At 47.0% G+C, this 144,179-nt stretch overlaps 2 long non-coding RNA genes across 6 annotated transcripts; one reads left to right on the top strand and one right to left on the bottom strand.

Annotated features, from left to right (window-relative positions):
- Positions 1-32,497: 32,497 nt before the first annotated feature.
- On the bottom strand, positions 32,498-124,392 carry LOC127491089 (uncharacterized). The gene is made up of 6 exons (XR_007919609.2): positions 124,253-124,392; positions 79,623-79,715; positions 76,240-76,350; positions 63,211-63,350; positions 62,819-62,937; positions 32,498-32,631 (listed from the first exon to the last, which is right to left on the bottom strand). It is a non-coding gene; the product is annotated as an uncharacterized lncRNA (long non-coding RNA).
- LOC103348410 (uncharacterized) lies at positions 75,218-93,445 on the top strand. Of its 5 annotated transcripts, XR_011380249.1 has the most exons (5): positions 75,309-75,454; positions 75,835-75,993; positions 78,508-78,776; positions 91,165-91,338; positions 92,399-93,445. It is a non-coding gene; the product is annotated as an uncharacterized lncRNA (long non-coding RNA). The 5 variants fall into 5 exon arrangements; XR_011380250.1 differs by lacking the exons at positions 91,165-91,338; positions 92,399-93,445 and adding an exon at positions 81,693-82,326; XR_011380248.1 differs by lacking the exons at positions 78,508-78,776; positions 91,165-91,338; positions 92,399-93,445 and adding exons at positions 76,105-76,174; positions 76,283-77,968 and having other exon boundaries at positions 75,835-75,997.
- Positions 124,393-144,179: the final 19,787 nt, after the last annotated feature.

Raw genomic sequence — 144,179 nt, 5'->3', positions numbered from 1 at the left:
GAAGAACAAAAGCCATATAATTATCTCAATAGATGCAAAGAAGGCATTTGATAAAACAGCATCCTTTCATGATGAAAAACTGTAAGCAAATTGGGTTTAGAAGGAACATTCCTCAACATTATCAAGGCAATTATGACAAACCCATGGCCAGCATCCTATTGAATGGGGAAAAGTTGGACGTATTCCCACTGAGATCTGGAACCAGAGAAGGATGCCACTCTCATCATTGCTATTCAATATAGTCCTGGATGTTCTAGTCAGTCATTAGGCAAGAAAATAAATCCAATGGATACAAATTGGGAAGGAGGAAGTAAAATTATCCATATTTGCAGAAGACATGATTCTATACATAGAGGATCCAAAAGACTCTACTAAGAGGCTATTAGAACTCATAGATGAGTTTGGTAAAGTTGTAGGATATAAATCCTACAAAAATCAATAGCCTTTTTATACACAAACAATGCCACAGCTGAGAAAAAAACTTCTAAGATCAATCCTATTCACAATAGCTACAAAAAATCAAATGCATTGGAATAAATTAAATCAAGGATGTCAAGGATCTCTATGATGAGAATTACAAAACATAAAAGAAAAAGTAGAATAAAATACAAAAAATTGAAAAATCTTTCATGTTCATGGATTGGAAGAATCAATATAATCTAAATGTCCATACTTCTGAAAGCAATTTACAGGTTCAATGTGATATCATTCAAAATACCAAGGACATTCTTCTCAGATGTAGAGAAAAATGATGCTGAAATTCATATGGAAACACAGGAGACCCCAAAAAGCTAAGCAATCTTATAACAACAAAACAAAGCTGAAGGCATCACAATACCAGATTTGAAGACATACTACAGGGCAGTCATAATCAAAACAGCATGGTCCTGGTACAAAAACAGATGAATAGATCAATGGAACAGAATAGAAATGCCAGAAATCAATCCAAGCATCTCCAACCCTCTTTGACAAAAAAGGAAAAATAAATCCATGATGGTCTTTTCCACAATGGTGCTGGGAAAACTGGATTGCCACATGCAGAAGTATGAAGCAAGACCCTACTTTACACCTTACACAAAAATCCTCTCCAAATGGATTAAAGACCTAAATTTATGGCCAGATAACACTGAGGGAACCCTGTAAGACATTGGCACAGGCAGTCAAAGCTAAAATTGACAAATGGGATTACATCAAGCCGAGAAACTTCTGCACTGCAAAAGGAACACTCAACAAAGTGAAGAGGCAGCTGATAGACTGGGAGAAAATATCTGCAAACTATGCAACTGATAAAGAGTTAATATCCAGAACATATAAAGAACTCAAGAAATTCAACAACAACAAAGTAAACAATCCAGTTAAGAAATGGGCAAAGGACTTGAACAGGTATTTTTCAAGAGAGGAAATTCAAATGATCAACAGACACTTGAGAAAATGTTCAGGATCATTAGTCATCAGAGAAATGCAAATCAACACCACAATGAAGTTTCACCTTACCCACGTTAGAATGGCTCTCATACAGAAATCAACAAACAACTATTGCTGGCAAGGAAGTAGGGAAAAAGTCACCCTAATCCATTGTTGGAGGGAATGTAAACTGGTCTAGCCACCGTGGAAGACAGTGTGGAGACACCTCAGAAATCTTAATATTGACCTCCCATATGACCCAGCCATCCCATTCCTGGGAATTTACCCAAATCAAAAGAAATCAGAATCTGAAAGAGTTATAAGCACCTCCCTGTTCACTGCAACTCAATTCACAAAAGATAAGATATGCAATCAACCCAGATGTCCATCAACTGAAGACTGGATAAATAAATTTATGGCATATATACACTACAGAATATTACTCAGCTATAAAGAAAAGAAATCTTGTCATTTGCAACAAAATGGAGCAACTGGCTAATTATACTGGCTTAGAAAGAAGCTAGTCCCCAAAAGGCAAATAATGTATGTTTTCCCTGATCAGGGGTAGCTATAGAGTACCTAAAATGTAACGTATTGGAAGCAAATGTGTTGGAAGGAATTTTGAGATTCGATAATCTGTTTACAGCCCTTGTCTCTTCTGCTGAGGACCATGGTTTTTTTGTGTTTTTTTTTTTTTTCATACTATTTGTTGAACTCTTTTACTTGGTGTAGTGTTAACCTTACTATCATTAAGTAAACTGAAAGTAGATCTCTGTAAAGATTAAGAGTGGGAATGGGAAAGGAAGGAGGAAGAAGGGTTGAAAAAATGGGTGGGACAGAGGGTAGGGTAAGAACTATCACTATGTTCCTAAATCTGTATATATGAAACACATGAAACTTGTAAAACTTAAATAAAATTTAGAAAAATAAAAAAGCAAAACAAAAAAGTGGTGTAAAACATAATCTATCTCCCAGGATCTCTTTAAGGATTAAAGGAAGTCATAATATAAAGTGTTTTAGCAAGGAGTCTGGCACACAGTAAGTGCTCAACCACTGTTAGCTCTTATTGTCTTTGGGTGAAAGAATTAGAAAACTCAGGGTTGGCACTATAGTGTAACAGGTTAAGCCACCGCCTGCAATGCCGGAATCCTGTACGGGTGCTGATTTGGGTCCTGGCTACTCCACTCCTGATACAGCCCCCTGCTGATGCACATGGGAAATCAGCAGAAGACAGCCAAAGTTCTCGGGCACCTGCTCCCATGTATAACACCTAGAGGAAGCTCCTGGCTCCTGGCTTTGGCCTGGCCTGGCCCTGGCCATTGTGGCCATTTGTGGAGTGAACCATAAATGGATGATCTATTTCTTTATTTCTCCCTCTCTCTCTGTAACTCTGCCTTGCAAATAAATAAAGTAAATCTTAGAAAAGAATTATAAAACTCCACCCAGAAAGATGTGAGTAGGCTCCACTGTCTTGGCAGCATTTATTTCTCTATCTTTCTGTTCCTGATAGAGAGCAGGTTCCTTGAAGGCAGGGTCCATCCTGTGTTCATCTTTAAGTCTCAGCCTCTAACACAGACATTGGTAGTTAGCAAATATGCATCAGGCCCCTAAATAAACACAAAATCGAAAGGGAATCGCTTCCTTCTTGCTTAATGGAAAAATGTATTCCCATAGCAGTGGGAATGGGATCCCTGCTCGAGGCTGGAAGTCAATTCGTCTCTCTCAATTCCAAGCCCAAGGCCCAGGATTTCCACCCAACAGATGCTTTTTGCATTGTGAGGCAGCCAGGCATGTGGGCTGCTTCAGTCCACGTGTCTGCTCCATCCTTCATCGTTCCATTTCCTGGGAAGAAGAGCCTGTGGGGCTCTCCGCTAGCCGCACATGTTTTCCGTTTCATGTTTCAGCCAGTAAATGAGAGGGCTCCCTCACAGGCCACTTAACATGTATCACAGACGCTTCTTTGGACAAGTGGACTCTTCTGCTTCCTCTGGGACCCCAAGGCCTGAATGATGTGCAGACCTGATAGGGCTGGAGAGCTTAGAACAGCCCTGGGCTAAAGACAGGCTGTCTTCTACTTAACCTCGAGGCTTGAAGGTAAGTGGCCTGACCTCACGTGCATCAGAGCGCAGGTGGATCTGCCTCAGGGCAGTGAACACCGCACAGCTGGAGGAACTAACATCTGGGTGGCCACACCCCTGGAACGATGCTGCCGTCAGCTGGGAGGGGAGCATGGGGTCATTTATTTCCTCCCTAGTCCTTTCATTTGACTTTTGCAATTTTAGCTCTTTCTGAAAGGGAACAAGAGGCAATTTTAGCAGAGATGGAAAAGAGAACTGTGTCTGGGTCCTGTTCCTCTTCCAGGCTCATCATCCCCAGTCAACGCAAGATGAAATGAAAACTGAGGCTTGGCTGCCCGCAGCAGCAAGCAGAAATCTAAGACTATAATCCATAAAACACAACCTCTTACGGAAATAAAAACCTCTGCAAAGTCACAGAGCTCAGACAGAGCACTTGGTTCTTCTGCAAAGCACCCGCCTTTCCCCACCTCCTAGCCCCTCCCCCGGCCAGATCAAGCCCCCGAGAGAACCAACTGCGTTCTTGTTGCTGTCCCTCTAGATGGAAAAGGAAGGGGGCAGTAAAACACGGGCCGCGAAGCTGATGGTCTAGGAAGGGAAAACACAGCGAAGGGCCATTCGAAGGGAAAACGCTGTATGCAGAATAATGCAGGAGGGAAAACACTACGCAAACGCCAGGGCACCACGCTCTCCTAGCAAAGTGTCTGATCCCAGAGATGCTTGTCTCCAGATCTCACACCGGGCCACGTCTGCGCACAAACATTCTTTACTTTGTTAGGACACAGAGTCTGCAAAGAGAAGTTGGGTGTAAGGCTGATGTGCTTGTTTTCTAAAAATCTTTTTTTCTCCGACAGATGAACCTCAAACACTTTGCTCGACACAGCAAAAGGTTAACATGTTATTGGATTGTTTGTAGCATCCAATAACCTTTCAACCCCCTGATGTTTCTACAAACGAATTGGGACTATCCCAGAGGAGTGTGTCTGTGTAGCAGAATTTCGAATTTTCCATCTTTCCATAGTTTTGGAACCAACTGGCAGAGATGTTACAGCAACAGGAAGGCAAGGTCACATGGGCGTTCCCATCTCCTTGGATAATGTGTGCTTGGTTTTGGGTGCTTTACAGAACTTGGGGTGGGTTTGGGCTCAGAAATGGTGTTGAAAAATGACTGGATGGTTATTGAACATACCGATTGAGCAGAGGACGTGTTAGGTTTGCTGATACAGCAAAAGTAAATCAGGTCAGTACCTGAAAACTAATAGGGACGGAATTACTATTAACTACTACCTTTTTGGTACACTTACAGAGTGAACACCCCTCATCTGAGAATCCTAAATCAGAAATGCCCCCAAATCCAGGCCTTTATGAGCAGGGACCATGACACCACCGTGGAAAGTTCCACACCTGACCTCACGTGACAGACTGCAGTCAGAATCCCGGCACCGTAAAAACACTGTAGAACATACCCCCCCAGACTGTGTATAAGGTACAGGTGAAACATAAATGAATATCATGTTTAGATGTGGGTCTCCTCCCCAAGACACTTCCTTATGTACACGCCAACATTCTAAATCCCAAACCCAAATCTGAAACACTGCTGGTCCTGACTGCTTCTGACAAGGGTTTACTCAACCCATATTACTCGACTGACTGCAAATATTCTGGGCCCTTGGCATTCTCATTTGATAGCTGGTGTTTAGTCTCTTGGTTGTCTAATAGGTCAGCCACCCGCCTGGTTTTCCAGATTGGCAATAACAATACTAGCTGCCGTATCTGTGATGATTATGATGAGCAGGCAGAGATCATGAAGAATACAGGATGAATTAGGCATGATCATTTATAAAAGAAAATATGAAAAGAAATTCATCCTCACTAGCGTCAAAGAAGTACAAAAGAAAACACAAAATGCCTTTCATTTACCAGCATTTCAACATTTCAAAATGTGATTTTTGAATATTCTCAGCCCGTAGTTGTAGCAGCATAATCTGGCACAGTTGATTTTTGGAAAATAAAATGGCAATTTTATTAATTATTTATTTATTATGTATTAATTAAGAACCTCGAACATGTTTTTATCTCTTGACCCACGTTTGAGGATTTATCTGGAACCTCTAGAGACAAACTGAGTGTGGTCAAAGATTTAGGTAGGAAGTGGTGTCTGCAGGGTCCTGAGTAATTTGAGGACAGTTTTACCAAAGCAAAACAGAACAAAGAACATGGAGAAAATGTAGGGTGCGGGGGCCAGCAAAGGGAGGGCCCAACCCCAACTCAAGGCCTGGGAGGGCAGGGAGGGAGTGTTTCCCAGAACTTGGGGAGTGAAGTTCCTTGGAGGGGGTCTCCTGGCTCCCTGGGAAGACATGCCCCATCCTCACCTCCCCCCTGCTTGTGGTCCCCTCCCCACACCTCCCTTTCACTGAGTCCAGCCAAAGCCAGAGGCAGGGAGCCCTCAAAGTCCACGTGGGCCTGCGGCGGACAGTGGCTCTGAAGAGACAAACGAACAGCATCCAGTATGCTTTGTTAGTTTTAAGAGCAAAAATAAAAATGGAGGATAATACAGATGTCCACTGGTTGGGAATGCAGCCAGTACACTTTGGTACAAATCATGTATTTGAAGAAACGATAACACAGGGCCATGTTTTCAGCATATTGTCAACCAAAGACAAGTAGTAGAGAAAATTATAGATGGCTCCAATTGTGAAAGCAATAGACACATATGACCACCAGAAAAAAGGCTGGAGGAAACACACCCAAACTTCAGCCATGGCGCTTTCCGAGGGTGGGCAGGGGTTATGGCCTTCTTTCTTCTTTTTTAAAATTACCTGTATTTTCTAAATTTTCCATGAGTAATGCAGTTTTTGCAGTAGGAAACCACTTGTTTTAAACTGGCCTTTTGCCTTAGTCTATAGCCTAGCAGGTGAAAAAGATTGGTTTCTAACTGATCATGGAAATGTGCAATGGAAAAACAAAAGAACAATTTGGTGATTTCAACTGACAGGCATAATCAGGATGACTTTCTGGAGGAGGCGGCATTGTAAACTGGCCCTTGAGAGGTGGAAAAGTCTTTCTGGAGGTTGAGAAATGGCAGAGGGGAAGCCAAGTGAGGGAACAATGAAAATCAAAGACTTAGGAGACACAGGGGCACGAAATGTCCAGAGGATCATTCTGTAGACGACCACTGGCAAATAACAACTTGTACAGCACATGGATTTGCGCCCCTCTCTGAACTGAATTAGCACACCTTCCGGGGACCCCAGGATACTGATTTTGTAAATGCTGCCAGGTGACCCCAGGCATGGCTAGGGGTTTAGAAGTGGCCTGTGAGCAAAGCACATAGGAGAGTTTGGTGGACCACTGTGCAATGGCTACCTCCCAGCAACCACTTTAGAACACATGACCCTACCCCATGACCACAGAGGACTGGGCCAGGAATGGCCATGACTCTGGTGCTCAATGAAGGATTGAGGTCGGCTACACAGGGGGCACAGAGAAGACCTACGTGGTGTCTGCGCTGGATTAGCAAAAGGAGGTAAAGCTCAGGAGACAGAAGAACACAGATGTCAGAGGAAAAGGGATGGACACAGAGGAGCCGGGCAGCTTCCAGTCCCTGAGCAGCACTTTCTGATGTCTCTGCATCCCTGCCCTTGCGTGTACCGAGACCTCCCGTCTCGGTAATCGAGACCGGGTTTGTTTTGATTTTTACTTTATTATTACTGTTGTTATTATTACTTGAGAGGCACAGATTCAGAGAGAGAGAATTCCACCTACTGTTTCACTTCCCACGTGCCTACAACAGTCAGGGCTAGGCCGGGTGGAGGTTGGGGTCCAGGAACTTCATCCAGGTCTCCTATGTGGGTGCCAGGAACTCAATTACGTGACCTACCACCGCTCTCTCCCAGGGTCTGCATTAGCGGGAAGCTGGAGCCAGCAGCGGAGGTAGGACAGGAACCCAGGCACTCTGGGATGAGCTGCAGATGTCCTAACTGTTTTCACTCACCAGGCCCAGTTTCTAGTGCTGGCCTGGCTGGGACGGGCCTCACATACCCATCAGAGACAGGCAGGGCAAGCTTGAACTTCAGGATCGCAGCAACGATCCACGCTGGAGCCTGAAACAAACAGCACTGCTACTCACACACTCACTCGCTAGTGCAGGCTTTCCACACCCGAGCATCTCGGAACAGTAGTCGGGCGGAATTACTGGATGTTGCAGGAACAGCCAAACACGCACATGAAAGAGCTATTCGCGGTCGAGTTCAGACGTCCTTGGGTTAACGAAGGTAAGCTGGTTTCTTCACTCCGATCCTTCTCAGAACCTTTGTTTGCTCTTGTGTATCATGATTCCCCTCCAGGGATTAGAGAAGGCGGTGCACACAAGTTTATTTGACTGAGGTACCTTTTTGTTTTGCTTTGTTTTAAAAGGTGTGTTTCAGAGCTGGTGGTCCAGGGAGAGCCAACTCATTCATTCGTCATTAACGTAAGGGAGGGCTTCAGAAGCTTTGTGGAAACAATGGAATTAAAAGGCAAAGCTTATTGTAGTGAAAAATGTTTTGCAATCCATGCATGGCTTTTTTCTCCACAGTACACATTCTCCACGAACATTTTTTGAAGACTCTTCTATTTCTTCATCTGATAAACCATGTATCTGAGGGACAAACATAAGGACTACGTCTCAAAATGGCATGTTATCTGGATGAAGAGGGCGTGCTAGCCTGCTGGGAGTTGTGTGTTCATGCATGAGTGTGCATGTGCATGTGCAGCCACACACACGTGTGTGTGTGTGTGTGTGTGTGTGTTTACTTGTGCCTGAGTGTGTGTGGAGAGAATGAAGGGAATGAGAGCCAGCCTGACAGAGGGGCAGGTCCTGGGCTTGGAGGCTCCACACACGGCTCCCCGGTGTCCATGAACACAGAAGGCATTTCCAGGCCTAATCCAGGATTGCATTATGTCGGACAGGCTGGGCTAATTGCTCTGATTAGCTTTGACTTCAATTAAAAGAAACTTCCAGAGTATGTATGCTCCTGTCCATCAGGCAAAATGTCCTGCCACAACCGAATGTGCTTATGGCCAAACCGATTTCTAATTTGTGAAAGTAACTGGCTCTGCTCTGCCGTCATTTGCATTTTCTTCCTTAAAAGTCCTAGATGGAAAGCAGTTTCTTCTGTGAATGATAATCAGGGTTTTTTGTTGTGGTGAGAAAGAAAATGGATTCAACATTTACCGAGCCTTACAGACGCTTAATCTTCCTTATTCCTTCCAGCACCCTGGAAGGTAGGTCACCCCGTGTTTTCCTTTTTGCAGATGGCAAGCAGTACCATAGAAAGAGTCTTCAAAAATTCATGTGAAATATGTGCTATGAAAAACTATGCATGGGTTTCAAACTTTTTGCACCAAAATCAAGTTTTCTAATTGCATCTTCCATGAACTTTTTGAAATACGCTTGTGTTTGTTGAATGAATGAATGAGGAAACTGAGACTGAGCAATTCGGCTCAGGATTACTGCACTTGACAGTGTCTAAAACTGCATTTGAACCCACGTCTGCCTGCCTCCAGGCCGTGATTTCCGCTTCATTATTCTAGAAACCAGCACAATGCTCTTCTGTGCATCCTTTGCTCCAACTCCATAAAATCCGAATACCATCCTCACTTCCTACGTGGAGACACGGAGGCAGGGAAAAGAATGCTGCTCAAATCGCTGAGATGGGAGAGGGAAGATTCCAGACCGCCTTCAGCCCTGTGACTCCTGTTCCTGGAACCCTCCAGCTGCATCGGAGACATTCTGACAAGCATTCATAGAGGCCCCTGGAGGTGGGCGCCAAGCTAACACACACAGTGGACTCCTCAGCGCCCTCTCCCTACATCCTTTTCTCTGTCTTCGCTGTCTTAGGCAATGCCCCTGCTGCTATGGTTGCTTGTACCCTCTGCCGGAAGTCGCCAGCACTGGACAGGTGCAGGGAGAGGTCTGTCTGAGAAGGGCACATCGCACAGCCGTGTCCCTACCCCTGCATTTCAGCCCTATTTCCTCCTGGCCCCCAGGTGAGTGTCACTGGCCACATACAACCTGCCATCCTCTGTGGCAGGCAACTTAAGTCCCTTCCAAAGGGTTGGCAGCGTGGTTGAGACCCTGCCCCCACGAGATGCGCCTTGGGGAGAGGACTGCTCCATCGCCCCTCACCATGACCACACACAGACGCACATTTCTCCGGAACCTTCTCTGCTCTTGTTTGCTGCCCTGCTTGAAGGGCTTGGGATCTGCCTTCCCTGGAACAGAGAGCCAGGCCCAGGCTGGACGTTCTTGGCTCCGCTGACTACTCTCTGGGATGAAAATGTAGTAGTTTTTCCTTTTGTCTTTTTCCCTTTTCATACCACGTATCGTTTAAAGGAAGAAATTCTTTTTGACAGAGAATGAGAGAAGGACAGACAGAAAGCAGCAGAGAGAGAGAGACCAGTCACCCGTTGGTTCACTTTCCAAATGCCACCATAGCCAGGGCTGAGCCGGAGCTGAGCCAGAGCCAAGGCCTGGAGCTGGCAACTCAATCCAGGTCACCTCTGCGGGTGACAGGAATTCACCTACCTGAGCTATCGGTGCTGCCTCCCACCCCTGCACTAGCCAAAGCTGGAGCCAGGAGCTACAGACAGGAATTGAACCCAGGCACTCTGAATGGTGGGCATCTTAACTACTAGACCAAACCCTCACAGCTTTTTCTAAATTTTTGCAATAGCTCTTTGAGGTAGGCAAAACTAAAGACAAATGATAAAGTAATATAATAATTGACAGCACAAGCCATTGAGCCAGACACCAGTGTTCAAATCCAAGTCTTGCCACTCGGTTGCTGTGTGGCCTTGGGTAAGTCCCTTAACCTCTCTGGACACCAGCTTTCCCTTCTCTAAGATGAGGATAATTGTGACAACAGTAATAGTTCCTGCTTTATTGGGAAAGCAGTCACTTGTCTAGTACTAGACAAGGGTGTGTGAACTCGTATCCCTATTTTAAGAATGAGGGAGTTGCGACTCAGATTAATTTATTCTGTCCAAATTTGTTCTGTGAGAGCTCCTTTTTAAAGAAAAATTCTATTTCGCACGCTGCTCCTGATAGAAAATCTTTGCTAATTCAGCATTTTCTGTAAAGTCAGATCCACATTCCTCCACATGATTCCCCGTTCCGGCTTCCAGTCCTGCTGTTCCCTGTGTGTCCTTCCTGTTACAACACCCTGACAGCTTGTCACCCTCGTAACACGTCCTGCGTGTTCACAACTGTGGCTTTTTACAGACTGTGTCTTCTGCATGAAGTGCCTGCCCCTCTGCCCCCTGGCCCGTGCCGTGTCCTTCCTCCAGGCTGACTCTAGGCTCACTCATTCAGATTCGTGGGGTTATGTGGTGTCTGCTTAGGGTAAGGTGTTTTTTAAGTCTTCAGGGGGTGCAACAGTGAATAAGAAAGATTCAGCTTCTTCACCAGCAGACAAACCCCGTTGGGACAAGGTAGCAGACCCCACAGTGCAGTGCAAGATGGACAGTGACAGGTGAGCAGCAGAGATACCTCACAGGCCAGTCTGTGACTGACCTCCCTCCTCCTCCTCCTTCCTCTATGCCTGTGGGACACATGGCCGTAGCACCAGAGAAGATGAACTCGAGACAGCCACGGACTACTCATTTTCCTTCCAATGATTGGTGCCCCCCATCCACAAAAGACAAGTATTTTACTTTTGCAATTTGAGAGGCATTTTGTGCGTTGTTGCATTCTAGCAGTCATGAACTGTCTCCAGATTCCAGATCCAGGGACCTAGCCTCACACAGCACGACTGCACAGAGGAGCTGGGAGAGGCATAATAAGACCGGATCAGCCTTGGCCGTGACCTAAGGCAGAGGCTCACTCTAACGAGGAAGCTGTGAAATGCAGCAAGTAGAATGGTAGGAGACTGGGTGCAAGAACGGCTCCATCCGGCTCCTGTAGCCACGCTCTTGCAGTGTGGCTTGGAAATTTCTCCCATCATGAGACGGAGCCTGGACGCTCAGCTGACTAAGGCAGAGACATGCTCCAGTGCCAAGCCTAGGTTTCGGGGGCCTCTGAACGCCTGTGCCTGTTCTCGTGAAATCACACAAGCGCCAGTTCGGGAAGAAATCAAAAAGTACCTGGAAGAGACCCTATGCATCTTAGTCAAGTGTGGGGAGCAATCCGGACTAGACTAAGTTACTCGAATTAGGACTTATTCTATGCATCTGCTCTCCCACAATATGGCGCTGGGAGAGAAGTAAACAGCTTCCGCACAGCTGCCTCCAGTTCAACTAATAAACTGTAGGACTTGCTATTGATTGGAGGAGAGCAGCGTACTCGGCGTGTGGGCAGCCGAGTTAGGATTGGCGGAGGAGGACTATAAAGGAGGAGAGAGACGGCATGCACCAGGAACATCTATGGGGAACATCTAAGGGAACCCGTGCAGCCCCCGAGAAAGCCGGCCGGCGGTGTGCCGCTCCCCTGCGGAAGTGGGGAATGTGGCCAGGGGGAACTGCCCTTCCACGGAGGTGGAAGGGATAGTAGCCAACCCGGGAAGAACCAGCAGCAAACCCGGGGAGGGCCGAGCAGACGAAAGAACAGCGCAGGGTCCTGTGTCGTTCCTCCGCGAAGAGGGGGAGCGACAGTCAAGGTCATCCTAGACCTGCCTATGGCCAATGAATATCTAAATGTGAGACACCTCTATCAAGTTCAGTGGGCTGCAAGCACGTGAGACCTAAGCTGAGACCAGAACTGTCCGGCCGATGCACACACAAAGATTCGGGAGTAATAAAACGACTGCACGTGAGAGGATTGTTCACAATATTACTGCAGTGGCAGAGGACTGGCACGCAGGGAAAAGGAGATCAAATATGCAATGGAAACAGTCTACAGACTATTAAAGCGTGCCAGAAAACGTGTATCTCGTTCTTTCATTTAAAGGCAGAGTTTTACTCCTTTCTAATGAAAAGGAAGTCCTCTTGGGTTGAAGTTTGAAGTTGGATTTCTCTAGAGATATCCAAACAGAAAAATTTGAGATCCACAGTGCACTGGGATGTGACTCCTGCTTAACCTGAAGCCACCATTTGGTAAAATTAATACGTTACTCACACTGTGCACCCTCGGTCCCTTCCCCCCGGTTCTTACAAGTCCAGCCGTCCCCAGGTCCTCCCAAGTGTGGCAGCCCCAGGCTCTCGCACATCCTGTGAAGGGCTGAGTGGGGAGCATTTCCCGTGAGCTTCTTGCTGGAAGTGGAAACTCTACACCTTTGGGTGGGTGGACTCTACTTGGAGACAGGGGGAGGGAGCCAGCCACAGCCTGAAGAGGCCAGGGCCAGAATGAGACAGATGGCCAAGGGTATCTCTGAGCTGCCCACCCCCACGTGGGGCACAGCAGCTTTTCGAGATCTCTGCCTCTGTAAAATCCAGGCTTCTGGTTTCCCTGAGTTGGAAGTGGGAAAGGAAGCAGTAGAAGCAGCATGATCAACTATTCAACATGGTCTTCGGCTTAGCCTGAAGCCCCCTCCCTCCCTCCCAACATCCATAGTACCTGCTCACTCCACGCCTGGGCTCTCTCATGTGTTTCAGCTGGGAGACGGTGCACACCATCGTGGTCGCTTGCTGGCGTATTCTGGGCAGAGACTACTGCTTTCTTGACTTCATCCACAAACATACCTCCGTCTTCATATCATTAGAAACTCATATGCACAGACATTCCTTCTCTTTACTATAGATGAATTCAGTGAGATCCCGGAGGCCAAGGAAATGCGTTCCTTCTGCCATCCAGATCAAGGCACCGTACCTTTGGAACCCAGAAATGTTGGCCAGGGCTCACTGTCCACACCCTGTCTCTTCCCATTGTTCTAACAAGGCAAACAGCTGCTTTGCCAGGGAGCTGTTGCCAACCATAACGCCAAATGCTTATTTGTAAGCTCTTTCCCTCGTTCATAGGTAGTGGAGTGAACATGTTTTTAGAAGAATGTAAATGAGTAAAGATGTAATAAACACCATCATCTCAGGTTCTTTGGTGCCCCCAATATCCCAGGTTCCGCCATGCACCCTTTCCTAGATACAATCTCTGCCAATTTTCACCATTTCTAGGGAGGCTATCCCTATCACCCCCAGTTCCTTGGTGAGGAAAGGGAGGCTTTGAGAAGTGAAGAATGTACCAGAGTGACATCCAGTTGGTGACAAGATGGGGACTAAAAAATAGGTTTTCTTCCTGCAAATCCAATGCTCTAGCTACCTATTATTTTGTTACTTTTTATTTTCTCAAAGGGTGGTTGTTTAACAGTCTACAGCCTTCCTTATCTGCAACATATAGTCAGTTACAAATTTTATTTATTAAAATTGTATTGCAGGGGTCAGTGCTGTGGCGCAGTGGGCTAAGCTTCTGCCTGAGGCACCAGCATCCCATATGGCTGCCGGTTCAAGTCCTGGCTGCTCCTCTTCTGATCCAGCTCCCCACTATGGTCTGAGAATGGCCCAAGTGCTTGGGCCCCTGCACCTGCGTGGGAGGTGCAGAAGAAGCTCCTGGCTCCTGGCTTGGATTGGTTGAGCTCCAGCTGTTCTGGCCATTTGGGGAGTGACCCGGCATGTAGAACACCTTTCTGTCTTTCCCTCTCTCTAGCTCTGTAACTCTGCCTCTTAAATAAATTAAAAAAAAAACTTTTAAAATTGTATTGCAACCATATATGAACATTATTGTTAGGGCTTCAAACAGTATATAGTAGTAATAGCTAACATACATCAAGCATAGACTCTATACCAGTCAGTGTTTTTGATTTTTATGTGTATAAACTACACACAGTTTACTGTCCTACTATTTACTCATTCTCCAATGGTCTTCATGCAACAGATGCAAAAAATGAAGGCACAGAAAAGGCTAAATAATTTTCCTAGGTCACCTCGCCTGTGTGGAAGCTGGACTCTGCCTCAAGAGGCTGCTCACGTTCTCAACCACTTTTGCATCGTAGTTTATTATATGCAGAAATAAAAACAAGCAAATCACTCGCATGTGATCTACTCAGAAAGACCTGGTGAAGACTGGACCTGTAATAAGTCAGTCACTAACAATACTACTCCATGGTTCCAAAAGCTCAGCCGAATCTTAGCACTTGTTAGGCATCTGATGAATGTTAGTTTCTCATTTCCCCCTCTTCTGGGGGCCGGGGAGGCCAGCCAGCGTCTTTCATCTGTTTACCCGAAGAACAGTGAGGACTGTGTGAGTTAAACCCTGTGCTAATCAGGTGCCAGGCATGTGAGCTGACCCACGTCGGGGCGTTACCCTGAAGAAAGGAAATCGGCACAGCACAGTAGTCAATGGATACTGCGCGGGGGGCGGGAGGAGGCGACAGAGAACAGGGCAGTGACACTGACTGGGAGTTAGGGGCCACTCTTAGAACCCGAGTTACACAGTACAAAGAAATCCTTGCACATCTTCAGGAAGTTGGGGTATAATAGGACATACTGTGTGCCGAACACTGGTGTAGGAGGTCTGTGTCTATATCTGCCTACCCGTGAGTCCATCTGGCAACGAAAATCTCATGTAACTTATGCAAAGTCACTTATCCCAGTGACGGCCGGGAGTTGAACCCGGGGCCGTCTAGCACTAGACGCTATGATCTAGCATAACCACTGAAGAGGTGGCAAAGCTTCAGAACACAGATCGTTTGGAACCCAGCAGGTCTAGGCACTTCCGGTCAATATTTGTTTATCATCCAGAGGGAGCTAATGATCTAGAACTGGAGTCCGCACCTGTGTGTGAAAGAGCTGGGAAAGAGTAGAAGGCCAAAGGCCCCCGCTCCCATTTCTGCTGTAAACAGCAAGAGCTCTACTTTTGCACCAAGCTTAGGCCTTTTCTAGGAAAATCACTAGAAAAAGAAAACATGGCTCAAACCATTACTGGGCTAATGGGCCTTCTGCAATCCGGATTCCTTGGAAAACTTTTCACATGACGTTAGGCCTCGGCAATCCCAGCAGCGCCTGCACTTGACATTCTTAAAGTGATCTCAATAAATCACCCGTAATTCATGCAGGGCTGTGCTGAATGGTTCACATTAAGCCGGATGTCTAAAGCTGTGAGTCTAAAGAGATTTGAGTAAATTGGAGATATATCAAAAATGCAGAAAGGACAAGCATAAATGGGTTTGGCTCTGCTTTTCCCCCATCACCATGGGTCCAGTGATGCCTGGTTTTCATTTTACTCATAGAGTGTGTTCAGGGGGGCAGCTAAGTAGGGAGTCATCAAAGCCAGCACCGCTGTTGACAAAAGAAATTCTCCCTAATGACGCAGAGGGTCACACAGGGGCAGAGGGAGTCACTGACACGTCTCCTTGCTCCATCTGCCCCCCTCCCCACACTGCCAAGAAAGCCCCTCTGATTTTTTTGTCTTTTTTCCTAGGCCATCACACAGTGCCCAGCTAGTATTTGGTATTCATGTGCAGAAATGGGCACAGCTCTTCTTTTCTTGAATGAAACTGAGTTGGTCTAGGCAGCAGTTGACTTGGCTTGCGTATTGTTCTCACTCTACTTATTTTCTAGGCACCACAGGCTTCTGTTCCCCCTGGGGTTTCCTGACACCCAGGAGGGATGCAGGAATTTCCTCCCCATTTCTGCTCCCTGTCAGCCTCCCACAGGCCCTGTGCACCCTAGCCCAGAGGAGTCCTGCGTTAGTCAGCTGGGCCTGCTACAACAAAATACTGTCTGTAGCCCCCATGCTGCGTGTGCTCCATCACAGTTCCAGGCATTGGAAAGTCCAAGTTCAAGGTGCCAGCAGGGTTGACGTCTGGTGAGGGCTCTGTTCTTGGGGTGCAGCTGGTCACTTTCTCATTGTGTTCTCACATGGGCTTTCCACAATCAGAGCGAATAGAGAGAAGTAGAGATTGGAGGTGGAGGGGAGAGGAGGGAGGGTAGAGGCAGAGGCAGAGGTAGAGAGAGATACAGATGACACAGAGAGAGAGCTATAGAAAGAGGTCAGAGAGAAACCAAGCTCAGAGCACTCCGATGGTTCTTCTTGTAAGACCACCAATCCTGTGAAATCAGAGTCCTTCCCTTGTGACCCCATCGAATTGTAATTAGTTTGCTAGAGGCCCTAACTCCAAATACAGACATACCAGGGATTAGGGCTCTAACATACAGGTTTGGGGAGGATGCAAACCTTCAGAGTCAGGCTCCCTCTTCTCCCTTTCCTCCCTCTCCTCCCTCCTCTCCCTCTCTCCCTCCCTCCCTCCCTCTCCCTCTCTCCCTCTCTCTCTTTCTCTCATCCTTGTCTCTCCAATGTTGTTTATTCCTGGAGGAGGCAGGATGCATTTTGTTGCCATGATGTAGCCTTGCTCTTTCTCAGGTCCTGGGTGCCTGGGCCTTGGCAGAGAGGCCCTTTCATCATTCCTGGCCCTTCTTCCCATGGCACTCAAACTTGGCCTTGAGTCTGTGGTTGGTCCTGGTCCAGTGAGTTTCAGCTCCCTCTACACTGGGTTGGAAAACTCATGTCTACCTGGAATCTCAGGATGTGATCTTATTGGGATATGGGGGGCTTTGCAGATGTTACTAGTTGAAATGAGGCTGTAGATTAGGCTGGGCCCTAAATTCAGTAACTGATGTCTTTGCAAGAGAGCAGAGAGGACAATACGGTCACAGAGATGCACCCTGGGAAGAAGCCCAGGTGATGGCAGGGACAGAGAAAGGAGTGACGTAGCCGCAAGCCACGGCGCGCTGGGGATTGAGAGACACGGAACAGAGTCTCAGCAGGAGCGAACCCTGCTGACACCTCGATTTTAGACTTCCTGGCCACCGGGAGGGTTGAAAGCCACCCAGGGTGTGAGCAAGCCTTCCAACAGCCCTAGGGGTCAGGGGTACCCTCCTCCGATGAGAGCAGACTTCTCAGAGTGCTGGTTCGTGACTCCAGGCCCAAGGTGGCTTCTTGCTCCTCTCCCAGGGGTAGAGGCTTTTGTTTGTACCTGTGAGCCAGAAGCAAGGATTTCACCTGGGTCTTGGAGTAAGCGGGCTTCCTGTACCTCCCCAACAGCAAAGCTTTTGCTCTCTATAGAGAAGGGTCCAGGAAAGCAGTGGTCCTCATGTCCATCCCTTCACGCCCGTCCCTGTCTCCTCTGGGGCTCCCCATTCAAATGCCTGTCTGATCTTTCACGTGAACGTGCAGTGGACAATCTTGGATCAAAGCTTGTGAATGAGTGCCAAGGCCCCTCGGGCCAGAAGCTGCTGGACAGGCCAAACATGTGAAGCCCACACCACCCTTGAAGATTTTGCTAACATCTTAGCTGATTCCCTCCCCCCACCCCGACCCCCACACATACACCTGACCAGCGGGCACCTCTTTCTCCCACGTCTGCTGAAGGTGACACAGCGGTCACCCTGTCTCTCTCAGCAAGGGTTTGTCTGTCTCTGGAATGTGAGACAGGCCACTGGGTGGCCTTTGCAATCTCAGTTCTCTGGTAGCCTCAGGGGAAGCAATGGCTTTGTAAGTAGCCTGGCCTCGTCTCCCTCCTCTCCCTCGTTGGGTGGGATCAAGCTTCTCTCCGTGCTTTCAACATTCTGAGCAGAAGTGGGATTCTTTAGCAAGCACTTCCACTAAACGCACCTAGAGCAGGTGCCCTGTGGCTTCTGGGGCTGGCTCTCCGCTCTCAGGCACACTAGCTCCGGGGCCCTTGCTTCGCCTAGCTGAAACGTGGCCTCCTGATGTCTAAAACACAATGCCGATGGGATTATCCCAGGAGTCCAATTCCATCCCAGCAGCCCAATATTTTAAAAAAGAAGGCGCTACAGCGACCTCACAGGTTGGTATAGTCATGGTTCAAGGTATCTTGGCTCAGCTGGGGAAAAAAAAATGGCGTATTTGTTTTCTGAGCTGGGGAGGTGTAGAGCAGACAGAGGGATTCTTCCTCTGTACTTCTTCAGATGAGTTCTTGCCTCTAACCCATGAGCTCTGAGCATTTTTTGAGCCTAGGCAGAAATTAAGGAGCTTACTTGGAGATTTCTGTTATTTTTAGCATTCAGGGAAAGTTGTGTTGATGTCAGAGAAGGTGAAATCTATCAACCGGTAGTTTCCATCCTTCTGCTGCCCCCGAGACACTCAAGTGCGTGACGTGGCCCTGGCCGCGCTGAGGGCTTGGCATCGGTGCTGGAAACAAGGAGAGAGCGTCTCCTAGCAGGCGCTGCCCTCCCCCTCCTCTGGAGCAAGCATTTGAGAAAGGATTTCTCTCTTGGGGGCAGGCCAGAGCCCGGCTCCTCCCTTCGAGAGGGCGGCCTCTGTGAGCTGGGGCTATTTGCAGAGTTCTGGCCTCCCATAATTCTCTGTGATGCTGCCTTAGCAGGAGTCCTTGTGAGCTTTTGTTCTACAGGGACTGTAGAAGGGAGACTTGGGGTGGGAAGATCACACAAGCTGTGAGACAGGGCTTTTCTTTTTCCCCTCAGTTATGCCACTTAAAAGGTACGGACAGTAGGGAGACCTTCTGTGTGTCCATTTTTCACCTATTCCCTGGGGACCCATTATATGTGCTAGGTGCTTGAGATACTGCAGTGAACAAGGCCCTGCTCCCATAAAGCTTGTAGCCTGGTTAGGAAGTGAGAGAGGTTAGATATACATTTAAATCAAATAATAATTTACATTACATTTGCGATAAATGCTGATAATAGGAAGTAGAGGGTGTTGTGTAAGGATTCATTACTTCTGAGGGCTCAAAACCAAGTCTGGGCAGTTAGAAGATGTGTCCATGTGCAGTTACACTCCAGTATAGACTTGACGTATAAGTCGGCACGGAACAGATGGTTAGAGCAGAAAGCATAGAGAGATAACAGCAGGTGCAAAGGCCTTGAGGCAGGAAGGACTTGATGAAATCAACTTTTAGGGAAAAGCTACAATCCTGTCAAGTGAATGGCTTATGCATTTGAACACTGGTTAATAAATATTATTTATGCAAATGGTAGTACTTCATCAGGCTTAACAATTAAATATTGAACTAAGAAGAAATTAAAAATAAAAATATAAATATAAATAAATAATTATGTCTATTCATGAGAAGAGGTCAGGGAAAGTGGGGGAAGGAAGATAGTCTGCAGCTTTTTCCTTTTATACAAAGGTCATAACGTAGTGCTAAAAGTCTTAGCTCTCACTGGCACCTTTTTTTGTTTTTTACTAAGAGAAGCCAGGAGAAGGCTTCTTCTGTTTTTAAAATTAATTTTTAATTATTTTTCATTTTATTAGAGAGGCAGAGAAACAGATGCAGAAAGATCTCCTATCTGCTGGTTCACTCCCCAAATGCTCACAACATCCAGGGCTGGGCCAGGCTGAAGCCAAACCCTGGATCTCCACCTTGGTCTCGCATGTGGGTGGCAGGGACTCCAGCCTTTGAGCCATCACCTGCTGTCTCCCAGGGTGTGCATTATCCGGAAGCTGGATCAGAAAGGGAGGAGCCAAGATTCAAACCCGGGCGCTCTGATACGGCGTGGGGATGTCCCGGTGACATTGTAACTGCCAAGCTGCTCACCCCGTCTCATGGTGCCCGTGTCCCCCGTGTCCTTTCTCTTGTCTCACTCTCTCTCTCTATTCCTGCTTTCTACTTCTTTGCACTCCCGTTGCCTTGCCTCCTCCCTGTCATCACGCACAGTGGCAGGCTCATGCCTGTGTCCCCCTTGAGCCCTTCTGCCATACTCCTGCCTTCCCTGCAGGGGCAGAGCCCACAGCCCTTCTCCCTTTAGCTGGTCACGCATTTGACAAGTCCTGGTCTCAGGCAGTGAAGTGCTGAGTCTCCTGCCCCTTCCCACCCCCACGCACACCCAAACCAAAGCAAATCATCAGAGTCGTTTTCCACACTAGCAACCCGGTGGTAACGCACAAGGAAGAGAAGTCCTTGGTTCTCATCCACTCATTCCATACAAACGTGTATGTGGGTGGCACTGTGGGTTTTGGAAGTGTCCGATACTGCGCATGTGAAGAGGAAAAAGTTCAAGGGGAATTATGAAAAAAAATTTAAAAATTAAAATAAAATAAATAAAGGAAAATAGCACCATACTAAAACCCTTAAGGGAATACATTATTACATGGATGGCACAAGTCACCAAAAAAAAAAAAAACTTTCAAAGGATAAAAAAGAAAAAGCACTTGGAAATTAAAATGATGACAGTTGAAATGAAAAATATAATCCATACAAGAGTTGGAAATTACACTTGAGGTTATCATCCAGAAAGCAGAAAAAAGTCAGAGAGAGAAAACAGGAGAGAAAACATAAGGAACTAATTCTATCAAGCCTGGAAGTTCAAAGTTCTGGAAGAAGGTCCAGAGAGAAAGAAAATTATGAAGGAGATAATGTAATAAAAGATCTCAATAACCACAAGAGTGTGCATTTCCTTCCGTCAGAGGGGTCTCTCTCTCTCCAGTCTGGCTTGGTGAACCGCATGGCCAGCAGCACGGGGCCGAGGTTCCACGCCTGAGCCTCCGGGGTCTCGGTGCTCGTCCACCTGTGCTCTCGGACAACTGCTAACTTCTGACATTTGGGCACATCCGGCGACTCAAGCTGATCCCCGCCTCTCCGCAGCACCTAGCTAGATCACCAGGCCTGCGCAGCCGCTCCTAGACCACATGGTTATCAGGAACTAACCCCTGAGCTGTGGAGAGACCCTCGGCGAACTGATACAATGAGTCTGTCCATAGAAAAGTTCCACTGAGAGATCATCCCATGAATGATAAAAGCCCCCCACAAAGACCGGCCAGATAAGGAGAAAATCCTAAAGAAAAAGGAGATCACATACGAAGGAACGAACAGACGTGAGAATTTCATCACAGCTATTTTTTGGAAAAATTACAAAATTTAATAAAGTTAACGTTCCACGATTCCATACAAATCAAATTGCAAAAAAAAAAAAAAAAAAAAAAAAATTCTAGGCCTACAAACTATCACCTATGATCATTCGCCATCTTTCTTCCACAAATGTCAAAAGTGTATTTCTTGGAACAATACAAAAATTCTTTAGAAAGCCAAATCCACTGTCCATTGCACTGGGTAAGAAACCTGCTGGAATTCTTGATAGCGGCACTAGATGCCGGAAAGCAATGGTTCTTTAGTCCAAAGGGAAAAATAGTTCTAACCTATACGTTTATCTCCCTACACGATGGGTTTGCTCTCTGCTGCTGCTATAACAAATGACAACAAACGTAGCAACGTGAAACAGCACCAAAGTGTTGTCCCACTTTGTGGTTCCGAGGTGCAGCAGGGTCCCCTGGGGGTGAAGCCGGAGTCTCGGGGGACTGAAGTCACGGTGTTGGCAGGGTCCCATCTCCGGAGGCTCCAGGTTGAGGATGCTCTTCAGAGCTCATCCGGGTTGGTGACAGAATTCAGCTATTTTGCATTTTAGGACAGAGACCCTTGTTTCCTTGCTGAATGCTGGCCACAGGGCTCTTTCTCAGCTTTGAGAGGCTGCCCGCATTCCTAGCCTTGTGGTCTCCTTCCTTCATCTTCAAAGCCATAACGCTGTAGCAAGGCCTGCTCATGCTGCAGATCTCTGAGGTCCCCTCCGCCTCAGCTGTCCTCTGTTCTCAGCCAGGGAAAGATCTCTGTTTTGAAGGTTTTGTTCGTTATGCTGGACCCATCTGGATCTCAGAAATATTTTCCCCATCTCAAGGTCGACGACCTTGGTGACCCTGTGAGTCCTCTTTGGCTGTGTGATGTAACATAGCCACAGGTTCTGCGGCCGGCGCTGCAGCTCAGTAGGCTAATCCTCCGCCTTGCGGTGCCGGCACACCGGGTTCTAGTCCCAGTCGGGGCGCAGGATTCTGTCCCAGTTGCCCCTCTTCCAGGCCAGCTCTCTGCTGTGGCCAGGGAGTGCAGTGGAGGATGGCCCAGGTGCTTGGGCCCTGCACCCCATGGGAGACCAGGAAAAGCACCTGGCTCCTGGCTCCTGCCTTCGGATCAGCGCAGTGCTCAGGCCGCAGCGTGCCAGCCATGGCAGCCATTGGAGGGTGAATCGACAGCAAAGGAAGACCTTTCTCTCTGTCTCTCTCTCTCACTATCCGCTCTGCCTCTCACTATCCACTCTGCCTGTAAAAAAAAAAAAAAAAAAAAAAAGCAACAGGTTCTGAAGACTTATGGGTAACATTCTGGGGGCACTGCTAATCTCTCTAGCATGCAAGTTATGAAATCCATGTAAGGCTGGCGCTGTGGCGTAGCAGGTAAAGCCGCTGCCTGTAGTGTCGGCATCCCATATGGGTGCCGCTTCGAATCCCAGCTGCTCCACTTCTGATCCAGCTCTCTGCTGTGGCCTGGGAAAGCAGTGGAAGATGGCCCAAGTCCTTGGGCTCCTGCACTCACATGGGAGACCCAGAAGAAGCCCCAGGTGCCTGGCTTTGGATCGATGCAGCTCCAGCCTTTATGGCCACTTAGGGAGAGAACCAGCAGATGGAAGATCCCTCTCTCTCTCTCTCTCTGCCTCTGCCTCTCTATAACTCTGCCTTTCAAATAAATAAATTAATTTAAAAAGGAATTAAGTGTAGTACTAGAATTAAGACTTGGCTTCAAAATTGTACCCTTCCGTATTCTGTTTCTCTGAGTGCTACTGAACAGTTCCCCCACAGAAAAAGATGTAAACTCCCCCGTATGCTGTGCTAAGTCTCATAGAAAGAAAGCAGAAGTAGCTGTATTAACTGTAGAGAAGGCACATCTTTCTTTCTTTCTTTCTTTCTTTCTTTCTTTCTTTCTTTCTTTCTTTCTTTCTTTCTTTTTTATTTTTTTGACAGGTAGAGTGGACAGTGAGAGAGAGACAGAGAGAAAGGTCTTCCTTTGCTGTTGATTCACCCTCCAATGGCCGGCGCGGCCGGTGCGCTGCGGCCGGCGCACCGCGCTGATCCGATGGCAGGAGCCAGGAGCCAGGTGCTTTTCCTGGTCTCCCATGGGGTGCAGGGCCCAAGCACTTGGGCCATCCTCCACTGCACTCCCTGGCCACAGCAGAGAGCTGGCCTGGAAGAGGGGCAACCGGGACAGAATCCGGCGCCCCGACTGGGACTAGAACCCGGTGTGCCGGCGTAGCAAGGCGGAGGATTAGCCTAGTGAGCCGTGGTGCCGGCCTAGAAGGCACATCTTTCTATACAAGAGTTCTTCAAACACCTCATGGAAAAACAGAATTAAAAGCTAAATTTATTTTAGTTCAAACCATTTTGAAATACAGGCATCATTTTTTTCATTATATTTGTTTTCCATAAACCTTTTGAAGACCCCTTGTATGCATGGATTGAAAGTTGTTTTTTTGGTTTTTTGTTTGTTTGTTTACAGGTGTGTGCATTTGATGCAGCAGTTATGATGCCACCTGGGATTCCCACATCCCATATCAGAATGTCTGCTTTCAAGTCCTGGGTCTGGCTCCAAGTCCAGCTCCCTGCTAATGCACACCCTTGGAGACAGCAATGATGGTTCAAGTAGTTGGATCCCTGTCACCCATAGAGGGGACCTGGATTACGTTCCAGGCTCCAAGTTTTGGCCTGGCTCTGTCCTGACTGTTGCAAGAATTTGGGGGAGTGAACTAGCAGATGAAAGACCTCACTGTGTCTGTCTGTGTGTGTGTGTGTGTGTGCCTTTCAAATAAAGAAAAAGAAAAAAATTTTAAGTCCATGGAAAATTAAAAAAGATAGATAAAAAAATTTGCACCGAAATAAACTTATAAGTGCAATTTCCACAAATGTTTGAAGTTCCCTAATACGACTACATCTAGTACTGACGGATGTAAAATGCCCTTTTTCCTGGGGGCAATAAAAATGCTTGAGAAGTATGGAATTAGAAGGTTGCCCTTAGCTCTAGTATTACTTAAAATGAATTCACTGTTAACAATTTACCGGGAGGCATTTATTCACTCATTCAATAACCATTCAGGGAGTAGCCACCTCCACAGGTGAGGAGACACAGCGCTCCATCTGTTAGAGACAGAATTAGAAAAACAAACACCATCATTCAAAAGGCTATGAAACAGGGGCCAACTGGAGGTTTGTAAAAGCTCCATGGAAGGACAATAGACTAAGGAGTGAGCCTCAGGGTGTAGGGAAAAATGAAACAATCTAACAGCATTTTAGTTAGACTTTGGAGGAAAAAGAAGCAATTGCACTCACTCCGCACTTCTTCATTGCCAGAGCCTGCAAGAATATTCTAGGGATCGCTTCATTTTATCACCACACGTCCCAGTGACTAGGAGCTGGTTTTACCTCCACTTTACAGCAGAGAACAGTGAAGCTTGAAGAGGGATGGAGCTGCCCAGGGCTGCCAGCTCTGAGGGGGTGGTGGAGCTCTGTGCCACGTGGTGTGCCTTGGGATTGCCTGCCCATGCACGCTTGCCTTCCAGCTATACCCTCGTCTATTGCCTCCAGCTACAGAGTGCCAGATGGGGTTAACACTCCCTCTAAGCGTTGTCCCTCTCATTGGTTCTGCCTCCACTGTCCCTCTTCTTTCTTCAGAGAGTCCTTTATAATCTTCTAAGCACAGTTCACTCTGTTACCTCCTTCCTGTAGCTCTTTTCCACACCCAGCTCTTCCTGTAGATTTCACTGCTCCTTGGCTTGTAGGAAAGCTATTTGCTGTGAAGTCTATCTGCACCTGAGTCCCCCCACTGAAACCACAGCCAGTGATGTTTCTCTGTGTTTCTATCTCCAGCACTGTGCCTGGGACACAGTGGTCACCCAATAAATGAGAAGGGAAGGTGGGAAAGGGGGGGTGCAGGGACCTCAAGACAGAATGAGAGATGTTAACAGAATACGGACCCTGCAGGTGTAAAAGCAGAGATGGACTTCCAGGTTGAGGAGTACAACACAAGTAAAAGTGGAGCATTGAAAGGCTGGAGGGGTCTGGTGCTGACGCGGTATAAGGTGTCCAGGTACAAGCAGAAGGAGACAGGTCTAATTATGCCAGCTTGCAGCTAGTTTATGCTGAGCTGGAATGCTTTGCCAAGAACTTATTCTGCAGGCAATGGTGAAGTGTGGAAGGTTTCAGAATTGAAGACCAAGATTTTAATTGAGTGACACTGTTTTATTCTGCTTTATTCTTTTTTCTCGCCTGTGGAGGATTGGAAGGTAAGAAGAAGAAATGGGAAAAAAAAATATTTATTGAGAACCATTCTAAGAATTTAAATACACAAATTCTCTCATGGATTCTCATGATAACTGCATCAGATTTGTTCATGTTTTATGATGGAGAAGCTGAAATTCAGACAAATTCTCTAAGTAACCCAAGATCGTGACATTGAAAAACAACAGAGATAGGGTTTGAACCCAAGTTTGTCTGTTCCAAAGCTCGTATTTTTGCACCACAGTATCTTTACAAAGTCTTGCTATTCCATTCTCTTTCTCTTGCCTCCTCTTTTTCTCCTCTTAGCCACTGCTCTCTGCCTTGGCTCTCTTGTGTCTCCTGTGCTGAGTGGTAGCTGGTGAGAGGGTGGCCAAGCAGGTACCACTGGAGACAGTTCTACTTCTTTCTCTCCTGAGGCACAGAGCCTGGAGCGGGCCAGCAGCAGGCAGTCCTTAGATGCTGGATTTCTGTAATGTCTACATCTTCCACGAATCCTTCTAGCTCTTTGAAGGCAGCCTTCCTTCTAACTCATGAACAGCACAAGACAATGAGGGTGCCATTTTTAACATGCTTGGGCGCCTGCTGGTTTGAAGCCTTCTTTTGGGTGTACTTTCTCTTATCTTCTTTCTAAAACACTTTCTTCCACATCTATCAGACTGCCCAAGAGCACAGGAGGAGTTACAGACCAAAAATGGAATAGCCAGTCCTCCTCTCGATCATGGTATTAAGATTCTAGCATTCCAATTCAAGCTTCTCCAAAATGTTTCAACAGTGTATGCTTTCTGTGTGTTTGTGATTAAGAAAATGATGTACCTTAAAAGCCATTCCAACCTCCTGTGATGTGGTCATAAAAATTATTTCAACATTAAATACCTTATTCCCATCCTGTCAGCTCTGAGCCCACTGCTAGATGAATCACTGGAGAAATGGAATGCTTAGCAAAATGTTTTTCTTTCTGATTGCCGGGCTGAGGCTCATTCGATTAAAGGATAAAAGTAAATTGATCAAATATGTGGATGCTTGCAGTTTATTTTTATCACTGCCGGGCAACTTTTGAAATGCAGTCTTCTTATGAAATCTTCCTCCCTCTGGTTCCCTGCGAAGGAGGAAGGGCCCATGGGGCAGGCCTAACAGCCCCACCATGGGTGAATGGCCAGTTTCCATTCTGAGCCTTCCTGAAGCTTCTATGATCTAGAGAGCTCGGCATCGGGAGAGCCCCCTTCCAGCGGAAGAGCCCAGCGATTTTATGACAAGCTGATGTCAGAGCTTGCAAGGATTAGTGGGAATACACTCAGCTTTGCATGATCAACCTGCAGAGTGCACGTTCTGTTAACATCTCTCATTCTATCTTGGGGTCCCTGTACCCCCTCTTTCCCACCTCTGTCTCCTTCACCTTCCCATTATCCAGGCTACTGAGAAGAAACTGGGAGAAAGCTAATGAATGTTGAGAGAAAAAAAAAAGGAACCATTGTTTCTCATTCCAGCTATGTCCTTAATCTCAACCCCCGCCTACTTCTAGAAGCTTCTGTAGCTAAGGGAGTGACTAGCTACCTTCCTGCAATGAAATACTAACACTCATTCAACTGTACTGTTTTTCAAATATTACCAGTAACAACAAATATAATAAATAATAAAAGTGGTTAAGTGTCTTCTACGTGCCCCAAGTGCATAGAGGCCTGGAATTCCTTATCTCACTGAAACTTCCTCCCAGCTGTGTGTGTCATTGTAAGTCATGCTAGGGGATAACTCAGGTACAGCAAGCTGAAGCACTCGAAAAAGTCAGACAGCTTAAGTTGAACCACTGCATTTTTCCTTTGCACCCTGAGTATGTAATCACAACGCACAAAATGTAGCATTTTGTTGTTAAAGTTTATAGAGTACTAACTCAGGCATCCTGAGAAGTTCCATGTTTACTCCCTCCTCGGATTCCCACCTTCCAGGATGTTCCTCCCTGGATGGCCCAGCCCTGCTGTGTCTCCTCCCAGTCTCTACTGAACGAGGATCCCATGAAGGGGCTCATTTTTACAAAGAGTAAAGCTCCTTGGAGTAGGTGGTCTCTGTAAAGAGACATTCCCAGTAGGTCAGTGAGACCCTCACCCATGGAAGAAGAGGCCAGAGGGGTGTGCATGTGTGAGAGGGAGCAAGTTTCTCTCATAAAGCAAGTCTGCAGTGCCAACATGCCATATGAGCGCTGGTTCAAGTCTTGGCTGTTCCACTTCCGATCCAGCTCTCCGCTATGGCCTGGGAAAGCAGCAGAAGATGGCCCTAGTCCTTGGGCCCCTGCACCTGCGTGGGAAACCTAGAAGAAGCTCCTGGCTCCTGGATTTGAATCGGCACAGCTCCGGCCATTGCAGCCAATTGGGGAGTGAACCAGTGGATAGAAGACCTCTCTCTCTCTCTCCTTCTCTCTCTGTGTAACTCTGACTTTCAAGTAAATAAATCAATCTTTTAAAAAATTAAATTAACTGTATCTTCTTTAGGCTGCCCCAGATGCCCCTCATTGTACACACACACACACACACACACACACACACACAGATTTGGAATTCATTCTTCCCTCCTTTGTCTATTACTCCCTGGACAAGGGGGTAATAAAATAAGCATAGGTTCTGGGGTCAATCTGCTTGTGTTTGAATCTGGTTCTGTCACTTATTAACTTGGTTAACTTATTAACTTATTAACTTGGTTGTATCTCTCACCTGTAAAATGGGATTGATGACACACCTCAAGTATGTTGGTGGGGGGTGTGCTTGGGATCACTGTGATAAAACCTACAGTGCCTGGCTCATAGCAGGTGATCAACAGGGATTAGATGAAGGCACAGGTGTAGGAGGGACCAAGAATTCAGCCTTGAGGGATGTAGGAAGGGTCTGGCATGGTCAACTTTTAAATCCATGGGACTGGAAATGTCTTCATACCTCCCTTCAACCAGGTATCTGACAGTTTTCTGCTTATTGAGGGAGTTTCTGAAACATTTTCTGACTTGCAGCTGTGAATGGAACCAAACAGTACAAGAGTCTACAGCCAGCCACATACCCTGGAAAGTTAAGGGACCTGGGAGAGCTACTCCGTGTCCTCAAGATACCTCTTACTAAAGTTGACAAACATGGCTGGAGGAAATGCCATGTGGACAAGATATGGGGAAGCATGGGCTTTTTTTTTTTTTTTTTTTTTTTTGGAGGATTTTTCTTTTTGCAAACAGCGTGCAAATAAAAGCAGGAGTCACTGGACACGGTGGAGCCATGGCGAGAAGTGCCAGGTTAATGACTAGGCCAAACCACTGCCAAAAATAGCAACGTGCCTTGTGCAATCAGCCTCTGAAACTGCAGCTGCAAGCACAGGGCTGTCTGCACAGCTGAGGACACGCGGGGATTGGTTCACTTCCCTGAGGCTGGGAGCAGAGGCCTGTGGTCCGCCTCTGACTCAGCATGGAGAGGCAGCCCAGAGTGAATGGAAGCTCAACCAGCACCCCCCACACCCCCAGCAGAAGGATGCGGGGGTCTCAGAGCCAGCACGTATTACTAGACTGGACTGTTTTCAAGTCCTAAAGTGAACCAGCTGAGATTATTTCTAAAACACCATCCCACTCAAGGTTTTGAATTGAAGAATCTGCCTTTTAATGGGATTTGATTACAGACAGAACACAACGTCCTTGGCCTGGCTCCCCTGCTATGGTGCAGCATCCACCCCGGCCTGGGCCACCCACAATCAATATCAGCATGTGACCCCTCTTCGAGATGATCTTGCTACTGTCCTTGTAACTCTTACGGGGCCATGAGAGAAAAAGTGCCAAGAGTGGGAGTGAGAGGGTGAAAAAAATGAGAATGAGCTAGGCTGCAAGTGCAACAGTATGGAAACACACCAGGGGGTGGTTTAATGCATTTTAATACATTCACACATTTCCCCTCTTGTACACAAAGAGCAACACTTGCTAACACACGCCAAAAACTCAACTCATATGAACTGCCATCCTTGACTTCACTTTAACAACAACAACAAAAAATTCTTCCTTTTTTGGGTAGACAAATAGATTGATGGACTCCAAAATGGAAATTAGAATGATAGGAGACAAACTGGATTTATTTACAATAATCCTATTCTGGCGATATAGAATATACCTTCATATATATTATAAAAATCTAGAAGAATTTCTATCAAGGTGTTAACCATGAGTATCTCTAGGTGGTAGAGTCAGAAATGTTTTAAATGAATCTCCTTTTGAAAATTTTTACTAAAATATTTTTTTTTTTTTGACAGGCAGAGTGGACAGTGAGAGAGAGAGACAGAGAGAGAAAGGTCTTCCTTTGCCGTTGGTTCACCCTCCAATGGCCGCCGCTGCAGCCGGCGCACCGCGCTGATCCGATGGCAGGAGCCAGGATCCAGGTGCTTTTCCTGGTCTCCCATGGGGTGCAGGGCCCAAGCACCTGGGCCATCCTCCACTGCACTCCCTGGCCATAGCAGAGAGCTGGCCTGGAAGAGGGGCAACTGGGACAGAATCTGGCGCCCTGACCGGGACTAGAACCCGGTGTGCCGGCGCCGCAAGGTGGAGGATTAGCCTATTGAGCCACGGCGCCGGCCCACTAAAATATTTTTGTAAGTGGGCCTGGCATTGTGACACAGTGGGTTAGGACACTGCCTGCAAATGCTGGCATTCCATACGGGCACTGTTGGAGTCCCAGCTGCTCCATTTCCCATCCAGCTCCCTGTTAATAGGCTTGGGAAGGCATCAGTAGATGGCCCAAGTTCTTAGGCTCCTGTGACCCATTTGGGAGACAGGATGAAGTTCCTGGCTCCTGGCTTCGGCTAAGTCCAGCCTAGCCATTGTGACCGTCTGGGAAGTAAACCAGCAGATGAAAGCTCTCTCATTTCTCTCTCTCTCTCTCTCTCTCTCTCTCTTTCTGCGTGTGTGTCTCCCTCCCTCTGTAACTCTGCCTTTCAAATAAATAAATATTAAAAATATTTTTCTAAGTGAACATGAATTGTTCTTATAACTGAAAATTTTTTTCAATTTTAAAATTTGCAAGTTGGTATATGAAACTAATTGAACTATCTGACTCCTCAAAAAGGCCAGAATGATTGACAGCAAGGTGGAGGTTAAGGCCATGTATTCAATAACCGAGGGATGGAAATGGAAGGCCTTTGAGGAACAATCCCTTTGAACTATGTGGTGCATGCATTCAGTGTTTGCCATGTCATGGGCTCAGTAACCTTCCCTTGTAACATTTTTCTGATATACAAACTCAGTTTGACATAACTTCATACTTACATTGCCTACAAAGGATCCTTCTTTAAAAAAATTAACCACTTAATATTCATTATTTCTACTAAGTGCTCAAAGCCGTAATATCAGCTGTGGGTAATCTGTATGTGTTGGATAAATGAATGAAAATACCAACATGTGGCAGGCATTTGGCTTACCAGTCAAGATGCCCGCATCCTCTGCTGGAATACTTGGGTTCAAGCCCAGGCTCTGCTCCCAATTCCAGCTTCCTACTAATGTACACCCTGGGAGGCTGTGGGTGATGGCTCGGCTTGAGTATCTGGAACAATGCCACCCACACAGGATAGCTGGATTGAGTTCCCAGCCCCTGACTTTGGCCTGGCCCAACCCTAGTTGGTACGGGCATTTGGACAGTGAATTAATAAATGAGTGCTTCGTTGACTATCTGTCCCTCTGCCTCTTAAATGGATAAATTAGTAAAAATTTAAAAGAAGCCAAGACAACAAAAGATATAAGCCCTTCCTTGAAGGAATTCACAAATAGTTAGAGTTATAAACTGTATTTTATGAAGCAACTGCAGGATAAAATTAAGAAGAGACTTACAGTAGGAAAAACGAAGAGTGTGGGTAATATTTACTAAATGCCTCCTGTGTGCACACTGTGCTAAGTGATTCTTATTGTTACCTCAACTTATCCCTCAGCTAACCTGCTGTGTGTTATATTTCCCTGGATGACTGAAGAAGTCAGGGTTCAGAGATGTTAAATTGGTTCCCAAATATGCCATGGCAGCTAGGGGATTGAACCAAGAAAAAGGACTTCGGGCTTTTGGATCCCAAGTCAGTATGGGAACTGACCTACCCCCATATCCTGCTCTATGCATGGTCTCACCTGAGTGAGGCGTTTACAGAGAAGCTGTGTGGTTTCCAGGAAGCCTGGGAAAGACAGACCGCGGGGCAGATGTAGCAGGAGGGATTCCAGTGGTGACGGTGTATCCCAGCCCTGCGAATCTGCCTGTCTTCCTCTGATATGCATCCAACAGCATACGAAGGTAGAGTCCCACACTCTTCAAGGCGTAATGATTGGCCCAGCTCCGGCCATCGCGGCCATCTGGGGAGTGAATCAGTGGATGGAAGACTTTTCTCTCTGTCTCTCCCTCTCTCTGTCTGTGGCTCTACACCTTAAATAAATTAAAAAAATATATTTTTTTTTAAAAAAAGAGGGAATGCCCACAGCCAGGAGACACCCACTGCTGTAAGCTGGCCATGGCTAATGCCTGCTGGGCCCAGAGCTTCTGTGCTATAAGTCCCACCAAGAGCAAATCCTCAGCCGCATGACGCTGCTTCCCTCTCTCCCAATGCCCAATAGCAGTCCCCCAGTAAGTCATTTTCACAAGAATCCCCACCTTACAGAACCCCCATTACCAGAGGCACCAGATGGAGGCCCCAATTCAAAGGCAACAGGGGAAATACATATTTAGGAAAATAATTGCTGGATACCACATGTGACTCATTGCAAGAACTAACCAGAAAGTAGTCTGCTTGCACCTGCCCCTCAGCTTTATGGACCATAGCAACAAGAGCCATACTGCCCAGGCACATGCTCCAAGGGGCAAGGTGAAGTCCATACTCAATGGTTTCATGGTGCAAAGATAACATTCTTTAAGTGAACTTTTTAAAGAAAATTTAGACTGAACAAATGGAAAATTCCACACGTGACCTCATGATGGAGGTCACATTCAAAACACAGGTGCACTGAAAATATTGTGTTCAATTACCTTCAGGGGGCCAGTGATGTGGTGCAGTGAGCAAAGTTGCTGCCTGTGGTGCCAGCCTCCCACATCCAAGCACCAGGTCTTGTCCTGGCTGCTCTGCTTCTGATTCAGTTTCCTGCTGATGTGCCTGGGAAAACAGCAGAGAATGGCCTAAGTGCCTGGTCTCCTGCTGCCCACATGTGTGACCTGGATTCAATTCCTGGCTTCAGTCTGGCCCAGCCCCAGCCATTTCAGCCATTTAGGGAATGAACCATCAGATGGAAGATCTCTCCTCTTTTCTTTCTCCACCCTCCCCCCAACTTTCAAATCAGTAAATCTTTAAAAATTACCTTTAGCCTATGTGTATAAGGTGAATATGAACCATAGATGGATTTTGTGTTTAGACTTGGGTCCCATGGCTGAGCTATCTCATTATGTATATGTAAATATTCCCAAATCCCAAAACAAAAGCAAAACCAGAACACTGCTACAAACCTAGAACAAACCTAGAACACTTCTGGTTCCCAGCATTTCAGAAAAGGGATGCTCTACCTGCATTTGCAAAGAGATGCCAATGTATGCCGGACTTAGCTTATCAATAAATAATCATTCATTATAAATGGTCTGACACAAATCCACAGACGATCCTGCCTACACATGTCATAGAAGAGAACACCCAGTTCCAGACTAGGCGGTTACAGAAAAGCATCTCGTAAACTGGCCTGTGGTTGAGGCATCAGACTGCAAGTAGGCTGGAGGGGATAAGAGCTGGAAAGGCAAGTGGGGGGTGGGGGTTGCAAGATGCCCCACTGGCAGATCAGCAGCCCCGCGGTTCTACACACAAAAGCAAACAGGCCTGGGGCAAGGCTTCCTTTTGTGTCTTCAGACTATGGACAGCAGCCAGGAGTCGTGGGTTCTGATCTCAGCCAGTGAGTTGGAATGGGAGGTGCAACCAGAAAAGCCAACCTTCTGTGAGACTTGTTGACTCTGATATCCGACGCCAGAGATGGCAGGTGTGCAGGACAAACAAGTCCTCGGCCATGCCTCTTAGCCAGGCCCTGTCACCAGGGGCCAAGTCTGGCCAGGCTCAACTGAGACACTGTCCTTGATTCCCTTGGGAACCTGCTGGGCCAGGAGACATTCGCTAGGGGTGGCTGAGATGGCAATGCCCATGTGCCCATACTTTCCCAAGACACATCACAGTTCAGAGAGGCTCTTCATAGATTTCATTCTGTTTGAGTGGCCCAGCACCATCGAAGTCTAAAGCAGTGTTTATTGCCTTCTTAGAACAGGATGGAAGCTCAGAAATTGGACTTAGCCAGTATGGACTAGGTGAAAAGTAGCTTGGGTCAGAATAGTCTAAACCCTATTCCTGAGTCCCTTCTATGGAGAAAAAGCAGTGGTGAATTTGTGCTCCAAGAATTCCAGTCCAGCCAAGGTAACGTCTTCAATGTATCACCTGCCACGAACTCTGGGCTGTGAAATGAGATGAGGCCAGAAGACAGAGCAGCAGCTCCCAAAAGAAGCCTGGGACCCCGACTCTTTACTCTTTCTAAGGGAGCAGTGGGGGTCCACACCCAGGTCAGAGAGTGAGGGGCGCTGACCCACCCACTTCAAGGCCTGGCCATTCTCTTCTCTTCAAAGCAGGCGCGCAGATCTGAGGTCAAAGGTCGAGTCGTATTTCTTACTGGTCCTTTCAGAACGTTAATGGGCTGCTTGTGGCGAGGGCTTTGCTGAATGCCAGGCTGCTGCAGGCCACGGCAGCTTCTAAAGAACAGGGGCTTGTTAAATGGGCACTCTGGAGTTCCCCATTTCAGTGAAAAGGGTGTTTGAAACTCAAGAGGGTCTTTGTCATTTAGGGGAAAGGTTAAGTCAATTATTTTGTCTGGGGATGATAAAAGATGAGACGTCAGCTTAATAACAGGCTCCAGGTCCGAGAGAGGCCATTCTGGGGAAGACGGAACCACCTGCCCGGCCTCTCCAACACAGAAGAAGAATTGGACTTTTGTGGAGATAAGGCAATCCGAGAGAGGCAGATGAAAAGCTGTGTAGGGCATTAGAGCCTTCTCCTGCTGGGCAGATGGTCAGTAGGACTTCCTGAAGGAAGCATTGGGAAGGGAGGTCTCGCTGAGGGTCCCCTAGCGGTGGTGCTTTGGTTTTTTGACTGTGATTCACCGTCTTAACACTAGAGGAGAAAAAAATCAAGGAACGCCAAGGCCTGGATGGAGAGGTCCTGACTGCTCCTTCCCTGCTGAATACATGCAACTTAAATTCTCCGGGCCTCAGTTTCCCCGTCTGTCTAAAGGATCAGTGACACGCAGGCATTTCTCCTATCCTGGGACCATGAAGAGGGACCAAGATGAAGTCGTGAACGCACACTTCAAGCCACATGGCCCTGGAGAAATGAAAGAAATGATTTTTCCTGGAATAAGTGCTGATTACTTTACAAGTCTGGTGTGCATTAGTTTTCTTCCTGCTTTGGATACAGTTGCCGGATTGCTTTGGATCCAGCCTTAGACTAATGTGCCGATTATTTTCTTTCTGGGCTCAGACCTCTCTCTTCCTGCGTGCTCCTCCTTGAACGTGTCCACTTTGCTCCGGCTACTGCCCTCCAGTCATGGAATCCGGCCCACTAGCGATGGAGGGAGGGGCCCTCACAGAGCATCATTGAAACCCTCGCCCCATCCATCCTGGCTTCCTTTCATAGCGAGTTCTCCCACTTCTCCCTGGATGCCGCTAGTATTGAGGGAACTCCCCATGTCATTTTAAAAGGTATTTTTCTTTTGAAAATGTCAGGTATACACACAGAGGCAGGTAACATTGGTGAGTGGCGTGGGCCAGGCCAAGATGAGGGGCTATTGAGGGTGGTACCTAACAACGGAAGAGGTGCTGCCACCCACACTGATGGATTACGGTCCTGCAGGAGTGTGGCCCCAGTGACTTGACTCAGGACTTTGTCCAGGCCTGGGGTAGCCAGAGTGTCCAAAAGAATCACACTCAAAAGGAGGTTATGCTTTGGGCCACTGAAGAACACCAGAAGCAGCAGTTGATTCTGAGAAGAGGGGTCAGGTGTGGCTACCTCGCCCAGTGGCGTGCTTCTTCCTCACCCGCCAGTGCAGCCCCTAAAGGTGCAGCCCCTGTTGCTGTCCCAGGAGATGGCATTCCCAACCTCCTTCAGTTTTACTTTATGCAATGGTTTAAGGTTTTAAAGTCAGCTGTGAGTCAAACATTTCTCAAAGGCTGTACAAATCAGGCAGAATATTCGCAGGGAGATGAACACAGCACATAGATCACCAGTTTGTTATGTCTGCTGCCCTAGAACTGCCAGCCATGGTCTCAGTTCTACTCTTGCCATAGAGAAGAACTCTACGACGGACCTTCAGGGATTTGAAGATTTTTCTGTATCCTGTCTGGGTATTTTCACCTCCAGAGTAAAAATCATTAGCTAATTTTTATTGCATTCTCTCTCAAACTACTAGCTATGTCATCTTCTTCTCAGACCAAGGACCCTTCAAACTAGACCACTGGGAGAAAAGTAGTCTGTGTATGCTCATATTTGCACGACGCCTACATTGATGAATGAGGACTCCTGGTAAGAGCCAGATTCAAATAGTAAGATTCAGTTATTTTGACAGCCTTCAATTACCCATTTTGGGGGCCAGCGCTGTGGTGAAGAAGGTTAAGCCTCCACGTACAGCACTGGCATCCTATACGGGTGCCTGTTCAAGTCCTGGATGCTCCACTTCCTATCAAGCTCCCTGCTAACAGCCTGAAAAAGCAGCAGAAGATGGCCCACGTGCTTGGGCCCCTGTACCCACATGGTAGATCTGGAAGAAGCTGCTGGCTCCTGGCTTCAGACTGGCCCAGCTCTGGCCATTGCAGCCATTTGGGGAGTGAACCAGCCAATGGAAGACCTCTCTTTCTGTCTCTCCCTCTCTCTGTAACTCTGCCTCTCAAATAATAAAATAAATATTTTTAAAAACTATTCATTCTGGATATCTTTCTGAGACGCTCTGAGAATTAGAGCAGAAAGAGAGCGTGGGCATCATTTTTTAGCCCGAAGGTGGCAAATCTGTTTCATAGGGGCATCCGACTCAGATGGACAGCAAGGGAATCCTGAGTGTGATGTGTTGAAGGGGAAACCGAGGAAGCCTGGAGAGACGACCAGGGAAGGGCACGAGAGAAGTGGCAGCACGGACGTCATCTACCTTGATAACAGGGGTTCTGACCAGTTTCAGTGGATTTTTATAAATGAAAGGGTTGGAAACTGGAATGCGATCTGCAGAATCCATGTTGCTTGGCTGGCCCAGAGATCCCCTGAGCCACCCAATCCTACCACAACCTTCCCTACTGTCTGCATCTGCAGGGGTTACAGGAATAAAGAGGCCATTTACCAGCATCTGCTGGTCAACTTAGGACTGACAAAATGCCCTAGCTCTGGCCAATGACACACGAAGGAAAGTTGGCTAGAGTTTTCCACTTGAATTAAAATGATAAACTCTAGCCCTTTGATCCTTCCCCTGCTGGTGGGACAACCTCAAACACAGAACAGCAGTGGCCATTTCGTGACTACGAAGCAACAGCCACAAGATGAATAAAGAATAAAGATGGCAGAGTTAAAGCATAGGATGTGTTGGGGCCTTTCAAGTTGCCATTGATCAGCCATGCCAGACAAGTGCTTCACGGCATTGGAATGGGTGAGGATTTGGGGATAAGATCTCAAAACCACAGGAAACAAAAGCAAAGATTGACCAATGCAATTTCACCAAATTAAAAAACTTCTACATAGCAAAGGCAGCAGTCAACAAACTGAAGAGTTAACCTAAAGACTGATATTTGCTAACAAATTCTGGTGAAGATGGAGAGAAAAGAAAAAAACTTTTACATTGTTGGTGGGAATATAAATTAGTAAAGGCATGGGGAAAACTCTATGGACATTCCTCCAGAAATTAAAAATAGAACTACCATATGATCCGGCAATCCCACTACTGGGTATAGACCCAAGGAAGTGAAATCAGTCTGTTAAAGAGACGTCTGTGTTCCTGTGTTTATTGCAGCACGATACACATAGCAAGGCAATGGAAACATTCTAAGTGTTCATCCAGTAATGAATGGAAAAAGAAAATAAGGTCTTTATACACAGTGGAACACTATTTACCCATAAAAAGGGTAAAATCCCATCATTTGCAGCAAAATGGATGGAACAAGAGGGCATCATATCAAGCAAAATAAGCCAGGCACACAAAGACACTGCAGGATCTCACTCAAATATGGAAACTACAAAGTTGACATCACAGAAGTTCAGAGTAGAATGGTGCTTATGAGAGAGGGTGTGGGGGGAGAGAGAGAGATGGGGAATGGGTGGATTGGGAAAGGTTGATTAGCAGGTACCAAGTTATAGTCAGATAAGAGAAGCTGTAGTGTTCTATTGTGTAGTTGGGTGATCATTGACAAGGATAAGCTAGAAGAAATGATTTTGAATGTTTTCACCATAAAGAACTGATAAATATTTGATGAGATAGGAATGTTTACCCTGATTTGAACATTATGTATACATATATTAAGATCTCACATGGTACTCCATCTATATGTATAAGAGTCATATATTAGTTAAAAAATAAAAATACACCTGTGGGGAGCAACCCGGACTAGACTAAGTTACTGGAATTAAGACTTATTCTATGCATCTGCTCTCCCACAATATGGCACTGGGAGAGGAGAAAACAGCTTCTACACAGCTGCCTCCAGTTCAACCAATAAACTGTAGGACCTACTCCTGATTGGAGGAGAGCAGCGTACTTGGCGTGTGGGTAGCAGAGTTGGGATTGGTGGAAGAGGACTATAAAGGAGGAGAGAGACAACATGCACCAGGAACATCTAAGGGGAACATCTGAAGGAACACCTGTGCAGCCCCCGAGAGAGCCGGCCGGCGGTGTGCCGCTCCCCCGCGGAAGTGGGGAAAGTGGCCAGGGGGAACCGCCCTTCCACGGAGGTGGAAGGGTCAGTAGCCAACCCGGGAAGAACCAGCAGCAAACCCGGGGAGGGCCGAGCAGACAAAAGAACAGCGCAGGGTCCTGTGTCGTTCCTCCACGAAGACAGGGAGTGACAACACCCATGCCAGAAACTATCTATCTTAGATCTTCCATCATATAAGAAAACAGTAACCCTTCCTAAGCTTCTGTATTTATCAGGACAGACTCAATGCCGTAAAATTGTCTCTCCCCCCCAACCTCATTCCGCAGCTGATGCCTCAGGGACTCAGGCTCCTTTGAGCTTGGGATGTTGCCATCTCCTACTTGTGGCCTCTGACATCACTGAAGGGAGGAGAGAGTGGTGCAAGCCCCCATCCCTTTCTTGTCCGGGAGGGGATACCCATTACATTAGCTCATATTCCAACAGCTTGCAAGTACACACAGCACTCCACTGGAGTGCAAGGCAGCTAAGAAACAAAAGTTCCTGTGTAGAAAGCTCTTGACAGCTCTGTACTATAAAGGGTGTGTGTGTGTGTGAAATTATCAGCGGTCAGCTGTTGCCGTTTGCCACCGATTTTCTATTGCTTGTAGCCAAAGGCATTCTGGATGTAACAGCAGAAAACATCACGCATTTTCTGTCTTCAGGCAACACTTAGGGTGTCTGAACTTCATTCAGGGCACCAGACGTGCAATCAAGTGGCTCTCCAGGACTGTCTGGGGAGGAAAGAGGCAGATAGGAATTATTCATCTAAAATTGCAATCGACAGTTTGAGAAGGACATGTGTCTAGTATGAACTCCATAGCAATACAGGTTTCAGTGAGTTCAAAGGAAGGAGAATCTCAGTATGAGTAAGAATCAAGAAAGGCTTCATGGACAGAGCCCACAAAAAAGAGGACGGTGCCTTACAGTTTTCACAAGACTTTAGTTAAAAGCATGTTATTTGCTCCATATGATTATTCATCCACAAATACCAGTATTCATTCCGTAGACATCCACGGCATATGGCAAAGGTGGCAGTAATGCAGTAGTTTTTTTTGTTTGTTTTTTTGACAGGCAGAGTTAGACAGTGAGAGAGTGAGAGAGATAGAGAGAGAGAGATAGAGAGAGAGAGAAAGGTCTTCCTTTTTCCATTGCCCCCCCACCCACCCAAGTGGCCACTATGGCCAGCGTGTTGCAGCCGGCACGCTGCGCCAATCTGAAGCCAGGAGCCAGGTGCTTCTCCTGGCTCCCATGCGGGTGCAGGGCACAAGTACTTGGGCCATCCTCCACTGCACTCCCAGGCCACAGCAGAGAGCTGGCCTGGAAGAGGGGCAACCGGGACAGAGTCTGGCGCCCCGACCGGGACTAGAACCCGGTGTGCCGGCGCCGCGGGTGGAGGATTAGCCTAGTGAGCCACGGCGCCAGACGCAGTAGGAGTTTCACGTGTGAAATAGGTAAGACGGGACCCCTCGCTCTCAAAGCTCTCAAAGTATAAATACAGCGACACCCATGCCAGGACTTTCTCTGTTTGCTAAAACAATGGGAGCACGGAGGAAGGAGTCAGAGAGAAGGGAGACTCCCACAGAAGGGAACTTGGTGATCTGGGCATCGAGGGAAGTTTTCAGGGGTGGGAGGAGGAGAAGGAACTCGGGACAAAGCAGATGGCACTGATGATGGCACAGGTGTGCAGACGCATTAGTAATCCTCCTTGAGTGTGTGGGGGAAGGGCAGGCATGGTAGGAGATGGAATTGGAAAGGCAGACGTGCTGGGCCATACGATTCAAGACTTTGAATGCTGTGTCAAACAGGAATGCTGTCGGCTGCAAGTTTCACAACACGCGATGAAGACCTGCATGAGAAAACTTTGCAAAGGCAACCTCAGAGACGGTGAGGCCGTTCAGTTACGGTCATCAAGACCTTCACATCACTTGGCTTTGTCATACACGATGTGTCAGCAATCTCTCCTAGGGTGACCACTCTTCCCAGTCACTCTCTGATTGAGAACTTTCCCATGATATGGCAATTTCAGCACTAAAAGTGCTAACGTTTCAGGGAAACTGGGATGATTTACCACCTTAATGTCTCCCTTCCTGGTCACAAGATGGCTGCCACAGCCCCAATGATCACACAATAAACAAGCCGTCTTTTCACACATTTCTTTTTTATCAAGAAGAAAAAGTATTTTCTTGAAGCTGTAGTAGACCTTCCCTTTTAGATCACTGACCAGACGTAGGTCATAGGCTCAGTCTCAGTCCAAAGAGACTGCTGGTGTGGAAGAGGAGACAAATGGCTGGTGGCTGGGCTGCTCACAACATGCCACAAATGCCACGATAAGGATTTTGGTCTTCATCCTACAGGTAGTGGGATGTCAGTGAACACTTTCAAGCAGAAAACAATGGACTCCCACTGACATTTTTAACTTGAAAGCAACATTATAACGGGATTGGGTGCAACAGATACACAAGAATGAAAGAAGAGATGCATTAGGAGGTTATGGCAGTAATCCAGAGAGGCGATGATAGTCCTGACACTAAGACTGCGATCACAGGTGTGTAAGAAAAGTGATCGGTTTGGAAGATGCGACGGGACATTTGTATCACAGTATCTGAATGGCACTGGCACAGTGTGCAGACTAATCTGTGAATGTTCTGGTCTGCAAATGAAGTAATAGCAGCACAGACATTATAGGCGGTGATTCCAAGTTGCTTTCAGCTGTCAAACACTACTTGCCTATCAAAGCTTACCTCCCAGGCTGGCTGCTGGGGTGAGCGCTCTCCCATTCTTTGGCTCTTTTACATGTTCAACACCAGTTGGCTTGCCCTGCCAGGGCCCCTGCATCTACCTGGCGCCAGGTGGGTGTCCGACTGGGCACAAAGCCCTCACTCTTTGTAGTCAGACAGCTTTGGACTGGAGCAGAATGTGTTGATTCATGAAATCTGCCTTCAACAGAAATGAGCAATTGTGAAGTCAGCAATATTGAAGACTTGCCTCCCACTAGCAGGAATAGGCCTGGAGTATTGTCTCACACTGGAAAATTCACCTAGTGGGAAGCAGCGTTTGAGGTGACCAGTTCTCCTTAGTGAGCTATAAGGAGGGAAGCAAGTGTTGACTGAGAGGCAGAACTGGGATAGAAACTACATGTGTCTTGTGTCATAGCATCTGACTAATGTCCTTTATAGATCTTCTCAACTATGACAGTTATATATTCATAAATGATCCCAAGGTTTAGTCTATCTACCCCCTGAGGACAGGGCTGATGCCTAGTTTGCTCACTATTCTATTTCTAGAGGCTGGACTATCAGGAGATACATAGTATATGCTCAATACGTATTTGTTGGATTAAATTTTTACTGAATGAATACCCTGTGTCCATTGCTTTGTTTGCATCAGCTATTGGAATTCTTCCAAAATTCCCTTAATATTGGCTTTCTTATCTCTGTTTCTTATATAATGGAACTGGACTCTGAGCTGGAATAGAGTTAGCTGGGGCTGTGCAATGAGTGAGTGGTAGAGCCGAGACTCGAGCTTGAGCCTGCTCTTCGTCTTAAAGTGCTCTTGGGGTCTTCATGGCAGAATTATGTTTCTCAAAACAAAGGATCTCAGTGTCCATTTAGTTCTGCCTCTCACTTTATAGGTGAGGGTGTGTAGGCCCAGAGAGGCCAAGCATCTTGGTGCTTGATCCAGGTAAATCAGTGCCCAAGTTAAATCTGGCCCCGTGGTTTTTGCCAGTCTGACCTTGAAGGTCTTCCGGGATAAGACAGCCACTAATTCAGAAAGGGCCAGGTGCCCTGGGGGTTGGGCCGGATCTCTCGCTACAGCATCGCCGGGTGTCGCTGCACAGCGGAAAGGCATGAAACAGCTCATCCAACACACGCTTCCAAATCTGCACGGTTGTTTTCTGATTCTCAGCTTTAACTGGCACAGCTTGCCTTTTGACGGAAGAGAAGGAAGCCTCGAGCTTTGGGAAAGCCACTGCGACTCTGCTGTTGAAAACTTCCAGGTTTGGATGTAATCTAGACTCTGCTAAAGTACTTAAGCTAATAAAGATCTAACGCTTCCTCCAGACTCCCTGCAAGTGCCTCGCTGGCTCAGCACGTGTGGACCCGCAGGGGAAGGCCGTCTCCGTGGCTTGGACAGCTCCCGCATCCCCACCCCCACCCCCAATTCTGCCTGCGGTACTGCACCAAGCCAGGACCCGCTGTATAGACTCTTGACACTTTTCTTCCAATATGCTGCCCACGTCTCTTCATCAGAACTTTTGGGTTCCGTGTCTCTGCTACTGGGAACGTGTATCACCTGTACCAGGTTAAACTTGCAGTCCAGCTAAATGTGTTGAGAAAACCCCCAGACTTAGTTGGCATCTATTTGCTCGCTCTCTCCTTCTTGGGCCAAGCTCCTTCTGTGTGCCAGACAGCTGTGAGGATCGCTCAGCTCCTGTCCTTGACGCCCTTCTGTTGGGGAAGGAATAGGGTTCATATCACAGCACCCACCATGTTCTTGGGTCATTCCTCACTGCTTGCTGGGTCTGGCCCTCCTCTGGGTCCCGGCCAGGAGAAAGATGACTGCCTCAATCCACACACAACATCCAGGGACTCACAGAGCTCTCTTACAGGGCTCCCTCTTGAGAGCAAAACAGTTTCTTTCCCAGAAGCCTCAACAAGATAGCAAGTCCCATCGTCTTAACTTGAGACTTGTGTCCACCCTGGAGCCTATGCAAGGGGCTGGGAGATGGCAATGGTGACCAATCGACTTCTTTAAAAGTTATTTTTTCTTGCAACCTCAAATGCTAGAACTTCCTGATAAGGCCATTTTTATTTTCAAATGTCTGCTAGGACATTGCTGCTCTATGTAATTAAGGTTTCCTCTCATCTTCATCACCACCATCATCATCATCATCACCTTCTTCATCCTCACATGAGACAGGCAGGATGAATCCATCACACAGGAGAGAGTGAGTGAATCTGTAACAACAGAGTGATAGATTTTCTTGCTGCTTTTAAAGTTCAAAATCTCCCATTTTGAACTTGATCCTGAAAGTCCCGTCAGTAAGCATTTCTAAGCAGAGGGTGAAAGGCTGTCACTCACAAGATCGTGACGCCCCGTGGGACAGATCTCACAGGAAACAGAAGCCGTGAATGTGCCCAGGTGTGACAGCAGATTAAGGGCGTGTGAAGCCGATGGTTTGCAATGGGCCTGTCCTGCAGGACGTGTGGATTGACTCAGCCTTGCGAAGAAGGCCTGAAGGTGCCACGTCTGTGGGCAGCAGTCTCCTTCCAGGCTTGGCAGCTGCCTCTGGTCCACACCCTGGGGACGCCCACGGCGTGATGGAGGGCAGAGTCACAGTCCCCAGCTCTGGGCCAACAGGAAAGGAGACACTTCTCTTTCACACCTCTCAGGGGCAAATCTCAAGGGAGGTCTGACAATCCTTGTCTCAGGAAGCAGCCAGCCTCTCCATCAGGGGCTGGGCCGATCAGATGGCCCTCCCCAGGGTGGGCCAGCCTCATCTGGTGGGGAGCACAAGGCAGAGGAAGGGCGAGTTCACTCTCGCTGCTGGAGCAGGGACGCCCATCTACCTCTGCCCTTGGACGTCAGAACTCGAGGTTCTGCAGCCCGAGGACTCCAGGTCTGACACCGGAGGACCCTGGCTCTCAGGCTGACAGCCTCGAGCTGGGAGTGACATCATCAACTCCCCTGGCTTCCAACTTGCGATGCCAGATCACAGGGCTTCTCAGCCTCCATCTTCAGTAATAAATCCCTGTCTGTACCCATACTACCCCACTGCATCTCCTTTTCTGGGGAACAGTAACACATTGGGAACACTGAATTCACTAAGCAACTATTTTCAACTGTTCTGTTTTCCAGAGATGAATATGAGATCCATGCAACTCCTGGACATGATACTCTAAAATTCTCATCTTTGACTTGGGAGTAGGGCTTGGTCTTGGAGACTGTAGTTTTGGGTGATGTGTCCTCCACTTGCTAACTTGGGGCCTCACTTCACTCAGTTGTGAAATAAAAATAGGACTAGTCACTTTGAGAATTCAATGTAAACAAATATTTAAAACTCCTAGGGCTAGCCATGTTTTTAATTGGCACTAATTTTTTTTTTTTTTTCCAAATGGACACAGCAGCTAGGGCTGGGCCAGGCCAATGCCAGGAGACAGGAACTCCATCCGGGTCTTCCATGTGTGTGGCAGGGGCCCAATCAGCACTTGCATCATCACTTGCTGCTTTCCCAGGCACATTAGAGGGAAACTGGATGGGAAGTGGTACAACCAGGACTGGGATCAGCACTCCGATACGGGACATTGGCATTGCACTGGGTGGATTGTTTGTTAGACCCCCTGCACCACAATGCTGGCCCCTCACCATCTTTATTCATGGAAAAAAAAAAGATCTGCCTTATCAATTCTGGAGTCAGTGGATAAGGAATGTGAACATGTCTGATGCCCCCTCAAGCTTGGTACCCTGAATTGTGCTGCGAAGGGACCAGCCAGAAACTGTGATCAGAGCCCCCAGGTGGGCAGCAGGAAGGTGCAGCACTCCCTGGGCTCGGTCTTCCCCAGGCGCCAGATGCTGTGCTTCCTCCTGCAGGCAACTGGCACTGCCAAGGTTCTCTCTTCAAAGCTCAAGCTCAAGGACCCTTGTCCTGCGGGCATAGTTCACTGTCGCGCAGGCGACGCCACAAATGGCGCCCACATGCCTCTTCTTCCCCGTGAGCGATTCTGGAACCCTAAGGCCAGCTGAGGTTTGTTAACAGCATTGCCTTTCCTCTTCCAAAGGAAAAAAAAAATTAAAGGAACACAGTTTTTAAAAATCCAAGTCAAAGTTTCCCTTCTGTCAAGACTTCCTGTTCATAACTGAATCCATCTTCCTAAAATTAGCAGAACATTCCTCTTGCCACAAAACAACAGCCCCCCCCCCCCTTTTTTTTTAAAGGCTATTTCCTCTTTGGACAGGAGTTTATGTAAGAGAACAGGACTGGCGGCAGGGAACATGAGCCTCCGTCCAACTGCTGCAATAACTTCCCCGTTGGTTCAAGCCCTGCCTGCTTTTGGGATTACACCTCAGTCACTTCAGGCCAGGGCTCTTCGGAGGCAAAATCTCAGACCACATGGAACCAGCTGCTTTAATTGAGTGATTTTCAACCTTGCATGTTCCCTGGAATCTTCTGGAAGGTTTGTTAGGACGCAGATTGTTGGACACTAACCCCAGAGTCTCTGATCAGTCGATCTGGGGTGATGCCCAGGAGTTTCCACTTCCAGTAGGTTCCCCAGAGACGTCCGTGGCCCTGGGAAGTGGCACACTTGGGCACCCGAGCTCTGAGTTAACACTTTTCAGTCCACCATGAAGTTAAGAGAGGCCATTGTGGCTAGAGTCACTGTGGCGACCAATCGTCTCCACACCGTGGACGGCACAGCTGGTCTTGGGTGGCTTGGCTGCACATCAGGGTGTTTTCATGTATTTGACTCTGGTGGGGTCATCTTAGCCCCTGGAGGGGATGCGCAGGCCACTTCTCTGACTGCCCTCCTGGTGCCACTCTTAGAATTACGCTCCACAGGCTGCTCTGGTCTTTTCTTTCCTCCTAAGAGGCTGTGTGAGGATTATGAGGGAAACAACAGTTTTTGACAATAGCCAGTCAGATCTGAGTAGGAAACTGGATCCTTTGTTTCCTAGATGTCTGATCTTGAACAAGGAAAATAACCCTTTGGGGTCTGTTTGCTTGTTGTTAAATAGTAATAATACTCCGCAGTAATAATAGCAACACTCTGCAGTAATGGCTTACAAACTTGGCTAAGGTCTCCCCCCCAAATCTATTTCTCCCCCAAAAGGCACCCTTCTTGGTAGATGACACCTCCACCCAACCTGCTGCCCAGAGACCGCTGGCAGTGAGCTATGCCACCTCCTCTGCCTCACTCCCTGTGGTCAGTTGCTGCGTCCCGTCGCCTCCTTCCCAAATGTGCCTCCATCACCCCATTTCCATTTCCCTTTTTTTCCCAGGCACCCCCAGACCAAGTCACCTACTACTCAGCTAGCTTCTGACACATCTCCCAGTCCTCGTGTCATGGAAGACAAAATACCAAAGTGTAACATGACCTGCGAGGAGCCTCCAAAGTCTTCTGCTCGCCCCATGGCACTAAATGCACATTTTTCACTCATTGCTCCTTTGAATCTCTGAGCTACACCCAGAGCAGCCAGCCTTAGGATCCTCAACCATGCCGAGTGCTTTCCTGCCTCAGGGCCTTCGCTCATGCTGTCTGTTCTGCCTTTTACACATTCTCTGTTTCTTTTCCATGTATACTCTGACTTCAGGGCATTTGCAGCTCTGTTCCTCTGCCTGAACCCTTCCAGCCCCAGATCCCCACTCTCAGCTTCATGCAGGCCTGCTCACATCACCTCGTGTTGAGCTCTTTCTTGCTGGTTCTAGGCAAAATATCACCTCTACCTCCATCAACCTCAGTCCCTTCGTCCTCTTTAATTCTTTGTCTAGCCATTAACCTTAACAGACATATCATTTACATATTTTTAAATACCTTAAAGCAATATCTCCATTTCAGAACAATCTGGGGCTACATTAACTATGCCCTGTGCCCCATGACCTATGACAGGTGACTGCACTCAAAGTAGCCAGGACACAGACTCACTAGAGGTCCAGGACTCACACTGGCCAATCAGACTGACTCTTGGGAATATGAACTAAAAAATACAGAAGAAGTTAGGGTGTCAGGAGAGCTGTATCTGATACAGAAACATTATCCATGGGGTGGACTAGGAAGCATAAGGAGTCATAGCCAAGCTGAATCTAAGAGGCATTTGGTGCTAGGATTAAGGGAGAGGAGAGAAAGAAGATTAAGAGGTGGCTGGTTGGTCATGGGAGAAGCGAGACACACAGATACAAGCAGAGCTGCAGAGCGTAGCTGCGTCACACCTGTGGGTGGCTCCAGGAGGAAGTTCTAGAAACGCCTGCAATGTTCTGTGTATCAGAAAAGACTCATAGCTCCCCAACCACTTTTCACTTGCACCTGTTGGCTGAGGGTCCTGACTGCTCTCCGTGGTACTCTCCTCCCACCGAGGTTCCAGTACTGCATTCCTCTGTCCCCCAGGAATGGGTCTTGGGGGGTTGCTAGAAGCAGAGCCCAAGATGTGGAATCTGGTGAGAGTGATGTATTGAGGGGGTTCTCTGTGGAAAGGCAGAATGAATGAAACAGGATAGGGCAAGGAAAGCAAATTAAGCAAGGAAATGGATTCTGTTGGAGAGAAGCTTCGGTCTGGTCCCTGGGGGCGTTTGTGAGCAACACTTAGAACAGGGAGTTGGTCATTCCGAGGGTGAGGTCACGTCCCACGTCTGGGAGAGGAGCTCAGGGATGTTCTCTGAAGAAGAGGGGAGCTATGAGTCATTAGCAGCGAGTACTGACAGCACCCTGAAGGAGCTGCAGTAGCCTGGCAGCAAACAGGGGACGTAGCCGGGCACCAACCACAGCCACCACAGCGTGAGAGGAGCGCATGGAGAACCGTGCACGGCCAATCAACGTTTCCACACGAGTGAGGTGCACTGCACTTCCTCTAACCTTTCATTCATCCACTCAAGTTGCACGGCCATGCCTATTCTCAAAGACGCGCAATGACCACCCGGTCTCTGGAAGGAGAAGCGCCAGAACACTGATGGGAAAATCAGTACAGCTGTTGTGGGGAACAGTGTAGAGCATTCTCAGAAAGCTACAACTCAGTGTAGGGAGGAGAGATCCCTTCACCCCAGGGGCATCTGCAGCACTAATCACAGTACCCAAGGCATGGAATCCACCTGGGTGTCTATCAATGGACACATAGGTAAAAAAAAAAAAAAAAAAAAAAAAAAAATGTGATACATGATTCAATAGCATATTGTTTGGCCAGAAAACAAGAATGAAACCCTGGTATTTGCAGCAAAAGAGATGGAACATCTAGGCACTGGTCTTAGTGGATATGGCAAACTCACCCGCTAATTCATCTTTTATAGCTTCTGGCCTTTATGCCCCACCCCTGCATGTCCTCTCTCTCCCTCTCCGCGGCTCTCTTTCCTTGTCTCCCATCCATCCCTCCACCTCTTTCTGCACGTTCCTTGCCTCCTTTTATTTTCCTCCTACAAAGAACACTGCTGCCTACTATAAGCAAGAAAAAAAAAAGCAAAGTCCATCCTCTCTGTCCTCCAACCTCCCAGTGTGCAGGGAACACCACCAGCAGACATGTTAAACAGCCTATGTTATTTAATATTTTGTATCTCCATCCTCTGTCTCCTTGCAGAGTGGTTTTTAATCCTGGATAGGTTGAATACACCAGGGGCAGCTAAAAATCACTGTGTATCTGAATAACAATATGTCTGCTGAACGCGTTAGCTTAATCTGCAGTTAGTCAATAAAATGAACCATTGTAAACTTAGTTCATTCATGATCCCTGATGGCTTACCACTGTTCAAACATAATGAGGACATGTAAAAAGAGTACCAGAAGGAAGAAATGAAGAAGAGAGGGAGGGAAGAAGAGAAAGAGGAGAGAAAAGAAGAAAAGAAAAACAAATAGAAAAGAAGGAAGAGAAGTTTGGAGTAAGTACATGAAAGGGAGCTGTCCTCTATATGGCTGTATTTGTAGGATTCCCCAGCTGTAGGCACTATGGCATGATGGTTAAAGGAATGGTTCAAGAGCCTGAGCTGCCTGAGTTCGAATCCCAGCTTGCCATTCCTCACACACAGGTACCCAAAGGTGAGCTGCCCCCATCTGTCAAGTGGGGAAAATAATATCTATGGGTATGGTTATTGTAACTATTTCAAAAACAGTGTGCACACTTGTAGGTGTGGGCCAGGACTGCTGTCATAATCAGGGCTAAGGGAGAGTCCAAGCTTCCGAAAGCAGGCCATCCCTCAGCGACCCATGCAACCTGGGGCTGAACTTGCTGGCCTAGGCGGTTCCCACGTATGCTCTAGCTCTCAGGTTTGAGAAATGAAAGCCTGCAAAGTACGTCCATCTAACCCCCACCATGCTATGGGAAAGAGATGCATCAGACTGGCCGGGCAGGTCCCTGGGCATGGATGCCCGCAGCCTTTGAAGCCCATAGCTGATGGGGGTTGAAAGCCCTGCTGTCCCACTGGGCCACGGTTCAGCAGAAAGTTCACAGAGCTGCACACTTGAGAACTTCCTGACCAGCTGCCCCAGTGTCAAGGGAAGCTCAACCTCTCCTTGTGGCCAGCCCTGACAGGGAACTGTCAGAAATGCTCGCGCTCACAAGACAGCGCAAGGCATCAATGAGCCGATTATGTCCAGACATCTGAAGACAAAGCAAAATGGAACTTCAAAAGCCTTCGGAGGCCCAGGACCCCCTTTCAGAAGTCAGCAAGTTCATTGTTGATAAAATCCCTGCGTTGGGTTCACATTTTGACTTTGAAATGTCAGCTCAGATGTCAAATAAAATCCTTTAATCTACTTAAACCTTTGGTAAAACTGTTTCACCCTCCAGTGCATACTGAAAAAGTCAACTTTTTCACAGAGAGCGTTTCTTCTTGAATACCACTTCTGCATTTACGTTGACGCATTCACACCCCTTTCACAAATACGTGTAGATGTGAATTTATGCACAGATTTTCCTCTTCTAAAATGGAAAGAAGGGATGGAGGACTGAAAGCCTTAATACATCTTTTTTATTATATAGAGGATGGCATGTTTCTTGGGCTTTGAAAAGGAAATTCTTTCTAGCTATTTAGTTTGGCAAATCTAGAATAAAGGTGCACAAAGTCTTCTGGAAATACTTTTTAAGGAAGGAAAAGATTTTATGAAAACCATTCTCAATATAAGAACTTAGAGAAATATAACTCATTCTAAACTATATTCTTTACATCCTGCCTACTTATTCTTTTATTTAAAAAAAAAACGTACATTCTAGGTGCCAGCCTTGTGGCATGACGTGGCAGGGTAAGCCACTGCCTGTGAAGCCAGCATTCCATATGGGTGCTGATTTGAGTCCCAGCTACTCCAGTTTAAACCCAGCTCCCTGCTAATGGACTTGGGAAAGCTGTGGAAGATGGCCCAGGTGTTTGGGCACCTGCCACCCATGTGAGAGGAAGCTTCTGGCTCCTGGCTTCGGATGGCTGCAGCCATTTGGGGAGTTAAAAATGTATATTCCATTTAATTTTTATATGTAGATATCTGGAATTCTGTTTTGGGGATGGGATTAAGAGGTTGTTCTGAAGTCAATTTAAAAAAAAAAAACTTTTATCATACAATAAAACACATAGAAAGAAAATCATATAAAACAAAGCCATAAAACAGTCAAAGTCAAAATCACATAAAACAAACATAATGAATCACAAAGCTAACACCCGTTCAGCTTGAGTCATAGAAATTTACTGGATATTCCAGCGCATGTGTCTCCTCCTGGTCTCCAAAGGCGACTACTATCCTATTATAGTAATCCTTTTCTTATGTTTCTTATAATGTTGTTACTCAAGTTTACAGCCTTAGTGGTGCATTCCTGTTCGCTTTTAAGAATGTGATGCTTTTATTCTCTTTTAATCTATTGGTTTTCTCTCCTTTCCTTACTCTTACGATCTCTCTATTGTCTGTAGAATTTCCTATCTGGATTTGCTGATTGCACACTCGTAGTTCAGCTCAACTTGTTTTTCTGTCCTCTGTAGTATCTACAAATCAGCAGCTGCATCGTAGAGACCAAGAAAACCTGGAGTCATTCTGGGAAGGCCAAATGAAGTGGCATGCTCTCTCATCACTGCCGCGTGATGTCAGCAGCCTTTGAGGCTTAACGTCTCTACATCCCATCGTGCTTTTTAGCTGGAATAATGTATGAAGAGATGCCTCCTTCATCTCCTTTGGGTTACTGAGTTGCACTGTGCGTGTGTTAAAGTTGAGACAAGTGCTTGATTCCTTCCTTTTATTTACCTGTCTTCTAGACAGTGGACTGTCCCCCTTCACCCTCTAACAGTGATCAACTAGATTTTTAAAAATTTTATATCGCTTGTTATGAGTTTAGGAATTCGACATTCGTAATGAGATTAAATATTTCAAATTTCTCATCCTTGTTGAACTCTAGGTGTCCCATTTTTTGGTTAGTGCCAGCTCTTAAGGTTGGTAACAGGAGCCCCTGTGACACGGCCTTAGTGGTGTTGATGGTCTCCTTTCCACTCAGTAGGTAAGATGCTTGGGTTCCTCCCGCATACTCTAGACCTGGAATCAGCCATTTCTCCAAGAAACATGGCTTCACATAGGAGGAAACGATATTTGGAGATACCAATCTTGTCACTACAGACATTTATTGTGACTAGATTGGTCATTATTTCCATTTTTAGTAAATAGAATTAAAAACATGTATTTTGTAATGTGCACATAGTCTCTGCACAATATGATTTTTTCATGGACATTTTGAAGGCACATGATTTGATTTAGAAAATTTTGCACCAAAATACACTTATTTTTTAACGCAATTTTCCATGAACTTTTTGAAGCACCTTCGTGTGTGTGTTTGTGTTTGCAATGATATTTCCGGTCAAATTCAGAGCAGCAGGATTTTTACTCATCCCTTCCATAACATATACACATTTCCTTTTTCTATTCCAAACACCCTGTCTCAGGACATTATAAGAATTTGAATATTCCATTATTCCTCATTTGATTTATCAAAGCACAATAGTCAGAATAGCAATCCTGATTTTGCCACAAAAATTATGATTACTAAAAATAGTTTTTCAAAAAATTGAAACTTCATTTTCACCTAGTATGCAGAAAAGCCATAAAAGAATCTCATTCCTGTCCTAACAACAGCAGCAGCCGCAACAAAACCAATCTACGACATCACGTTTCTGTTAGTCCATCCAAGCCCTGAGGTCTGAACACAACCAGGTAAACTGAAATCCAGTGACTGAAGAACTCCTCTGAGATGGGACACACCGAATATTCTACCTCCGACAGAATGTGAGAAGGAGGGTGGCAGCCATAAGGTGGCGAGGACAAACCAAACGTTCACAACTTCTTAAAGGGCGGTGTGGGTTGGGGGCCTAGTGTAGAATTGTAGGGAGCCCCAGACACAAGGGAGGACCATGGACTCGATAGCTGTTTTCCACAGGCCTCTGTAGAGTGTGCCCGAGGAAGAACGGGGCGGGGCAGAAGCCTGAGAGCACCCTCCTCCTGGCAAAGAGGAGGAGAACTGGTGGCACCTGCAGAAGGTGCAGGACTCCTCGGGGGCCTCTCCACCCAGGGCACTCTGAGTGCCTGATGTTGATCAGTGACCCATGAGGGACAAGGCAAAAACTCTCTCTTGCCGAGATTTTAATGCTAAGTTGAAACAAAAGCCATTTCTTAGTGGAAGACACTGCTTTACTGCAGTATGTCTCATTTTTGTTGAGTCCATGTTATTATTCTCAGGTACACAATATCTTCTTTCAATATGTCACTGAAGAATATTTAAATTTAGCACAGTTTTTTATTTAATAATTACTTGAGAGGCAGAGAGAGAGGAGGAGGAAAAAGAGTGAGCATGCACTAGCTCCCATCTGCTGGTTCACTCCCCAACTGTCCTGGAAGGTTGAGGCAAGGCCAGGCTTAAGCCAGAGGTGGGAACTCAGTTCAGGTTTCCCAAGGGGAAGGCAAGGACTCAACTACTTAAGCCATCACTTGCTGGCTCTCAGGATCTGGATTAACTGGAAGCTAGAATTGGGAGCAGAGCCGGGACTAGAACCCAGGCACTCCAATACGGGACATGTTTGTTCCTTCTGGCGTCTCTACTGATAGACCAGATGTCTTCCCCTTGACTTACAGTTTTTAGAATTTATTCTGTTCCCTTGTTTTATTTCCTTTTATGAACTCCTCCAGTTCATATCCTGGATCTTCTTCACCCATCTCCATTCCTTATCTTATTCTTGTGTATAGTTTTTAGCTCTCTTTTAATTTATTTTAAAATATTTCTCTTTTTAGCTTCTAAGTCTCTTGAAGCATAATCTGTTATGTTTATTTGATGTGTATTCATTATAGTTTAGTCCTTGTTTTTTAAAAAAGATTTTATTTAATTGAAAAGTAGAGTTACAGACAGAGAGAAGGAGAGACTGGGGCTGGGGGGGGGGGGGGTAGAATCTTCCATATGCTGGTTCACTCCCCAAATGGTCATAATGACTGGAGTTAGGCTGGTCTGAAGCCAGGAGCTTCTTCTGGGTCTCCCACATGGGTTCAGGAGCCCAAGGACTCGGATCATCCTCCACTGCTTTAACAGGTACATTAGCAAGGAGCTGAATTGGAAGTGGAGCAGCTGGAACTTGAACCAGCACCCATATGGGATGCCCGTGCTGCAGGCCATGGCTTAAAGCTACTGCACCACAATGTCAACCCCAGTCCACTTTTGTCAACTATTTTGTTGTGTTATTTTGTATTATATCTTGTATTCCTGAGTTTTCCTAATTCTTCTTTGTTCTTGAATTGCTTGTATCATTTTCTTAGTATCTTTCATTCATTTTGAAGTAAAGGTGGCACTTCTGATCTGTTTCCTGGCATGTGTGTTGACCATGGGTTTATATATATCTTGGTCTCTTTTTTTTTCTTAAAACAACTTTTTGTGGAATTGATCTCTATTGTTTTTGGTTGCTTATTTTTGTGTGAAATTGATTTCTGCTAATTTTTTGTTATTTCTTCAAAGAACATTTCTAACTTCACAGAGCTGCTCACTGCTCTGTAGTTTTTATGTGGTATTGTGAAAACAAACAACAACAAAAAAAAACAACGAAAGTTTAGGGGCAGATATTTGGCTTACTGGTCAAGACATCCATGTCAGCACTGGTTTGTGTCCTGGCTGCTCCACTTCTGATCCAGCTCCATGGGAAAATGGCCTTGGAAAAGCAGCAGAGATGGCCCAAATGTGTGGGCTCCTGCCCCCACGTGGAAGACTCAGACAAAGCTCCTGGATCCTGACTTCAGCCTGGCCCAGCCCTGGCCTTTGCAGTCATCTTGGGAGTGAACCAGTGGATAGAAACCTCCCTGTCTGTCTCTGTCTCTTCCTTTCTCTCTCTCACTCTGTAACTCTTTCAAATAAATAAATAAATCCTAATTAAAAAAAAAAAAAAAAAAAAAAAGGAAAGAAAAGTCATCCATGTCCTGGATCGGAATCCCTGGCTTTGACACCTGCCTTCAGTCCCACTTCCAGCTTCACCCTGAATGGCAGCAGGCGATGGTTCAAGGACTTAGGACCCTGCCCCCCAAGTGGAAGGCCAAGATTGAGTTTTCTGGCTCCTGGCTTTGGCCCTGGCCTGGCCAAGGGCCATTGTGAGCAGCTGGGAGCACCTCCCCCCCCCAAATAACTAAATAATTGTAAACAATGGAGCTTTGCTTTGTAAAATTTATTTTTTTCCTCTCTCTACTTTTACATGAAACTTCTCTTTGCTCATCCCCGTTGTCTTTGCTCTGCTATGTTTGATTCAGCCCCAGCAGGTCTTCCTCGGTGTGGGGCTCTCGTCTTACAGGGAGGACTGGCTGTCAGTTCCAACACTTTGCAGGGACTGGATCGTCCCAGGGTCTTCAGTCCCTACTCTTGACCACTGACATGCATCCCCATTCCAATGGGCAAAGTCCATGTCTGTTTCAGTTGCTGGTCTCAGCTGGCCCCTAATGGGCTTCTTGGCAAACACCTGTCGGCTGCCTGGGGCTCTGCTGTTCTAGGTCCTTTAATCATCTCATCTCTTTCCTGCCTCTCCAGCACAGACAATGAGCCAATGCCAGTCTTGTTATTGGCACTTCCTCCCCACCCATTGAGAGGATGTGTTGTTGTCCAATATTTTTTGCAACTATAGCCATGGGTTTAATCTCTGTATCTAGTAGGTTTTTGACCATCTGAGAGACTCTCCAACACTGCTTCCCTTGAAATTCTTCCACGTTTATTCTGAAATAGCTGCTGTATAAGTCCCTGAGAAACTTTGTCTTTATAGAGCACGTTTGGTTGAATTACAACTTCCTTTTTTTCCCAACTAGTCCACCCTTCTAGGGGAATTCATTCATTCCTAACATTCCCTGAGCACCTACCACAGCACTTGACTTATGGGAGATGAAGGAGGAGCAAGACACAGTGAGGCTATGAACTAAGGACAGTGTGAAGGAAGGATCCCAGAAGCCAAGCTTGGCGTGTCATGGCCAGATGCGCCTGGCTTGAGAACTACAGAACTGGCTCTGACATTACTTGGTGGCTCATCGATTTCTTGTAAGTTTCTTGGAACACTGAAAGCCTAGGTGCCTATGACAATGTTGTATTCACCACCACCATCATCTACTCTAATACTGTGCATGGCCAGAGGGTCAGTCCAAGGCAGAAGTGCCTTCCTATTCTTTCACATGATCTACACAATAACCTTGTAAAACGGAGTTGTTGGAGGTGAGGACATTAAAGTTGAACAGGAAGAAAGGGCGTGTCGGGGACCATCCCTCCCAGTAAGCGACGGCCAGGATCTAAACTTTGTGAGCTTGACTGCAAAGTTCTTCATTCTTCCAGAGCCTGCTGCCTTGGTTGGGTTTTTTACTGAGGAGCTTTAGGGAGATTTGCAATGGGCCTAAGCTCAGAAAGGCTTCTCTAAGGTTCATGGTTGCAAACACAAATGGCTGGCTAACCCAACGCCCATGCCCACATCTTTCTTTTGTCTAGTTCTACTACAGAGGCTGAAATAGGTGAAAACTCATTGTCCTAGTTTCCCTTGCAGATACAGATGGCCTCCTGCCACAGGTCTGACATGGGATGGAAGACTGTTCCGGAAATGCTGTGGTTTTTTTTGTTTTTGTTTTTGTTTTTTGTTTGTTTGTTTGTTTTTTGGATAAAAAGGGACGGATGTGGTGCATGGTGAGCTCTGTCTCTTTACTCCCGGCTCTTCCACTAAATGTGGACTTGATGTCTGGAGCTAGGGCAGCCTTCTCCAACAGTTAGGAAAAGACCAAAAGAATTACAGACATGCTAACCTGACCAAGGTTTCTGTTTGAGAAAAGAAGAAAACAACAACCTACTCACTTAATCTACTAAGAATTAAAGGTACCCTTATTAATAACCAGAAGTGTTACTGACTAGTGGTTTCCTGTTTGATAGAAATGAGAATATCACAGATGTTTACAGCTTTCCTTATTCCATGCAGAAGAAAGTGATTTGAAACATTATCTTAATTATAAAAGTGATTCATATCAATTGGGGCTGGAGTTCCACTTTTGATGGACCCACTTTTTCTTTTTAATTGTTTTTCCCACTCCTGCAATGTTGACCTTCCCACTGAGCCTCACTGGGGGCAGGCTGACAGCTACTGTGTGTGAGCAGTCAGCATCCATGCGGTTTCTGTTTACTAAAGCATTAGCAGAAACATACACTGAAATATATACCACCATATAATAGATCCCAGATGTGTCTTCATATTTTTTGAAAAGAAAAAGAAGATATTTGGAAGAAAAGTAACCAAAGAACACTTTCTGTCAATCTGATTGGGCTTGGCGGTAATTCATCAGCGTGAAACAACCCAAACCTGGAGTTAAAATACACTGGGATTAAGATCTGGTTCACTTTGTTTAAATTCAGCAGCTGATCACGGAGGCTTCCCTGCGGCCAGATCACCTGCACTATCTCCTCTCAACAGCTCTGTGCCGTTTTGGTTGTCTTCCCAGTTTTAAGATAATTAAAGGAAGGTTCACAGCCTCCAGAAGCCCCCAGACCACAGAGAATAGAAGCGGAATTCCATCTGGACCCATCTTACTCTAAAGTCGACATGACTGCTGCTTTCAAAGATTCCAAAAGTGGTTATTATGTCTATAAATAGGAGAGCAAAAAGCATTATGTTTAAAAAGTAAAGGCTGTTCTATGTAAGGAAGAAATTTCTATCTGGATGGTTTCAGTAGGTGGGACAATGACATTTGGTGAGTGGACATTCCAGAAGAGAGGTTTTAACTCTATCATCATCCAGAAAAATCTCTATGTCCTGCCAGCTGTGCATTGGGCAACCTGGTAGATGTGTCTCTGGATGAAATAAATAAAACTAAGATTCTTACCTATCCTGAAAAGAACAAACACCACTCTCACTAGGGAAATGGATGACACTCACATAAGTGATCACACACTTATCTCAGTGGTAGTTGCTGGTTGGGGTCATGTTCTGATTGACTGAAGTCTATTTGGATGTCTGTTTCTATATAATTGAGCAGAGAAGCAAGTGTCTAACAAAACTCCCTCACAACAGAGGGTGTGGATTCATGAGACATAAGGACATGACCAGAGTGGCTACCATAAATAGATAACTGCAAGGCCTGATATGGTCTTCCACCCACAGACCGGAAGTAGAAATAGATATCCGTATCCTTTGGACTATTTCCTCTTTGGGGAATTCCTGTAGGACTCTGCATGTGCAGTGTTAGTGTTTCTCTTTGTACAGAGTTCCTTTCTGTGTCCTATGAAAGGATTTCTTGAGGAGTCAGAATAATAAATATTCTAGTATCTCAACATATATTTAAGGCAAGAAAGAATCTGCTGGAGAACTTTGCAGGTGCCAGAGTGTGGATGCGGCTTAAAATGTAATCCAAGTCGATCCCCTCCCCACACTCCACACCTGGGAGCGCTCTAGCCCATGGAGAAGGAACCCAGGCAGCTAGAACACTGCTGATTTTATTCTGTGAAACATTTCAACTATGCCAGAGTTCTCAGGGGGTTCAGAGACTGTATATACAGCAGAAGGAGATGGGAGCTACAAATTGATTTCACCTGGATGGGCCTGGGTCCAAGACATCTGACATTTTCACTAACATGGGGGTAGAGGAGAATGGAGAAAATCCACTCCATAAATCCGGTGTGGAGTGGGGACAGGAAGGGCGATTCAGGCCTTGTAGGTGTCCTGATGGTGATTCCATCCCAATCTGGAGGCCACCACCATGAATGTCGCCCAACAGAAGGGTGAGGAATGGTTGGGGTAAATCCCAGTTCTCTACTCAGAGGTCAGAAAGGTGGGATGCAAGCCTCTCAGCCTAAAATTAGACACTCAGTGGAGGTCAGATCGAAGCAGAATCCAGTGAGCTCTCTCAGAAGAGGAGAGTGAGGCAGCCAAGCAGGACCGGATGGAGGCTGACCCAGGTGTCTGGATGTGAACAGCATGGAAGCCTACAGTTTGAGGTGGGTGTTAAATAGAGGGCAGTCCTATGGCCTGGGCCAACTAGGGGACTGAGAGGGTTAAGGGTTGGTTGCCAGAGCTGTCCCCAAGCAGAAAAGTCTAGGAGAATCAGGGTCTTTGAGGGAGCTGAGCAGTCGTGTTCCTGCCCCAAGTCCTGGGATGGGAACTTGACCCTGTTCCTGGCCCCACAAGATAAAGACGCAGGCTCTTACTAAAGGAATTGGTTTAGCAACTACCTGCTCCCTCCCACCTCCTTGGCAATTCATCCCCATAAGCTGACAGGAGCCCCTGACACCTCCATACATTTTATGGCCTCTGTTCTCATCAACTTCACTCCAGTTACCTTGGGTTCTGCTTCTTTGTTCCCTCACCTGCCTGATCCATCTCCCGGTTGATGCCTCATCTCATCCTGCAAACTCAATGCTCAGTATTTCTCCAGTTTCTGTTTTTCAATACAGTTCATACCTTGCCCGACTGTACTTCTTTCATTTGCTCCGGGCAGGCCTGGTGATCTTATACCTCAGCACAGATCTGCAGAGGCAGTGACCGGGTTAGACGTCCCCAGGCCCCCGTGTAAGACAGGGAATGGGTGGCATGAAGCAGGCATGCAGGCAACATCAATGAATCAGCAGCAGAGAGAGGGTGAAGTAACAAGGAGGGTTCTCCTTGGATCAGAGACTCCATAATGTTGTCCTACAACTCACTGATATTTTACTTTGCAGAAGGTTCCCAGGGCTGGCACCGTGGCTCACTTGGTTAATCCTCCGGCTGCAGCGCCAACATCCCATATGGGCATCAGTTCTAGTCCTGGTTGCTCCTCTTCCAGTCCAGCTCTCTGCTGTGGCCCGGGAGGGCAGTGGAGGATGGCCCAAGTGCGTGAGCCCTGCAAATGCGTGGGAGACCATGAGGAAGCACCTGGCTCCTGGCTTTGGATCAGCACAGCGCCGGCCACAGTAGCCATTTGGGGGAGTGAACCAATGGAAGGAAGACCTTTCTCTCTGTCTCTTTCTCTCACTGTCTATAACTCTACCTGTCAAAAAAAAAAAAAAAGGTTCCCACTGTTAGGGGACAGCGGTAGAACCAAGAAGGGTAGGATGTGTGGTCATGTTGCCGGCAGGACGCTGATGGCACCACCCTACCTCAGAGGGCAGTCTGAGGGGACTTAAAGGAGTTTTCATAAAGATGTGAGCAGGTAGGGGGAACTGTGAAAGGCAGCAAGGTATCCAGAGACCTAGGAACGAGAACTCTGCCACGCTCCCTGGGCAAGCAGAGTAGGAGTCCTTGAATGTGGAAACTGAGAAGGATGGGAGAAAGCAACCTTGAGAAAGATGCAGTCAGCCCAAGAAGACCTGGAGGGGGCGCGCTGGTGGTGGTGGGGGTGCCCCGAGCTCATTCTCCCCTCTCCCGTCTCCTGCAGAACCATAGGAAGCCAAGGGCAAGGAAGCTTGTGGCTGATTGGGTCTGCTGACCGAAGGGGCTGGTGAGGCATGGGCTAGGCAGGGGATGGTGCCATCAGCCAGTCTGTTTCCACGGTGTCCTGAATGAGGACTTCTCAATTGTGTCCATGAAGAGGGAAGCCTGATGTTGGAACTTCCCAATCGTGAAAGACGGGTCCAGGAGACTCATTCCGGCTTTATGAGCTGAGCCTCCACCATCAGCATCAGAAACAACAGAATGTATCCCTCCCTAGTTGCCTGAGGGTGCGTCAGACGCTGGACTCATTTCAAGCATCAACTTCGAACCTTACACCATGCCTGGTGGGTGTCCTTGGAGTTACTGCCCTTCTACAGGGGAAATAGAAGGCTTGACTTCTAAAGGGTCAAGACCCACACACTTGAGAAATGATCAGGATGTCTGAGTGCGGGATGAGTGAGGAAGGTGACGATGCTAGCCACTAGCATGTTCAGCCCCTCCCGGGTTCCAAAGCACTGACTCCGTGACTTTCACAGTGCCCTTGGCACTCTATCCAGTCTGCAGACACTCTGCCAAGTCTTTCTGCTGCACTTCTGGGTCGAACGGACCAACCGGTAGACCCTGGCCACCATCAACCACGGCTTAGCCCTCATTCCTCTTTTTTCTGACCCGCTGCTTCATTACTGGGTTCTACCTCTTTTCTGGGGTGGACCTTTTGCTCACACAGGAACCCTGGGCTTGCACCTCTGCTCTCCATTAGCTGTGACCCACTGGGCAATCATACCCAACACTGTAACCCATGCTCCCTTCTAAACCCGAGCCTGGGGCTGGGGCTGAAGTCCTCATGTGATGGAAAGACAGTCCAGTTAATAGCATTGTCCCTACTGGGAGCAATGGCACTTACTGAACCCAAGGCAAAGTGACATATCAACACTATTTCATATTATCCCATGGAACTCCATGACATAAGCAAGAGTCTTTATTATTCTCATTTGCAAATGGGAACAGAGGCTAAAGTAATGTGCCTAAGGCAATGTGGTATCAAATGGAAGATCAAGAATTTAAGCTCATCTTTGTATCAGAAGCACCACACTGTACCACACCAGCCTCCTAACCTGGAAAACTGGCAGCACCCAGACCTAACGGCTCCCCTTAGTCAGGGTTTTCCAGAGAAACAAGACCAAGATGATACATTGGTAGGGTTAGGGTTAGGGTTAGGGTTAGGGTTAGGGTTAGGGTTAGGGTTAGGGTTAGGGTTAGGGTTAGGGTTTGGGTTCAGGTCACACTCACATGATTATGAGGGCTAAGAAGTCCCGAGATCTGCAGTCAGCAAACTCAAGACCTAGGACAGCTGACAGCATGGTTCCTGTCCTGAGAACCGTGACAGCTGATGCGGCCAGTCCAGATCTGAGTCTAAGACTAGGGCAGGAGGGCACAGACAGCCCGACTGGAAGACAGGCAGGCAGAGAAAGGAGGGTTCTCCCGCAGTCAGCTTTTTCATTCAGTGAATTGGATGGAGTGCACTGATATTACCGAAGACCCCGGCTCCACTCAGCCTACCCATCCACCTGCTTGTCTAACCCAGAAACAGCCAGAATCGTGATCACCCACATATCCGAGCACCCCATGGCCCTTTCATGCAGACAGTTAAAATGAACCATGGCATCCCTCCCAATGTAGAAAACCCTCCCTCATCATCAACGTGAATTCTCACTCTGCGACCTCTCCTTCTTCATTGGAAAGTTTGCAACAGATCTGGGGCAACTGCTCACCAGTCTGTGCTTCCTAGAGCAAAGGAAATGAGGGGATCTCCACCAGATGGTGTTTTAGGGTCCTACAGAAACCATTTTGGAACAGGAAGAAAGGCCCAAGTTGGAACAAAACGTTCTTAGATGAAATGAGCTCTCTCTCCCATCTCCCTCCCTCCCTCCCTCCCTCCCTCCCTCCCTCATTCCTCCCTTTCTCTCCCTCTCTCTCTCTCTCTCTCTCTCTCTCTCTCTCACACACACACACACACACACCCTTGCCATACTTTCCAACTACTCATGGGACATGAAAACTTGTCACTCCGAAGAACATGGGAATACCCACTGGGCTTCCTTCCTAAACCTCACATGTGTACACCTGCAAGCAGGCTGTGGCAGAGGGACCAGGAACATTTCCCAGCCCATCAGTCCACTCAGCCCCCACCCCATCCACACAGAGGGCAGCCAAGGAATATCCTCACAACAGATGGTACTGACCTAGGAGTTGGCTTCCTGTTCCCCGGCGATGGTGGCAACCGTCCCACAAACCCTCCCCATGACCCACCAAGCCGCATCCCGTAAGACACTTCTGGGACATGAAATGAACCACTCCTGATCCCTCTCTGCAGCGCCTCCAAACCTCCCCAGTCATCCCTGGCAATTCTGAGGCAGCCCCAAGACACAGGCAGCTCGAACTGTGAAAATCACTTAGGCCTGCAGCGCCTGCCTTCCCGCCTGGGAGTTGTACCAGGGACTTATTTTTATAGCCTTTGCCTCTGCCCTAGGGACCCCGGCTTGAGACCAGCTTAAGGATTTAGAAGAAACAAATTTGCAACTCGCAGCTGAAATCTTGGAGCAGGTGATCTAACATCCGGAGTTCTGAACCACTCTGGTGAAGAAGTGCTTTCCCGAGTTTTTTAAAACCATGCTGTCAGTGGGAAAGAGGAAGAGGAAACTGACAGAGTGTTGATGCAGCTTACAGGTCCATTTCCTGGCTTCATTCTCAAACAGTTCCGCTGGACCTGAGGCTACTGGATTTAGAAACTACACGATAAACACAAATAGTAATAATGACGCAGCATGGGGTTTACCTCCAAGCTCCTCCTTGCCAGCGACCGTCAGGTGCTCTCCAAATTGCCTGATCTGTCTGATCTGCGCTTGGGTCAGCCCAGATGGCCAAGTTTCTTTCCCGGAGGCCGGATCCCCACATCTGAAAGAGAACCAGTTCTCTGCACCATTGCTTTCAGCTTCTCCCTTCTCCATGGTTTTCTGAATGCTTTGCACCTCCTCACCCCAGTTCTGTCTCCACTCAGTCAAACCCCAAGCAAGCAGTGGACAAGAGGGTGCAGTACAGGAGTCGTGGGAGGGAGGAAGCAATGGGCTGGATGCTTATGCTGGGCCTAAATTCATATACTGAAACCTTAACCTCTGACATGGTGGTGCTAGGGGAGGGTCTTTGGGGGGTGATGATTAGGATTTGTACCTTTGTCAGAGACCCCAAAGAGCTCTCGGGCCCTCTGTTTGCTGTGTGAGGATGCAGCAGAAGTCGTCCGTCTGTATCCCAGACAAGGGTCTTCACGTGAACCTGACCGTGCTGGCACCCTGTTCTCAGACTTGCAGCCTCTGTAACAGCAAGAAATACATTTCTGTTGTGCATAAGCCACTGCTCAGCCTATGGTATTTTGTGTCAGCAGCCTGAGCTAAAACAGAGGATGACATGATTAGGGTGAAGTCTTGATAAAAAAAAAATAACAGTCCTTGCATGCATCAAAGCCCCACTGTTTGCCTGAAAAATAAGAGAGCTGGACATGAGGTTCTCTGAGGGTCCAGCCAGCCTCGATGTCTGGCACCCTGCATGCAGCCTGCAACCTGTTGCCTTTCCTCTGCCTCCAAATGCCCCCCCAAACCTGCTGTAAAGCGAACACTTCCCCCCAAATAGCATGGTTGTTCTGTTTTTGTGGGTTTTTTGGTATCATGAAAGCTCACAGAGAATCATAACTCTAGCCTGCTTTGGGCTGCCAATCTGTGTAGCTGCTTCGGTTGACACAATGGTTGGGGACTCCTGGCATCTGGGTGGGAGGAGGCCAAGAAGGCTACAAGGTTCAAGGCCATGCCTGTCCCTGGCATATTCAGAGGTACAGAGCAAGTGTTTGCTTGTTGAACGAGCAGAACAGGGCCATGGCTTCCCTAAGACCTCACTTGCTAGAGGAGTAACTTGCTCCTCTGAGCCCCTTCCTGTGACTCTTGTACATTCACACACACACACATACACACACACACACACACACACACACACACGTAGGCAATTTCCGCACATAGGAATGACAAGCTGGGAGCACTCATTCTTCTGTTCTATATGATAACCCGCAGAGGCAAGGGATGATGGTCCCCTAAAGAGGGCATGAGGGCCATTTCTAAATCTCCTCCTTCCCAACACCAGACAGGGCTCAGTGTACTGTTCCACTCCCTTTGATGTTAGCCACGACCCAGTGACTTGCTTGGCCAGTGAAATATGAGTGGATGTGATGTGTGCCATTCATGGGGGGCAGGCTGAAGAGCTAGTGGGTAAAAGGCACCATGTATCTTTCCTGTCTCTGTGGTGATGGTGGGGCCTCATGGCCTGGGGCCTGCGTGATATCTCTGCTGAGAAGGGTTGGGTCTGTAGACTCCAAGTCCTGCCCTAGTAGACTGATAACAGAATGCAAGGAGGCACCATCTGTTTTCCTAGGCCAGTGAGATTGGAGGTTCCTTGCTGCCACTCTACCACCTTGCTTACCCTGTCTGCTAGAGTCCAATCTGGAGTTTACAAGGGAAAACAAATAAAAAGCATGCCGATTTCTTTACTCAACAACTGAGTAACAAGGGGAGTGGAGACCAAGACAGCAAGAAGCAGTGCACTTAGCTCACTGTTTGTTTAGTCCAGGCGACACTGGAGTGGAGCCATCTTCCCCGTGAAGAGTGAAGGGGATGGGATGTGCAGGTTCCCTGGCCCGCCCAAGTCTTACAGTGTTATCTGGGCATGGGCTATCGGCCAGTTAGAGTGGGGATGTGAGTAATTCGCTGAGTTTCTGTAACAAATATCATGGACAGTGTGGTTCAGTTCCAAGACTAAGGTGTCAGCAGGGCTGATTTCTTCCTTAGCTTTTCTTCTTGCCTTACAGGAAACCGTCTTCTCCCTATGCCATCACATGGTCTCCCCTCTGTACGTGTCCGTGCCTGGATCTACACTTCTTATAAGGACACCAGCCATATGGGACTTGGGTTCACTCCAATGACCTCATTTTACCTTAATGAGTTCTTCATTGACCCTGTCTTTAGACAGTCTCATGCTAACGCACTGGGGTTAGTACTACGGTGTTAGACCCTCGGAGTGAGGATGCTAACACGTCTCGAGAGGCACACCCCAAAGACACAGAGTCCAGACCAGCTGATGCAAAAGCAAGAGGATTTATTCGGCGTCTGCGCAGACGGGCTTCTTGAACTCGGGAGTCCAGAGAGCGCCCCCAGCACAGAGCCACACGGTTTATATACCTGCAGTGACCAATCAAAAGCACTATAGTGTCCGTGCACACAGCAGTCCAATCCGTGAGCTGATCATGTGAAGGGCATGCGTCTTCTATCCAATCAGCTATGGGATCACACGGGAGGCCATGCACCTCGTCGCCATTTTGTTGTTTACTTCTTTAGTAGTTCCTTTCCCTGCCAGCGCCATCTTGTTCACTCTGAGGGGGACGACGTCTCGCTCCCTTTGTTCCCCTGGAGGGAGAGCAGTTTCCCGCTTCCCACACCGTTATTTGAGTATTAGGAGGCATACAAACTGGGTTAGGTCTTAGCACAGCCAGGCACAAGTGTCGCAGCTAGCTAAGCATAGGGTCCCTTATTTTTATAGCTGCACCTAATTTTAGCTTTGGGGGAAAGAGTTTAGGGCTATCATTTTTAAACTTTAATTTTATTTGGGCAAAGGTGACTTCTTGTTTTTAATAGTGTTAGCTTAAGTCACTCCACCTTGGTTTGATTTTTTTTTTTTTTTTTTTGACAGGCAGAGTGGACAGTGAGAGAGAGAGACAGAGAGAAAGGTCTTCCTTTGCCGTTGGTTCAACCTCCAATGGCCGCCGCGGCCGGCGCGCTGCGGCCGGCGCACCGCGCTGATCCGATGGCAGGAGCCAGGAGCCAGGTGTTTTTCCTGGTCTCCCATGGGGTGCAGGGCCCAAGCACCTGGGCCATCCTCCACTGCACTCCCTGGCCACAGCAGAGGGCTGGCCTGGAAGAGGGGCAACCGGGACAGAATCCGGCGCCCCGACCGGGACTAGAACCCGGTGTGCCGGCGCCGCTAGGCGGAGGATTAGCCTAGTGAGCCGCGGCGCCGGCCACCTTGGTTTGATTTTTAAGGTTCTTCAACGGCACAGGCATTTGGGCAAAAGGAACACAATTCATCCCACAACAGCAGGCCTCTCAGTGGGCAACACAGCTCCAAAGTGGAGCAGAAACAAGCCTCCTCCTGGTCTCCATGAGGCTACTCTTCACACTCCAGTCTTTTTTAAATTCACAAAACCTCAATCACTCAACTTCTCGGAGACTCGAGTGACTACTTCCGACACGCAGGAACTAGGCAGGAAAATTAGGCAGGAACAGTTGAGCTGGAATAGTTTCTCAAAATCTCTGCATATCCCTGCATTGCCACCCTCCCACCCCCTGACATCCAATTGCCCATGATTCACCTGTGTCTCATCCAGGGCCAAGGAGGAGGAGACACCATGACGGCCACGTGGAAGTTAAGATCCACATAGAGATGCCACAGAATTCCCAAAAAGCCTCTCACACACCAAACTCCACCCCTTTTGAATCTTCAATTAGGGCACCACCCCCTGCCTCAATCAAAGGAAAACTGACAAATATGAAAATACCCTTTAGGCAACTCTCTGGCCCACACATGACATCTCCACATGGGGATGGCCCACACTCACACATGAACGTAGATTCACTCTTAAAACCTGCTCTCACCTGTGCACTCTTTATTCCTCTGCTTTGAATTCTTACCTCTATTTGGGCAAGAACTTGAAATAAAAATTAAGATACTTATGCCCTTAATAGTTCCTCAGGGAGAGACATTGGAGTGGGGAAGACGTATGTTTCTGCCCACAGTCCACACCTGAGTTGCACCTGTGCCCTTAGTACCTACTGTAGGACTTGGCTCATGGAAGATGCTCAATAAGACAGCATCTTACTGACGTGAGATGTTGCTTACAGGCTTGGCTACACCACTGCTGTGCCACATCACTCTGCAGTGCAACTGTCTTCTGTCCATTGCAATCCAGCTGTCATCCCTGCAGGCAGAAAGGACTTCTTTGTGCCCCAACTTCACTCTGCCTTGTACTAGGTAAACCATGACTGCCCGAAGGGCTAGTGGCAAATAGAACTCTGGGTTTACTTGCTGGCTACTGAGTTTCTCACACTGCAAACAGGCTGGAGGAGAAAGGAATGTAGGAGGGCAGGGCCTGGCTCAGCACAAGGTAGGTGAACCCTATAGAGACAGGGCTGTCACCTAGCTCCCAGGTAAAACTGAGTCACCGTGGTGACAGCCATGGGTCCCCATAGTCCTAATGGGGTGGTGTGCCAAGTCCCACTGCCTTTAGGAAGGAAAATGGATGTGAGGGAGCCAAGGCAAGCATGCACAACTCTGCCCCTAGAAGCCAAAGTGGGCTTTTGAAAGATTAATGGGGCACTCAGCTCTGAACTTCTTAACAAGGGAGAGGGGGGAAAGCTTTCTGGAAAAACACCAGAAGCTTCCGGAAGGGAGAAGCGATTGAGGCTGAGGTGGGGCCCCTTCACGCTTTTCCCAATCATCGCTCTATGTTTTTCCCACGGTCTCCCACCCTCTTGCTCCTCCTGCTTCCTCTTCCCAATTCTTCTTTGAGATTTTGGCCTCCCAGAAATGATTTCCGTCTTCCTGCCCCAACTTCCAGTGCACCATCACGCAATCATCTTCACATTCATCAGGGTGTGTGGGAGGGGCATTGTGCATGGTAGAAAGACAGAGAGTGGAATACAGCCTGGACTGGCAACTGCACTTCGTGAATGTCTAACGTGCATGTAGAGACATGGATGGTATTCATCCCCATGGTGGGGCTAAGGGGAAAATCCCTCCCTACTAAAGGTGACGCTAATGGAGATGTCAGTCCTGCAGGGTGGGGCGTGAGGGTAGGTGTGCCAGCTCCATTGCAGCACCTGGTCAGAACTAGTGGTTCTGCTTGATGCAGTGATTGGTCTACCAAGCAAGGCCAATCAGAATCCTGAGGATCATTATGGGCTATGAGCTAGAAGGACCAGGACAACCCAAGGCTTCTGGGAACATCTTTTGTCTCTATGGAGAGTCTTCCAGAACAAAGCATGGTCCATGACAGGGCACAGATGGGGGCACCTGAATCTAGGAAAAGCAGCCTCATCAACTGCCACACCCATGGTTTCCCATCACATGAGCCGCTGTGGGGTTTTATGTTTCATTTTTGAGTTTTTGGAGTGCTTATCGATAAATTATAGTTTCATATACTTATGGGGTACATGGTCATCATTTTGTATTACAATGTAAAAGATTCAGTCAAGCTAATTAACATGTGTTGACTCAAATATATAACATTGTCTGTGGTTAGAATGCATGAAATTTACTTAGTGAGGGACAAATGCACAGTACTCAGTTTTCCCCCATATTCACTGTGCCATGGAATAGATCTTGAGAAAAGAAAGAAAGATCAAACTTATTCCTCCTGCCTGAGGCTTTGTACCCCTGACTACCATAATCCCATTCCCTCCATCTAGTAACTATGTTTCTACTCCCTTCTCCTATGAGTTCAGTTGCCTTAGAATCCACCTATAAGTGAGAATATGCAGTATTGTTTTGTGATTTTTTTTAGAACTAGCTTGAACTTGGTTTCTGCTAGTGTAATCAACAGAGCCTTAATAAATGTGTGCTATGACTTTAGGCAACTCAATGAAGCCTAAGTTTTCTCACCTAAAAATGGACTCCTGACCCTCATGCTTGTCTGAGTGGGGAGCTCCCCTCTCGTAAAGATGAAGACACCTCCGTGCACGCTTCCATACATAGTAGACGTGTCTCCCATTTGGCAGTGAGCTGAGAGCTTATGTCCCCTTCATTGTAGCACTCTAAGAGTTTCCCCTCAGGCTCTCTCATAGGCAAGTTCTCGTCTGGATACTCAGTACACACGCAAAAATTACACTCGCTAGTACTTGTGTGTCCAAGTGGTGTTGTCAAGAACTTGCATTCCAGTCATCCTTGCCAGGGAAGGGGCAACCAGCCAACTGTGTCCACAAGTGGCTAGGTGCTACAAGGACTGCACAGCTTTAATCCAGAAATACAGGCTGGGCGGAGAACTGCATCCAACCGAAGGGTCCTTTCGCTTGGTGTTAAAGTGGATACTCACGAGTCACACATGGGCTGTATTTTTCTGCCTTTCCCCGAGTCTGGGTGACGCTGTCTTCTATACGATGGACGTTTTTGATACGGCACCAACTCTGGAGCATTCCTCACAAACTCATGGTGATGCCAAGGCGAGCGTGTTGCCAAGCCAGCGCCTTCTCCTTGTGTCCCAGCACAGCACCTGCATTCTCCCAAGCTCCAGGCCCCCTGGCATGGTCGTGCTGTACGTCTTCCACTTCATTCCCAAGTCCTGAATATTCTCTCTTTCACTACCGTCTCCAAATTCCAGACTACTCACTTGCCACATGGATTGTTTCAGGAACCTTCTATCTGCTTGCAAATGTCAGCCACCTTCTCTTAGTAAAGTCGCTAGCAATAAGTAGTTCTGCTTGTAAAGTCTGTACTTCCCACCTGCTATGGGACTGAATTGCATCCCTCCCCACCGAACTCACGAACCATGTGTTGAAGCCCTACCCCCTACTGAAAGGGTCTTTGGAGAGGTGATTCGGTTTAGAGGAGGTCAGCAGGGATCGGTGCTCTTATTGCGGGACACCAGAGAAACAGAACTGCTGTCTCTCTCCACGCATGCACAGAGAAGCAGCTGTGTGAGCACACAGCATGACAGCAGCCAGCTACCAAGCAAGAGGAGGGCCCTCACTGGAAGCTGACCATGCTGCTGACACAATCACGGATTTCCATCCTCCAGAACTGGGAACCAAAGGCACTGCTGTTGCACAAGGCATCTCGGTTATGGTCTTTTTTTTTTTTTTAAACAGCCAACAGCCCGTGGTAACTAAGACATCACGCAAAATGTTCCACATTAGCGCCCAGGTAAGAGGTGAGAGCTGCTCTCTTAGATGTAAATGTTTCGAGGAACATCTGGCCACAGCTCAGCCTCTGCGGAGGAGCTCTCACCTGACGATAACCCACACCCCCTGGATGTCTCTGGTACAAGTCAGTGTCACTCCCACGTGATGATCACACCTCATGCTATCTTGTTTTCCAAAACTGCTCTATATTGCTATGTAAAAGTGAGATTTATGGTCATGCCTAGGAATTCTTAGTTTTTCCTGTACTATCCCTGACTAAAGCAAACAAGTAACTAAAATATTTTCCCTGTTAAAATCTCCCTATAAACAAGTACCTGGAATAGCAGATAGATAAACATCTGCCTCTGGTTTCAGTGCTTAATCACATTTCTCCTGCATGCACTTTGTACTAGAAAGGCTGCGCAGCTGTCCAAGACAGACCCTGGGTGTTCCTAGGACCCTCTGGGTCACGCCATGCCTTTAGAGTAAAATCAAATGGCTTGAGGCCTCAGCTTCTGAAAATAGCATAACCTGGACAGCTCTTAACAGCTTTCAGGAGAAACCAAAAGCAGCATAAAGAATTGTGAAAGCCTTTATAAATGTTAATTATAGTCAGGGAGTCAAAAAAAAAAAAAAACAAGGAACAGGAAACACAACAGGATTCAGGGGCTCCCCTAGGTAGAAGTGTATTAGCCAGCATGAGGTGGCAGTCGCCCACGTCTCAGGGACTTTCACATGAACATCTGTTTCGCCCACCGAAAGCCATGACAGATCCCATGACTCTGCAGGGAAACTCCCATCCAAGTGGTAACTCAGGAGCCCACTGTGTCCCCATCTGTGATTCAGTTATCTCCACACATGGCTTCTGGAGTCACTGAGCTCAGGAGAAAGAGAGCCAACGTGTTAGAAAGAAGCTTCTCGGGGCCAGCGCCATGGCTCACTTGGCTAATCCTCCACCCATGACGCCGGCATCCCATATGGGCACTGGATTCTGTCCCGGTTGCTCCTCTTCCAGTCCAGCTCTCTGCTGTGGCCCGGGAAGGCAGTAGAGGATGGCCCAAGTGCTTGGGCCCTGCACCCGCATGGGAGACCAGGAGAAGCATCTGGCTCCTGGCTTCGGATCTGCCGGCTGTAGCGGCCATTTGGGGAGGTGAACCAACGGAAAAGGAAGACCTTTCTCTCTCTCTCTCTCTCTAACTCTGCCTGTGAAAGAAAGAAAGAGAGAGAGAGAGAGAAAGAGAGAGAGAGAAAGAGAGAGAAAAAGAGAGAGAAAGAGAGAAAGAGAGAAAGAGAGAGAGAGAGGAAGGAAGGAAGGAAGGAAGGAAGGAAGGAAGGAAGGAAGGAGGAAGCTTCTCGCTACCTCCACCTGGGGATGATGCCCGTTTGTTTGTGGCCCGTTGGCCAGAAATAGTCACATGACTTTTCTCAACTTGCTAGGAAGTGGGGAGAGCTCATGCCTGTGTAGTGAGCAGTCAGCGTCTCTGCCATTGGGGCGGATCTCAGATCCACTCACTGACTTTAATTCAGTTATTAAGGCAATCCTTGAAAATGTACAGAATGTTCCTATTTATTCTCCTATTCTCTCTAGAGACTGTAGCAGAAAGAGAGTGAAAAGAGAGGTAGAAAAGGGAGAATAATGATTTGTCCATTGATTTGACCTTAATTTTCTTGGAAGACAATTTAATATTTATATTTGTATCTTATTTTAGAGAACAATGCTTAAAAAGTTATACTACCTTGAAATGTTTTATTTATAATTTATTTGAAAGGCAGAGAGAGAGACAGACAGGAATTTCCCATCTTCTGGTTCACTCCCAAATGTCTGCAGTAACCAAAGCTAGGAGCCCAGAACTCAGCCTGGGTCTCCCATGTTGGTGGCAGGGACCAAAGTTCTTGGACCACCACCTGCTGCCTCCCAGGGTGCACATGAGCAGGACCTGAAATTGGGAGCAGAACCAGGACTCAACACTCAAGCGCTCAATATGGAATTCAAGCATCTCAAGCAGTATCTTGACTGTTATGCCAAATTTCTACCCCCTCAAAACTTTTTTAAAAGGCATCATGGACTAATGGTCTAGCAATCTGTGTACTAATCCCAATTATTTCATTAGTCAATCTGTGACCTAATGTCTAATGTCTAACTTCACTTCTCTGATTTCCATTGTTCTCATTGGTACATTGGGAATGGGGGGTAACTCATGTTCTTCACTGAGTTATGGTGATGTCTGAAATATTTCCCAGAGTTCTCTGCTCATAATAGGTGCTAAAGAATGAAAATCCACGAGTAAATTAACTGCTCCCTATTTAATCTATCAGCAGCTACTAACACCATGATATTTAACAAAAATGGTGCAAAGAACATAGTGTCATTTTGGTCAACGAGAATGTCATGGTTGATAAATTCACTCCTGCATGCAAATGTTTTTAAAAGAAAACAATGCTCATTCTACTCCACTGAGCTCTTATGAAACTTAAATTAGATGAGCTATGAAGAGGCTGTAGAAAGCACCATATAAATGGAAGGTGTTGATAATTTCATGACCAGGGCTGGCTTCCTAGGTACGTGACCTGCACAGTCAGCTGAGGCCCTGAACTTCAAAGGGTATCACGTCTTGTTTAGCATCTGCTGTCGCCATCTTGACATTGATCATTTCTGAACTAGGAGCTCCAAGCTCGTGTTTTTCACTGGACCCCACAAATGATATAGCTAGTTCTGGTGGTGACTCAAAATTTTGTTCTTTTTATAAAAGAAGGGGAGTTTGGAATGCTTTCTCTGGTCCCTTTCAGTCCTAAAATTATATGATTCTTAAAAAATATTCCAAATGTTGTGCCATTTTTATTTATTCATTTTTGTAAAAACCCTTTACTTCTGCTATTCTCCTCTTCCTATTCAGATATTTCTTAAAGTATCTGTTATTTCTCACAAGCTCTCAGCCTTTCAGCCTCCACTCCCGTGAAACTCTGGGAAAAGATTTTATTTTCCCCACTAGATTCGGTCTACTTAGCTAAAATCCTTAGAGACAATTTCAACCTTGTGTTTTTATGAGGCCTCTTTCAAAGCCGGCCCTGCTGCATACTTAATGGTCTGGATTCTAGACTGAAGACGTGGATTGGTATTGAGTCATGTGCTTTATGTTTTTGCAGAAGAACATATTTTTTGAACAGCTACACTGAAGAGAGAACTTTGGAGGTACAGTGCTCTGCTTCCAAACCAGAGAAGACATAGAATAGTTAGTATTAGTAGACTCAGGTTCAAGGTCTTGCCTAACAAAGTTGCTGAGATCTCTGTGGGCCTTCAGGGCTAAGTACTATCTAGTTCATAGGGTTTTCAGGGGAGAAAATTAAAATAATGGCCTGGAAATTCCTTTTAAGGTGTGATGAGTCTATAAGAGGGATCCATATGTCTCAAAGGTTTCTTCATTTTAAATAAATACTCCAAGAGTGAATTATTCAATCGTGCTAACCTGAAGAACTCAAATTATCCTGTACTCCTGTGTGATTTCTCATGAAGGTTAATTAACTCTGCAGATTCTACTAGATTAGGTAAACAACAGGTTAAGCTGATGGGTATTCTGTAACACCTGTGAGTCTCACAGTAAGCCGGGATCACACCAAGAACTTTGATAATGAGTCACAGACGATCCCCGAACGCCCCCACTTCAGAGAGGTGAACTCAACACACTTTTGACTTCACAATGGTGCAAAGCTGATAGGCACTAGGCAGAACATGTACATCAGCTTCTGACGCTGGGTCTTTTCCTGGGCTGCAGATTTGTGGTGGGATGCCGCCTCTGACACCGGGAGGCGGCAGTGGGCACGGCCCCAGCCAGCACGCTGCAGTGGGCTGTGTGGCTGAGCTGTGATGTTCCATAGGTTAGAGAGACTCAATGCATTTTTCCACCTGGGATGTTTTCAACTCATGATGGGTTTATCAGAACGTAATCTCCAAAAGCGGGGTTATTGGTTCTTTAAATTTGCTTTGAATTTGAGAAGCAGGAAGACAGAGAGAGAGAGTTCCCCTTTACTGGCTCACCATTAAGATCTGGGACTGAGCCAGGGCTGAACCCATGAACAAGGAACTCAATCCAGGTCTCCCTTGTAGGTGGCAGGATTCGAATTAATAGCGCCATCACTGCTACCTCTCAGAGTCAGCACTGACAGGGAAGTGGAGTCAGGAGCCAGAGTTGGGACTCAAACCCATGCGTTCTGATGTGGGATGCAGTTGTCTTGAAAGGCAGAGTTACAGAGAGGCGGGGGGGGGGGGGTGTCTTTCACCTGCCAGTTCACTCCCCAAATGGTCACAACGGCCGGAGCTGGGCCAATCCAAAGCCAGGAGCCAGGAGCTTCCTCTGGGTCCCCTAGGCCGGTGCAGGGGCCCTAGGACCTGGGCCATCTTCCACTGCTTTCCCAGGCCGTGGCAGAGAGCTGGATCGGAAGTGGAGCAGCCGGGACTTGAGCTGGTACCCATATGGGATGCTGGCACTGCAGGCGGCAGCTTTATCCGCTACGCCACAGTGCAGGCCGGTGTTCCAGAGCTTTTGATTCTTAACCTCTGTCCCCTAGGTATGGTCTGATGGTTAAATTTCCAGACAATTTTGTCAAGAAATTTGGAAACATCTTCCTCCCACCCAAACTCATCTGACTGTAGGCAAACCCCATGACCTCCACAGACCAGGTAAGAGCACCTGTCTTGCTCTTCCAATAAGAAGAAATTCCCTGGGTGCAAACATCCGGGGAAAATGTAGAAGCGCTGTGGAAGTGGAGGAAGTCTTGGATGCAAAGGTACATTCTGCTGTCCCTGGATTGCACGAGGGCCACATTCACTGCCCGGGGAGCCTGGGCCAGTCCTCCTCTGCCGGCCACGCTGAGCCGTTGCAGCCGCTTACTTAGAAGCAGAGCCTTGCTGGAGTCCAGGAGGCATCCTGGTGGTGCACAGTAAAGGGTCTCATCTTACTGGAAAGTACAGCTTTCTCTGCCCCTCACCACCCCCAACATTTGTAATCCGGATTCTAAACCACATGTAGCCATGCCGAACGTGGTGTGTGTGTGTGTGTGTGTTTTCTTTTCCCTGAGATTGTCAAACTTTTGTAGCTAATTATCAGTTGGAGTCAGTGTAACAAAACCTGCCTTTCTAGGCTGGATTTGATTAAAATGCCTCTGCTATCAGCCGGGGGCTGCGGTAAGTGTGAGTGTGTGCAGTGGGGTTTTCCTTCCCCTCCGAGGAAAGCCCCGCCAAGCTTTCTAAGCCCAGGCTATTAACTGGAACGGCAAAGCCTTACCGAAAGCACTATCGCTTCCGCTTTAAGAAACAATGAACTATTTCCTGGCATTTCCATTTGGAAGGCTTCGGGGGCTGTGAAGGGAAAACATGGACTATAGGATAAATTTGCTCAGGAAAGAACACCTTCCCTGCAGGCTTCAGTGAAGGCTCGGAGGAAATTCAGAGACCTCAGATTCACTCAGCCTCTGAGGGTTCGGCTCCAGACGTAAGTGGGTGGGGCAGACTAAAAGACTGCTAATGCCCTCCGTGTCTTCTGACCCTTGGCACTTAGAACTGCTGTGAGGGGTGGTGGGGCGGGAGGGAGAGCCCTGGGGTCACCTTCCTCCCACAGATCATGTGCTGGGAGAGGCAGATGGGAAGGAGAGGGGGAGAGCAGTTGTGTCCTAGCACGTCCTTACGACTTCTGAGTATAATCCATGGAAAATTCTAGAAGGTGGGATTAGACACCCCCCCCCCCCAGATGGAACCTATCCCCTGACCTGCATCGCCCTCATGGCTCAGTACCCATCTCTCCTGCCGTCCCTGCCCATACGGCCATCCCTTCCTCGACTTTTTAAATCCACTGCCTCCCCATCTTCTTCACAGCACAATTTCAAAGCGGGTACGGCCCCTGCACTCTGTCAGCCTGCAGTCCGGCTTCTCCCACCGCCTCTCCCCTGAAACTGCCAAGAATCCCCAGGTACCTTCCCCTGGCCACGCCCTAGAAAACCCTTTTCAGTAATGACGGCGGTTGACCTTTCTGCTGTAAGTATTTTCACCCTGGTGTTTCTTTCCACCAAGGATGTGATGATGATGTCTCCTTCTGTTTCCACAATCAGCTCTGTTTACTGGCCCTTTAAATGCGGGCTTGCCAAGGGATTCCAACCGCACTGTTCTCTGAGAGGAGTTTTCGTATTTGTAAGAGGACAGCGACACAGATGAGACGGTACAACCTCTCCCTTGAAGGCTACAATGCACACTCAGAGAAACCCAGACATCACAAAAACTCACCTCACTCTCTACAAATCTGACTCGAGATTTCTCTTCCTTGTAGGCTAAAAGCCCGCTAATGCGTGTTTGTGGCTTCTGATCCTTGGCACAGACAACTGCTTCTGGGAGCTCCTAAAGAAGTTAAACAAAAAGTTACCATTTGACTTCACATCTTTTACTCCTAGCTATATATCCAAGAGAAATTTAAAAAATACACTAACAGTAAAGTTTGTATAAAATGTTTGGCTATGAGACACCATAGCAAAAGGGCAGAAACAGCACAAATGCCCATCAGGTGACAAATGGGCAAACAAGATGTTATATATGCACACAAAGGGATGTTATTATTCAGCCATAGAAGGAGGTGAAGAGATTCATGTGACAGCATGAATGAAGTCAGCCACAAAAGACTCCACAGTGTGTGTGATTCCATTCACGTGAACTGTACAGAATGGGACCATCTACAGAGATAGAAGATTCATAGCGGTCTAGGAACAGGGCAGATGGGGGGCTGGGGACGACGGCTATTTTAGCCCAGCTGCGCTGCTCTAACACAATGGGTGACAGTAAAAGCACCAACATTTGCATCTTGCAATTCTGGAGGCTGGGAAGACCTCTCGCACTTGTTCCTGGTAAAAGCTTTCTCTGCTTCCAAGATGGCAGCCTGTGGTGGCGCCCTCACATGGTGGCAGGTGGAAGGGCAAGGGGGGAAGCTCTGAAGCTGCTTGTATAGGGCATCGGTTGGTTCATGAAGGTGGAGCTCTCCCGACCAAATTACTTCCTCAGAGCTCCACCTGTTCAGACCGTCACACTGGGCATTGAGCTTACCATGCACGTGGGAGAGGATGCTGCACTCAAACCACAGCAACAGCTAAAGCTTACTAATTTTCTTTCGAGAGCAATGAAAAAATTCTAAAATTGACTGTGGTGACGATGATTCCTCAACTCTGTGAATGTGCTAATAACCACTGAATTGTATACTTTAAATAGGTGAGTGGTAACTCAGTAAAGCCAAGACCAAGAAGAGAAAAGGAAGAGGAGGAGGAGGAGGGGGTACACTTACTTCATCAAAGGTTTGGGGAAGAGCTACAGGGAAAAGCATGAGTAGTAACTAGCTGGTAGGTATCCGGTAACTGCTAGAGAGTGGGTGTGGTCATTATGCTTTCTTTAGTTACATTTTATGGTCAAAGTCTCTTTCAGTGCAACAAACAGAAACTTCCATAAACAGGAAAGCAGAGTGGAATTTCAAAAACTGACAGAATTCAAGGGCTGGAAAGCACAAGAAAATGTACTTTCCTACACTCATCTATGATACCACTTCATGATAAAAATACTTTAATACCGTCATCATGGGCTGAATTGAGTTTAGCTCTTATTAAGTATTTGCAGTGCTGACAACTAACCCATTCAAGCAGGAAATTGGACAACAGAAGCTTTCCCCTTTTGTACTTCTTTGTTGGGGAGGGGAGGGGAGGGGAGGGGAGAGCTGCAGGCAGCAGCTTTACCAGCTACACACAGTGCCACCCCAGCTTCCTTCTAACGCGCACCCTGGGAGGCAGCAGATGATGGTTCAAGTACTTGGGTCCCTACTACCCATGTGGGAGACCTGGATTGAGTTCCTGGCTCCTGGCTCTTAGCTTGGAAACGTTTGGACATTTGGGGAATGAAACAGTGGACGGGAATCTCTCTGTCTCTGTCTCATTGAATCTCTTTGCCTCTCAAGTCAATAAAACAAGTAAATGTTTTTAAAGAGTGATTTTGTGAACTTGATGTCAGTAATAGCAGCTTAGATGTGAAAAAAGAGAACTCAGAGATCTTTTTGGAGTGGTTGTTAAAAGACCCCAACCATTACAGCCACTGAGAGTGAAAATATAGGAAAGAGGGCCGGCACCGCGGCTCACTTGGCAAATCCTCCACCTGCGGTGCCATTGGGGCGCCGGATTCTGTCCTGCTTGCCCCTCTTCCAGGCCAGCTCTCTGCTGTGGCCCGAGAAGGCAATGGAGGATGGCCCAAGTGCTTGGGCTCTGCACCTGCATGGGAGACCAGGAGGAAGTACCTGGCTCCTGGCTTTGGATCAGCGCAGCGCCAGCCATAGCGGCCACTTGGGGGGTGAACCAAAGGAAAAGGAAGGCCTTTCTGTCTCTCTCTCTCTCTCACTGTCTAACTCTGCCTGTCAAAAAAAAAAAAAAAAAAAAGAAAAGAAAATATAGGAAAGAATCATTGTTTCCTTTGGAGTTTATTCCTTGCCTATGAGACATTTACCTAAACTTCCTATGTCCTCTCTGTCAGATGAAAAGAATGACGTCTTGCCCTAGTGGACGTGGGCTGCGTGTGCTGAGCCACGTTCAGTTATAGTATGCATCGCCCGGCTGGCTTTGACGGTGTTGGGCAGACGGCCTCAGCTGCACATTGCCCACGGGGTGGCTGCAGTCAAGATGGCGCCCCCTCCTGGGTGGCCCACACCCAAGGACTGTTCGACATGGAACATAAAGGCTCGGCCATCTGGGTCCTACTGCGGACAACCTGAAGGATTACTCCAGCTTGAGAGCTCCCAGTGGGTGAGTCAAGGGTCAGTGGGCCAGCACCACAGCTGGACTCTACTTCTGCCCCTACTGCTTCCTACCGACCCTTCCTCAGGCGTTGGTCCCCAGAGTACTCCTTAAGGAGCATTTTGTGTGCTAATGCCTATCTCAGACTGTGTTTACCAAGGAATCCACTCTGTGCCACGTGTATTACTAAAGACGTACAACTTGGATTGTAGATGTGTACGACTGAAATAGGGAGTACTAATTCAGTTTCTGATGTTTAGACTGATGCACTAGAAGCATTTTAATTATGGGTGTTGACCAAAGGGATATTCTTGTTTTCTATTGCTGCAAAGCAAATCACCTGAAAATTTAGTATTTTTTTAAAGATTATTTATTTATTTATTTGACAGGTAGAGTTACAGACAGTGAGAGAGACAGAGAGAAAGGTCTTCCTTTTTCTTCCGTTGATTCACTCCCCAAATGGCCGCCACAGTTGGAACTATGCCGATCCAAAGCCAGGAGCCAGGTGCCTCCTCCTGGTCTCCCATGTGGGTGCAGGGCCCAAGGACCTGGGCCATCCTCCACTGCACTCCTGGGCCACAGCAGAGAGCTGGACTGGAAGAGGGGCAACCGGGACAGAATCCGGTGCCCATATGGGATGCTGGCACTGCAGGCGGAGGATTAACCCAGTGAGCCATGGAGCCAGCCCCTAAAATTTAGTATCTTTAAACAGCGATTTATTTCTCATAACTGTGTGACTGACCACGAGGTTCTTCTGCTTTGAGCAGTAATGGCTAAGGTACTAGAAGGGCTGAACAGTCCATGTGTCTCATTCGCATAGCAGCAGACAGTGCCAGTCTCTGCCAGTTTCCTCACCCGGGGCATCATCCAGGGCTTCGGTTCTTCTCCTCGTGGATTTTGCCATATGATGTGGCTGCTTGGACTTCCGCACAACACGGCATCTGAGTTCTAGAAAGATCATTGCAAGTTGGCAAGGCTAATGTATAAGCACTCATCAAGCATCCACTCCCATCATGCTTATCAATATCCCAGTGGTCAAAGCCAGTTGCATGGCCAAACCCAGGGTCAGAGTTGGAAGGGCTGACATAAAGGCGTGAATGCTGAGAATCCCAGTTTATTGACCACCACCAACACAACAGGCTTTATAAAGAAGTATTAGGGCAAGGTTCTAAGAAACCAGAGAGAATTTTTCTTCTCCTGTTATCAGTTATTTTTTCTTCGGTACCTTATCTGTAGAACACTTGTAAGCCAGAGAAGATAAAGTTACTCATCCAACATCAGCATAAATTCTTAACTCTTTTAGCTGCTAGAAATATTTCACAGAGATAAACCTGTATCTGGCTTGTAGGAGCTTGTGGTCCTATCAGAGAGATGCGTTTGCAAGCATGCAATTACAAGACAATGTGCACGACAATAAACATGTATACCTTCAAGGTAAAAATGGGATACCAGAGGAGAGAGTACATAAGTCTGCTGGAGGGAGAAAAAGGAGATATTTTCCAACTAAACAAGCAGAGAAAGAACAGCCTAGTTAGGATGAAACAGCATATTCTGGTGGCAGTCTGTTAGAATTATAGCATAAAGTGTGTGTGTGTGTGTGTGTGTGTGAGAGAGAGAGAGAGAGAGAGAGAGAGAGAGAGAGAAAGGACAGGTATGTGGAACCCAGAACAAGAAGAATCTGGCTTCGCATGCTAAATGTTTCAGGTCCCCCCATCACACTATGTTGAATGGGGATCCATGAAAACTGCATCAGAGGAACAGGAAGACGGGGTTGGTGCGTACACAGATTGGCTCACTCACATCAACTCTGTGGTTGACGTTGCCAGTTTTCATTCTTGCAGCTCAACTCAGTGCTTCCGTCCACACCCACAGAAGAACAATTCCCTCCACAAAACTTGAGTGAGAGATGCAGGATTTTGCTGTGTTTGTAGAGAAATGTAGACTTTTGACTACAGAAACGGAAGGTGCCTTGGGTGAGACCGGGGAGGAAGCCACATTTCAGGGTGGACAGGATTTCAGTCCCCAGATCCCTAACCCTGAGTCCCTCCCCTGGCTGCCAGCAGAGTTCCCATCTTTCTCTGGGGCCTTTCCCTGCAAAGCCTGGCTCTAGAGTCACGCTCAGGAATCATGCGTCCCACCTGCCTCCTCTCTTCCCCTTTCTCATGCAGGACAACTGAGCAATTGTCTAGCACTGTCAATCCCATTGCTTCCCTCAGCAAAGAAAGACCTGCCAATATCTACTTCTTCATGTACCCTGAAAGACATCAAGGAAAACTAATTACATAAATCAGTTGTCAGTATACAATCCTGATGTATCTTTACTGTGTCACTTTGGAAATCATGAAGAACTGATCAGGTTGAGGTGGTGTCAGACCAAATACAGAAAGACCAAGAGGGTCTTTATTGAGGAAGGAATTACATTAGCCTAAGAAAATTACAGGGAGAGCATGAGATAGGGGCTGAGAGAGAAGTGGAAGACACAGGTATGATAGTAAGAAGGAGATGGAATCCAGTGCACTTGGCCATGAATTTAACTGTCACTGAAAAATAGACGTGTTGCTTCCTCAAGTAGGGTAAGATTTGCTAGGAGCTGGGACCATCTGTTGAGACAGTCATAGGAAAAGAGGTGACAGCACGACAGGGAATTGAGCAATGGGTTGCTCTGGTGTTGCTCTCAACTTCACACATCAGCCATATTGAATGCATCAAGTCTGACAATAAATAATGAGACTGATTTTTGGAAACACCAGGTCTCAGACTTCCAAACAGGCATTGGACCCTAAGTCACCATGGGCGACTGTCAGTTACTCCAACAATTCTGCCTTTGTCGAACCCTTTGGCTTTTGCATTTGGAGCCAGGATATGAGACACCCAATAGTCTGGTCTCAAGACTTGATGGTGACTTTTTATTTTTCCTCTGGATAGCTTTAACCACCATGAACATCCAAACTGCTTTCCAGACACCAGGACCACACCTTCAACCAAGGAAAATAACTGGGGACGTTAGAACAGAAGATCCTCATCTGAGGTTCATGGTTGGAAAAACAGCCCTAGCTGCAGCAGCAGACTTGTCACAAAGAGACGTCAGTCAGAGTCCGTCCTGCCTGGCTCTTCATTTCCAACTTCCTGAACACACACATCATCAGAACCTGATCCATGCAAGTTCGCCAGGTGTGACACTTCATCCTTCGGATGGGAGAAGCTAAAGCGGCTCAGAGAGACTAAGGAAGGAGCTGGGAGGGCTGGAAATAGCTTCCTTAAAAAGTGCCACTGCGGGTTTCCAAGAGCCTGAAACCGGCTTTCCTGTAGTAACTTCATTTCCACTTGAGAATCTGCTTGGACCAGGGAAAGGAGGATATTTTAGAGCAATAAAATTTCACAGACAGGCCAAATAAGTCCAGTGTGGCCTGAGCAGACACTTCTTATTAAAACAAAACAAAAAAAATAACAGTGTGTGCTATTAGTGATTATATTAATTATAGGCAAGTCAAGCTATTAGTGTGATACCAGACAAATAAAGTTTGCTCACTTAGTATTAAATAAACACTCAGGACAATTATGGGGATTTGTTTTTGTTTTATATTTTATTTTGTTTTCTTAAGAGGCAGAGACACAAAGACAGGGTTCAAATCCATTGGCTCCTTCCCCAAATGCTGTGCAGTAGCCCCAGGGCCAGGGGCCAAAGTTGGTAGCCTGAAAATCAACACTCCCACGTGAGTGGTGAGGACTCCGTTGGGGTATGCTAGAATCAGGAGCAGAGCTGGGACTCTTGGAACTCAAACCCATGCACTCCAAAATGGGATGCGGGCATCTTAACCACCAGGCAAATACCCACCCCATGCTGTTGTTGCTGTGTAATGGAAAAACAGTGCATAGGCCAGCCATAGATCCTACTGCTTCCCCAAAGACTGCTAATTTCAGATGCTGCCCCTTATTGATTTCACAGATCTGTACAGTCCTTGCTATGTCCTAGACAGTGTAGTGAGCAGCATGCACACAAGAGGATACTTTAGAAAAATAAAAGACAAATGCAATTAAAAGATAAATTTATTTGGTACAAAAAGATCTGAAATCCATGCATAGATTTTTTTCATAAGATGCATTTTGAAGGAACTCGTTGAAGCCTTATGGATGGATTTCAAAACTTTTTGCACCAAAATACTTTTATTTGTTTAACTATATTTTTCTATGAACTTCTTTGAAGTACCCTCATACTATTTACTTAGCCCAGGTACCAATCTCGTAAGCTAGATATTCTTATTTTTAATCTGTATTTTACAGATAAGAAACTGAGACACAGAGAGATTAAATAACATATCTAAGGTCATTCAGCTACTAAGTGGTAGACTTTACTCTCCACAACCATAATTTCCTGCTTTTTGAAATTCAACTTTGGCAGCCTTTTCTCCTGGTGTGTGTGTGCATTGTGTATGTGTGTGTGTGTGTGTGGTTTTATTTGTGTATTTGAGAGGCAAAGAGACAAAGACAGCTCCTATCCATTGGCTTACTACTCAAATGCCTGCAACAGCTGGGGCGTGGCCAGAGCTACAGCTAAGAGCTGGGATCACAATCCAGTTCTCCCATACTGGGGGCAGGGACCCAGTCATCTGAGCCATCACTGCTGTCTCCCAGATCTGCATGTCTGGGAAGCTGGCGTAAGGAACTGGAACCAGGCATTGAACCCATGTGCTCCAATGTGCAATGCAGGCATCTTAACTGCTAGACTAAACACCGACTCCTCACCCAGGTCTTTTTCATAGTGGACCAAGAATAAATTGAACCTCTGACTTCCTTAGACTGAAGAGTCAAGACAGAATAACATGAAATAAAAGCATGCTTTATCAGAGCTGCAAACGCCTTGGCTGGTGATCACCAGCAAACACATTGTCAAATTTTTCATTTCTTTGAATAAACTTGACTTCCAGAACAGTTTTAGTTTTACAGAAAAATTGGAAAAATAGTACAGTGATTTCCATTATACCCCGCATCCAGTTTCATTTTTAACATCTTATATCAGTTATGGTAGTATTGCTACTACTACTGAGCCAATGCTCATAAATTAACTAAAACTCATGCTTTAATCACAAATTCTTAGTTTGTACTAAAAGTCCTCTTCCTGTTTCAGGATCTCATCCAGCACAGCACATTAAGCTTTTGTTCCTCTTGATGGTGTTCCTCAGACTTTCTTGTTTTTGATGACCTTGACAATTTTTTTTTTAATTTTTTATTTTTATTTATTTATTTGACAGGCAGAGTGGACAGTGAGAGAGAGACAGCGAGAAAGGTCTTCCTTTTGCCATTGGTTCACCCTCCAATGGCCACCACGGCTGGCGCACCGCGCTGATCCGATGGCAGGAGCCAGGTGCTTCTCCTGGTCTCCCATGGGGTGCAGGGCCCAAGGACTTGGGCCATCCTCCACTGCACTCCCTGGCCACAGCAGAGAGCTGGGCTGGAAGAGGGGCAACCGGGACAGGATCCGGCGCCCGGACCGGGACTAGAACCCGGTGTGCCGGCGTAGCAAGGCGGAGGATTAGCCTAGTGAGCCGCGGCGCTGGCCTGATGACCTTGACAATTTTAAAGAGCATGGGTCAATGATTTTGTAGAATGTCCTTCAGTAAGGTTAAAGATGTTGTTAGATTAGACCAGATGGGGTATTCTCTGATGAAGACTACTAAGGTAAAGTTCCATTTGCATTACATGAGACCAAGGGTATATGTTATCAACATGACTATCCCTGCTGAGGTGGCCCTTGATCCCCTGGCTGACAGTTCCAAGACCTGTGTCATACCTGGGTCTGGTTCTGATGCATAGTTTGTCTCTTTACACTGTGCATTTCCCCTTTCTCTTAGCATGTCATGTAGTTTTTTTAGATAATTCGATAGCTGTATCAGTGAATAGGAAATAAGGTAAATAGGGGTCTAGTGTAAGCTTGCATATTAATTTGGTTACAGGTTGGGCTGTGTTTACTTTTGCTGTAGCTTTAGGTATAATGAGCTTCGAATTCCCATAGAATCCTTGTTTTGTGCTCTTTGGGCTTTCCTGATAATTATTCAGATTTAAGGATAGTGGCTTCCCTTACAACCTGATCTCTGTGATGAGTCTAAGGAAAGCCATAGATGTTCAATTATTCAGCTTTCTTCTTATTATAGAGATGGGAGTGACAACTTGAAAGCACTTCCCATGCTGGAACTAATACCACAAGACTTCCCCACAATTTTCAGAGCAGAAACCATTTTTCAGATGGAATCTTAGGGAACCAGAGTGCATCTTATCACTGCGAAGCCCAATGCAAGCATTAAGTGTTGAAGAATTTCGCTTCTACACTTCCTGATCCCACTGAGTGTCAGGAGCACCCTCTCCTTACCCATGCTGTCTCAAGGGATTGGCAAGAGTCCTGGGTCATTAAAAAATAGTACATCCAAGTGGGGATGGATCAGCAGAATCTCAGGGCATGAGCAGAGACTTTTCAGCTGGAAAACCCAACAGAAGCAGTGAGACCAGTGGTGGAGATCATCCCAGACAGCAATGGGAAGAGTGGCTCCTGTGGTTTCCCCCCGTGATGATGCTACTCATTGCTCATTAAATAGGGACAGACGGTCTGCAGGCAATGGCTTGGGATCTCATAAAGCTCCCAGGTGTGGGGCAGACTGACCTCTGACCTCTTGTCTTTTCTATGTGCCTCTCCATATCCCTAACTGGCAAGTTTTGTCCTTTGTCTAGAACCCCAAAGATAGCCTTCAAGACCATGCCCCATTTTCATTCTTCAGTCCATTCCCCTGTGGACGATGGAGCAAGAAGTCTTGGAATTCCTCTAACTGCTGTAACTCATGTTTTATAAAATCCCTATTCGCTTCCAGTGTTCTAACTATTAAGGATATTTTTTCTTTTGAAAAAATTTGGCATCATGAAGCAAAGTCTTTGGCTTTCTAAACTAATATTTCTGGTATGATCTTTGACATCCTAAAGTTAAAATGCAAACAGTTTCTTTTAATTTCTTCTGTCCTATTCTCAATGGGACTGGATGTTTCTAACTCATTAAGGAGATAGTCATGGGTTCCTACCAACAAGAAAACAATGATAGCAACTTTAGGGTATGTTTTCTCTTTACCCTTCTGGATTTCGTGTGTGTGTGTGTGCGCACATGCACGCATACTCACAAGCTCTGAGTATGACATATGCAAGGAGCCCTGAAGTCATCGGCCCCTCTCTACAACCCCACCTACTGTACCCAACCCCCCCCCTCCAACCTTTGTGCTGGAGAAATTTGTCATTTCTGTGAAACTGAGACCCTGGACCTGCACTGGCCTAAAATAACCAACACTATTGCTGACTGTTTTCCCCATAATGACCTATAGGTAATTTTATATTATTATAATAAAAGTAGTATGGCTGACACTCCTACCCCTGTCTTATACCTGCTGCCATGGTATTTCTGAAACTTCCAAGACAAAGAAATGGGTGGTATTCAAACGTCACCTGCTTTGAGTATTTCTTTAAACTCCACCCAGACACCAACCCCTATGCCTCTAGACCATATCATACAAGGGATGACCCTGAACCTCATTCTTGAGCGTGTCCTCACTTACTCCGCAGTATGCACTTCCACTTGGCTAACGAAAAAAATCTTGTTCCTCTGCTAACTTTTCACTACATCCTTGAATTCTTTCTTACTTCAGACAAGAACCTGGATGCACCCATTCCACAACATCTGGAAGGGATCAAAGGATGCAGAGCCCTGCACACTGAGCCTTCCCCACAATCCACCTGTTGACTGAATCCACTCTTAGAAAAGGGAGCATGCTGAATCCTGAGTCACTTCTGAGCTCTCTTCTTCCTTGCCCTGTCCACAGCACCGGCCACAGCTCATCACTTCCTCTTCAGTGAAAGCTTTTCCGCTCAGTGTTCAGAAAACCACTTTCTCAACCTTCCCCTCTCACAGGTTGCTCCTTCTCAGCCTCCTTTCCTGGGTTCTCCCCTTCTCTTCTGTCACTACATGGTGCTGTGTCCCAGGGCCCTGTTTTCCTCTGCACACACTCATTCCCTGATCCGGCTCCTTCCCTGACACAGCCTTCCACACCACCTCTATTCTGATGGCCCAGATTGCTCCTCCTAATTCCAGACTCACAGACCAAAGACCACACTTCCTCTTGCTATTGAACTTGACACGTGCCAAACCAAAACCCTCCCCTCCCTCTCATACACACTCCCCAACCCGTGAATTCCGCACCCCTGCTAACTGCCGATCTATTTTTCTTGCTTCCTTTTCCTCTCACCCCACACGTCATCCATCAGCCATTCTCATCGGTATTTTCCACCTCTGAGTGTTTCTCTCACAGTTCTCACCCTGGTCTGAGCCACCACCAGTTCTGATCTGGCTTTGATAAGAGTTTAATAATTGATCTCCCGAGTGCCCCCTTGACAATCTGCATCCTATTCGCCGTGCTTTGAAATCAAAGTCGGATCCTGTAATTCTTTTTCTCTAGATTCTCCAGTGACTTCCAATCATCCTGCGAGGGTTCCAAGGTATCCGTGGTCACATGCTCGTGCACTCGTAAGCTTCTAGTTCCTGCCACTCTGCACCTGACCCCATACCAGCCCTGCTGGCTCTTCCTTCTGCCTGGAGAACACCGCCTTCCATCTCTGCACGGCTCCCTCCCTGATTCCTGCACATCCCACGCGACTTACCACCCCACTGGGAGTTCTTCCACGGCCACCTGACTTAACGCAGCACCACTGTCTCCCTGTGTGCCTCACAGCTAATTTTTCTTCCCAGCACTTCCCATGACATGACAAAAATTTGTGTTTCCTGACTATCTCCCCTTTGAGAAAAGCAGCAAGAACAGTCACTTCACTTTTTCCTTTGCTCTTTTCCTGATGTCTTAGAACAAGGCCTGCCACACAGTAGGAGCTTTGTAAACAATGAATTAATAAATCTTCTGACGAGGCCCATACAACACTTCCAGGAAACCCATAAGCCTCAAATCCCACTCTCCTATCTTATGGATCAGAACATAGGGCCCAAAGAGATAAGCAACTTGGTAAGGTCACTCAGAGGTCAATGTCAGGGCAAGCCCAGACTCTGGGTCTCCTATTTCTCAATGCTATCCTCTTCCTATCTGTGTCCCAGTGACGGGGGAAGGAATGGATGTCAGGTCATGTCTAGGTCATGTTACATACGGAAGTTGTGCCTCAAGAGGTTATCTTAATAACCTGAAGGCAGAGAGGTCAGACGGGAAGCTGAGGACCACCCCCCACACACACACACACCCCACCCCACCTTAGCGACCAGGACGGTCAAGAGGAAAGACCAACTCTGGGGGATTCTGTGAAGGAAGACTATTGACAAGGTGAATGTGGTGACTAAATGGACAAACAGAAAGAGTGGAAGTGATTTTAAAGAGGAGGGCCCGTGTTTAACTGACCTTTGTAGCCCCCATGCAGGTGTTAGCATATTGTGGGTAGGCCATGAATATTCATTGCTGATGAAGGTACAGGACCACCATCCATAGTTGTTCTAGAGTCAGACTCTCTACATTAACAACAGGCAGGAACACAAATTTGGAGTCAAATAAACCAGGGCCAAACCTCATTGCTCTTTCTTTCCAACCAGGTAATTGTGGGCAAAAAAACGATTCTTTCTAAACCTCCATTTCACCATCTCTACCCTTGGGTAAAGATTGTATGTACAAGGAGCGGTACACACAACTGTGTGTAAAACCGCTCATTTAGCTCAATGCTTGGCATGGGTGAGTGTCACTCCCCGTCTTCGTGGAGGAACGACACAGGACCCTGCGCTGTTCTTTTGTCTGCTCGGCCCTTCCCGGGTTTGCTGCTGGTTCTTCCCGGGTTGGCTACCGACCCTTCCACCTCCGTGGAAGGGCGGTTCCCCCTAGCCACTTTCCCCACTTCCGCGGGGGAGTGGCACACCGCCGGCCGGCTCTCTCGGGGGCAGCACAGGTGTTCCTTCAGATAGATGTTCCCCTTAGATGTTCCTGGTGCATGTTGTCTCTCTCCTCCTTTATAGTCCTCTTCCACCAATCCCAACTCTGCTACCCACACGCCGAGTACGCTGCTCTCCTCCAATCAGGAGCAAGATCAGCTCCTGCAGCTCAGTCAATCAAGTTGGTGAGAGGCAGCTGCGTAGAAGTTGTTACTCCCTTCTCAGCGCCATATTGTGGGAGAGCAGATGCATAGAATAAGTCTTAATTCCAGTAACTTAGTCTAGTCCGAGTTGCTCCCCACAGATCCCCCTTTCTTTTTATTTTTGGCGTTGATACGCGCCTGTCTTCGGTGCCCCGCGGCACACACTCTGCTCTGCTTGCTAGAGTTGCCCACAGGTGCTTACAAGCCCTATCAATCAGGCAAACCAAATCCGGGTCCTCTCTTCGCCATGTTGTGAGGAGGTTTTTAGGCGCTGATGCGTGCCTGAGTTCGGTGCCCTGCAGCGCATGCTCTGCTCTGCTAGAACTGCCTGCAGGTGCTTACAAGCCCTAGCAATCAGGCAAACCGAATCCAAGCCTTCTCATTGCCGTCTTGTGGGGAGACTTATTGGTGTTGATAACGGGCCTGTCTTCAGTGACCTGCAGCCGCCCACAGGTGCTTATCGTCTTACTAATCAGGCAGACCGAATCCAAGCTCTCTCATTGCTGTGTTGTGGGGAGGCCTTATTTTTCTCTATTTCTCTATCTCCGGGCATTCCTATTTTTCCTATTTTACTTCTATCTGCCAGCATTCCTATTTCTCTCATTTTACTTCTAAACTTGTTTCTCTTATCCCCGCGGCTTCCCGGCGCCCGCCCCGAGGCTGCTTCTCGGTGCCTCGCCACGGGGCGGCGGCTTCCCGGCTTTGCGCCACTTCAGCCCGCGCTTCTCTCATCTGCGCGGCTTCCCGGCGCCCGCCCTGCGGCGGGCTCCCGTCTCTGCGCGGCTCGGCTTCGCGCGCTCCGCGGTCTCCACGCCCTTCGCGCCTGCACCACAGCATTCGCGCCAGCCCCGCGTTCCCTATCTATTCACGCCCCGTACTCTCTCTGCACGCGGCGGCTTCCGCGAATCACACAGCGTAGCTCACGTTTCCGCCACCGGCATTCAGTCCAAGTTCCCTGGACTAACCTGGCGAATTCCAACCTGGCGGCCCACGTCACTGCCTCTGGTTCCAGATTTTCACCTTTTGCTCCCCAGGCTGACTTGAAGAATTCCAAGCTGGCTTACGTCTCCGCCTTGGCCTGCCCCCGCGGCTTCAATTTCCCTAACATTTTTCTCTACCCGGTATGTTTCCCTAACTTTTTTTCCAACAACAATATTCCCCTCTCATTTCTCCCGGTTTCTCCCCACAGTCCGCATCCGAGTCCAAGCCTCCTTCCAGGTTTCACTTTCGCTTTCAATCTCCTAGCTTCCCCGCCATAGTCCGCATCCGAGTCTATGAAAGCTTTCACTTTCGCTTTCAATCCTAACTTCTTTCCCACAGTCCGTATCCGAGTCTATGCCTAGGCTTTCAATAGCTTCTTCCGGCACCTTTTCTGTCCGGCTTTTCCCTAGGCTCTTTGCTAGTCTCTCTCTCCAGTATTTTCCCACTTCTTCCCATTTCTTCCCTCCTAAGTTTCCTATCCGAGTCACGGCACCATTATGTCACTCCCCCTCTTCGCAGAGGAACGACACTAAACCCTGCCTAGGCTTCATATCCGAGTCACGGCACCATTATGTCGCTCCCCCTCTTCATGGAGGAACGACACAGGACCCTGCCTAGGCTTCATATCCAAGTCACGGCACCATTATGTCGCTCCCCGTCTTCGTGCAGGAACGGCACAGGACCCTGCGCTGTTCTTTTGTCTGCTCGGCCCTCCCCGGGTTTGCTGCTGGTTCTTCCCGGGTTGGCTACCGATCCTTCCACCTCCGTGGAAGGGCGGTTCCCCCTGGCCACTTTCCCCACTTCCGCGGGGGAGTGGCACACCGCCGGCCGGCTCTCTCGGAGGCAGCACAGGTGTTCCTTCAGATAGATGTTCCCCTTAGATGTTCCTGGTGCATGTTGTCTCTCTCCTCCTTTATAGTCCTCTTCCACCAATCCCAACTCTGCTACCCACACGCCGAGTACGCTGCTCTCCTCCAATCAGGAGCAAGATCAGCTCCTGCAGCTCAGTCAATCAAGTTGGTGAGAGGCAGCTGCGTAGAAGTTGTTACTCCCTTCTCAGCGCCATATTGTGGGAGAGCAGATGCATAGAATAAGTCTTAATTCCAGTAACTTAGTCTAGTCCGAGTTGCTCCCCACAGGTGAGTCCTTCGATAAACACCCACCTTTATCGCCTATCTCATTGGCTTCTGTCTTCTCTGAAAATCTACATCCTCTCATTTCAGGATCTGCAACACTGAGTTCCCGGTTCCTCTCCCCTTCCCTCTTTGTACAGGGAGCAAGAGAGCAGATAAGGACTCCTATCATTCAGTCTCCTTCCACCTCTGGGCTTGGAATGGATTTAGCACTCCAGTGGCAGATTTCTCTCAAGGCCTGGGCATCAAGATCAACGCATACATGACATCCATTCCACTCAACAGAATCACCAGAGGAACTTGGGAGCCCAGATGTGAGTTCCAGCCCAGGGCGGGCCTGTGGTTAGTGCTTCGTGTAGGGACACTCACCCCACTTCCACCATTGCATTCAGTTCAGTACACTGACTCAGACACAACAGTCCGAGCCTCAGCGCCAGGCTCAGAGGAGGTAGGCAGGCTTGGTGTTTCCTCCCATTGGAGAGCAGAAAAACTCCACTCCTGTCTTCACAGAAGCAGCCCACATTCACCCTTTACGGAATCCTGCACAGTTCCCATCTGAGGCCTGCCAGCCCCAAAGTTAAGTCTCCTAGACTAAAGGAAAGCGGGGGCTGGAAGAATTTTGGAGGGAGTCCAGGACGGCCTGGGCAAGCCAATCCAAATAATTCAAGTGAGAAAGATGTGCTGGGACCTGTGAGGGCTGTCTAGACGCTCATGAACACACACAGGTGTGTGTGTGTGTGTGTGTGTGTGTGTGAGTGAGTGAGAGAGAGAGAGAGAGGGAGAGAGAGAGAGAGAGAGAGAGACTGACCGAGACCTTGCACTGCACTTGTCCCATATTGAACTTGGGTAGAGGAACATGTCAGTGAGTGTTTGGGTTTGGGCTCCTCCAGAAATGGACCCAGAGAGAAGGATTTCAGAGCAGTTAATTTACTTAGGAGGTAATCCTGGTGGAGAGATGGGAGAGTGAGACAGAGAAGGGGAAGAAGGCAGGAGAGGGTGTACTGTCGGGGCCGCTGGAACTCAGTCGGGCGGGGGGACTATCACGCATTGCAGAGATGTCCCAGAACCCCACTCCAGCAGGAAGAGAGGTGGGCTGCGGTGGTCATCCCTCAGCTCTCTTCTGTCACTGCCTAGAGGCACATTCAGCCACCACATGTGCTGGCCAAGGTTGCATCCTCCCAGCAGGCAGTCGCTGGCATGCACAGTAAAGCAGTTACAGCGCATGGAGCAGAAAGTCCAGGGTGCATGGACCAGGCAATGGTAATGTCTGTAGCCATTGAGTTAAAATACAAAGTCCCCTACATCTCAAGGGTTGACTGTTCAGACTCAGACCATTGAATGATACCCTTGTCCGATGCTGTCTCTTGCTTCCAGGAGTCCCTTCTCAATAGCAACTACAATCGTTGAGTGCCCAGGCAGTAAAAGTACCTCCTGTTATCCTTGTGAAAGCATTAGGAGGTGACTACTACCAACATTATCACTCAAGCTGCATGAATGAAGTAACCAAAGCTCATGGATTGTGTAACGAATAAGGAATGAACCAAGGTTTGGACCCAGACTGTCCAACTCCAGGGTTCTCGTCCTAACCCTCTGTGCCCTCTGGCTGATGTTCCCCACACAGCCAAGGTCAGTGTGCGCATAGGCCAGGGTATCTTGTTTGTTGTCAGAACTGTTTGTTTACAAGCTTGGTGGCCTTCACGGGAGAAGTGGCTTGCTTGGTTGCACCTTGTTTGTTTCCAGCTGGCCTTTGGGAGAGGAGACAGAAGGGAACTGGCACGTGCAGACCTGCTGCATCGTACCTGCCTGTGCCTGCTCCTCTGCCATGCTCAGAGCGGCTCCAGGATCTCCAAGAAGCTGAATGAGGTTCAAAGAAAGGCAGAGCCTTGCCCATACCCCAGTGCTTGGGGAGCCCAGGAGGGATGGGAGGCAAACATGGGCACAGGGTCATCTTCCTGTCAACACCTAGACCAAGGATCTCCTCCCCTAATCGGCCTCACCTGCATCCCATCGCAGAGGAGCCATGTTCTTGTTTCTGGTCCTGACACACATTCTACTCAAACCCAACATTTTATTGCACATCATTGGTCTACAAATACAATACAGAGAGTCCTCTAATAACCTTTGAAGCTCCAATTTAAATAAAACTGTGTTGGTCTTGCATACCAGTTCTAGTCCCAGCTGCTCCGCTTCCGATCCAGCTCCCTGCTAATGTGCCTGGGAAAGCAGTGGAAGATGGCCCAAGTGCTTCAGCCCCTGTACCCCCATGGGAGACCTGGAAGAAGCTTCTGGCTCCTGGCTTCAGATCAGCGCAGCTACAGCCATTGTGGCCATTTGGGGAGTGAACCATCAGATGGAAGTGTGCGCACGCTCTCTCTCTCTCTCTCTCTCTGCCTTTCAAATAAATAAATACATATTTAAAAATGTGTTGGACAAATATAACAAAATGAGAAGCGAATAAATGAATGAGTGGTGCCTAGGTTCAAATCTCAGCACTGCTACTTTTCCATAAAGGGCTTTGGACTCAGAGAAGCCTGGGTTCATCCACTCCACAATGTGCCATGCACACAGTCAGGCTGGAGGCCTGGATGGTGCTTGCAAACCAAGAAACCCTGCTGGGCTGTCCCATGGTTCCCACCCATCGGCTGCCCTGCCCATCAGCCCTGGCTCCTTCTCTTCCTTGCCCTTTGCTTCATTCCAATGAGCTGTAGCACTGAAGCTTCTCTCATCTTCTCCTCCGAAAGTGCTGTCAGCACTAACAGCTGAGTGCACTTCGTTCGCACAGGAATTGATGTTGGTAATGAGAAACTGCTCAACACCCGACATCTAGCTCATCCGCGTCACCAATACAATGCCTAACAGCGCTCTTCGCAGAGTTTTAACAAGTACAGACCTCACAGTCGTTCTGTGAAGTCAGATGCGAGAACGGTCTCTGCAACTTCCATCGAACTTCTTCGCAGCAGCCCACCACTGGGGTCTGACATCTCAGAATCTGATGGTCCCTTAAGCAGTGAATCCCTGCTATGGTGCCGAGTGCACAGCAGGTGCTTGGGTGAGGATGTGAATGGAGATCATTCACCTGAGAGGTGCAGGAAACCCTGGAGGAGATGGGAGAGGTAGGCAGGGAAGGGAGGTGACCCGTAAAAGGGTACCTCATTAGCCAGACACGATCTATGGGCCATGGGCACCCAATCCCATAGGGACCCTGGGAGGTGGAGTAGCAACACGTTTAGGCATTGTCTCACTTTCAAGTGTAGGGCACTGGGCATTCATAAGGAAACTCGCATCAGTCGTTGGTGGGCACCGCTCCCAGGGAATGCCCGCTCCTCTCCACTTCGTCTGGCAGGAAGTGTGCTTTGGGGAAAGCCTTCAGGTATAGGGCCAGCGTGGTGGCAGCGCTGATTAAGCCACTGCTTGTAAGATTTCAGCGTGCCGAACGGAAGTGCCGGTTCAAGTTCCAACTGCTCTGCTTCCAATCCAGTTCTCTCAAAATGCATTTGGAAAGGAGCAGGAAATGGCCCAAGTGCTTGGGCTTCTGCCACCTGTGTGGGTGGTCTGGATGGAGTTCTTGACTCCTGGCTTTGGCCTGGCCCAGCCCTGGCTGTTACAGTCTTTGGGGAGTGAACCAGCAGGTAGAAGATCCCTCCTATCTCTCTCTCTCCATCTCCCTCCCTCTCCATCTCCCTTCCCTCTTTTTCTCTCCCTCCCTCTCTTTCTCTCTCTCTCTCTTTCTTTCTCTCTCTCTCTCTCTCTTTCTCTCTCTCTCTCTGGCTCTCTCTTTCAAATAAGTAAATAAATAAATCCTCATGTAATCCCTTAGGTAAACAGATACAGGGGCCGGCAGAAGTTAGCTAGGTGTGGGTATGTTGAGACTTAAGACCCCACGGACTGGCACCAGCAGCCTCCGCGACAATGCTTTACCGAGGATTGGATGAATGATGGAATAGGACAGTGTCGGCAAGGCGAGGTGAAGACACGGTGGTTTTCACTGGCTCAGCATGACTTTGGGGCTCTCTTGGAGCTTACTGACTCCCCATCCTTCAGGACAACACACAGAACATCCAGGATGTCTGATGTCTTCAGGAGCAAGAAGAAGACGCCTCACAGCACCACAGCATCTCCAAAACCTGGACAGAGCTCTACTTTCAAATCATGCAACCCTCATGTTACATTTTCTTCCATTCCTGAAAACTTCCATCACAGAATGCCAAGGCTTCTGCAGTAGCTATTAGGAAAACAAAAAGATCTAAAAGGGCAGATGCCGCCATCTTTGCAGGCTTGCTCACTAGTGAACTCAACCGCAACCCTGACCTTGGTAACACAGCCCACTGGAAACCACGTGCAGCACAGTTAGGATTAAATTCTCCATTGATTTTCTTGATTTATAGGTTAGAACCCAGCCAATGCAAATCTCTCCTCCTGCCCTATCAAGTTCTGTCCTGAAGTAAGTGCCCAGTGGTTTGTCAAACTCTAATTTTTGTTATTTTAGCCTTACAAAAGTGACTTTTAAAAAAGACCCTATCCAGAATTGAAGGATAATTTGTTTCTGGTTTTAAGATTTCATATTTATGAATTAGTATAGCTCCAGGTCCCAGAAACATGTGATCTCATTGCTCTTAAACACAGTTTCTCATACTAGCTCTTTCACAATATGGCATAAAGCACACAGGCAACACCCAGGGTGATGGCCCTAGGGTCAAGGACAAGAAACCACTGTGGCATCACCTTCTCCAGGAAAACCAACCTTCCTCCCTCTTCCTTTTCTTTCTTTGGTTTCCAAGTGGAATTTCCTTTTTGTATGAGAGGCCCAGCACGCCCTGATTGCCAAGGTCATGTCTTAGACACAGTTGGGAAATTGCCCAAAAGGAGAGGACATCGATAGTTGCAGAGTTCTGCAGCTTTGGAGCCATGTGAGAAGGTGCTAGGTGCTCTGGACACGCGCTTGTCCACTAGGGACACAAATAGCTCCTTTATGGGGTTAGCATTTGGCACAGGGGTTAAGCTGCCAGCTTCATATTTTGGAGGATGTCTTAAGTCCCAGCTATTCCACTTCAGACCCAGTTTCCTGCTGATGTGCCTGGGAAGATGGCCCAAGTGCTTGGGTCACCAGAGGGGAGGCCGGGACAGAGTTCCTAGTTCCTGGCTTCAACCTGAGCCAGACCAGGCTGTTGGAGCTATTTTTGAAACAAACCAGCAAATGCAAGATTGATCTCTCTCTCTCTCTCTCTCTCTCTCTCTCTCTCATCTCTCTCTCTCTCTCTTTCTGCCTTTTAAACAAATATTAAATCTTTCTTTAAAATATAGCTCCTTTAACTGTAAGCTAACACTGCCACCTGGCCACTTGGAGGTCCTCATACCACTAACACAAGCAAAGAAAGGGGATTACATAGTGGCTGGAGTGACTGACCCTGTGAAGGGCACACTGAGTCATTACTACACAGAGCAGGCAGGGAAGAGCATGTCTGGAATGCAGGCAATTTTTGGTCCATCTCTAAGGAATACTCTATTCTGTGACCTCGAGGAAGACAGAACTGGTAGGGTTTGGAACATTCCACTGGAGAAGGAATTTTGATTGGCTAAGGGGCCTCTAGAGGGCAAAGGGGTAGAGACAGGAAGAAAGAATAAACGCCAGTTCTGAAAATATGACCCGTTGCAGAAAGGATGACTACAATAACTGACTTTTTTCTTTTCCTTGATATATTTATATGTATCTATTTGCTATTTGTATATATACATGCACACACACACACACACAATGGTACTTGTGGTAGACAGAATTAAAAAATAAGTTTATTTTGGTGCAAACAAATTGGAGTTCCTGCATAGCTTTTTCCGAATATGTACCTTCCTTCACAATGTTTTTCTTCCTCCCTCCCCTGCCCCCACACTGCTATTCATTTGCTATGTGACATAAGAGGTGATAAAAGCGGTAAACCTTACGTGCGGGTATTTAAATTACAGGATATTAAACAACGGGTGTGATTCAGCTGCTGGTGAAAGTGACCCTGACCGGAAGATGAACGTGGTACCTTGGTGTCTACCAGCTTGGAGAGGGCCGGCCTTTGTCCATGAGTTCACAGGGTAGTAGCATCATGGCAGGCGAGAGCATGGCTCTTCCACTGCCTCTCTTTCAAAGCGAAAACCAGAAAAGAAAAAAAAAAAAAAAGATGGATCAAGTTGTAAATGTTGTGACCTTGAGAGTACATGTTGCTGCTCTGTTTTGTTTTGTTTTGTTTTGTTTTTTTACAGTCAGAGTTAGACAGTGAGAGAGACAGAGACAGAAAGGTCTTCCTTCCGTTGGTTCACCCCCCCAAATGACTGCTATGGCTGGTGCACTGCACCGATCCAAAGGCAGGAGCCAGGTGCTTCTCCTGGTCTCCTATGTGGGTGCAGGGCACAAGCACTTGGGCCATCCTCCACTGCACTCCCGGGCCACAGCAGAGAGTTGGACTGGAAGAGGGACAACCGGGACAGAACCAGCGCCCCAACCGGGACTAGAACTTGGTGTGCCAGTGCCGCAGGCAGAGGATTACCCAAGGAAGACCTTTCTCTCTGTCTCTCTCTCTAACTCTGCCTGTCAAAAAAAGAAAAAAGAAAAAAGAAAAAAGAAAAAAGAAAAAAGAGAAGAGAAGAGAAGAGAAGAGAAGAGAAGAGAAGAGAAGAGAAGAGAAGAGAAGAAGAGAAGAGAAGAGAAAAGAAAAGAAAAGAAAAGAAAAGAAGAAAGAACCATGGCTCATGGAGCAGCCTCTCACCCTCCAGTGTGGCTTCTGGCCCAGGTGAACTGGAGGACAGACAACAGCAGACACATCCCAAGCAACCGAAAGTGTTTTGATTTCCCTAGCTCAGTCTTGGGGGTTCTTTGGTTGTAGGCAACAGGAACAACTTTACCCAGCAGGCAAGAGGGGAATTGGGAGGAAGAAAAGGAAGTTCATGGAGTGAGCATTTGGTCTGGAAGCTAAGGCACTGCTTGGGATGCCCACATCCTACACTGCAGTGCTTGGGTTCAAGGCCCATCTCTGCTCGCCATTGCAGACCTTGGCAGGCAGTGGGGACGGCTCATGTAACTGGGTTTGTGCCACTCGTGTGGGAGACCCTGATGGGGTTCCCAGCTCCTGGCGTCAGCCTGGCCACGTCCTAGCTGTCAGAGGCATTTGGTGAATGAACCAGCTAGGAGGAGACCTGTCTCTCCCTTTCTTTCTCTGTCTCTCTGCCTTTCAAATAAAAAATTTTAAAAAAAGAGCGGTTCAAAGAAGAAAACCGGAAGTTGCAGAAGTGGGGCTGGTGGTGTCCGGGGTGCAACACTCATAAACACTCTTCGCAGAGCCACGGCCATTCAAAGTCCAACACCTGCCACACTGAGCAAACGAAGAAAGCAGAGCCAAATGGCAACTGGGACAAAGTGTTCTCTATGGCTCCAGATCCCAGCTACAACGAGTCTGAAAAGCCTCATGACCCAGCCAGAGAAATCCGCCCAGGGACTCTTGCTATGGCTGTTTCATTTCTCCGCTGCCACACAGTTGTTCAAATCGCCGTCTCAAATCCCTGCTGTGCAGTCCAGTGTTCCTTTTGGGCCACATCCAAGCCCACACATACACCTTCTCTCTGGAATAGATTCCCCAGCCACGCCAATGACTCAGACTTCTGAGTGTCTTCAAATCCCTAGAGATTTGTTTCCAGAAGCTTCCAACAACACCCTTAGGATCTGTGAATGCGTCTGAACACCCAGTTCAGTGTGTGCTTCTGGGAGCACTTGCACGTGGACTCATTTCTCTGCATCCATCTGTCTCCCTTTGTAGATTAGAAGAGTCCCAGGGAGGACCATGTCTGGTTTGCTCTGCCTTCCACCACGGCACATGGGAGACGCATGCCTCACCAGCGTTGATAACTAACTCACATAAATAAGGTGGCGAAACACGTTAGGAAACAGGAAGTCCAGTTCTGGTCCCAGTGTTGCAATTCACCAGCCAAGGGACCGTGGGCAAACCACCCAATCTCACCACGCCTCAGGCCTCTCATCTCTGTACTGGTGACCCTACGCATGCCACAGAAGCTGTTAGAGTGCGCACATGAGAGACAGCATGTAAGTGCTTCTTACCTCGGTTACAGACACACCGCATCGTGATTATGCCACAATCAGTCAGAGCGAAACCGGACAGGCGCAGCCAACCCTGGCGACCTGGCACTCCGGGTCTCCTTGTGTGGTTTCTTGCGTTTATGCCCTTGGGTAACATCCGAGGCCACCGAGCAGAGGCTGAGCCGTTCTCTACCAAGCGTGGCAGTAAGTCATTAAAACCCAGGGCTGCTTGAATGCCAGCTGGGACAAAATGCCTTAGGAGAGGACATCAGGGAGTCAGGCCCGCCCCGTCTCAGCAGTGTTCCTCTGAAAGCTCTCCTTCCATCTGCCCTACCAGCGACACTTGTTCACACCCAGCCTGCTTCCTGCCTGGACCCCCGCCACCCTCAGCCGCCTGCCTTTCCATCTCTGGCCTCCTAAGCCGCCACGGTGCCAGATACCAGGATGCCCCTTCTCAGCTCAACTTGCAACAGCCTCAGGGTTCTGCCCCAGCTGCCCTTTTGCTGTGGGAAAAGCAGGCTTTTGTTTCCTTCTACACCTTCTTCCCCAGTGTCGCATCTTCTTCTTTCTCCCTAAAATCGCCTTGCTAAAAGCCCAAATCCAAACTGACTTTTTTTTAAACCTCCCGTTTTTGTTTCTGTTTTTGCTTTTTGTTGAGTTTAACGTAAAACAATGCACTCCGTCTCTGGAAATGAAAAAAAAAAGCTACATACGAGGAATCTTCAAAATGCATATTATTAAAAAAAGTATGAATATCAATCATTTTTGCACCCCTAATAATTGCACCTTTTAATTCCATTTTTCCACAAACTCTTTGAAGGACCCTCCTATATCCACGATCCCAGCAACAGCCCGATCATTTTGAAGTTGGATGGAAAGTTCTAGGAGATTTGCACTAAAAGGAGCGGCCATCCCTCGCGGAGCTCTGCTGGGGGGCCCAGGCCCTCAGTAATGCACCCCCAGGGCTCAGTGCTCTGATCTTGGCTCAAAAACTATGCAGGAGTTCCGTCCTCAGCTTCTCTCCTTCTAAACCTGGACCAAAATTCCTTTCTTTCTGACCATCTGGTCTCCTCATTTAACTGGGCCAGGCACAGCTTGACAAGCCTCCCCCGCCGCGAGGGCACAAAGGGAAGAAAAGGGAGACCCTAAATCAGCCCGACACAGTCTCGGACTGCAGCTCCACGCTACCCACGGCGACATCCAGCAGCCAAGTGATCTATTAGGCAACTAGGTGCGGCCACGCTGAAGGCGGGGAAGAAATGGATTCAGCATAAGGAGTTCCAGCGCTTTTGGGAGAAATGACTGGAAGTTCCGTCCCACCGCGCCTCACTCCCTAACAGTGACAGGCAGAGCCTTTGTGTGCGTCTGCATCCCAGTGTGCGGAGCAAATGGAAGGCCATCAGAGAACCACCGCCACTCCTCACATCTGACTCCGTCTCTATCACACGTCTCCACCGCTCCCCTCCCAGACGCTGGACGACGCACAGAGCAGTAGTTTGTTTATTCAATCACTCATCTGTTCAACGCTGGGTGCCCAGGGCATGCCTGGCACTGGCTGAGGTCCTGCGCTCATAAAGCAATGGATATGACAGAGGAAGTCTGTGATTTCAGGGGGCTCCCGTCCTAACGGGAGAAAAATGACAATAAGCAAAGGCGCAGACGAGGGCGCCCCCGAAAGGCAGTGGGACGTGGAATTAAATGCTAAGTTTATTTGGATGCAAATATTTTTAGATCCGTGCATAGCTTTTCATTGAAAAGGCTTATGGAAAAAATATTATAAAAAAATTTCAAAATTTTCGCGCTAACATAAATACGTGTTCTATTTTCCACTCACTTTTTAAAGCACTCTCATACAGAATATGGCAGGCGGGATGAGGGAGCGATTACAGGAACAAACCAAACTAAAGGCAGCGAGGGGGATGAGGAGCCGCAGGAGGGAAGGGGGTGGGGAGCCACGGGAGCGATGCCCTGCTGTCCACGGGTGGCCCCTGAGCAAGTGCTGTTGGAGCAGAGATTCGCTGGAGCAGACGCTTGGGGAGGAAGCGAGGAGCCCACTGGGTGAGGCAGACAGTGGCAGGAAGTGAGGTCAGACAGATAACAGGGAGGAGACGTGCAAGGCCTCCTCGGCCGCTGCGGGCACTCTGGCTCCCAGTCTGAATGACGTCACCCAATTTAAGCAGAGTACCGTGATCTGACTTTCAGTGGGGAGAGGGGGCTCTGGCAGAGATCACGTGCCCTCCCCAGGATCCGTCCCCTCCTTCAGCCATGCTAAGATAGCCCCCTGTTATAGCTGCACAGACGGCATCACAGAATGAAGGCTGTATTGCTTAGCCTTTCCTGCAGGTGGGTAGAGCCACGTGACTGAGCCCAGTCAATGGATAGTGAGTGAAAATAAGGTACAGTCCTTCAAAATCATCCCTGAAAGACAGTAGTCTTTTTTTTTTTTAACTTTTCTTCTTAATTTTGTCCTTCATCCTCTCTCTGGAATGCAGGTGTGATGGTTGGAGCTCTAGCTACTGTATTGGAGTAGGAGGACATGGACCATCCCTCAGGGCTGAGTTGCAGGAAGCTTAGGACTTGGCCTAGGAGACCCACACGAGCTCATGCAGGCTGCCTGTAGATATTTATTTTGTGTCTCTGTTTCTGGCAGTTGAGCCTTGTCCTAATTGGTACAATCTTCCTGGCTAGTATGCAGAAAATAAGCTACAGGGGGACAAGAATAAAAACAAGGAAAATCTCTATTTCAGGAATGAGGACATGAAGGCTCGAAGTTAGATGAAGCACATTAGGACTGTTATTAAAAGCACTGATCTGGGGCCGGAACTGTGGTGTAGCAGGTAAAGCTGCCGCCTGCAGTGCCAGCATCCCACATGGATGCTGGTTCTAGTCCTGGCTGCTCCTCTTCCAACCCAGCTCTCTGCTGTGGCCTGGGAAAGCAGTGGAAGATGGCCCAAGTCCCTGGGCCCCTGCACCCACGTGGGAGACCCGGAAGAAGCTCCTGGCTCCTGGCTTCAGATCGGCACAGCTCCGGCCGTTGTGGCCAATTGGGGAGTGTACCAGCAGATGGAAGACTTTCTCTGTGTGTAACTCAGACTTTTCAAATAAATAAATAAAGCTTTAAAAAAAAGCACTGATTTAATTTTTTATTTACATCTATGTATCTGAAAGGCAGAGACAGACAGCTCTATCCACTGGTTCACTCCCCAAACGCCTGCAACAGTCAAGGCTGGACCAGGTCAAGGCCAGGTTCCTGGAACTCAACCTGGGTCTCCTCTGTGGGTGGCAGGGACTCAAGTCCTTGAGCTGCCACCTGCTGCCACCAAGGGTGCATGTCACCAGGAAGACTGAACTGGAAGCAGAGCCAGGATTTGAACACAGGCACTCTGATATGGGAGGTGGCCATCCTGCTGCTGTCCCAACCTTCACCAAATGCTTGCCCAGGTTTGGCTATAAAGCAAACGTGCCTGCATGGAAATCGCCTCCACCACTTTCTAACCTGGTGACCTTGGCCATTTCCTTGACCTTCTATGCCTCAGTTTCTGCATCCGTAGAATGGGGACGACCACACCATCTCGCTCAGACGACTGCTGTGAGTGTTAGAGAAAACAAACTCCGCGCAAAGACTGTGCATGGCCTGGCACAGAGTGGGGACCCCACCTGCTGTACCCCCGCCTCCTCACTCTTGATGTTCTGTGTCTGCCCCAGCGACGCCACCCTTGCAAGGTGGGTGGGTGTCGAGCTGGATAAGTGGAAATACTTCTGTTAGGAGGGCAGGGGAGAGACAAGGGCAGCAGCCCTGACACCTGACGGGGTATGAGAGACGTGCACGTTCGCAGGGGCACAAGGGCGTAAAGGAACGGACAGACCTAGGAGAGCGCGCCGGCGGCCACCCTTGAGGGTGCCCCAGGGTCACGGTCAGCGCTCCGGGCTGCCCCGTGGTCTGTCTTCTCTCTCCTTCTCTGGCCTCTTCTCGCTCCTCTTCCAAAGCAGAAGCAGAGGTCTTGAGAAGCCTGCTAAATCCTCTGCTCTCGGCCTGCTTCCTGACACCGCCTGGATTCCTGATTGGCCTGGCAGGGTATTTTGAGGCTGTGTGTGTGTGTGTGTGTGTGTGTGTCCCTGCACGCGTGTGTGTACGTGGGGTTGTTTTGTTTCGTCGCATTGTTGTTTTTATCCGAGCACTAGGCCTCGGCACGCCAAGCAGCACAGACATGCTTCCCCTTTGGTAGCACATTCTCTTCCTAATTATGTTTTGCTCGGGCTAATATTAAAACGAAATAGTTTCCTCTGACAACAAGAAGTGCAATAATAACAGGAAACGGCCCAGAATCACACAATGATAAAAATAGAGCCCGAGGGGGAGCGAGAAGACGCTCACGGACTTTCCCTTCCATCTGTCCACCCCATCATCTGTCTGTCTGTCCGTCTGTCTGTCTGTCTGTCCGTCCGTCCGTCCGTCCATCCATCCATTGATTCAGACAACTGTAAGCTGACTCGGAAAATGACTTTGTAACCACTGAGGCTAATGAAGAGCCTGGAAAAAAATATCCAGCTGTTTTCAGACATTTGCGAAACACCAAATACCAAAAATTAGCAGAAGAATATGCACGTCCGTTTCTGTATTAGGACTGGCCAGGATTTTACCCAACACAACCCTTTTGTTCGAAGGACTGAGGCAAAATAATAGGATTCATTAATCATGTTCCACACGGAAGGTTCTAGAAAGTCCTACAGAAGGGCAGTCAGACAGCGGTCGACCACCGAGAGAGGCCTGCATCGATTGCCCCGTGGCGCTCTCTTTCTTTCATCCATTGATGACTCAGGAACTCTGGAATCGGGATGACAGAGCGTAAACCCTTGAGAAGTGCCCCGAGTGTGCCCCGTATGCTGGCCCTGGGCATTTTGCCCTCACATCATGCACCTTCATTCTGGTAGCTGGGAGTTTGGGGGGTGGGGAGCAGTAGCAATGTCTCCCCTGGGGGACGGAGGCTGCCCTGTGAACACATCAGGGTCTCTGGGGGACCTACAAGAGCTACCCGCGAGGGAGGCCATGACGCCCTTGGTTCTAACTTCTGGGTGTGTAGTAAGTGAGTGGTGGAAGGCCAGGCCCCCAGCAGCTCATGGCAAGCGGGTCTGGGCTTGCTCGGCTGCGGCAGGTTTGGGCAGTAGACTGGTACACACCGCGTGTAAGAATCAACATGCGTGTTTGATCCACCACAACTGCCCAAAGGGGTCACACCTAGTGCCTCGGCCCAGCAAAGCCTGGAAGGGGTCAGGCCGTGCATACAAAGGCTTTTTATTAGATGAGACATCAATTCCCATCTCTGTGGCCTATTAGGTGGGCTCAGGCTCAGCCAACCCTTAGCGACAGGAGAGACACCGTGGAGAGGAGATACGCACACCTTTGCTGCTCGCTGTAACTCAGGGCTGCTCTGGGTATCAGCGCATCTGAAACAACACCTCCCACTGGCTTTCCCAGCCGGGGGTTCTCCTCTGTTCCCCGAGTGATGCACAGCCAGGGGGCGGCTGTCTAAACACCCGGGCTCCGTGGGATCCATGGGAGCATCCAGGGCAGAGGTCAGGAGCTCCATGCAAAGTTTTCGATCAAAACGTCTGTTAGTTTTTCCTTGAGAACAACACAGATGTGGTGGAAAATTTAGATTACAGACACAAAGGGAAGAGAATTAAGGTTTGTGTCACCATCCCGCCTCACCTCCTTACAATCTTTTTTCTCTGCACTTACGGATTCTTAAAAATATTTATTTATTTGAAAGGAAGAGTTAGGAAGAGAGAGGGGGAGACGAAGGCCAGAAGCCAGCAGCTTCTTCCAGGTCTCCCACACGGGTGCAGGGGCCCAGCACTTGGGCCCTCTTCTGCTGCTTTCCCAGGCCATCAACAGGGAGCTGGACTGGAAGTGGAGCAGCCAGGACTCGAATAGGTGCCCACATGGGATGCTGGCATTGCAGGTGGCAGCTTTCCCCACACCACCACAGCACCAGCCCCCGGAGCTGATGTCTTATCTCTACTTACTCCAGATCACAATGCTCCTGGATCATCACTCCAGGCCCACTGCTGTCCTTGAGATTCTCCCAACGCTAAGAGAACGCTCCCTGCTCATGACCGTCACACCCGATGCTCTCTGTGCGGAATGTTCTTCCTCTGCACCTGCCCATGCCTAGCATTTTTGCCTTAGTCAGACCACTGCTCAAATGCCACCTCTTCCAAGAAGCCTTCCTGAACACACAAGGAAACATGATTGCTTCTCTTTGCCATTCTTCCGTTCCCCGCGTTGCTTTGCCTTCTTTCAATGCACTACCCCTGCTGGCATCACGGTATATCCTCATTAGTTTGTAATCAGCGCTTTCCACTGCCATTTAAGCTCCACAAAGAAACAGATATTTTGCTTTGCTCCCTACTGAATCCACACAACCTAGAAGAGGGCCTTATACCCATTAAATATTTACTAAACACACGAGTACATTTTGTTTAGTAACCTGCTTTTTCCCCTTAATACTTTTTTTTAAAGATTTATTTATCATTTGAAAGTTCGAGTTACACAGAAAGAGGAAGAGAGAGAGGCAGAGGGAGACGTTTTCCATTGCTGGTTCACTCCCAGATGCAGCCACGGCTGGGGCTAGGCCAGGTCCAAGCCAGGAACAAGAAGGAAAGAGCTTCATCCGGGTCTCCCACTGGGGCACTAGGGGCCCAAGCACTTGAGCCATCTTCGGCTGCTTTCGCAGGCACCTTAGCAGGGAGCTAGATCAGAGATGGAGCAGCCGGGACTCAAACCAGCTCCCATATGGGATTCTGGCACTACAGGCGGACACTGCACCCACCACACCACACACTGGCCCCATCCCCTGAGCATTCTTACACAGAGCCTTTGGGCTCACTAAATACTCTTCAGCAAACTTATTTTTAAGACTACATCGCATTTCCTCACTATGGCTGCACTTTGATGAGCTCGACCAATCCCTAGGGTTGAACAGTTAGATTGAGTAGACCTCTCATCTTACATTTTTAATCATATGTAGTACATCAAATGCACTTAAGTGATTTGTATATATTAGACAAATCTTGAACTTGAAAACCTAGTTGGAGGTTTAACTGGGGGAAACAGTCATTAATGAGCCCTTGACCCTGATAGATTTGGATTCCTTTGATGGAGAAGGCGGGGAAGATGAGGAGAGCTACACAATGCATAGGACCAGCCATATAATCCTTGGAGGCTAGGAATGTGACCATCACCTCACATGCTGTTCTACACAACTTAAGCCTAAGACCCGTGAAAAAGAAGAAAGTACGTAGAGATCTGCAGGTGTTGTGGGATGAACAGTGTCCCCCAAAATTCATATGTTGAGACCTTAAGTCCCAGAACATAACTGTGCTTGAAATTGAATTGCTGAAGAAGTAATTAAGCTATAATGTGGCCATTACAGTGGGTCCTCAGACAATCTGACTGCCTGCACATTCTTCATCCTAAGAGTAATATCTATCTATCTATATGAGATATATATATGAGATATATTTATGGTCCAAATTTAAAATAGTGATTACTAGAGTCTGAAAAGGGGCATGGGGCAGGGGGGGAGGGGAGATTGGATAATGGGCACCAAAACACAGTATGTTAACCATATCAGGTTCTAGATGTGCAGCACAGTGGGTGATCATGATTCATGATGACGCATGATGCTCTGTGGGAAAAACTAGAACAGAGGAGCCAGTAAGCTCCAAACACAAAGAAAAGATCAGAAAACGCAAAGGTTGGTTGGTAGAGTCAACTTAAGCTATGCTTATGTGTTGAACAGTTACACTGTACCCTTTAAAAATGTGCAAGTATTACATGCTCATCCAAAATTGAAAAAATAAATTTAGGAAAAAAGAACAGGAGGAAATGTGGGCACAGAGAGACCCCAGGGGCACACACACCAAGAGAGGAGAGCTGGTGAAAAGGCCGCCATCCGCAGGCCAAATGAAGAAGCCTGGGAAGAAATCAAACCTGCTCACACCTTGATCTCTCCAGCCCCGAGGACTGCCGGGAAATCCACGAAGCCGCCCAGGTGGTGGGAGGTCCTCACGGCAGATCCGGCCAGCTAGTCCCAGCAGGAAGTGAACAGTGTGAAAACGCCCTTGAGGGTGGGTGTCTGGACAGTGGTCAAGGTACCACTAGGGACCCTCGCATCCTGTGTCAGATTCCAGCTTCCTGCTAATCCAGCACCCAGAGGGGCAGCAGGTACTTAGGGCCCTGCCACCTGTGGGGCAGACTCAGACTGGGTTCCAGAGTTCCTCGCAGATGAAAATTCTCTCTCTCTCTCTCTCTCTCTCTCTGCCTTTCCAATAAATAATAATTTGTTAAAGGTTGACAACAAAAATCAATGTATAGTTCTCAAAGAAATAAAGTTTCAAAGGTCTGATAATTTCTAGGCTCCCGGCATGTTCCATCTGCCCTTTCTCTACCCACCATTTTAATCTTTAAATAATTATTTTGACTAATGTTTAGTAAGCACTGACTGTATAGCAGTTCCTGGGCTCACAACAAAGAGGAAGACAGATGCCTCCCGGCCATCACGGAATCTGCAGCTACTGAGGGGAAGAGTTAAAGCAGCAGGCAGTTGCAATAGGGCGCCTCCTACAGGCAGAGGGAGGCGTCTTCTCTTAAGCCCAGAGCTGGCACAGCTCCTCTTGCAAGGACGAGACGCGAAGTATTTTCAGCTCTGTGTGTCACATGGTCTCTGTCTCAATATTCACTTCTGCCAGTATAGAGCAATAGCAACCACAGACAACAGGGAGACAATGAGCCTAGCTGTGTTCCAATAAAACTTTATTTGCAAAGAGGATGCAGGCTGGATTCAGCCAAGGGGCTGGATTTTGTGACACGTCTTTCATGTCCTACACTGGAAGAGCGCTTGACCCTTTTTTCTCAGGCCAACACAGAACGGATCTGCGTAAGCATCCTGTCCAGTGAGCTGTGACACTACAGGGAGAGTATGTCCTTGGTCTCTACAGGTTATGCAAGAGACCCCTAAATCCTCAAAACTGCATCTTTCAGATGATCCCACAAAAACACACAAGGGTTGACCACCTGAATTGATGACACGATCCCCCTCCCTCCCCTCTGCCTTCAGAACACGGAATACCACCCTTTCATGGCATCCAAACCACAGGGCCTGGCAGCCAGCTGTACCCAATGTTTGGAACTGGACTGGTGGCTTCAGGCCTACAGGAGAGATCATTCCTGCTTTCAGTCCAAGTTTCCAGAGCCTGCACTCGCAAAACAGTGCTTCTCAGAAACTGGGGCTTGTGGCTTAAAGTGTGTGCACCACACCCTGAAGGAAAGCTCCCCGCCACATGAAAGCATGGGTGTGCCCAAGCTCCCGAAATGGCTACGCGGAATTGACCCACCTGGGGAGAGAAGTGGCACAGGCTTTCAATTTTTCCATTTCTGGCTCTCTGTAGCTCTCCGACTCCAGCAGAGAGAGGAATAACCAAGGCTCAGAGGCCCTGGGAGACGGCCGCTAATTATGACTGAGATTCAGAAGATCATCCCACATAGAAAAGTGTGCCAAGCAGAGGCGAGGACCAGATGGAAAGCACAGAGGACCACGGTTGGAGGAGCTCATGCATGCGTTCACCAGGCAGTCTCTGCCTGCTAGGAGGCAGGCCCTGTTGAAGGTGCTGGGTGAGACAGAGAGCAGTGGCCCCCTGGAGATCAGTCTACATCCAGAAAAGCTTCCTGGGAGAGGAAGAGACACATGAGCCGGGTGAGATCTCTTGAACAACTCCAGGGGGTGCATTCCAGTCCATGTGAACAGCAGCCCTTGGGTTAGTGAAAGGCACAGTCTGTATGATTTCACAAAGTGACTGAGCGGCATCTTGAAGAAGTACTAGAATTTTAGTGGGCCTGGACGCAAAAAGAAGGCAGTCCAAGGGAAAGAGAAATGGTATGTGCAAAGGTATCAATCATTGTTTATGCAATGCCTACTGTTACGTGACTCCCAGCCCTGGGGCTACTAAAAGGTGAGTTCTAGGACTTGCATTGTAACACTACATCACTCCTTCAGCTGAAGAGTTTCAAAAGTCACTATGTCAATCCCTATCAAAACACAATGACATTCTTTACAGAATTAGAAAAAGCAATCCTTACGTTCATAGGGGACCACAAAAGACCCAGAAATGCCAAAATGACTCTGAAGAAGAAAAATCAAGCTGGAAGCATCACAATACATGACTTAAAAGCATACTACAAAGCTATAGTAACTAAACATGACAGTAGCATAAAATCTGATACATAGATCAATGGAGCAGAATAATTAATTAATCTCATGCATATAGCCAACTGACATTTGACAAAATGCTCAGAACATACAGTGGAGTAAAGACAGTCTCATTAACAAATGGTGTTGGCAAAACTGCATGCATATATGTGGAAGAATGAAGTCACTGTATACAAAAAGTCACTGTATACAAAAGTCAACCCAAGATGGATCAGAGACCTAAATTTAAGACCTGAGACTATGAATTTGATGAAAGAAGACATAGGGGAAACACTCCAAGGCACCGGCATAGGGGAAAACTTCATAGACAAGACCCCTAAAGCACAGGCAACAAAACCAAAACTAAACAAATGGGACTATATCACACTCAGAAGCTTTTGCACAGCAAAGGAAATGATCAACAGAGTGAAGAAACATCCAACAGAATGGGAAAAAATATTTGCAAACCCTCTGACAAAATATTAACATCCCAAATATATCAGCAACTTAAAAAAAAGCTCAACATCATAAAAACAACCAATCCAGATGAGAAATGGGCAAAGGACTTCAATAGACAGTTCTCAAAAGAAACACAAATGGGTCAGCACCGCGGCTCACCAGGCTAATCCTCCGGCTGTGGCGCCGAGACTCCGGGTTCTAGTCCTGGTTGGGGTGCCAGATTCTGTCCCAGTCACTCCTCTTCCAGTCCAGCTCTCTGCTATGGCCCGGAGTGCAGTGGAGGATGGCCCAAGTGCTTGGGCCCTGCACCCACATGGGAGACCAGGAGGAAGCACCTGGCTCCTGGCTTCGGATCAGCGCAGTGTGCCGGCTGTAGCGGCCATTTGGGGAGTGAACCAACGGAAGGGAGACTTGTCTCTCTCTCTCACCGTCTAACTCTGCCTGTCAAAAAAAAATTAAAAAAAAAAAAAGAAACACAAATGGCCAACAATACACGAAAAAATGCTTGACATCACTAGTCATCAGGGAAATGCAAGTCAAAAACACAATGAGGTATCTCCTCACCCTTGTCAGAATGGATAAAATCCAACACACAGAGAGTAACAAATGATGGCAAAGATGTGGTCAAAGGGGACCACTTATACACTGTTGGTGGGAATGTAAATTAGTGCAGCCACTGTGGAAAATAGTGTGGAGATTCATTAAAAAACTAGACAGAGACTTGCTGTATGATCCAGCAGTCCCACTACTGGGTAGATACCCACAAGACTTCAACACATGTACCCAAGAGATACCTGTACCACCGTGTTCAGAGCAGCACTGTTGACAACAGCCAAAATCTGGAATCAACCAAGGTGTCCATAGTATATATAAACAATGGAATATTAGTCAACTATAAAAATGAATGAAATTCTACCATTTGCAGCAAAATGGATGCAGTTGGAGGATACCATGCTGAGTGAAATAAGTTAGGCCCAGAAAGACAAATCCCTTATATGAAGGAACTAAAATTAAAAAAAAAAGAAAAAGAAAAAGAGAAAATGAAGAAATGTCAGTGTGTCTCAGTGTTGATGGAAATATAGTTTTGTAAAACTTTGTCTTATACCTTTGTCCAACAAATGGTTAAGAATGCTATACTACTATAATTTTGATGATCTGTGATTTCTTTAAAATTTACTGTGTATGGGTAAAATAGTCATTTTTCCCTTCAATTATTGTTTATAGCCATTGTCTGTATTTCCATGAAATGAGGGTCTTTTTGCTTTCTATTTATTAAATTTCTTATCCAGTGAAGTATTCACCCCTTTATTGTTATGCAAATGTACAACATGTTATCTCAAAGACTAAAAAAAGATTAAGAGAAAGAGAAGGAAGGAGCGTAGAAGGGAAGGAGAGAGGCAGGAGGGAGGAAGGAAGTAAGTATCATTATGCTCTTAGAATTGTATCTACAAATGACACTGAATCTGATAAAAATTTAATTTAAAATTGAAATTAAAATTTTTTTAAAATTTCAAAAATGAAAGAGAGAGAAAAAAGTCACTAATGAGCACTTGCTATGTTCCAGGCCCTGCCATGAAACACGGTTGCATGGAATTCACAATCCAATGGAGAAAACTTATTGAGTAGCTCTAAGAATGATGAGTAATTCAGAAAAAAAAGGGCCAGGTCTTAGGAGAGTTGATAACTGGGAGGTTGAGAGATTTTTCTGATGGATGAGAGTGAAAAGAAGAAAATAAAAATATGAAAGCAAGGAATGGATTTAGATTATTTAAGAAATCAAGTGCTCAGAGCAAAAAAAATAAATCAGGAGCATCCTTGAGGAAAATGGGCAGCCGAGCTAAAAGGATTTACCAGATAGCCTGCTGCTAATCCTGGATATTGGGCCTCAGGGAGGATGCGGGAGAGGTATTTCTCTAAATGGTGGTGTGGGCATCAGTCTATGGGTTGTTGAATACTAAGGGCACAGCTTTGAGAAGAGCACATTATGTGACCCCACCTCCCTGAGAGCCTGGCCTTTCTTCTCAGAAATGTCGAGACAGAGGAATCCCACAACCAACATAAGGAGGGGATGGCTGGTCCATTGACAGCCTCCAGAGCCAGAGGGAGGGTGCGATGTGCTAATGCAGACATTATGGACTGAGGCTGATTTCTGAGGTCAGATGACATCCCTAAAGATGTTTAACACCTAATCCAGAAGCTGGAAGAATGTACCACACTTGATTTATCTGGGCAAACTGACCTCAAAGTCCAGTATCCATGAAGAGACTTGAAGAAGATATTCTGTAGCAAACACCAATGCATTCGTGGCTTGGGTTCAGCAGGAAAAGCTGTAAGCCCTCAGAAGAGTAGCTCTCCAATTTCACATGCATCAGATCTCAATCAAAATGTTGGGGTGGGTCCTGGCCACCCACATTTTTTAGATTCGCAGGTGATGCTGACACTGCTGGACCACACCTTGATAGCCACTATTCCTGTGTGTATGTTGATGCCTTTCAGTACCTGGCCCCAAATCTCTTGGTCACACTTCTTTACCACAGTTTGAGTGCCCTTGATGAACCTGACCATCCCAGAAAACCAGGATTTCCTGTTACATACCCAGGGCATGCCATAAATCAGGTATCCTCTCTAGTGTATCTGTTCCCTCTGTTCCATTGGCTCTTCATTCCTTATCTCTGTCTCATGAAATTCTTCAAAGACCAGCTCACGTCCTGCTCCTCCACCAAGCTCTGCCTGGAATGTCTTCATTCAGAATTCCATTTGCAAGCTCGACTAATCTTCTGAAGTCTATTGCTTTCTCCCTAAAGGTAGATACTTAGTCAAGCACTCATTCAACAAATACGTATGAGGTATCAAAGACTGTGTATGTCTGGACCGAGCTGGGAGGGGAGGTTATCATGAGGAACGATAACCTCCACACCTTCCAGGAGCTTATTTTGTGGGAGAAAGGATTAAACTGATATCTCCGAGACAAGAAGGAGAGGTACTGAAAGTTGGTGACGACGCTTGCGACAGACACTCAACCTAACACTGGCAGTTCAGGAAAGACTCTTCCAAAGAACCAGTTCTTTCTCAATGGGTGAAGGATGCGAGAGATTCAATGACAAAAAGTGTAGGAAGAGAAAAGTAAGGCGAGAGAGAAGCTGACCCGGGTCAGAGTAGAGACAGAAGGCAGAACAGAGAATGAGAGGCAGAGAGGAGGAAAAGCTAGGGCTGATCTGTTATGACCCCTAAATACCATGTCTAGCAGCCTTGGTCCAATCAGGGGACAGAAACCACAAGGTATGTTAAGTAGGGGGAAATTAGAAGCAATATGTTGGTAACTGACATACCGAGTCAAAAAATGTAGACTTTACTCATGAGCACTTTGAAGAGTGGTGTGACAGGACCTACAAATAGTAATAGATGCTCCATGAATTTGAACTGAACTGTCATTTTCTCGTCTCAACACACTCAGGTCAGAAAACTGGGTCTTGGGTCAGCACCGTGGCTCACTTGGTTAATCCTCCGCCTGTGGTGCCAGCATCCCATATGGGTGCTGGGTTCTAGTCCTGGTTGCTCCTCTTCCAGTCTAGCTCTCTGTTGTGGCCCGGGAGTGCAGTGGAGGATGGCCCAAGTGCTTGGGCCCCTGCACCTGCATGAGAGACCAGGAAGAAGCACCTGGCTCCTGGCTTCGGATCGGTGCAGCGCTGGCTGAAGCGGCCATTTGGGGAGTAAACCAACGGAAGGAAGACCTTTCTCTCTGTCTTTCCCTCTCACTGTCTATAACTCTACCTGTCAAATAAAAAAAAAAAAGAAAGAAAGAAAAAAATTGGGTCTTTCCACAAATGGGGTTGTTTTCTGTAGAGACTATATTATACACAAACAGCACCACTGCCTCGCATGGAGTTTTGAGCATATTTTCTACCTAGAGCTGTAGACCAGACTCAGGATCGGGCAAAGAAATAGGAATTCTACAAGCCAAGCCTCAAGGAAATTCATCCAACATTTCCAGTTGCAATGAAACCCCAAATCTAAAACAGGCGATCCATGCCATGCCTATTATGGCTTTATTATGGCCGTTTCTGCACAGCTGTGGTCAGGGTCCTCCCAAGGCTGATGAAGTGATGAGTCACAGAAAATGAGCGAGCGTGCACTATTCCATAAGACTGACCACGCAACATGTTTAGTACGAGATGTTTAACAGCCTTCATTGTAAACACACACTAAATTTAGACATATGTGTCTACATATAGAAAAGGTTTTGTGGAATACCGAATAACCACTCCTTGTGTATATTTTAAAGGCTTAAAAGAAGGCTGAAATTAGCTCTATTCCTGCCCCTCTATAATGCTTTGGTTATAGAAGGAACCAAGTGGTAAGAGAGAGACTTCAGCAGATAGTTCCCTTATCTGGCTGAGAAGCCAAGTGGAAGGTCAAGAGTGGGGGGAAATCATGAAATGCTTCTGGTGAGAACCATTAAACCTGTAGAACCCTGGCCTATTTCCAAGATGACTTCATGAACATTTTGCATTTTTGATTCCAACCTCTGGGCTGTTCTTTTCATCCTCCTTACCCTGCCTCTTCTTCCTAAATATGACAAATTGTAAGGTTCCAATGTCTTATCATCCAATGCTCCCCATTCTGCATGCTTTCAAATGCATCTACGGCTTCTGCTGTCATATATGAATTCTCCACTTGGGAACTCCAGTCCTGTACTCCCAATGGCCTATTTACAGAACACTGAATTTTTGCTTTCTTTCATTTAAAGAATAATGCCTCTGTGTTAAACTATAATGCATATGAAGACCTCCCACTTATGTAGGTGAAGCACACACTGAGCTTTGCCATGAGACTTATGTTGGCCAATGGAATATTAGTGACCACAAAACAAGGAGAAGCCATAGATGCACTTATGTGACTTGCCTAGCCTCTGCTTTTACCGTCACTAGAACAGTGTGTCTTACATGGCTACTGGTCCACAATGAGACACCCGGAGCAGACCTGAACCTACCTGTAGCCTGGGGCCAACCAATCAAACCCAACCATGCCCAGATGATATCACCTAAACTCCAGGTGACTCACCGAGCAAGGCATGGGAGCAATAAGCCTATTTGTTTTAAGCTATGGTATGTTGGTACTATTTAGGATGCAGCAGCAAACTAAGGCTCAATTTCTCAATCTGGAGCTCATATGATTACTTCAAATTCAACATCAAATTCATTTCACTCCTTCCAATCCTTAGGTTTCTTTGTTTCTCCTTCTATTTTGTTCCTTTCCTATTCTGTTTTTTTCCTTCATTCATTCATGCTTGTAATGGTTATTAAGCTACAGATATAGGCAAAGGAGAGTCAGGAAAATAATTTTATTGCTGAGATCAGACTATCCAATCCCTCAAATAAGAACTCTAAAAAGCAGTCATGATCTTATGCAGATTTTCATATGCTTTTCAGTTTCATGTATAACAAGAAAATGCCTATGGTTGCTGTTTTTTCTGGGGAAGCCAGATTCTAGAAATTGGAGAACCCTGCTTGTTCACATCCTCAATGCAGTGGCTTTCACATACTGAAGGTAATGTTAAGGATTTAGTATGGGATAGGCAGTGCAGGAGACAGATGCTAGGATAGAGTAGCTACATTGTGTTGGATGGTTGCTCGGACTAGTGGTTAGTCTGCCAGTCAGGATGCCCGCATCCCACAGTAGAGTGACTGAGTTTGAATCCCGACTCCAGCTTCCCAGTAATGCAGAACCTGGGAGGCATCAGTGATGGCTCATATAATTCAAGGTGAGAGATCTGGGTAAGGCCCCAGCTTTGGCCTCTATCCAGCCCTGGCCATTGCATGCATTTAGGGAATAAAAATGCAAATGAAAGCTTCGTCTCTCTCTTTCTCTCTCTCTCTCTCTCTCTCTCTCTCTCTCTGTGTGTGTGTGTGTGTGTCTGCGTGCGTGTGTGTACATCTGTGTCTTTGTTGGGAGTGGTAACATGAAGTTAGTAATTTTGGATAACCAGTTGAGAAGCATGTCTTATCTAAAAGCTAGAAATAGCTCTTTTCCTAGTAGATGATTTTTGTTGCCAATAATATATCATCAATGATTATCTTCAATGAATAAAGAAAATCATCAACATTGGGAATGAGTCCAGTTCCAAGCAATGGAAGTTTGAGGATTCAGAAGGGTTAATAGACAGTCAGGCTGGTCCCAGCAGAAATTTAGGGTGCAAAATGCTTGCTTTCCCCAAAAGTTACCTTTAGTAAGGTCAAAAGTGCCTGCCCCATTTAAGAAGTTCCGATTTGACCATGAGAACAGCAAGAGAGTAGTGACTCCATCCTTCTGAGCTCCCAGTGTACTGTAAAGCAAATTAGGGTCCCCACTCTTCTGATGGGGCTTCTGTTACATCATGAGCAAGCCAGACAGAGTAAAAAGATTATAATATAAATCAGGGCTTTTGATGGGTTTGTCCCCCGCCTTGTATGGATTGACAGTTTCTTCCCCAAAACTGTGCTTTAAAACCCCACTTCCACCAGCCCCTTTGGGTTTTTCCTCACTGGGAGACCCCCTCCAGGCCACTCTGGCTGAAAGTCTCTGACTTAAATAAATCTTGCGTTTAAACCCATCTTGCTTTTCTCTTTCCCTTGTCCACTTGGAAATTCTTCTCCCGTGTGAGACAAAGAATCGAGGTTATAACCTCTTCTCCATTGCTTTGGTGATCTTCATATCTTAACTAAATCTCTCTCTCATCACAAAAAGCCATGGTTTTGTTTTTTTTTTTTTTTTTTTTTTTTTTGACAGGCAGAGTGGACAGTGAGAGAGAGAGACAGAGAGAGAAAGGTCTTCCTTTGCCGTTGGATCACCCTCCAATGGCTGCCGCTGCAGCTGGCGCACCGCGCTGATCCGATGGCAGGAGCCAGGATCCAGGTGCTTTTCCTGGTCTCCCATGGGGTGCAGGGCCCAAGCACCTGGGCCATCCTCCACTGCACTCCCTGGCCATAGCAGAGAGCTGGCCTGGAAGAGGGGCAACCGGGACAGAATCCGGCGCCCCAACCGGGACTAGAACCCGGTGTGCCGGCACCGCAAGGTGGAGGATTAGCCTATTGAGCCACGGCGCTGGCTACAAAAAGCCATGGTATTTAGAAACCTGAGTACATACTATTGAGATAGCTCACTTGAGAAAGTCAATTAAAACAGTTTTTTAAGACTATTTTAGTGTCACGGAAAAAAATTTTTGTTTCTCATTCTTCATTTGAGAAGAAGAAAAATAAAAGACATTCCTCCTCAAAAGCGAGCATACATGAATGCCAAAAACACAGTTATTTACTATTCACTTCTCACTTAGTGACAACAAGCTAGAGAAGAAATGCACTCATTCGATGTCGCTGCTTGGACTTGCGAGGGCCACCATTTCTTTCAACCCTGAAGCAAGGGCAGGAGGCGAAGTGTCGGGGCTGCCTTGTCGCACAACTCTGCAGCGTCATAGAGACGTGGTGTGCCGGGGCAGCACAATGCAGACAGTGTTCCTTGGAGCTGCTTGTGCCAGTCCCCTTTGAATCAGCAGTGTGTAAGCTGGCATTCAGCAAAGCTCTTTTATTTGCATAGCAAGGCTTTATGGCTGACCCTAGCCACCTTTTGCAGCCAGTGCATGAATCACAAAATCACCAAGAACGGCATAGAAAATGGCCTCTCCTATGCCAGGGGCTTAGGCAATTCAATCAAACAAGACGCTTTGCATTTCCTGTTAGCAAAAGGTTATGGTCTTACCTGTAGCACCATCTTGGGCTCTGGCACTATTGCCATTTTGTACAACAAACTTCAATCTAAGCCCAGCCTGGCCTTCTAGAAGTCAGGTGACCAAATGGCCCAATCACAAGCATCAGCTCCCACTTCCTTACCTCTGTAAACCTGTATAAGATTTGTTCTCCCAGTAGAGGCTGCTGTTCTCTCCTGCACAGGGAGGCAGCCTGCCGGGTTTCCCCCACCTTTACTCCGGGGTTTGGTGTGTTTGTGGTAGCCTTACACTTTCTCTTCGCATGTGTCCCGTGCAGGCTCGGAGCTGATCCACACTCTGCACAGTGGTAGATTCATCCACTCAGAGCCACAGCAGCTTCCCATCGAAGAAGTCCAGAGGGATCATTACAGGAAGGAATCTTACCCAAGCTTTGTCCTGATTGCTCTCAGAGCACACTCGTGACTAAGAGGGGAGTCTCAGAATCATCTTGGCCATGGCATGACTCAGCACTGTTTTGCTTCAAGGACTATGAATCTGGTTGGTGCTTCAAGAGTTTCTGTCTCTTCGCTAATTTAACAAATTCACCAATGTTGTACCAGAGAGCATTATTTGTCCTTGTTTTGGAAAATATCAAAGTGGTTAACAGTTAAGTTACTTTTCTTTGTTTAGATATGAAATGAAAATGTTATTGGGTTTGGACTCCTCAGAATTTCAAAACACCTAATAGCCTAGTAAAATGAATGACCTAACTTTCAGATATCTACTCATTCATTCATTGATTCATTCATTTCTAAAGTCAGAAGTACTTAGGTATAGTAAATGTACCTTCAGAAATTATTTTGCTTCTTTCTGTGCATACATTTGTGGGGGAAGGGCTATTGAAAACATCACATTAACACACATATGCACTGGCCCCAGGTTTCATATGTTTATGTTCACACTGAACTCCCACTCCTCGTTTCTGTCTGCAAAATTGTTCTGAGCGGCAGTGACTACATGTCTGTTTTCATCACTAACATTGTGCTAAACATGTTATTTTCCAGCCACCGATACATTTATGGGAATTGTAGATATAAAGCCACGTAACGATGGGAAATGAGAATTCAGCAAACGTAAACAATAATACTCCAATGAGGTGAAAACATGTGAGTTAAGTGAACACAGGCAAAAATAACCTTTAAAAATATAATGGAATCTCTGAGACAACCACACTTATTTTACATTTCAAACTCAGGAATAAATATAGATCTTCATTTTCTCCTTAGGTGGCTGATGACAGTTCAGTGAATTCTCTGTCAGGCTACAAAATCTAGATTGCTATTTTGTTCAAAGACACAGGGTCCCTGCAAAAGGATGGACGTCCGTACGTGACTCATCCTCTACGTCTCTGAGCATTCACTTTTACTTGGATTGCAGCTTTCAAAGCACTGACTTACACTTTTTTATTAGTTTGCCACATTCGTGACCAGGGACTATCTAGAGGAGACAATGGCCTGTACACACAATTTCACAACCTAATGCCTTCTATCTGACTCCGTCAATATCCCCCCATCTACAAGATCCCAACCCAGCATGAGTGAAGATTTTAATTTTCGTCTCGCTCCCAAAAGTCAGTTCCTTCTGGTTGCCTGTGATGCGGTTTCCTAGGTCCTCGGCCTTTAACTTCTGAAGATTCAGACTGGCGTGAGTCAGGTGCAATTTCAGCTGTGAATAGTGCAAAGCTGGACTCACTGCCGCTGAAACAAAGCAGGTCTTGTTTTCCCGATGTATCCAGAAGTCCACAGGCGCATGGTGAAGTCATGTGTGGATTCGGCAAACCCACAAAGTGAAGCTGACTGTCCTGTGGTTCTCTCAGCCTCATGGCTGCATAATGCCTGCTGCACCTCCAGACGAACGTCACATTAGAGACTAGATAAAGGGGCTGGAGCTGCAGCACAGCAGGTAAAGCCACTGCCTGCAGCGCCGGCATCCCATATGTGCACTGGTTCGAGTCCTGGCTGCTCCACCTCTGACCCAGCTCTCTGCTATGGCCTAGGAAAGCAGGAGAAGATGGCCCAAGTCCTTGGGCCCCTGCACCCATGTGGGAGACCCAGAGGAAGCTCATGGCTCCTGGCTTCAGATCAGTGCAGCTCCGGCCATTGTGGCCATCTGGAGAGTGAACCAGCAGATGGAAGACCTCTCTCTCTCTCTCTCTCTCTGCCTCTGTTCTCTGTAACACTGCCTTTCAAATAAATAAATAAATCTTAAAAAAAAAGAATGAAAGAAAGACTGGATGAAGGCAGATGAGGAAAGGAGAAAGGCTAGCTACACTCGTCTTTGTATTTGAGAAACTAAGAGAACCCCCAAGTCCCCATTCAAAGCCTCTCTCTACTGATTGCTACTTCTAACTTTCCCCAAAACTGTGTCACATGGCCAGGGATACTGGGAAATGAAGTGCTGAGCTTTCCAATCTCGAAGAAGAGGGAAGTCAAAGAGGAGACGCCTGGGAATAGATGATACAATGTGGACCACAGTATGCTCCAAGGAAGGGCAGGGGAGGGCAGGGCAGGGGAGAGGAGGGCAGGGCAGGGCAAGGGAGAGGGGAGGGGAGGAGTGGGGAGGAGAAGGAAGGGAGGGTGGAGGAGGGGAGGGAGAGAAGGGAACAGAGGAAGAGAAGGGAAGGGAGGGAAGGGGAAGGTTACATAGGGGTATAGGTCTGCCCCTTTCTAACTATTTGACCTTGAGATAGGTACTTAGGTCTCTATGCCTCAGTCTTCCAGCCTGAGAGGTGGGGATAACAACAGCAACTACTCCCACAGAGAATCTGTGAGAACAAACACTACGCAGAAAACAAAGCCAACACCAGGCACCCAGTGATCACTTGAAGCTGCTACCACTGCCCCAGCACTGGAACGGCGAATGATACTGCTGCAGATGATCATGACCGTCACTGTGTGCAAAAATATTCCTGCTTAGAGAAGGCATTTTCCAGGCAATAAAACTTAGAGAATTTGTACAAACCCCCTGCCTTCTGTTCTTTCCCTTTTGATCCTTCGTCAACAGGGTATTACTGCAAATGTTTGCAGAATTGTCTACAGCCTGGGAGTGTCATTCACTCACACGCCCAGCGAGATTTATGAAACACCTGTGTGGTGCCGGGCATCTGCTGAACCCTGAGGATAAAGTTCCCATCCACCTAAGAAGTAGCCATTGTACTTAACGTAGTCCGGACTGAAATCATAATTAAATCTGCTCTCAATTATAAATCTGGGTTTTCTTCATTTAAGAAAATTCATGCTTTTCAAAAGCCCAGCAACTGAGTCATTTTCAGATGTCTGGAAAAATCCCTCTGAAATGCAACTCTTTGCCTGCTGTTGCATTCGGGGCATTCTGGGATTAATTCCTGTATTTCGTGAGGAATGCATTTCTTTGTATGAGAGCTGTATCTCCTGCAACTGGGAATTAATGTAAGATGTGGGCTGCCCTGGATGGAACAATGGACCGTATGAAATCACTCTGTGGTCTGATACTTCATTATTAGCTGGGGAGTCCCCATCCCCTGCTCTGTCCCCCAGTCTCCTGCCACCGCAAACAGCAATTAGTTGAAGTAGAAAAGATTACAGCCAGGTGCACTGTTTGAAGTGGGTTCTTTTTTCCCCTCTTTCGGTCCTAGTGGGAGTGGGGGGTGGGTGTCAGGGAGGAGAAACCCCTTTTGTTAAGTAGTTGCAGTCCAAGGCCATCCTGGTAATTCAACAGGCATCTGTGGAATCTCGGGGCATGGGGACCTTTTGTGTTTAACCATCAAGCTCTAACCTCAAAAGCTTTTGCTGTGAGTAGCAATGGAAATTGTGAGGCGTAGTCACTGATGTGCAAACTGACATGATCCTCTTAAGAGGTGGAATGAGTTTCATTAGATGAAAGGCAAGGACAGGGTTGAACTTAATACCTTACAAAAGAATCGAAGAGATATTGACTAGAAATTGAATTATCTCACTACAAATGCATAAGATGTGGGAGATGAAGGCCAGATTAGATGTGTTTGTATGATAGCTCTTTTATGTCCCTGAAAGTAGATGAAAACAGACTTTTCTGGGTTTTAACAGTTCTTTAAAAATCTTAGTGTGAACAGATAGAGGTACACGGGCATACATAGTTTTTTTCATAACATGCATTCTCTATTAACTTTTGAATGCTTCTCATATGTATAGATTTCAAGATTTTTTTGCACCAAATGAAGCTTAACTTTTAATCCCATTTTTCTACAAGCTAAAGCCCACATTGTACTGACATGAGACAGGTTCCCCTGAATTCTAAAGTTCTTCCCAGCTACTATTGGTTCCATGGGTTTCCCTCTCTCTCCAGGCAGGACACAGTGGCCTCCAGTTCTGAATCCTGAGTATAAAATGAGAAGGGGTCGGCTCCGCCCAGCAGCCTTGCACACAGCTCATTCTGGAAGCCTCATCTTGTTCATTAACTAACAGGAATCTCAATGGTCCTGACTTGCTCTCAGAGCATCTTGAGAATGAGACCGGGCAAAGGCAAGTGTGGCATCTCTCTAAATCAGAATTCCAGCACCTGGACAGTAACAGAACCTGCAGCCAGATGAGCCTCCTATTAGTGGGCCCCTTTCTTTGGGCTAAAAGCTTTCGGAACAAAGTCCTACTGCTTTCTTGTCCAATCATTATCCTGATCACGTGAAAGTGCTTGAATGAAGGCCGAGGGAAGAATAACCTAAATAAATGTACAGGAAGGTGTAAAATCAACAACTCCCGATCAAGTGGAGAAGTACAAATTCTCTCAGAATGGATCATCCTCAAATGATTCACAGCCAAGCAGTCGCCGTTCAAACTCAGTCCTGTTCCCTCAATTTCATCAACCAAAAAGTAGAAACAGTAACACCTAACTCACTAGGGTACCATGAGAGATATTTCAAAGATTCTCCAGAAAAATATCTGAACTCATTAGGGAGAGGTTTGACTGCCTGTGACAGAAAACCCAAAACAGTGACAGCCCAGCTGCACAAGGATTCAGTTCTACTCTTACAGATGTCCAGAGAGAGCAGACTACAGCTCAGTTGTATGAAGTCACCAGGAACCCACAATTTGCTATCTTTTGATTCTCGCAACTTTGAAATAAGACTGTATTTTCAAGGGTATGCCATGGTACCAAATGGCTCTATTGCCAGCGTCAATGCAGCCGACTGAACGCTTATGTTCCCCCAGGTTCAAATGCTGAAATCCTACCCAGGGCTGGCGCTACTGCATAGTGGGTTAAGCTGTTGCCTCTGGCACCGGCATCCTCTATGTGCACTGGTTCAAATCCTGGCTGCTCCACTGCTAATCCAGCTCCAGCTCACTGCTAACAGCCTGGGAAAGCAGCAGAAGGTGGACCAAATACTTGGATCCCTACACCTACATGGGAGACCCGGAAGAAGCTCCTGGCTTCAGACTGGCCCAACTCCAGCCATTGCAGTCATTTGGGGAGTAAACTAGTAGAGGGAAGCTCTCTCCTGGTCTCTCCTTTTCTGTAACTCTGCCTTAGAAGTAAATAAATAAATCTTTTTAAAAAAAGAGAGGGAAGGGAAGGGAAGGGAAGGGAAGGGAAGGAAAGGGAAGGGAAGGGAAGGGGAGGGGAGCAGAGGGGAGGAAAGGGGGGAGGGGAGGGGAATGGAGGGAACCACATTCACTGGTCCTTTAAGAAAATGTGGTACATGACTATTGAATGTTAATGGAAAAGAAAAGAAAATAATGTGGGATTTTATGCCTCCCAGGCTTCAGAATAATCTGAAAAGGAGACCGTTTTAACCCTCCCCGTATCTCACATCTAACAGTAACTGGTTTTTAATGAGCTCCCCACATCCCCCCACAAATATTTCAGCTGTGGCCTCTCTTTGTTCTCTTTTCATGTATTTATTTTATTTGAATAACAGAGAGACAGAGACAGATCTTCCACCTTCTGTTTCACCCACCAAGTGCCAGCAGTAGCCAAGACTGGGCCAGGTCGGAGTCAGGAGCCGAAACTCAATCTGGGTCCCCCGCTTGGGTGGCGCTAACTCAGTTAGTTGAACCATCACCTTCTATCTCTGAAGGTGTGCTTCTGCAGGAAGTTGGAACGGGGTACGGAGCTGGGACACTTTGACCTGGGATGTGACATTCCCGAGTGACATCTGAACTGACACAAGTGCTGTCTCCTACATGCCTGCCCCTGGGCCGTGGTCTTGGTCCACGTCTTCATCGTCCCTCACCTAACTCAGCAAATAGCATTCCACTGCTTTCCCCGTCTCTCCTCTCCCCCTTTCCCTAATCCATCCCAAACCCTGCTGCCAGAATGATCCTCCCAAAAGGAAAATGAAATTATTTTTCTCCTCATTTTTAAAACTCCCCTATAGCATGCTCTAAGGGATCCTTTAGGGACCTCAGGTTTTCCAAAACATCCAAAAATCCTTCCACGTAAACAGAAATTCAACATTTGATCCTCTCTGTCCTTGCAGCCACATGGCGCTGTCCCCAGCCTGACCTTCGTGCTCTGCTAACAGGGAGCTCCAAATGCTGCTCTGGCCCCCAAAGCCTGCATCAAATCCGTCCGCAGAGCCTTCCACCTGGCCTGCAGAACCCATCCGGCTTTCCATAGCCACGGGTTCTGCATCTTCAGATTCAATCAACTGTGGAGGGACGATGTTTAGAAAAAAAAAAAATCGCGTCTGTACTGTACATGGGAAGACTTTTTTCTTGTCATTGTCCCCTAAACAATACAGCCTAAGAACTACTTACATTGTGTTAGGTATGATAAGTCACGCAGAGAGGGTTCAGGTTCACAAGACGATGTGCGGAGGTTGAGGGTGAATACTGCGCTATTGTACATGAGTACAATACTGCACATGCACAGCCTTTGGTATCCCAGCAGGCCCAGGGACCAGTCCTCCGCGGGCCTGGTGGGCATGGTGCACTCTCACTGCTTCTCACCCTCTCCATCATTCGGCTCCTAACAGCATCATCGCAAGCCTGCGACACCATGGCAGCCTCTACCCCAGTCTTTCTGCATCCTCTTTTGCCCCCTAGAGTCCAGGCTTCACACAGCTGTAGACAATAACGTGTCATTCCCCTGACTTCTCAACCGATTCAGGTTTCCAAGTCCTGCTAAGGGGGACGGCAGGACTCCGGGCGCTCATTCCCTGGTTTTCTCCCCAACCATCTCTGTCTCACGTCTCTTCAGCCAGAGTGATGGCCTTGGTGCTCCCTGGTCATGGCCAAGAAAGTGGCTCTGCTCTGCATGTGCTGTGCCCACCTCCTGCACTGGGCTACATGCATCCTCATGGCAATGGTTTGGGTCCACCTCTGTGCTCCTAGCACACGGAACAGTATCTGTCACATAGCAGGCACACAATAAGTATCTGAAGAACTAATGAATTTGTTGTATTTTGTTGCTTTTGCTTGATGCATTTATCCTAAGAAATGTGGGAAGAGTGAGATGTGGTGTGCATGAAGGTCAGTTTCTATTTAATGGGATAATCTTGGACAAGAAATCTTGGAGACTCTATTTCTGTATTTGTAAAACAGGCGATCTAAAATGCTCAGAATTTTAGGTAATATGGGGAGGTTAAGTGTTAGTTTCTTTCTATAGGAAACCTGAATTGACACAAAAACAGTCAAGTGGTCCTGTAGCAGCATCATGCAGTGCCGTCAGAGTAGACACGGGACTTCTTGTTTGGAGCCAGACAGAAAATCCCTATTGCCAGCGCTATGTAACTGGCTTCAAATGTTGATGGTTAAGGTTTCTAATTCTTTACATTCTATTCCAAGAATGTAAAAATTCACTTTAAATGATTTTATTCCTTCCATTTCACTCCTACTTTGAAACAAAAATAGATAAGCAAAGACTTGGTAGGACAAAACTACGTGTTTTCATGTCTCTTTATCTGGCCTCTGGCCCTATGCATTATGGTCCTCAAAGGGGAGGAAGGCGATGCTCTCAGGCTTTGTGCTTTGTCAAATATGTTTTATGTGAGAGACACAGAGAGAACGCGCTCTCATCTGTTGGTTCACTGCAGTGGCCAGGGCTGGGCCGGGGTTGAAGTTGGGGGCAGGAAGCACAATCCGTATCTCCCACATGGTGGCAGAGACCCAGTCATTGAAGCCATCACCAGCTACCCTCCAGGGTGTGCATCAGCAAAAACACGGAATCAGGATCGAGAGCTGGGAATCAAATCTGGGCACGCCAATGTGGGGCATGTACACCTTAACCGCTAGCAAAACGCCCACCCCATTTACTGTCTTCTGCTTCTCACACACTCAGCAGTTTCCGCAAGGGGTAGGATTATGGGCAGGGTGATCAGCTGGCCCAGCTCACATGTGTTGTCCCCAGGCAGCTACCAATAGTGTCTCTTCACTCTCAAACACACCCTGATTTGGACCCTCAATTTTGTTGTCACCCTATTTACAGTCCCTACACAATTTATACTTGATCTTAGCCAAAAGGCTGAGAAGCAATCCAGGCACATTTTGATAAGAATAAATTTCTGGTATCTACCGTATTTCTTTTCTTTTTAGTTTTTCCTCTCTTACTTTCTTACATAGATCTGTATACGCCTAAAATGCTTTTTATAACTGCTACTCTGCTGATATTGAAAATGAACTTAAAGGCATTTTTATTTTTACAATGTGTGATGCCCCCTCCACCCCCACACATCTGCTTCCCTCCAAATCCTTTGTCCTCAATTGGAGCATTTTTCTGAGTCTCTTATTATGTACCTGCAGCAACATCAGAGGAAAGATGTCTCAATGAGACACACGCGTGTGTTTGCAGGGTTAAAGGGTTTGCTCACTTGACTGTTCCCATTTCCGGGTAACATCGCTTTCTTCACTCCATGTTCCAGTGTGGTCTGCCTTAGCCACAACTTAACAGTGTACAGAGATGTTCTTTATGCTGGACTTCGAAGAACTGACAAAAGAAGGTAGCATGTCTGGAAGGCATAACATTGTGTGTTCATCTTTCCTTATAATATCTATTTCCCAGTAAGAATTTATAAGACCAGTTTTAGAATGATAGACACACATTCTCAAAGAAATGTTGAATATCCCTGAGTCTCATCTTAAAGACTTGGGGGAGGAGGGCCGGTGCCGCGGCTCACTAGGCTAATCCTCTGCCTTGCCGCGCTGGCACATCGGGTTCTAGTCCCGGTCGGGGCACTGGATTCTGTCCCGGTTGCCCCTCTTCCAGGCCAGCTCTCTGCTGTGGCCAGGGAGCGCAGTGGAGGACAGCCCAGGTGCTTGGGCCCTGAACCCCATGGGAGACCAGGATAAGTACCTGGCTCCTGCCTTTGGATCAGTGCGGTGCGTTGGCCGCAGTGTGCTGGCCGTGGCGACCATTGGAGGGTGAACCAACGGCAGAAGGAAGACCTTTCTCTCTGTCTCTGTCTCTCTCACTGTCCACTCTGCCTGTCAAAAAAAGACTGAGTGGGGGAGAATGGATATTCAACACAAGCAAGGGCGATCTGGTGGGAGAAAGGAGGTCAGGATGGCTATAGAGCAGGGAAGGCGAATGATGTCCTCCTTGAGTACAACTCCATTCCACTGGTGCTGGCTTCTTAGAGTGATGTGTTAAATGGGCTATAAGGCCAAGTCTGAGCTCAGAAGTAAGGATAGGATTGATTAGTGATGCTTGCCACAGGCATAGGGAGGCAAAGTGGCTACATCTAGGTCCATGCATTAGCAAACTCTGTTCTTAGGTGAAGGCCCAACAGATCAACAGGCTCAATGCTTTATTTTATTGATGGCACAGCTATGACTCCAAAAGGGGAAGTACCTGTCCTTAACTTCTCCAGTTCAATCAGTTAGTAGCTTGACCATTAGTAGCCACTATCTGGGCTTTGGATATTGGTACATCAAAAGCCCAGAGAAAGGTACAGATAGAATGGTGAAGGTACCCTTCCTCTACCTCCTGATTTTGCTACAGGTTCTCCCAGCAAAAGCAAAACAAAGCAGAGCAATGAGCAAACAAGCAAAAGACAAATGAAACATAGAGTTAAGTTCAAAACTCATGTACAGCCCGGTGCCGCGGCTCACTAGGCTAATCCTCCACCTTGTGGCGCCGGCACACCAGGTTCTAGTCCCGGTCGGGGCGCCAGATTCTGTCCCGGTTGCCCCTCTTCCAGGCCAGCTCTCTGCTGTGGCCAGGGAGTGCAGTGGAGGATGGCCCAAGTCCTTGGGCCCTGCACCCCATGGGAGATCAGGATAAGTACATGGCTCCTGCCATCAGATCAGCGCGGTGCACCGGCCACAGCACGCCGGCTGCGGTGGCCATTGGAGGGTGAACCAACGGCAAAGGAAGCCCTTTCTCTCTGTCTCTCTCTCGCTGTCCACTCTGCCTGTCAAAAAAAAAAAAAAAAAAAAAAACTCATGCACAAGAGATGGTGCCTTTCCCCCTTAACAAGAGAAATGTATTTGAAAATCAGCCTGGTGCTAACTTTATCATGAATGCAACCAAGTTTTCTCCCCGAGGGATTAACGTCAGAACCACACAGGCCAGGCAGAATCTGGGGCATATGTCCTTCGCTTGGAATTCTCTGGGAGCGGCTGGAATGAACAATGACAGCTGTGAGTGGCTTTCAGAGAGCTCTGTGCTCTTGCTGCTGAATTCAGCTGTAAGACTTGTGTAACTGAATTTATGTTTAAAAACAGCTTGGTGCTAACTTTGCCTTGGAATGCAATTAGCCTCATTCATGAATTTATTTTTTCTGTGTCTCCTGATTCCTGAAAATAAGCCAGCTTGGCTTCTGTGCAAATGATGGGGGCAGGGGAGGAACAGGTGTGAACACCTTCACAGTCACTCGTGCGTACCATCAACTCTGATGTTTTCCAAATCCAACCATGATCAACAGAAAGAAGCTGACGAAGAAAAGGGCTCCCGCGTTCCCACACCTTGCATGCCACTCGGCTCACTGTGAGGAACCAGGGCCCCTGAGAACCCATCTGAAGGCCACACTTATAAAGGCTCATCCTCCACCAGGTTTAAATGCAAGTGTGAAGTTTTTCTCAGGGTACAAGACTACAGGGGCTTTATCTCTAGAGCCCAAATGCCATTCATATCTGAATTGGATCTTATGAACCCCTGCTTCTCTGATATTTTCATCCTGAGACACTTCATCCGAAGGAACTGATCCTCAATGGCAGAGTTTCTAAGCCAATGAGAATTTCTTTGGCTTTCTGGTCACACAAGGGTTTATCCTGTCCTCATGGAGATTGCTCTTATTCATGAAGACCAGAAAAACTGCCCTTGCTCCCATCATTAGGCCACGATCAGAAATGATTTTTTCTTTCTTTCTTTTTTTTTTTTTTTTGATAGGTAGAGATATAGATAGCTAGAGAGAGAGACAGAGAGAAAGGTCTTCCTTCCATTGGTTTACTCCCCAAATGGCAGCTACAGCCGGCGTTGCGCCGATCCGAAGCCAGGAGCCAAGTGCTTCCTCCTGGTCTCCCATGCGGGTGCAGGAGCCCAAGCACCTGGGCCATCCTCCACTGCCCTCCCAGGCCACAGCAGAGAGCTGGACTGGAAGAGGAGCAACCGGGACTAGAACCCGGTGCCCATATGGGATGCTGACGCCGCAGGCGGAGGATTAACCAAGTTAGCCACGGCACCAGCCCCAGAAATGATTTTCTAAATCGGGCTGCATGGGGGTGTAGACTTATAAATACATAGGGGATAGGAAGTTAGCAAAAATACATGAATAGGAAGAGTATTCATGCCATGAGGATTACTGAAGTCTGACAAACTGGATAAGGACTTGCGCCATTAAAGTAGTTTAAATTTGTTTTTAAGAAACTGATTATGAAGCAAAAAACCCCAGTTTGCAGTTCCTAAACTTTAAAGATCCAATAACTTAGACAACATATATTGGATACCTCCTCAGTGTCAGACACTCCCTGACACTTTTGTAATCCTCAGAGGGGTCACAAATAACCACACACACACACACACACACGTGAGGCAGAGAAATAAAATTAACCACATAATCATTAAGTGGCCAAGCCAAGATTTGAACTCAAAGTTCTCTGACTCTAGAGCCCATGTGCTTAACCAAGAGCAAGAACTAATGCTGATGTCTTCATGTCTTCCCAAGAGGTCTGGAACCTAGACCTGAAGACAAGGTAATCACCCTGCCAATGGGTGAGCACAGCCCAAGAGAATCTAGGGAAGAAGGCTGCCTCCCTCCAGGGCAGACCCCAGGACCCTGAATGGCTTCCCTAGGTGAAAATGGTACAATGAGATACAATGATCCTTTGTGGTATCTCCTGTACCCTATTGTGCTCGTACTGAATCTTTTAAAAGTTCCACTTTATACACTTGCCTAGCTGCCGGCACCCACCTGTTGATAGCTGATGCCAAGCTCAAGCTCCATCTGCATACTAGAGGTGCCTTTTCAATTATTCAAGCAGCAGATGATGACTCTCCGTCCATTAAGCTATTGTCTGGGTGCTATGTTGCCACGGTGACATTGCACCTGGCTCCAGTCATGGTGACAGATGCTGTTCATTGTCTTTGCAAAGACACACAGGAGTGATGCAATCTTACAGGACACGGCCAATGTCACAGAGCAGCTCAACAGCAGGGAATCGGTTATAAGAGCCTGGTGGTGTTGAGTCTTGTGATTGTCCAGTCCTTTCCGGAACATTCCTACTTAGCTGCTTCGTGGGCACTGGAGGATCAGCATGGCTGATGCTGGGATATTCTTCCCTCATGCCCAGACCTCTTCTTCCTCAGGTATACTGTATGCCAGTTAACAACCCCACCATCTCACTAGTCTACCTTACATACGTCTCTTGTTTTCAAACCACGCATTCAATTGGTCACCAGCATCCCTCAAAGTTAGCCTTCCCTCCCCCAATCTTGGATCTCACTGCCTTTGAGCAGAGCCCTATTTTTTTTTTCTCATTTGAACACTGAAGTTACTTCACTGTTTTCTCTAACTGCTCTTTCTCTCCTACCATTCGTCACTCTAATCTGAGGTCCCTTCCCAACATACAAACAACCTCAAATGCACTTTATGTATACTTCTTTTGGCTCTGTTTCTTAGAGTCTCAATGTGCTTAGCAAGACCTTTCATGGCAAGGCGCCACCCGTCCCTCATCTGTGCCTCCTCATCCCAACCCAACAGCATGCTAGAATGTCATGTTCCTGCCACCCACCTAGTGCACACTTTCAGGCCCTTGCATATGCTTTCCAACTGTTTGAGGTGTTACATTTCAAGACATAGCTCCTCTATGAAGTCGCCATCCATTCCTTTGGATGTATTTAGTTACTTGCCCTTTGGATCGCAAGTTCTGTTGCCATGCCTCTGTTACACCCTTGACATTCAGAACTTCTAAGTCTGGCATCACTACTAGATGAGATTCTGAGGATAAGGAGCAATACACAATGGACATTCTCATCTCCACTGAATGTTACATTTAGTGTTGTGGAATAAATCTAGACAACAGGCATCATTCAACAAATGTCTTTCAGGGATGGTGTTCAGCCTACCATTTAAGATGACCCTTGGGACCCCTGCAGCCCATTTGAGCTGCCTGAGTCCACAGCCTGGCTCTCCCCTTGACTCTAGTTTTCTGCTACTGTGCACCCTGTGGGGCAGCACGTAAGAGCACAAGTAGCTGAGTCCCTGCCACCCACATGGATCAAATTCCTGACCCCCAGCTTTGGCCTGGTCTAGTCCTGGCTACTGCAGGCTTAGGGGGAGTGACTCAGTGGATGGAAGATGGCCCGCCCGCCCGCCCTCCCTCCCTTCCTTTTTATGTAGAATATAGTCTACCCCCCATGAATTACATATATAGATATATTTATATATCAGATATATATAAGATTATACATATTCTCCTACCCCCAGGAATTATATATTATATATATGTTATGTGTGTGTATATATATATATCATATATCTATTCACCTTGCACGGAGAATACATAAAATTCCAAACAAATCCCAAAAGCAACGTGCATGGAAAGAGTGGAGGACTCAGGAAAACGCTGCACTCGGCTGCTGAGCTCAGAGAAGCATGGACTCATCAAACCTCACCACTCAGAAGGTCCAGAGAAAGAAATCCCCATGAGCCCCAGGGCGGGAGAGGTGCCCCTCCCACACTCGCACAGCAACGTCTAGAAACCGCACCCCCGCACTTGGGGCCCCGCGCCGCCTCCCAAGCGTTCAATGGTTGTGCCGCCCCGCAGTCCCAGCCGACCCCTTTACGTGCTACGTCCGGACACCCGGAAGCGGCTGTCTCCTCATCGCTCTGCCCCTCAGAAAACCAAATCCGGCAGCTTCACCCTGTAGAAGGAACAGCTTTATTGCACTGTGGCATTTAAAAACCGCAAAACCAGCCAGCCTCTAAAGACAGCAACAGGGACCCTCTGCGCTACGCTCCTGGCTGGCCTTGGGACCAGAGTGCCGATGTGTGTGCACGTGCTTTTGTGCACGCGTGTGTGTGTGCTCAAGGGAGCCAGGGCGAGAGGAAAGCCAACCATGTGCACGCAGCGCACGGCTTTGATCCACAGCTTTCACTGCCCATTAAAACAACACGGGGCCACAAAAGCATCTGAGCGCTAAAACATGTGGAGCCACGTCACCTGATCCCGCAGCCGCGGCCCCTTCTCAGATGCGTGAATACCTTCCCAGGAGCCCACTGCACTTGCCCTGCGGGGGAGGTCCCCCATCACTCACCTGCTGTCATTCTTCTGGGTGGGGGGAGGGGGGTTCCAAAACAGTCCAAGGGGCATTCGTTTCCAGCTCTAATTGGGCCCGGCCACTCCCCAGTAGGTTGCCCTAGGTGAGAAGGGGGCAAATTTATGTTTCTTAGCATGGGCCTACAGGGAGGGACGAAAAAGGCCCAACAGCCCATTAAAAACTTGGATTAAAGATGGGGAGAGGGGGGGAAGAACTGGGAAAGTGGGTAACAAAAACAACACCCCATACTTTACTCCACTCTTTCCTAATGAGTTCATATCAGGCTCCTTCCAGATCTCAGTGGACCCCCGGCCCCTTTAATTAAATTGGGAAAATGAAGCTCTCCATGCCTTCTGCTGCCTTTGATCACTGTTATTCTGGTGACTAATGTGTAACTGGAGCTGCTTCTCCTGGGGCAGGAGCCCGGCCTGAGCAGCAGCTGGAAGAGGGAGGCCTGGGCTCCTGTCGGCAGCCGGTGAGGGCCGATGGTGGCCGGGGGCTCTGCCAGGTCAGGCCAGAGGCAGCAGAAGCAGACCCAGCGAGACGCACGACCTCACTGCTTTGCGTAGTCCCCCAGCCCACTCTCCCCCCCACCCCACCCCGAGACCTCTCTGTGGGAACTGGGGGTCTTTTTGTCCTTTGAAGGAAAGAGGTAGCAGACGCTTCAATGGCAGTGCAGATCCTTAGCTCTTGAATCGTAAGGAAGGTGACTCCTGAAGACTCAATGTTTAATTTTCTTTCTCGTTGGTCCTCCACCCACCTCTATGCCTCTATGCCTCTCTGCTCGCTCTCTCTCTCTCTCTCTCTCTCTCTCTCTCTCTCTCACACACACACACACAGATGCACACACACACAGATGCACACACACACTCACAGAGGGTATGAGTGGACATGAATGCCCAGCTGGATGCCCTGTGGGTCCTCATAGGCTAACGAAGCTCAATTAAATTAAAAAGTCAAATCTTCTCATTAAGACAACTCTCTTCTCCCCATTTCCGGGGGAATTTGTTCTTGTTGGCTCGCTAGAGCGCCCTCATGTGGCGCTCTGGTGTAACGCCATTCGAGACTGCTGAAACTGCCCCCACAACCCGGTACCTCCTTTTCACCTTTCAACCTTTCCATGCGGAGGGAGCCCATGAAGTTCAGCAGCATTGCGTGGGGTCTTGAGGCAGCACAGGGCCTTTGCCGCCCCCCACCCACCACCACCACCACATATGTGTCTGGGCAGGCGACCCTCCAAATCGAGGCTCCGAACTGGACTAGATCAAGTTATAGGGGAAGCTGCTATGCAATAATTCTCTCAAGAGTCTCACTGACCACTTAACGCTGAAGACTTCATGTTAATACGGCAGCTCTCAAAGTGAGTTTCAGGGAACACCAGCAACAGATTCACCTGCAGGAGTGGCCACGTGGACCCCAGGGAGGACTCCCACCTCCCACATCAGAGTCCCTGCGCTGGAGTCCCCGGCTCTGGCTCCTGACTCCAGCTTCCTGCTAATGTAGACTCTGGGAGGCAGCAGCAGATGACCCCCACCCCTGTCCTAGCTATCATGGGCATTTGGAGTATGAGCAAGCAGATGAGATTCCCCCCCCCCATAAATAAAAACAATAAAATAAAAACTGCAAATATCCGGGCCCCATTCTGTACTTGGTGAAGGAGAATCTATGCAGTCCCAAGGATCTGCATTTTCAGGAAGTTTTCAAGTTCAGTGTGAAGTGCGGTCAGGTTGGGCAGGCTCCCATCTCCTCCTCACTAACCCTCAGACCAGAGATTGCCATCCTCACAAAAGCCTCTCACTGCATTAGCAACGCGATGACCGCGGACACGGCAGTGCGGCAAACAGGGAGATGGAAGTAAAGAGGCGGAGAGGGCTTCCAGGGCCATCAGATTTTCTCACAGAAGCAGCTATCCATGCAAGTCGCAAAAGAGCCAGCATTAAGATGACCTTCTCTGTTCTACCTCTAGGGATGTGACCCAGAGCTAGGGCATACGTTGCTTGGGAGAACGGGAGTCAGGGATTGTTTCTGGGATAAAAAAAAGAAATATATACCCGGGCACAAAAGCGTGCACGTCCAGAGGGGAGCAGAGAGGGAGCGGCTAGACTCACCTCCAGAGGGCGCCAACCCAGACAGGAGGAATGTGCACTTCCGGTTCTCCTGCCACATCCCTTCCTGGCCGGAGCTCTGGTTCCAGGTACCCTTCTCTGCCTCTTGGGTCTCATCCGGGTGCCCGTCTCGATTAACATCTGATGGTGGGCCGCCGCGTGCCTTGGGCACAGAGCACTGCTCGCCCGTTCTTGCTCCCATCCTCTGCCGGGGGTGAGCCGAAGCACAATGCTGCCTGTTCCCGTGCAGAGGAGTTAGGGGCAGGGGCAAGGAAGCAGTCTCAAGAAAACCCGGGGGAGGTGATGGAGACAGCCTTGACCATGACCAGGAAGACGGGGCTTACCCCCAACTCTGTCACTCAATAGTGGCAGGACCCTAGTTCACATTCTTAAACTCTCTCAGCCTCAGTTTCCTTATCTGTAAAATGACTAAACGATACTATCTATCTCATGGTGGTGGTGAGGATAGAGAGAGAGATAAGGCGTGTAAATCCATGACACTGCGCCGGGCACACATACGGCTCTGCTCACACTCACCATGGCGAGGTGATGTTGGGAACCACACTCAGTTTATGCCTGCAGGTGTGAGAGAGACCTCTCTCTTGTTTTATTTTGTATTTTCCCATTTAGTGTCCATTTCCACTCCTAGTCCCCTCCCCTCTTCCGTCCTTGGATTTCACATATCTCCTTAGACTTTTGAGTATCTGAAAAATACAGAACTATGTTTTCTATGAATATTAAATTTGACCCTTAAGGGGTACTGTATTACACATTGTTTCCCACTGTTTGCATTCAACACTGGGATTTTTGGAGGTATCCATGCTACTGTTTGCCAGTGGTTCTCAGTTTCACCATGTAACAGCATCGCTCAGAGAGCGTTTCAAAAATCCTAGTGACTAGACCTCAATCCCAGGGATTCTGATTAGTGGGTCTAGGGTGGAGGTTAAGCCTCAGGTTCTGGGGAAGTGCAGCCAGGACTGGGAGCCACCATTCTCTAAATGCAGCTCGCAGGCTGGGACTTCTCAGGCAGGGAGAAGACCAGGAATCGCAGTTTTTCTGGCCTGAGCATGTCCTTGTGGCAAAATCAGGTAACGATGGCCCAAGGACGGTCCCCAAAGGAGAAAGGAGAGAGGAGAAGGGCACTTGTTACCCAAGGGGTGTGTAGGCAAAGAGAGACCAGGCCTCCCACTGTCCTCCCTGGAAGAGGTGTGAGGCAACGTGCTGTCTGTCTATTCGGCTGCCGGTATCTACCCAGCAGCTCTAGGTGCCACACAGGGGTGCAGAGTACAGGAGTGAGCAGCAGAGATCTGGCCTCGGCACTCAATGGCTTTCAGACCTCCTCAAATACAGCTTCTCAGGCCCTCCCTGGAGCTTCCGATTTGGCCATACAGGCTTGGCTCGGGGATCAGCAGGTGTCACTGATGCCTGTGACCCTGGGTATCCCTTGAGAAAAACTGATCCAGCAAATGCACGGGAATTACGCAGTTGTTGTAAGCATATTTGGGAAACGTCCCCCATTCACCACGTCCAGGATTTTCTGATTACTCCCCATTTTCTGTGTGTCTTCAGCAACAGTTACGCCTTGGACCCTCCTTCCTCTGGCCAGCACCCCTGCAGGTAACACCACCACCGACAAACGCATCTGTCATGCACCTGCCTTATACAGCTACTCTAGAGAGCTTGTCTGTGCCTCTGCGAGGTGGGGCTCACCCTTTCATATCCGCAAACCGAGGCCTAAGCTGAACAAGCGATTTTCCCAAGATGGTACCTCCAGACCTCAACCAGCTCCTGACTCGTTTCCTGCCAGTGGAGACCCCGAGAGGCAGCAGTGATGGCTCAAGTAATTGGCCCCTACCATTTGCATGGGAGACCCGAATTAAGTTCCCAGTTTCAAGCTTCACCCCGGCCCAGCCACAGCCCCAACTGTTGCAGGCACTGGGGAAGTGAACCAGTGGGAAGCTGTGCTCCTCGTCAGCACGTCACATGTAGCTCCCGAGGAGGCCAGGCAATCTTCGTTCACCCTGTTATCACGTGGAAGGCTCCAGATCACTGACACATGGCTGTTCTGATGAGGATCCAGCTAGCAGCTGGCTGTTACACTCATGCTGTGCATGGGATGCACAGAGGATGCCCTCTTATCTGGTGTCCTTTGGTACTAGCGGTTGGTTGACTCACTGGAAAAACACAGCTAACACTGGGAATCATTAAAAAGTGAGGTATACATGCAATAATAATTTTACTTTAACCTAAAACATATACGCATACGTTCCTGAACCAGACTTTTGATGTAATGCCAAGGCATTTTCTTTAAGTTCTCTGGTTGGAGTTCCAGTGCCCTCACATAAACTATACCCCTGATGGCTATCATAGCATTTCTAGTTTATCTTCTCATTAAGCAGAGTGCCTGTTTCAAGTCGTGGCTATTCCACTTCCAACGCAGCCTCCTGTTTGTGCTCCTCCTGGGAGACAGTAGACGACGGCTCAAATACTTGGACCCCTGCCACCCACGTGGGAAACCTGCATGGAGTTCCAGGCTCCTGACTTCAGCTTGGCCCTGCCCTAACTGCTACAGGCACTTGGGGAATGAACCAGCACACGGAAGAGCTCTGTCTCTGTCTCTCTGTTTCTCTCTGTGTCTTTTTATCTTTCACATAAATAAAAAATAATAATTAGCCGTTTAAAACAGGACACATTCCAGAATGTACTATTAAAATTTTAAATGTATAAATAGCTAAAAGAATGATAAACATCAAAATGTATACTACAGAAAAGCAAGTTTACATATCTCCATATTTGCCTAAATTCTCATATTCTTATATTTAGATCTGCACCTACATCCAGTCATTTATCACCTATCTATAAGTTATCTTGAGAAATATATTTAAAAACAAGTTTCAGACATAATATCACTTCACCCCTACAGACATCAGTGAGTACTTTCTGAGAGCGAGGGCACCTCCCAATGTCATTTTTGTACCATGAAAAATAACAACACCTGATATCTAGCTAAAATTTCCCTAGCAGTCACAGAATTTCTTTTATATATAATTTTTTTATTAAAAATGTTCTGATTAAATGGGGGAAATTATATTGATTCATGCCTTGCATCATACTAAAATTTTTTAAAAATATACTTGTTCTTATTAGGGGGTGGGGTTAGAAAATAACTTGATAAATTCCAACAAAATCTACTAGATTTCATTAAGATTGCATTGACTCTGTAGCGCAATGTGAGGAGAAGCCATGCTATCTTTGTTTAGATTTTAATTTCTCTTAATTTTTTAGTTTTGCTCAATTTCTGATGTTTGTAGATTACTTTGGATTTTCTAGACACAATTATTTCATTTTTTTAAAGATTTATTTATTTTATTTGAAAGGCAGAGTTACAGAGATAGAGGGAGAGGGAGAGAGAGAGAGAGAGAGAGAGAAAGGAGAGGAGAGGAGAGGAGAGGAGAGGAGAGGAGAGGAGAGGAGAGGAGAGGAGAGGAGAGGAGAGGAGAGAGGTCTTCCATCCATTGGTTCACTCCCCAAATGGCAGCAACAGCCAGAGCTGAGCTGATCAAAAGCCAGGGTCCAGAAGCTTCCTCCTAGTCTGCCACGTGGGTGCCCAAGGACTTGCACTATCTTCTGCTGCTTTCCCAGGTGCATTGGCAGGGAGCTGGATCGGAAGTGGAGCAGCCAAGACTTGAACTGGCATCCATATGGGATGTCAGCACTGCAGGCGGTGGCTTTACCCATTACGCCACAGCACCAGCACTGACACAATTATTTCTTATATCACCAATGGTAATTACTTCCTTTGTAATTCTTATGCATTTTATTTCTTGTTCTTGTTTACTGCAAATATTAGGTCCTCCACTATGATGGCAAATAGTGGAAACACAAGAGTGATATGTAGGAATCTCAAAAGGTTCATGGAAAATGAACTAAAAGATAAGTTTATTTTCATGCAAAAAAATTTAAATCTAAGCAGTTTTTTTATATGCATTCCATGAACTTTTTGAAAATCCCATGTGAAATAGTGAGCTCTAGCATTTCTTCTGCAACTTCAATCTCAGGGATTAACTTCCCAAACTTCCATTATCGAATTGGGTTTCTATAGGTTTTTAACATATGTTTATCAAGTTAAGAATGTTCCCTCTATTTCTAGTTTGTATGAATTTTAAATCATAAATTGATAATGAATTTTATTGAATACTTATCTGCATCTATTATAACTACCTGACCTCTCTTTTCTATTAACTTACTGAGTTATATTTGTGACTTCCTCATGTTAAAAATTAGCTTTGTTTTTTTGGGAACAAAAGTTTGTTTCTAGTCCCGATCGGGGCGCCGGATTCTGTCCCGGTTGCCCCTCTTCCAGGCCAGCTCTCTGCTGTGGCCAGGGAGTGCAGTGGAGGATGGCCCAAGTGCTTGGGCCCTGCACCCTATGGGAGACCAGGAGAAGCACCTGGCTCCTGCCATCAGATCAGCGCGGTGCGCCGACTGCAGCGCGCTGGCCGCGGCAGCCATTGGAGGGTGAACCAACGGCAAAGGAAGACCTTTCTCTCTGTCTCTCTTTCTCACTGTCCACTCTGCCTGTCAAAAAATAAAAAAATAAAAAAAAATTTTGTTATGATATCTACCATACACACACACACACCTTTTATATATTTTCTTTTCGTATTCTTTTGTATAAGAGAGACTGGATCCTTTCTCATGGTGTGCTGTCCAGGTCTCAAAGCTTGTAGGTCTAATAAAAGTTGAGAAGTATTCCTTCTGCTTCTATTCCCTGAGACTGTTTGTTTAAGATTCATGTTGTTCTCTCTTAAATGTTTGGAAGAATTTTTCAGTGAAACCATCTGGGCCTGATTTTTCTTCCTAGGAAGATTTAAATTATGGATTTACTGTTTTTAATAAAAGTAGAATATTTGGATGTTTGTATCCTCTGTGTTTTTCCAGGAGTTTATCCATTTTACCTCAATTGACAAGTTTATTCCTAAAAAGTGCACATAATAACTTATTACCCCTTATTATATGTGACCCTATTTATATGGATTATTTGTACTTTGTCCTTCTTTCCCATCTAGTTGTGTTTTATTTTTCCTGGAGATTATCAATTTTATTAGTCTTTTCAAGGGAATAAATTTTGGTTTTGCTGATTATTTTCTTTTGGGTGTTTATTTTCTATTTCTTTAATTTCTGCCCATTTCTATAAATTACTTCCTTCTACTTTCTTTGGATTCTTTTGCTGTTCTTTTGCTAACATGCTTGGTAAATATTTAACTGTTGCTTTTTTTTTGCCTTTTTTCTTGCATAAATAATCTCTGTAAGGCTCTAACTTTCCTCTACGTTCCCACCCTAATTCTAGAAGAAGTTCTTGACACACATCTGTTTCCCAGAACAAGCTGGGAGCTAGCTTTTTCCTGGGTTTAAGATTGTGCAACTCAGAGGAGGAGGAAGCAACAGTGAAGATGTGAGGGGAAGGTGGGCTCCTCATACATGCTCATGCAATTCAAAATCTGGTCTAATTCCAATGTGCCCCTTTTTTTGAATCTTGGATTATTTAGAAGTGTACCTGAGGCTTTTCTGGACAACTTTTTAAGCCTCTGGCTCAGTTTTCTAGGTTATTTGAAATCTTTCAAATTTGTTGAGCCAGGCATACAGTTCAACAAATAGTAAATGTTCCACGTGTCTTTGAAAAAAATATATTATTCGAGTTTGTGCTGCAATTCTCTATTTATGATATGTTTCTTGGGTTCAGATCTTCTATATATTACTGATTGTTTTTGCCCTCTTGCTCCATCAATGGATACTCTGCTATCAGATGTGCCCAAAGTTAGAATTATTGAATATTTCATGTGGAGTGAATCTTTTACTGTTACAGAACAGTTCTCTTCATCTCTAGCATTTGTCTTGAGGTCAATACTTTAAGTATTTATACAGTATGTTTTTCTATCCTTTTACTTTCAAACTTACTTCATTGTTGCAAACTGCTTAAAAATCTTTGTGTTTTAACTGGAGTGGCCTATTCATATGCCATATAATTCCTGATTTCTATTTTTCACAAAAATAGTCCTTCTTATTCTCTTCTTTTGCACTGCTTAATGTGTTAACTACTACATTGTTCCTCTCTAATTCATTTCCTTAGCATTCTTTTTTGATTATACTATTACAATGTGCATCTTTAATGTATTAAAGTCAAGTATAAATTGGTGCTCATACTACTTCCTAGACTTTATATAGGTATAAGAACACTAATTTCATCTACCTCCTTAGTGTTATCATTGTCATACATTTATTTTTAAGTAGATTTTAAATTCTGTAAGACATTGCTCTTCTTTTGCAGTAACTTATTCAACTTTTCCTACGTTGTTACATAGTGATCATTTCCATACTCTTCTTCGTTCCCATCCAAATCTACATACTTCATCTTCCTTCCACCTGGAGAATACTCCCAAGTATTTCTTCTATGCAGTGCTACTAACAATAAGTTCACTACATCTCTTTCTAAATATGTCTGAAGATATCTTTGCTTCATATCTGGAATATTCTGGAATATTTTTATTGGGTATAGAATTCTAGGTTGGTAAAAATTTTTTATTTGTTCATTTCTTGGAGATGCTCATTTCTCAAAGATGCTTCGAGTATTTGATTTCTGTCATTTGTATTAACAAATCAGGCTTATTGAAGATAATATGTCTTTTCCTCTCATTAAGATTTTTATCTTCCACAGGTTTAATATGCTTGGCTTAGGTGTGATATACTTGGTATTGTGATTTTATTCCATTTTGATTCTATGCATTACATGTTCATTTTTGATTCTGTACATACATATTTATTTTTGATCCATTCTTTTTGTTTCCTCCCTTCTGAGAATCCACTATAAATATGTTAAGCCTATTTACTTCTCATATATGTCTTTTACACTTGATTCTGTACTTTGCATCTTTAATTCCTCCACTCTTTAATCTGGTTATTTTCCCCTCAAGTATCTTTCAGTTTACTAACTCTCTCTTCAGCGGAGTCTAACCTACTCTTCACTCAAGGTTTCATTTCTTAGTAGGATTGCACTTTAAGGTGTAAAATTATGACTTTTTAAATAAATGTTATTCATGTACTGAAATTATCCTCACTATCCAAGTCTGAAAACAGAATCACAAAATCTCCTGTGAATTTATCTGTAGAGTCTATATTCATTCTTTTCTCTGATTTTTTCAATTTGTTTCTTTGTTTATCTAATAATTACTTGTTGAATGCCACACATTATGCATGGGAATTTGAGATTTAAGATTGAGCCAAGTTGAAACTATACTTGAAGCCGGCGCCGTGGCTCAATAGGCTAATCCTCCGCCTAGCGGTGCCAGCACACCGGGTTCTAGTCCCGGTCGGGGTGCCAGATTCTGTCCTGGTTGCCCCTCTTCCAGGCCAGCTCTCTGCTATGGCCCGGGAGTGCAGTGGAGGATGGCCCAAGTGCTTGGGCCCTGCACCTCATGGGAGACCAGGAGAGGCACCTGGCTCCTGCCTTTGGATCAGTGCGGTACACCAGCCGCGGCGGCCACTGGAGGGTGAACCAACGGCAAAAGGAAGACCTTTCTCTCTGTCTCTCTCACTGTCCACTCTGCCTGTTAAAAAAAAAGAAAGAAAGAAAAAGAAAGAAAGAAACTATACTTGAGTTTCTGGAAGGGTTGACCTGTTTCCAGGTAGGCCTTGCTCTAAGAATGTAGCCCTTCAGTAAACCAAAGCCAAAAACTGTTTTTATCAGAGACCCTCCGCTTTAGTGGGTCCTGAATGATTGTGAGTCGGCCAATAGCACTGATCAGGCTCACAGCCGCTCATGTTGTTGGTCACAATCTTGAATCAGCAAATTCCTTTGAGGGAGTCACCCCTGAATATAGGGCTCTCCAGTCTGTGCTTCCTTCCTTGTCTCCACGATCACATCTGCTCACCTACACGTTCACTGTTTTGGTATCTCTTACGTCTTCAAACAGACATGCGAGAGTATGTTGTTGTAAATCCTTCCATAGACTAAAGCCAATCCTCTCTATTAGAGTTTCTGATTATCTTTTTCATGTGCATTCCACCACATTTTGCCAGGAGGAGATTGTGCATACTGAATCCTCTTTTCCACATGGTCTCATTAATGTTTGAGCCCTCCCTTGCTTTCTGAAAAACAATAATTCTAGACTCACGTTTTACTTTCTCTATCCATGACCATAAATCAACCATTTATCTAAGAAGCGCTGATATTGAAAAATTATCTATCATGTCCAGATCTGGCCCAAAGAAACCTTGCAATCACTGTGTTTGACATTTTTTCTCCTCTTGCTGTCAAGAATGAAGACAGTACCTGTCATAACCTTGAGAGCCATGAATTGAGGACAGCAGGGCCAAATATAGAAAGATCATGGGTCCCCGAGTCATAACTTAGAGGAGAACCTTCTACTAATCAGAAATGTCTGCATCAGATTATTGTGGGAGTAAAATTCTCTTCTCTATGGCATTAAGATTTGGGTATTGTGTGTCACATTATCTTAACTAAAACATATACATAAATGAGTATGGACTAAACAAAATATTGTCATAGTTTCTATTGGTGTTATCACAAAAATTCATTTGATATGTTTCTTAATTGCTTATGTTTTTCATTACCAAATAATCACAAAGCACATGAAATTGTTTTTTCGGGTCACGCTCATATTAAACATTAGGAAACAGTATTTTCTATTGCTGAATTATTGATCAGGAATATGGAGGCGATCTTTAAAAATTGCAACCTACACTATGTAAAACTTAACTTATGGGCCTGGCGCTGTGGCGTAGCAGGTAAAGCCACTGCCTGCAGCGCTGGCATACCATATGAACACTTGTTTAAATCCTGGCTGCTGTGGTTCCAATCCAGCTCTCTGCTATGGCCTGGGAAAGCAGTAGAAGGTGTTACAAGTTCTTGGGCTCCTGCACCCGCATGGGAGACCCAGAAGAAGCTTCCGGCTCCTGCCTTCAGATGAGCCCAGCTCCAGCCATTGAGGCCTTTGGGGGATTGAACCAGAGGATGGAAGACTTCTAATCAATCTTCCTCTCTCTCTCTCTCTCTCTCTCTCTCTCTCTCTCTCTCTCTTTCTCTCTGCCTCTGCCTCTCTGTAACTCTGCCTTCCAAATAAATAAATAAATCTTTTTTAAAAAAAGTTTATCTAGCTCTAACTAAAATAAACCAACAAAAATACAAAAAAAAAAAAAAAAACAGTTTCATCAATATATAACCAATAGTTTTTCCAGGGCTATGTAACTGCAAATGATTCTTATTCCTATCATAAGCAATTGATTTGGAACCCATACTTTTATTGGAGTATTGTATTGTCTAGGATTGAGTTTAACTATGAGAAAGAGAAAATCCAGGCCAGGCTTTTTGACAGCAGGTTAAGCTGCCACCTGGGACACCCAGATCCCATATTAGGAGGCCAGTTTGAGCCCCAGCTACTCTGCTTCTGTTCTAGGTCCCTGCTAAAGCACCTGGGAAGCAACAGATGATAATTCAAGTATCTGAGTTCTTGACCCCAACATGGGAAACCCAGATGGGGTTCCCAGCTCCTGGCTTCATCTGAGCCCAGTGCTAGTTGTTTTGGCCACAGGGGAAGTTAACCAACAGACAGATCTCTATAACCATCTGCCTCTCTGTTTCTCTCTGTGCTAGTCTGCCTTTCAAATAAATAAATCCTAAAAGCAATGAAAAAGAAAATCCAACTCAGCAGTCACTTAAGCACACAAGGCTATATTTCTTCATGCATACATTGTGGTTCAACCATCTTGGTCTAGTGTCGCAATTTTCTGAGTCTGTCAGAGACCCATGTTTTTCCAATTCACTCTGAGATCCCAACCTAAAGTGTGGCTGTTGTCTTCCCTATTC

Source organism: Oryctolagus cuniculus, chromosome 11, assembly GCF_964237555.1.
Source record: "Oryctolagus cuniculus chromosome 11, mOryCun1.1, whole genome shotgun sequence".
Classification (NCBI taxonomy): Eukaryota; Metazoa; Chordata; class Mammalia; order Lagomorpha; family Leporidae; genus Oryctolagus; species Oryctolagus cuniculus.
Note: the sequence above shows the minus strand (reverse complement) of the source record. Positions and strands in the feature narration are given on the sequence as shown.